The sequence below is a fragment of the Schistocerca serialis genome, chromosome 1 (genome assembly GCF_023864345.2).
Source record: "Schistocerca serialis cubense isolate TAMUIC-IGC-003099 chromosome 1, iqSchSeri2.2, whole genome shotgun sequence".
Taxonomy (NCBI): Eukaryota; Metazoa; Arthropoda; class Insecta; order Orthoptera; family Acrididae; genus Schistocerca; species Schistocerca serialis.
In genome coordinates, this window is record NC_064638.1 from 767,951,195 (window position 1) to 768,088,941 (window position 137,747).

A 137,747-nucleotide genomic window follows, 5' to 3' on the forward strand; every position below is an offset into this window, starting at 1 on the left:
TCCCACATCACCTACAACATGATGATTTAATAATAAAAACATATCAACAAGAATCTATGAGAGAAAAAAACACTTCAGGGGATCTGCGATGGCTTTAGCTTAACTCAGGTGCATACCCCTTCCTGTTCACCATTTTCTACAAGGAAATCATCTACAAAAAAGAATACATGACATGTTTTATGTATATGATAGAATTTTTGTCAGACAGCAATATATTACTATACACAGTACTACAAAGAAGAAAAATATTGTATACTACTCCCAATACTGTTGCTGCTGCTGCTGTTGCTGACTTTCAGCAGACATGCAGTTAATTATCTTCTGGACATGTACTGAAACAAGACGAAATTCTTAGTGAAAAGAAAAGAAGTAACATGTTATCAATCCTTGAAATCATCTACAACAACAAGGATATATTATTTATACGATGAAATTTTTAGAAAGAAATTGTGTATACACAGTACTACAATGAAAAAAAATAGAGATATACGAAAAAAAAAGAAGTAACGTTTATCGATTCTGACACTCGAAATCATTTACAACAACATATTACGTAAACATTGAAATTCCTTTTTAGCAAGAAATGACGTATACAAGATACTACAATGAAAAAAATTAATGGACATATACAAAATTGTGAAGTGAAGAAGTATATTTATCGATATTCATTCTCAAAATCATGTACAGCAACAAGGACTCACTGATTGAACGCTAAATAATAACAACATATGAAATATACAAAGAAAAATGTATGTACATACTATTCACCATGATATTGCTGCTGTTGCTGCTGCCACTGTTGGACCTCTGCCTCAGTAGCAGGGCAACAGAGATATCAGTACAATTTGTTAGCACATGTTGCCTACATTGGGGTCTAGCATACATTCAGGGGCAAACCATTGTTTCTTTTGACTGACAGGTCCTTAATCTATAGTTCTGCTAAGTGGATTATGACCCCCTGGGGATAATCGGTCCTAATGAGAAACCTAACCTGTATCTCCCCTTTCCCCTCCTCCTCCCAGTGCCTCTGGAAACCTCCAGCCCTCCCACCTCTCCGTCACTGACACAATTACACTTCCAGGCATAAGTTATTCGAATAGCCCCCTCCCCCATTATTAATTTGATTGACTAATTAATTAAACTGATCAATTAATTAACTCCTCTCTCTCTGGTAAATCCCCTAGCCCTCCCCTACCACCCATCCCACCTTGAAATTGGCGAATCTGTGCTGGAGAGGAGATATCTCATGACAGGGAATTCAATTACACAGCAAAGGGTATAGTGTTTATTTATAAAATTAAATTTGCAGGTGTTAGATCTCTCTTGCTCATCAGTCTCTGATTTTTGGGAAGATGCAGGTCTTGGAAGATACATTGGAGAAAACTAATCAAATTGATCGCTTCATTGGTCCGATCAAGCAAGAAATATGAAACACTCATCACACGTAATTACACTGTTAAAAATCTCTTTATTGCGAAGTGCATGCCATCCACCATCCACCAGGCAGCATGAAGCCCGCTCGGGACCCACGCGACCTTGGTCACGTCAGCTGCCACACAACCAGACGACTTGAGTAATGCACAGACCAGAAGTTGCACTAATCCCCTGAACAAAAGGTTCAGGTGGCGGTAATCCTTTGATATTTGATACCCAAGAAATTCCTGCTGAAATACATCCTCTCTCTCTTCTCTCTCTCTCCCTCTCAAGCAGACAACTCCTGTAACATACCACTTACCACCGCCAGGCTTCCTTGCACTGTTGGTCACAGTTGAGTCGAACTGTAGCAAATATTTTGTACAGATCGAGAAACATACAGTAGTCATGTTGCATTGACAGTTAAACCTTGCAAAAAGTGATCTACAGATAATGAATGGAAAGAAGTATGGTATAGTACCCTCTGTTTGGGGTATAACGCGTTTGTGTCTATTGTCAAGGCGCCGCCACGAAGGTCAAAACTACCCAGTGTCCTAATTACAGGCCACATTACTAAATACACTCCTGGAAATGGAAAAAAGAACACATTGACACCGGTGTGTCAGATCCACCATACTTGCTCCGGACACTGCGAGAGGGCTGTACAAGCAATGATCACACGCACGGCACAGCGGACACACCAGGAACCGCGGTGTTGGCCGTCGAATGGCGCTAGCTGCGCAGCATTTGTGCACCGCCGCCGTCAGTGTCAGCCAGTTTGCCGTGGCATACGGAGCTCCATCGCAGTCTTTAACACTGGTAGCATGCCGCGACAGCGTGGACGTGAACCGTATGTGCAGTTGACGGACTTTGAGCGAGGGCGTATAGTGGGCATGCGGGAGGCCGGGTGGACGTACCGCCGAATTGCTCAACACGTGGGGCGTGAGGTCTCCACAGTACATTGATGTTGTCGCCAGTGGTCGGCGGAAGGTGCACGTGCCCGTCAACCTGGGACCAGACCGCAGCGACGCACGGATGCACGCCAAGACCGTAGGATCCTACGCAGTGCCGTAGGGGACCGCACCGCCACTTCCCAGCAAATTAGGGACACTGTTGCTCCTGGGGTATCGGCGAGGACCATTCGCAACCGTCTCCATGAAGCTGGGCTACGGTCTCGCACACCGTTAGGCCGTCTTCCGCTCACGCCCCAACATCGTGCAGCCCGCCTCCAGTGGTGTCGCGACAGGCGTGAATGGAGGGACGAATGGAGACGTGTCGTCTTCAGCGATGAGAGTCGCTTCTGCCTTGGTGCCAATGATGGTCGTATGCGTGTTTGGCGCCATGCAGGTGAGCGCCACAATCAGGACTGCATACGACCGAGGCACAGAGGGCCAACACCCGGCATCATGGTGTGGGGAGCGATCTCCTACACTGCCCGTACACCACTGGTGATCGTCGAGGGGACACTGAATAGTGCACGGTACATCCAAACCGTCATCGAACCCATCGTTCTACCATTCCTAGACCGGCAAGGGAACTTGCTGTTCCAACAGGACAATGCACGTCCGCATGTATCCCGTGCCACCCAACGAGCTCTAGAAGGTGTAAGTCAACTACCCTGGCCAGCAAGATCTCCGGATCTGTCCCCCATTGAGCATGTTTGGGACTGGATGAAGCGTCGTCTCACGCGGTCTGCACGTCCAGCACGAACGCTGGTCCAACTGAGGCGCCAGGTGGAAATGGCATGGCAAGCCGTTCCACAGGACTACATCCAGCATCTCTACGATCGTCTCCATGGGAGAATAGCAGCCTGCATTGCTGCGAAAGGTGGATGTACACTGTACTAGTGCCGACATTGTGCATGCTCTGTTGCCTGTGTCTATGTGCCTGTGGTTCTGTCAGTGTGATCATGTGATGTATCTGACCCCAGGAATGTGTCAATAAAGTTTCCCCTTCCTGGGACAATGAATTCACGGTGTTCTTATTTCAATTTCCAGGAGTGTACACCGATCACAGACTGGGTATAGGCCTCCTTTGATCTCATGCTCCCCAAACAAAATTATCAAGTGGCAGCATTCTGTTGATCTGGAAATACCACTCACTTCCTGTCTCAGTCTCTCTCAAGAGTCCACTCCCTGTTTGTATGTGTGAACCAACGTCTCAAAACACGCAGATGGAGGTTTTCGTCTCTCCTCAGAATACTGTGTTCCTATTGGCTGATGCTGGAGACAAAGAGAGAGCTGACGCTATTTTGATATCAAAAATAGGGTGAAGTATGCACTACCCTGTCAAATTAATTGTTTAAGAATTTACAGGAGTCAAATAAATCACTTAAAACACACACTTCCATCTTATGACGATCCTTCTTCATAATAAAACGTATTTGCAGTGCTTGAGTATCACACGAAAAAGTTATGTAAATCAAGTAACGAATCTCCTGAAATACACCCTTCACATGTGTTTTCTCCACACACTGGAAAAGGGTGATCTCTTTCCATTTCGATAATATGATATAGCAGCCTTGCATCCAAAACCAGTCGCACATTACTCCTACTTTCATTACCGCTAATAATGGACTATTAAATGCATTATGTGATCTCTCAATAATGCCTTGGTAACCATTATCTCGATCTCTCTTATAGCTGTTTCTTTTAGTTCTAAAGGTATAGCGTATAATCTTAGAAGAATGCCTCATGATTCTCAATTTTTAGGTTGCATACATATTCTCTAATAAACCTTGGTTTATCAGGGAATATTTGGTGGAATTCTAACAACAAAGGTTTTAATTCTTCCATCTTTTCTGTTGACAAAGAATTGTTTTCATTGAACTTTGTCTTGATTGCTATGGCAGCATTATTCACAGAATAACGCACATAAACACTCTACTCATTAATCTCTTTTTCCACCAGTAAGTTCAGAGATAGTGAAATTTTTATTCATGGTTTCTAGACTTCTGGGTCTATAAATCAATTGTGATATTGTCCTTACCCTTTTATGTTGTCACACAGAAATTCAAAAAATCTAATGCTGCCTTATACTTATGAAGCCAGTCTGTTCGTAGTAGTATCGATGTTACATATTACAAGAAGAATGTGTAAACATTTCCTTAGTAATAGGAAGAGTAAGGAAAACCTCTGTGTGCGCGCGGGCTCTTCTTCCCGTGGTGGCACATTGGAGTGTGAATGTATAGTGCGAGAGAACTTACTGTCCTCCCCTTGTTTCCACTCACAATAACTAGACGGAACAAGTTGTCTGTTATAATTGTTTATTACATTAAACGTTACAACTTGCACAGGCAGTGCGCCAACTGCGGCTCCTGGCTTAGCTGGAAGACATACACGCCCGTCCGCTACGGGGTCTCGCAGCTACCTGCTCGGCCGTTACAACGGCTAATCCTACCTGCGCACACAAAGGACCTGGGAGGTCCACTTCCGCACATAGGTTGCAAATTCTTCCGACAGGGAGCAGACTATACTGGACAGTCTGACCTGGCCAGTCTGAAGCTGCCACTAGATGGCAGTTGGAGTGAGTAGCAGAGTCCAAACATACTCCCACTCTAAAATGAGTTTTCTCATTTTACAAATACCAAAATTTTAACAAACAACAAAACCAAAACAAGTAAACAATAAAAAATATAACTAGGTACAAGATCAATGCACATAAAACATGAATACACTAACATTTTTTACAAATAACCAACATTTTAACAAACATCAACACCAAACAAGTAAACAATAAAAATATAACTAGACACAATATCAATGCACATAAAACATGAATATACTAACATTTGGGATGCCCACATCATCAAACACCACTGTCATGCTGCATGTGAAACACGATGGGTACTAACATGCAGGACACAAAACAATAGAGTATTAATATTATACTGCATAAAAACATGAAATCAATACTAACAGCAGTTAGTCCACAAGAAACATCCACAGCCTCCCAAGCTGATTTTATGAATTATGAGGTTATTCCAGTAAATGACAATTTGGCAGTGGCTCTGTATCATATATCACTACACAGATCTGAGGGAACACTTAACTGATTCACTGTTTAGGTAGGGGACACAATTTTGCTATAGGCCTCTTAATATACCCATTAGCAGTTTTTACCATTACCACACGCACACACTTATCAGGACCGGGAAACAACTGGTCAATGACAACCAGCCTCCACACCAAGGGAGGCAAATTATCCTCCTTGACCAGCACATGATCGCCGATCTGGGGTTGCCATGCTCCTTCCGATGTCCATTTTTTGCGTTGCTGCAGATCATGTATATATTCTGTGGACCACCTCTTCCAAAAGGACTGATGCAACTGCTGCACAAGTTGCCATCTGTGCAACCTGTTGGCGGGAACCTCAAGGACAGAGGATTCAGGATGAGCACAAAGGGGCTGTCTGATTAGGAAATGACCAGGAGTGAGAGCAGCAGGAGAATCTAGGTCATCAGAGAGAAGACACAACGGACTTGAATTCAAGCATGCTTCTATCTGAATTAACACAGTAGTCAGTTCTTCAAATGTCAACATTGCATTGCCGACGACGAGTTTGAGATGCGACTGCATGCATTTGATTCCTGCCTCCCAGAGTCCACCAAAGTGAGGGGCACGAGGTGGAGTAAACCTCCAACTGATTCCCTCTGAGGTCGAATAATTCACCACACCTTCAACAGTAACATCGTTGGAGAGAAAACGTTTAAGCTCATTGTCTGCACCTACAAATGTGGTACCATTGTCACTGTACATGTGAGAAGGTTTCCCTCTTCTAGCAATGAATCTCCTGAGGGCGGCCAAAAATGAACTTATTACAAAGTCACTAACTAATTCTAAGTGGATGGCCTTGGTTTCCATGCAAATGAATAAAACAATATAAGCCTTGGTGGTAACTTTACTCCGCCTTCCACCATGCTTTACAGCAATAGGGCCTGCATAATCTACTCCACAGTGCTGGAATGGATGAGACTGGTTTACTCTAGCTGCAGGTAGCTGACCCATCAGTTGAACTGCTGTCTTGGACTTAAGCCTAAAGCATTTTATACATTTTCTGATAACTCCCTTGACTGTGTTACGCCCATTGGGGATCCAGAACCTCCTACGCAATAGTGGTGGGCAGGAAATCGCGTATCTGTTAGAAATCGCAGTGACTGAGAAGTCACAGATATCACAGTAGCAACTTTACAGAATCTAACTGCGATTTCAGTCACAGTTAGCAGTCTACATCTACATCTACATCTACATTGATACTCCGCAAGCCACCCAACGGTGTGTGGCGGAGGGCACTTTACGTGCCACTGTCATTACTTCCCTTTCCTGTTCCAGTCGCGTATGGTTCGCGGGAAGAACGACTGTCTGAAAGCCTCCGTGCGCGCTCTAATCTCTCTAATTTTACATTCGTGATCTCCTCGGGAGGTATAAGTAGGGGGAAGCAATATATTCGATACCTCATCCAGAAACGCACCCTCTCGAAACCTGGCGAGCAAGCTACACCGCGATGCAGAGCGACTCTCTTGCAGAGTCTGCCACTTGAGTTTATTAAACATCTCCGTAACGCAATCACGGTTACCAAATATCCCGGTGACGAAACGCACCGCTCTTCTTTGGATCTTCGCAAGTAGTATTTCACATTCAAAGACGTGAGCCATCTATTGGTCGAATTTAGCACTGCTTTCTGCGATTTCAGTGACAAGTCGCAACTAAGAGTCGCAAGTAGCAACTAAAAAGCGCGGTTAACAGTGGCAACTGTTGGCCGAAGTTCGTACTACGTCCATCTCTGCGGTACGCTATGGAGTCTAACCGCGATTTCCGTGACAAGTCGCAACTAAGAGTCGCAAGTAGCAACTAAAAAGCGCGGTTAACAGTGGCATCTGTTGGCCGAAGTTCGTACTACATCCATCTCTGCGGTACGCTATGGAGTCTAACTGCGATTTCCGTGACAAGTCGCAACTAAGAGTCGCAAGTAGCAACTAAAAAGCGCGGTTAACAGTGCCATCTGTGGGTCAAAGTTCGTACTACGTCCATCTCTGTGGTACGCTATGGAGTCTAACTGCGATTTCCGTGACAAGTCGCAACTAAGAATCGCAAGTAGCAACTAAAAAGCGCAGTTAGCACTGCCATCTGTTGAGCAAAGTTCATACTACGCTATTCGCTACCGAGTCAAACTGCGATTCCTGTGACAAATCGCAACTAAGAGTCGCAAGTAGCAACTAAAAAGCGCAGTTAACATACTTTTCCTTGTGTCATCTGTTGACCGACGTACGTACTTCGTTATGAGAGCCTTGTGCCTCACGAGATCGATGTGCTGTGTGTGCATATGAAGGGCTTATTTCAATAGTGGTACAAGTCCATTTTTGTTAATTTTGAGATATAGAGTCGTAAAGTTAAATGAGTGCTGAAAAATCTGCAGTTGAGATACCAGAAATATTCAAGCATATGGCTTCTTGCTAGAGATGAACCTTTATTTATGTTTGTTTGGATCACTAATTTCAGAAGCATTATAGACAGAAAAGTGTAGGTAATGGACTTGTACCACTATTGAAATAAGCCCTTCATATTATATGACGACATGCACATTCGGCATCAGTTATGGTTGGTCAAATACTGCTGTGACTCTGAATGTATTATATTAATAAGAAGCAACATTGCCTTTTTCTCCTGAAAATATCAAGTAACGTAACAAATGTGTTTGATTCTGCTTCCAATATGACAGTTTTGGTTAATACTCCACATGCCTACAGGACTTTGCAATGTTAACACAGCAGAACTCAGACATCTGTATAAGTGTAGAGAAATGATAACAGTCATATGAATGCCTCACTTTTGTTCCGACACAGTTCAAGACTCGGGAGAAAAGTTTTACACCTGGTGTTCTACATGGCAACTTCACACACAAGAACTTTTTGCCGACACTACTACCACCTACATAAGTAAGCTTTTCCTGTGTCACTTTCAGGTAACGCACTTAAACTATTCCTGATTTAACTGGAAGATCTGTACTTCCCACTTTCATATCAACAGCCTCAAAATGCTTATTGTAGACTTCGAGTTATGTTACAGGTCAGTGTCACACCAAGATTGTGGAGAAAGGGGGGGGGCGGCACGTCGGTATCCAATAAGTGTTTACCAATAAATAAGTGGCGGAAAATTACGGGTATAGAACGGCTTAACATGTGGAAAATGAGATTTTTATTATTCACTCAATGTATTTAACATTTATTATTCCTTTAAAATCGCACAACAACTTCAATAAAACACTTTAATCAGTCACACACTTATTTCATAATTATTTCACTTTTAAACTGCAAATCCTCTAAGAGCTGTCTTGAATCTTCACGAGTCTCTCTCAACAGCCTTGATGTGGATAGATATGTACAGCAACCAGTAATCAGTCAGAACTGCGTCTGCAAAAACACAAGGATTATTAAACAATTTTTGCTGTCACTAATTACTAGCAATATAATTGACAGAGTAGATTGCTAATATTTGCTATATCACATTTGCTAATATTTGCTATATCACATTCGCAAGAACGATCTCACTGAAGTAATTAAGTCCATCAAAACGCTTAGAAACTAACCTCTCGTCTGACGAAAACGATCTAAAGACTGGCAATTTCTTCAGATCTGTTGACAATGATATTTTGAATTATCACTTTACTGAGTGACTGAAATGCAGTTCAGGTACCTATGAACATAACAATATGTTAGAATTCATTTTCTAAACACGAACTATTACGGTACTGTGCGGCTACTTACATATTAATTACACTATTAATATTTTCACTGTTGTTTCTTTAATACAAAATTAAAGCCAACGGAAGAATAAATGTAAAACATACTTACCAATGACAGGTTTGTTGAGATGCAATTTTCTGTGTGGACAGATGTAACTTTTTCATATGGTGGTACGTCGCAGAAATCGCAGGAGTCACAGAAATCGCAGAAGTAGCAGAAGTCACAGAAATCGCAGAAGTAGCAGAAATCGCAGAAGTAGCAGAAGTCGCAGAAATCGCGGAAGTAGCAGAAATAGCAGTGGCGGAGGGATACGCGACTTAGGTTCCTTAACTGCGACTCTTAACTGCGACAAATCACAGTTAAGAATAACAGATACTGAAAAGTAGCATTCACAGAAATCACTGATATCGGAAAATCGCAGTTTACCCCATCACTACTACGCAACATAGCCAACAAAAGTTGTGACCCAGCATGCAACAGATTTTCATGTTCATCTATAATGAGAATTTTTGTCAAATGATGCTTAGGCGGAACGATAATAGGATGGCACTCATCATATGGTACATCAGCATTCATTAATCTCCCTCCCACTCGTAAAATACCTTCGGCATCAACAAACGGGTGCAAATCCCTTAATTTGCTATAATGTGGAATAGGGGAGCTGGCCTTCAACAAAGCGATCTCTTTACCATATTCATATTCATGCATGAATGCAGCGTATTCCTTCTGCAGATTCGATTGCCTTTTAAACCTCCTCTCAAGATGCGCCAATCTCCGAGATGCTTGTTGTCGTGATTCGCCTAATGATTTACAGTCAGGTTTTACTGGTAGTCGAACCACAAATCTCCCTTCTTCATCTCGTGCCGTGTGGCGCTGAAAGTGAGCCTCACATATTTTATCCTGCTTACTAATCGTTTTCGTAGACAGTTCCTCTAACTCCCAAAATCTTTGCAGTTTGGCATCTAAATGTCACCTCTAACAAAGCACGAGGTCACTGTAGAACGAGGCATGTTGCATGAAACTGAAGGCATCCTACCAGACAAAATCCAGCCAAATTTTGTTTCGACCAGTGAGGGATGACCTGGTTTCACCAGCCTTTCCTTAGAAACAACGTCAAAGAAAACCTCAGCACCAAGAATTAAATCTACTGTGGCAGGCTTGTTGAATTCTGGATCAGCGAGCGGAAGATTACATGGGACACTCCAGGACCTTGTGTCTACCTTGCTCGCTGGTAGGTCACTGGTGACATGATCTACGACAGCACAAGTGGTTCTGACACGAAAGTCGTTGACCCTAGATGACAGTTCAACATCACAAGTGTAAGACACTGAGGTTGCAAAGGCATTGTTTATACCCTTCACAGGAAACGAATGTTTACTTCGTTTCAGTTTTAATTTCTCTGCCATGCCCTTAGATATAAAGGATAGCTGACTCGCACTATCTAGCAGAACTCTGCAAACCTGCTGTCTACCCATGCTGTCTTTAATGTTGACAACAGCGGTTGCTAACAAAACATTACAATGGATGTTTGCCTTCCCGTTCGTAGTTTGATGGGCCAGGGAATGGCCTCCTGGTTCACTATTCTGCCCATTCCTTGGTTCAGCAGGCTTGTGGAGCAGTATGTTGTGCCTTCCTTTACAGGTCTTACAAGGAGAAATCCTGCATTTAGTCGAGAAATGACCAGAGCGGATGCACAAAAAACAAAGCTTATTTTTTGTCACATATGCCCGCCGCTCATCGACATTTAGTGCTTGAAACCCCTTGCATTTAGTGATAGTATTAGGTTCACTACAAAAATTACATGATTCCTCAGCATCAGCATTAGCAAGATGAGCCCTCCTCACATGTATTGTTTGATTTAAATTATTGACATTTCCTTGCAAATCCCTTGAGGTGTTATCCCTGAACCTGATCAACTCAAGAGCCTGACATTTTGTTTCCAAAAAATCTATTAGTTGATTTAATGTGGTGAATGTCGACCCAGACATCTTTACCTCCCACTCATGACGATCTGTGGGTCGCATACTGGACAGAATCTCTTCCGAAAGAATAGTGGTGGGCAGGAAATCGCGTATCTGTTAGAAATCACAGTGACTGAGAAGTCACAGATATCACAGTAGCAACTTTACAGAATCTAACTGCGATTTCAGTCACAGTTAGCAGTCGCAAGTAGTATATCACATTGAGAGACGTGAGCCATCTATTGGTCGAATTTAGCACTGCTTTCTGCGATTTCAGTGACAAGTCGCAACTAAGAGTCGCAAGTAGCAACTAAAAAGCGCGGTTAACAGTGGCATCTGTTGGCCGAAGTTTGTACTACGCCCATCTCTGCGGTACGCTATGGAGTCTAACTGCGATTTCCGTGACAAGTCGCAACTAAGAGTCGCAAGTAGCAACTAAAAAGCGCGGTTAACAGTGGCATCTGTTGGCCAAAGTTCGTACTACGTCCATCTCTGCGGTACGCTATGGAGTCTAACTGCGATTTCCGTGACAAGTCGCAACTAAGAGTCGCAAGTAGCAACTAAAAAGCGCAGTTAACATACTTTTCCTAGTGTCATCTGTTGACCGACGTATGTACTTCGTTATGAGAGCCTTGTGCCTCACGAGATCGATATGCTGTGTGTGCATATGAAGGGCTTATTTCAATAGTGGTACAAGTCCATTTTTGTTAATTTTGAGATATAGAGTCGTAAAGTTAAATGAGTGCTGAAAAATCTGCAGTTGAGATACCAGAAATATTTAAGCATATGGCTTCTTGCTAGAGATGAACCTTTATTTATGTTTGTTTGGATCACTAATTTCAGAAGCATTATAGACAGAAAAGTGTAGGTAATGGACTTGTACCACTATTGAAATAAGCCCTTCATATTATATGACGACATGCACATTCAGCATCAGTTATGGTTGGTCAAATACTGCTGTGACTCTGAATGTATTATATTAATAAGAAGCAACATTGCCTTTTTCTCCTGAAAATATCAAGTAACGTAACAAATGTGTTTGATTCTGCTTCCAATATGACAGTTTTGGTTAATACTCCACATGCCTAAAGGACTTTGCAATGTTAACACAGCAGAACTCAGACATCTGTATAAGTGTAGAGAAATGAAAACAGTCATATGAATGCCTCACTTTTGTTCCGACACAGTTCAAGACTCGGGAGAAAAGTTTTACACCTGGTGTTCTACATGGCAACTTCACACACAAGAACTTTTTGCCGACACTACTACCACCTACATAAGTAAGCTTTTCCTGTGTCACTTTCAAGTAATGCACTTAAGCTATTTCTGATTTAACTGGAAGATCTGTACTTCCCACTTTCATATCAACAGCCTCAAAATGCATATTGTAGACTTCGGGATATGTTACAGGTCAGTGTCACACCAAGATTGTGGAGAAAGGGGGGGGGGGGCATGTCACTCTCCAACAAGTGTTTACCAATAAATAAGTGGCGGAAAATTACGGGTATAGGACGGCTTAACATGTGGAAAATGAGATTTTTATTATTCACTCAATGTATTTAACATTTATTATTCCTTTAAAATCGCACAACAACTTCAATAAAACACTTTAATCAGTCACACACTTATTTCATAATTATTTCACTTTTAAACTGCAAATCCTCTAAGAGCTGTCTTGAATCTTCACGAGTCTCTCTCAACAGCCTTGATGTGGATAGATATGTACAGCAACCAGTAATCAGTCAGAACTGCGTCTGCAAAAACACAAGGATTATTAAACAATTTTTGCTGTCACTAATTACTAGCAATATAATTGACAGAGTAGATTGCTAATATTTGCTATATCACATTTGCTAATATTTGCTATATCACATTCGCAAGAATGATCTCACTGAAGTAATTAAGTCCATCAAAACGCTTAGAAACTAACCTGTCGTCTGACGAAAACGGTCTAAAGACTGGCAATTTCTTCAGATCTGTTGACAATGATATTTTGAATTATCACTTTACTGAGTGACTGAAATGTAGTTCAGATACCTATGAACATAACAGTATGTTAGAATTCATTTTCTAAACACGAACTATTACGGTACTGTGCGGCTACTTACATATTAATTACACTATTAATATTTTCACAGTTGTTTCTTTAATACAAAATTAAAGCCAACGGAAGAATAAACGTAAAACATACTTACCAATGACAGGTTTGTTGAGGTGCAATTTTCTGTGTGGACAGATGTAACTTTTTCATGCGGTGGTACGTCGCAGAAATCGCAGGAGTCACAGAAATCGCAGAAGTAGCAGAAGTCACAGAAATCGCAGAAGTAGCAGAAATCGCAGAAGTCGCAGAAATCGCGGAAGTAGCAGAAGTAGCAGTGGCGGAGGGATACGCGACTTAGGTTCCTTAACTGCGACTCTTAACTGCGACAAATCACAGTTAAGAATAACAGATACTGAAAAGTAGCATTCACAGAAATCACTGATATCGGAAAATCGCAGTTTAGCCCATCACTACGAAAGAATAACTTCATGAAGTGGAACATCAGGTTTGAGAGCTTCTAAGGCCTTCAAATGGCTGCATATGTGATTAATTAGTTGCCTATAATCGCTCGCTGCGCCGTGGCCGACTGTAGGCAAGGCCAACAAAGCCTTAGCATGTCTGGCTGCAATTATTTTTGGGTTATTATACCTCTGCGTAATAAGTCCCCAGGCTATCGCTAGATTTCCTGCTGTGACAGGTATATGTTTCAAAAGGTCTTTAGCTTCACCTCGCAAGGACGAATTAAGGTAGTGAAGTTTTTGAACGTCATCAATTGAATTGTTATTCATAATGAGGCTCAAAAACGTATCCCTGTATGATGACCACTTAAAGTAGTCACCTTCAAAATTTGGCAAGTTAATAGCGGGTAGTTTCAAAGAACTGACACTGCCTGATGGATTCGAGCCCAAAGGCTGCGGAAGCTGGGTGTACCTCTTCATTGAACCCTTGAGAGTGGATTCCACAAAGTCCCACGAATCCTCGAATTCTGCCCTGTCCTTACTGTGATCTGCTGATTCGTCTTCAATTTCCAGCCGTGTTTGAGACGACTCAAAATCAGTCCGAATTCGAGTCAAACGATTTAATTTTGATTCCAACATTTCGATGCTGGCACTGTCTGCAGACTGCACAAAGCTCGCTAAGGGCGCGAGAGCGGCCTTTGCTACACCTCTCTGCTTGACTATTTTTGTTTTCTCTGAGGGCTCCATTTTAGGACCAGGAGATGATAGCAGGAAGCCAACAGTTGCACTTACCAGGCTGCAGCGGCAGTACGGACTGGAACAGCAGCGGCGTCACGGACACTGGCAGCTGGCGTGGCAGGTGTTGCATTCTCCGACGGCGCGAAGTTTCGGCGGGAGCAGGAGGTGACGTCACCGACGATGCTGCACCGACGCGTTTCTGTGCCTCCCGCGTTTGAATTAGAGACACATTAAATGTTCACAAATATGTCCCCGATCGTCGTTGTTAAGGCTGTTATTGTCGAAGTCCCGAACAGGCCTTGGGACACTCGATAGCAGTCAACAACGAAACCGATCACGTGCGCAGCTCACACGTGGTTTTTTTAGAAGTTCACAAATACCGGAAAACAAATCCGCGCGAACGTAAATTCCGCGTGGTCACTGTATCCGGCCCGAAGGACCAAAAAATGTGCGCGCGGGCTCTTCTTCCCGTGGTGGCACATTGGAGTGTGAATGTATAGTGCGAGAGAACTTACTGTCCTCCCCTTGTTTCCACTCACAATAACTAGACGGAACAAGTTGTCTGTTATAATTGTTTATTACATTAAACGTTACAACTTGCACAGGCAGCGCGCCAACTGCGGCTCCTGGCTTAGCTGGAAGACATACACGCCCGTCCGCTACGGGGTCTCGCAGCTACCTGCTCGGCCGTTACAACGGCTAATCCTACCTGCGCACACAAAGGATCTGGGAGGTCCACTTCCGCACATAGGTTGCAAATTCTTCCGACAGGGAGCAGACTATACTGGACAGTCTGACCTGGCCAGTCTGAAGCTGCCACTAGATGGCAGTTGGAGTGAGTAGCAGAGTCCAAACACTTTGTATTCATAGTTTGGCTGTTGCGCCCTATAATTCCAATAATTATTATTCGTGTAATGGTTAATCTAGGATGACATCACCGTTACCTTATAAATGATATCGTTCTTTCACAAGAATACTAAAGTCGCTTCCAGAAACGAGGCTTTCTAGTTGTGTTCCTCATAAAGTGATTGTTTTCATACAATAAATCTCCCTGCCAAATTCTGTTATCGTAACATTCTACTAAATGATGATGACGGGTCTGATATTCTTCATACTAGGGTATCCCAGAGCTTGGTCCTCCCTTTGGGACCCATTCAGTTTCCAAATTTTAGATAATAACATACCATAATGGTTGTTCGTTTACCACTAGAGCTAAATTCTCTTGCAATCTGCGCATCTTTGAACTAAGTCCAACATTGCCCTTTGTGGAAACTTCCATGTTGTGCCTTTTCGCCTGACAATAGCAGTTACACTTGTCATTGTTCTTCCTTTGATCGAAATTGAAGTCTCTACTGGACTCATCTTTATTACCCCCAAAAGCATTTGCCTTGTCTATTCTTGTTGAAGATAACTTAAGGTAACATTCGATTTCCTCCACTCTTTAACCATCATCTTCTCTCTCACATGTACAGGCATGTGGCTGGTTAGCATCTGAATTAGGTGAGTCTCACTCATGGGTATGTCATTCGGCTTTCTACTGTTTAAATACCACTTGAAGTATTTTCTAAACCCGCCCCACCATCTATTGTAAGGGCCTGGATCTAGTAAGTCAAGTGGAAGTTACTGTTGCTCGCCTTCTGACCAGCATTAATTTTTAAATTGTTGTACAAAATCTGATCAATTCTTAAAATCATATTTATGAAGTACTGCCAATTCGGCACTAAAAAGCAAGTGTATTTCATCATTGTTTGGACTTGAATCACAGTTTCTGAATATACTTGGAGATGAAGAATTACAACAACTAGCCACAGAAAGGAAAAAGCTGTGGAACACTGATATTAGCATTGAAAGGGGATGGAGAACTAAAATTTCCAGAGTTATATCTGTCCCCTTTATATCTCAAACCGCAATCCAGAACAGTGATGGAACTGTGGTGACAATGTTAGCATCAGTATTTCGCAGCCTTCTCCACTCTGTTCCTATCTATTGTAATTCTTTGTGTCCAGTTAAATTCAGAAACTGTGGTGCAAGTCTAGTAAATGATGAAGCAGATATGTTCTTTACATTTTTAGGGCCAAGACCTTCCAAATCCTTCAATATATTGTCATAAAAATGAAATCTCTTGCATACGGGGTGAATATTAATAAAAACTACAAACTGCAGGGACAGACACCTGAGTAGAAATGGAAGAAAAAAGTCCAGTGAACATGTGGACAGAAATGGATGGTGTGTGTGCAACCCAGTTTGAGGCATGTGTAGCAAGCACACAGTTTAAATGAATGGCATATGCATTTCATTGTGAAAAGATGTGGAATGTCCATCTTCAGCTATGAACATAACGAATTGTGGGCTACTTTTCCACCATCTGCAGCAAAACCTACCATGTTTATTTTGCATGGTCTGTCATGGTCATTAAAAATGTAACAATGCTAGTAGCATCATTCAGAGGAATAAGTCCAAGGAATTCATCACTGATTTCATCATTTGTCATTGCACGAACTACCATACATAAATGCTTTATACAACGCTTGCAGTGCACTCATCTGCAGTTAGGGAAAATGTGTTTCTTTTGAGAAGTTCAGCATGGCAACTCAGACTTTCTTTCCCAGACACATTCTTTATAATGGCTGTTAATTTTGTTCTCCTGCATCTGATATACCTTGCAGTTTCATAATCTGGGCACACTATTTTTGTCAGATTGGGAAACGTCTCGATTACTCTTGTTGGTGGATTACATTTGCAAACAAAACTAGTGAAGCATATTTGATCTTGCTTGACACTTTTACTTGTTTTGGTTTTAATGATCACAGGAGGAGTTTCAGTTAATTTAAGCTGTTTTGCGACAGCAGTACTATTTTTCATTTTTTTCACTGTGATATGTTTCTTCAGATCACTCTTCCTGGATATGAAACCGAAGTGTTGGTCACGACTTGAAGCAATAACAAAAAAAAAAGAACCTCTGTTACTTTTACTTAATCACCCACAAAAAAGTGTATCACTTTCTCATTCCTTATTACATTTCGTGCAAATATTTTGTGTTTTTACTTCTTACCACTCTCAATGAGGCATTGTAATCACTACTTGTATCCATATTTAACTATTTAATGCTCAACCAGCTAAACTGAGAAACTTTCAGTACTAACGAAATGGTGTGCAACTGCAACTGGCTTTGTTTCATTCCGATTATCAGCGATTACCAAGTACAAGCAGGAGATATTGGTATTATGCAATCTATGTAATAACGTGTATTGCGTCATTAAAAATTAATTTATAAAGAGACATTCAAAATCAGAAAATTTCAGAGGAAAATCCGTATTTCATACAGAACACGAAAAATCAGATGTTCTGACAAGTCACAGGATCTGGCAACATTGGATGAGATCCATGTAGGGACCTCTGGTAACAGAGCCTTGGTTCACTGCCACACCACTTGTAGTGCTACAAGTCTAACAGTCCATTTCTTATGGGCTGATTTTTATTCTTCCACTGCATTGTAAATATGGTACTCATATTCTCATTGAATTCTTCTCGCATATGTAATATTGAATGGTGTAAATGATTATAAATTTGTTTTTATTTTGTGTAAAACAGAAGTTACTTTTGTTGATAGTGTACTGTGGTGTCATTTTTTTATTTTGTTTGTAACTTGTTCCATTACAATATTTGCACTCTACATGTATGTTTTGTGTGCGTGTGTTTGTGTGTGTAAGAACTGCATTGTAACTATTCTGCTCATATTCTACATTATTGTTGTTTGCATCCATTCTCTGCACTTTCTCGCAGGTTAGTGGGTTTTGACATTGGTATTCAACATTATTTTATATTGCCACAGAATGAGCATCTAATTCCGCTTTGGATGATGTTGCTTCTTGCCACTGAAGTGCTATGTATTACAGTGTCTTGCAGAGTATGGATGTAGATGAAAAGCCCTTATGCTTTGTAGTCTTGGAGACTGGAGCGTTCTTGCAAATGCTATATATGCGACAGCAGTTACGCAAATGTTTTCACACGTTATTAACAGGTACTAGAAACAGTCCATTTTAGCAGAAGTCAATGAAAATTTTGGTGGCCTGCAATAAATGTGAGAGTATGAAAAACGGATGGTAACAGCAATAAAGTAGAATACAAGCATTTAAATCGAACAATCCACACAAGCAGTAACAAATATACATAAGCCCACAGAATACCATATGATGAAACCAGTCTCTATTTCATATGAAATGAAAGCAGATAGGGAATCATTTACTCCACCCAATACTACAGATGAGAGCAAAAATTAAGCAGATTATGAGCCATACATTTACGTTGCATTTCAAAGAGTGCAATATGCACAAGAATTTCGTAATCAGTAACATAATTTCGACTTGATAACTGCCACATGGTCGAAATTGCAATATTGGGTATTACAAATAAATACTTTACCACCAGACTACCAGATCCAACCGTAAAGTATAAATGAAAAAATATTGCCATCTAGTACTTGTATTTCGAAAAGCAAGAATACTGATTTCCTAGGCATATTTCTCGTATACAAGGTTCACAGCCACACCACTTGAAGCGCTGCTGTCGTTCCCTGTTTCAGTACATTTGTTTAAGCAGCCATCAGACAAATTGACGTGCATGCACAGAGCTGAAATCGTGTATAAGCAGTGTCTTTTCCCCCTTCTGACTACTTGGAATGTGGTTATTTGGTGAATAAGCAGTGAGAGCAAGCAGTCTGAATCTACCTGGAAAATTTTTTATGGTGCTGCCAAGTTGTCAAATTTGCACATGCGCATAGCAATCTTAGTTAGAGTTGGGGTACACTTCAAGTGACTTGTTTGTGGCGCCTTATTCAATCGTTTCGAAGCTATTGCAGGTCCCACTTTCCGCTATTTCATTTTTCCACTTCATTGTTAATAGTAAGGTATTCAAATCAAATGTTTATTCACCACTATACATAGGAATCTAATCAGAAATGGGACAAGAAACGTTTAAGCAGTGCGACAAGAAACGTTTAAGCAGTGCAAAGGCCAAACACGGATTTGTACGTCATCGTAGCTGCTTAAGCACTAGATATGCAGAGCTGATCAATCCGCCATTTTGAATCCCAATCCGAAGACAGTATCGCAAGCTTCGTGTAGCGTATGAAAGTCAATCATCGAATGTTGCTTAATTTTATTGTTTTACAGCTCCAAGCTGTTCAGATAACAGCAGACACAGTCGCTATAATCCTATCAGTGTCCTTCAGATATGATATAGATTGGCGTAACAGGTGTCTTGTAAATTTAAGGCGCCAAAACTTTACACCAAAATCGAGCAGTTACATGTGTAATGAAGGTATAAAAGCTTTTTTTCTTTGTTTTAGAAATAGATGTGCTCACAAAGCAGTGGGAATGAAATTATATATATATATAACCAATGCATTTATTTTAATTTTTCTGAAAGTTTTGTTTACATAACATAACAGAACACTGTAAGTTTAAAGTAAGCTATTTTTCTTGATTTTATCTACAGCAACTGTATAAAACAGAAGTAATCCCAAGGAACTGTTAATTATAAAGAAGTAGTAAATTAATAGTACTTCACAACTTTTTGGTAACAACATTTGCATTTATTACTCCATGTCCAATTTGAAGAAAGCCAGCTTGAGCAAAACTGGGCAGACAACAATAAGCAGCTGAAACTGAATGCTATCCCTACTCTTTTCGATTTGCCAAATCCTCCACTTCCAGTTGACAGCCAAAGAGAAAGCATATGTAAGAGAACCATGAGTTGGTGAATGAACTATCTTAATCCGTAAGTTAGAATAAGTTCAAAATATCCCAGATTGATTCCTCAGTGTGTTATCATCTACTACTTAGGGTCAACTTAAACAGAGTATGAGAATACATTAAGAAAGTTGCAAGTAAACAATTTAAAGGTTTGAGTATCAGGGCATCAGAGAAAGAAAAATTGTTAAATGTGCCTTGTAACACAAAAATGAAGAAAGTTATTGCAGATGCCAGAGTAGCTGGAACAATCTGTATAATATCAGTTTAAACAAGTAATTATGGAGGCTGGCAGAAATAAAGTAAGCAGAAAAAAATTATGTGTAATCTTATAAAACACTGCAGGCCATTTTAACATTATTCCATAATTGTTTATGAATGAAATTCTTCCTTACTGTAAACTTAAGTAGACACACCATATATAAATCAGAAAATACAATACTGGTAAAACATTTTAACTGTACTTGGTAAATATGTAGAACAGCAATCTATGACTTGCATGGAACACAAGTGACACTGAGTAAGATAGCGTAGTTGTTAGCATACTAGACTTGCATTCAGGAGGGCGATGGTTCAAACCTGTGACCGGCCATTCAGATTTAGGTTTTCCATGACTTCCCTAAATTGCTCCAGGCATATACCGGCATGGTTCTTTTGAAAGGACAAGACCGATTTCCTTCCCCATTCTTGACACAGTCCAAGCTTGTGCTCCAGATCTAATAACCACAATGTCGACGGAACGTTAAACCCTATCTTCCTCCAGTCCTTGGAACGTAGATGAATGTATTACATCGCAAAATGCTCGTCTAAGCAACCCCTTTAATTTGCCTTCCTCTTAAAGTCACATTTAAGCCAATAAATTTACTATGCGGCAATATTATCTGCACAAGGAATGTACTTTCGATGACCTTAAGAGCATGTTAAAATGTGTAAGTGTTTAAACGCGCGCCTTCAGCGTGGGATTCAAAATGGCGGATTGTTCAACTTGCACTATATATATATATATATATATATATATATATATATATATGTATATATATATGTATATATATATGTATATATATATATATATATATACACACACACACAGTGCTTGACTGCTCCAGTAGCTGCGCATGCGCACGAAAGCCTGTCTTTTTAGCGCTTGGAGGTAACAGCCTGGCAGCTGCTTAATCAAACCTAGTCTCTGAAAATCCACTTTACACGATCAAACAATTTGGCAAACTAACGTGTTTCGCGAACGTCTGACCGTGTTTGGTGCTGTTTTTGCCAAGCACATATCTTGTTTGCAAGAAATTTTGATTGACAGGAGAGTTTGACAAGATGGTAGGCGTTGTTTGTTTCAGTGACTGGCCGGATATGTTTAGTGAAAAAATATTTTATTACCATTTGTCTATCTGTGTCGTGAGTTTCCACAACTACACTATGTAATCTACAATCAAGTATAAAAACAAAATAGTATTCACAATTATCAAAATGGTAGAAGTATCACATCTTCTACAGCCATGTATTACACAGTAAGAGGTAATGAACAGAATCAATATTTTACGTATAACATACGATCGGGAGTGCAATGAAATAAAATAAATGGCATTTCAACTGACATTAGAGGGGCAAGTACTTGTGTCTTCATTTTCATGGTGAATGTGAAGTAACTCTTTAACAAGTTATTGAATGCTTCATCGACCATCTGCAAAAAATCGATGACACATGTTCTTTTTTCCATTACTAGGTTTTCATGTGTATATTTCTCATTTTAAGCCATTCTCTGGATCATCGTCTTGTTTTCCTATTTTTCGTTAAACACAGGTCCAGAATCATTGTTCGAAATGCTTTATCTGCATTTACAGCCATTCGTTTTAGCGCCAAAATACAAATTACTTGAAAAGCGTCTGCTTCAAAAGTAAGGTTAAACTAACAAACTTTCTTAGTACGTGTAAGGGCTTGTTTGACGCATCTGTTGCTAGACAAAAGCGAATTTAACAGACAAGTTTCCTCTTTTACAAGGGCCTTAAGAAGAGTTTAAAAATTTTACTGGCCATTCGAAGAAAGTTGCTGTAATCATTGGGTTCTGGGAGAAAATATTTTCGAACTTATAAATATATGGATAAATCTCTCTCTCGTTTTAAGCCATTCTCTCGACCAGGTCTTGCTTTCTTCATCTTTAAACACAATATTAAAGTCATTGCCAGGACTGCTTTGTCAGCATTTGTGGCCATTCTCACGACTGTCAAAATACGTATATGAACAGTATTTGCTTCAAAATGAAGTGAAACTGACAAACTTTGTTTCTACGTGTAAGGGCTTGTTTGACAAATCCGTGGCTGGGGAAGGGTGCATTTGACAAATAAGTTTGCCAGTTTTCGGGGCTTTAACACGGATCTTGCACTTCCCCTTTTTTGGTGTTCTGTGCGTGCATCTACGTATATATCAACAGGCTCAACAAGTGTGACGAATCAGTCACAGTGATAACAATAACCAGTGCGCGCTACCCTTAATGAACATAGGATGTGATTTTCATAGAAGCATTGATTTGTGATTTATGTAGAGGCATTGATTTGACTAGTATTGCCTCTAAGTCTGCAGAAATTAAATTGAGAAATGTTTTTGTAAACTGCTTTTTATTTTTTATCCTAAACTTTAAGGCGTAAAGCAAATAGGGTCATTCCATCTCAAATCAACTAACAGTCTGAACCTTGATATCTCAGATTTGGATGAATTTTTTTTTCAGGTAATGTGCCCACTAACACTAGTTTAAATTTGAAATTTAAAAGTTTTCTGAGCTTTGGTTTTCAAGTTTCAAGGGTTTAAAATAAAAAAAAACCTCCGTTTTTGATCAATCGATGATTGTTTTAAAATGCTGTAGCTCAAAAACTATACAACCTAGAGAGCTCAAACTTGCATTGTTGTTTTCCTCTATAAATTCCCTTCAATTTGATATGTAACATGACTATGCTACCTAAATATGAAATTTTAAACTATTCCAAAAAAAATTTTTTTGAAATTTCCAAAATACGTACCCTCGGATTTTTTTTATAAAAATTATATGTGTTGTCCAGTCTAACTGACTAAATGCATGAAAAATTTCAAGATGGGATCTCAATAGGTTCTTGTATAAAATAATATTTTACTATCAAAATACACACTAGTGAGGTGAAAAGCAGACTATTTCTACACTATGAATACTAAGGTAGGCCTATGTAATTCTAACAGACTTAAATTGTGTTAGCCTTTTTATGCAACATTACCCTCTTATTGTTTGTTAATTCATTAAATGATAATTTAATGCGAGAATAAAATATATAAAAAATAATAACTTAAGAATCTTACGATTTTGTATGACATTCTCTTTTTATTATAAAAAAAAGAGAGATTTTCATATAGGGTCAATGCTCTAGTTTTGGCCACTACCCCACATATGGCCACCTTGATGTAACAGGGAAGCTACACTGCATCCTTTCATCATATATTATAAATGGGCGGGAAAACTAAAACATCTGCAGTATGAATATTGCACAACAGAGGACTATGAACTGTCAAAGAATACTTACTTCCCCGGTTTAGTGTCTCAAAAGCGATTGTGGGAACACAAAAGTTTCATTCATATAAACCCTGCACAGAGAGTAAAATTACTGTCAAGCCTTATCATTTTAGTGTGGATGAGTCTCTTGAATATGTGACAACACTGAACCAAATAACACCGTCACATATGGAAAATATTACTGCTGATTTTGTGACAGTAGCATATGACGACTCTAGGTGGATAGGATGCACTGAAGAAAAATACAATGACATGTACCGAGTAAATTTTTTACACCCAAAGGGTCCAGCCCAGGCTTTTTACTATCCACAACCAAGAGATATATTAGATGTCCCAGGAAACACTCTTTGACAAACAGTGAATCCAACAACAGCTACGGGAAGAACCTACATGTTAAGTGCTAAAGAAATGAAGTTGTCTTTCCTTGCTTTGGAAAAATATCTTAAAGGGTCATAAAAGAAGCACGTTTATAATATGTTAGGCCAACACTTACCCTCACTAAACCCTAAGTTGTATAAATACAATGTGTATTAACTTTGTAAATACCATTTGGTATTCGAAATACAGTTCTATCTATGCAGATATCAATAAGTTAATCTTTTTCCCATGTGAAATTACTTACATGCCAATTTCTAATATAAGGAACTTGTTGTAAATGATTACAAATAACACCTGGAAAAACCAAGAAAAAGATAATCTCTGCCATTTACAACTAAGAATGAAGGTGAGCGGCTTTATTGAAAATTTTAACTTGTAGCACACATATTACCAATTAAAATGTGTTCACGACCTTCTGATGCATAGTTAAAAGAATCATGAACATTAAATTAAAACAACACTATATCATTTAATGAATTGACAAACAATAAGAGGGTAATGTTGCATAAAAAGGCTAACATAATAATTTAAGTTTGTTAGAATTACATAGGCCTACCTTAGTACTCATAGCGTAGAAATAGTCTGCTTTTCACCTCGCTAGTGTGTATTGCGATAGTAAAATATTATTTTACACGAGACCCCATCTTGAAATTTTGCATGCATTTAGTCAGTTAGACTGGACAACACATACAATTTTTATAAAAAAATCCGAGGGTAAGTATTTCGGAAATTTCAAAAAATGTTTTTTTGGAATAGTTTAAAATTTTCATGTTTAGGTAGCATAGTCATGTTACATATCAAATTGAAGGGAATTTATAGAGGAAAACAACAATGCAAGTTTGAGCTCTCTAGGTTGCATAGTTTTTGAGCTACAGCATTTTAAAACAATCATCGATTGAGCAATAACGGATTTTTTTTTTAATTTTGAAACCCTTGAAACTCAAAAATCAAAGGTCGGGAAAATTTGAAATCTCAAATTTAAACTAGGGAAATACAGAAGCGTCCGATCTTACCCGTCGGCTTTGACCCATGACGTCACAAATACCGCGGAAACGACTATAAACAATTCCAATATGGCGGATATAAAAACATCGCATACGTATTGTAAACACTGAAATACACAAGTTTCACAAAAAGCCTGATGACTGTAACGGGACAAGCGTGGGAAATTAGGGGTTTTTGGGTGCGGAGAAACTAAATATACAGAAATGTAGCCACCGATCGCCATTCAAAACCACGCAAAACAACGAAATAAATCAACATCACAAAACTGACCAAATACCAAAAAACACATTCCTATCCATAATCGGACACTTCCCTTAACCTATATAGCTCAACAGAACCTACCGATCACATCCCCCAATAGAAAACTAAGAAACGAAAGCTTCCCTTACACCTACATACATCGGCACTTATGCAGTTTAGCAGGTACGGAAAAAATTTTTCATTTTTTTTCAAAATTTGATCATCATGTGTCGTTATGCGGTGGGGGGAGTCTGCAGTGCCCCCCCATCCCCCCACAGGCTTCATTAGTGTCAAATCAATATTTTCGAATCATAGGCGGCCGCTGCCGCGGCCGCATTCCAAGAAAAAACTCCCAACCTAACCTCAAGTGGGCTACGCTACAGATCAATATGTTCATCAAATTGCTTCATATTACGTATACATGTTCATTAGTGTCAAATCAATATTTTCGAATCATAGGCGGCCGCTGCCGCGGCCGCATTCCAAAAAAAAACTCCCAACCTAACCTCGTATTCAGGGCTACGCTACAGATCAATGTGTAGGTCCCTTACGTCAGCAATGTACAGCAATGAGCATTAAATTAACCATTAACTCACTAATAGAAATTCCGCTTCAAATCCAACACCTGAGCAACAGAAAACTGACCCCACCACACGAAACAAACGAAACAAACGAAAACCATGAACACACCACCAGAGAGCACGACAAACAAAAACAAGACATCTACAAACACGCCACAATCGCAAATCAAACTCCGCGCCGTAATGACGTCACACACCACAACACGCTTACGTCACGGGTCAAAGCCGACGGGTAAGATCGGACGCTTCTGTTGACCCTAAACTAGTGTTAGTGGGTACATTATGAAAAAAAATTCGTCCAAATCTGAGGGGTCATGGTTCAAATCATGTAGTACAATTGGTTGATATGGCATGGAATGACCCAATAGCATTTTCTACGGGTTTAATCCGGCACTGCATTATCCAGACACTGCATCATTTTCTCCGAAATTGTAGGGCAGTCTTTAACAGTATCTATATCTAGACAGATTTAATCGAACGCATTTAATTCAAGTCTTGCACACACAATTCCACAGCTGCTTCGCACCTGTAGCACATAACTCCACACACTGTCCTTTGGACAAAACAACCTGAGTTACACTATTTTTGCATTACTATATATTGTCTAACACATCTAATCACTTTCTCGCGACATATAAGACATTTCGTTGGCATCAAATCGCGTTATTTACCGCGCGATTAGCAACTTGGACCATGGTCTTGCGGATTAACAAGATCTTGTAAACACGCCGCCATCTTTCCTTATCGGTGGCATTGACGTGTTTACATGCTAAGTAAACGTCACTAGAGATAGCCAATCAGAGTCGTAGAAGGGATGGCAAACAGACCGCTGTATATTTAATTGACATGTGGTTGCTATGACAGTTTCGTGTACCGTTTTACCGGTGTGGAGGAGGTGGTGACAGTGCCATCATTGTTATTTATTGTAACGGTGCATATTGTGAACGGGAATTGTGGGAGTCATATTGTTTTCTGATGGTACTGTCTGAGGAGCCCCGCTGATCTAGCTTCTTGTTATTGTCGGTGTTTCGTTTCGGCGACAGTCTCCCTTTCCTTAAAAAGATTTTTTTCATATCAACAGAATATGGATGCAGGCAAGACACTTGAAGGCGTGGGAAAGGTTGGCTTCGTGGGAGCCGGGAATATGGCACAAGCTATCGGAGGAGCACTCCTGCGGACTGGTAATTTTATTCAGCAGTCACTTTTAAGCTATAGAATCAGTTAGCATAATATTCAGTTGGTTATGCTTTAGTCTACTGTTTAGAAAATTAAGCACCTTTATTGTGCCTGTCACAATATTTACATGACACCTTCCGCAATTTTGTGTCTACAATTTGAGGATAGCAAACATAGATTGTGCTTACTGAGAACTAGGTAGAAAAATGTTATCGTATACATACATAAAGGATTTCTGTAAAACTGTCATCTAGACCACGCTACAACAATAGAGGGACAACCTCTTACAAGCACGTTTTGTCGGTTCATCACATTGTCACCCAAGGGAGATTTCTAGTAGTGCTTGTTCCCATATCCATGAAAGATTCCTTTGGAAAACGAACCATAATGTGAAAACGACAAGATGGTTTTAGAGGCAGTTGAATGGGAAAATTAGTACCCATTTCTACAAATCACAGACCATGAGGATAAAATCAGAGAGATTAGAGCCCACACAGAAGCATACCGACAATCCTCCTTTCCACGAACAATACGAGACTGGAATAGAAGGGAGAACTGATAGAGGTACTCAGGGTACCCTCCGCCACACGCTGTCAGGTGGCTTGCAGAGTATAGATGTAGATGTAATCTGTTTGATATGTGAGTCTACTAATGAAATTGGTAAACGCTGAGGCTCTGTACCTTAGGCATACAGTGACTACTGTTGTGCACCCTATATGCCATCTAAAATTTTTGTTATTTAATCCTGTTTACAGATTCTCATGGAAAGAAATACAGTTACGCAGCATTTTGAAATATGTTTATCTCATATGCCCAAAAGTCCTGTTTGAGAATGACATGTTTCTGATGTGTCTGCCATTTTCTTCCACATAACGTTACACACTTTATTTCAGAACATTTTCAGAAAAAAACTGATTAAGTGTAGCCTGACGTCTAGGTTATGTTGGAAGATGATGATTTGGTAGAGAACTGGCGAAGCCTAGTATGTGAATCCCAGATAAAGGGTGTGATAAGTTTATTTTTGTGCTATATTTAAATGCACTTTTCTTCATAAAAACTAAAACTGCAGTGTAAATTCATATAACATGTCTTGGATAACAGACAACTTGATAAATTTTGGCTAACTGTTCTGTTCATATTACACGGATTTTTAATTTTTCCTTTTTATGGAAAGCTGATCGCATCTTCTGAAATAATTAATAATACATAAATGTTTAGTATGAAGTAGATGACAAGAGCAGAAGCTTAGAAATTTCAGAACTGGAGCACTGAGTTTTTAAAGTTGTTTTTTTTTTTTCATGCATGTATATGAAGCGGTCTAGAGGTAATGCCCGTAGTTATGTGAGTAGATTAACAAACGTCAAAATATATTATTAGTATGTTTAACTCCACATAGTTTACATCCCTGAAGGCTCTCTCATTGTGAGCGATTGAAACCAAAATGCAGCACACCACTATAAAGAAGAAAGCTCTGAGAATCAGCCAAGTTTTTGTGATTCACAGATAAAGGGTTTTGGCAACAAATGAGCACTAAACTTGTAATAGGCTAAGCTATTTTGTTTTAATCACAGTCATATGTAAACAACTCGGAGAAATCTGCTGGAAGTTTTTTGACAGTTGAACCTTGTGAAATAATAGTATTCATAAACATTTTTGGCAATTTCCTGTGTACCAGTTCATTGCTAACTGCTCGTGGATGTCCACTTATGTCACCATCATAAGCATTTGTCCTTCCACTCCTGAACAAATGACACGATCGATGCATCGTACCCTTGTGTGTTATATTCAATGCCTGTGTGGCACAAATTCAAAAGGAATGTCAATAACTATGATTTTTTTTTTTGCAACTAAAAAGTATATTATATAAAGTATTCTGCATTTGAGTGGTTACTAAGTTGTAATACTCAGTTTGAGTGGATTTCACTGTGCTGCATCTGTGGACATACTGAGTCTCAGTAGCGGCTGTTTTCTTATCTTACTACTTCCAGTGCTTCAAGAAAACGAAGTTTACTTTGTGAAAAACCCTCTTATTATTTTATGGGAACAGTTATTGATGTGTAATTTTTTGCAAGTTAGTGGCATAAAATGACGTAGCAAACATACTGGAAGGGAAAAGGCTAGATTAAGGGAAGCAGATTTTCACTGGCTTTCTCCAATAACACAAAATACTCCACCCACATGGCTTGTGTAGCATAAGTTTGATCAAAATAACGACAACTTGCGGAAAGGCATGTCAGTATGTAGCCACAGAGAAATGCACCTTGAAGGGAGTCATCATTCTGTGTCTACTACAATCCTGACATGCGGAGAGTACTGAAGAGTATACTGTACTTCTATTTCTTTTCTTTTTCTTTCTCTCTTTTTTTTTTTCCTGTACAAATGTGACTTGACAATAGGAGATTTTTTGCTATCATACTATGCATGGTATTGGGTGTTTAAGCAAAGTAAGCTAACTGCAACTTAAACATTATACGTCAGTTACGAAATGAAGCTAGACTTGCTCCTTTTTTCCCCCTCATGTACAAAAGAAGAAATTATTGGCCCGAAAGTTGGTGGACATATGTATCAGTTGCATTGTACAGCTGTTGGACTTGAATTAATTTTCAGTTCCAGGTTATTCATAAAATTCATTCTTTTTTGTTTTCATTGTGTGTACTGTGTTCTTAGTATCCTTTTTATTTTTATGTGATAAAATGTTATTAAAATTTTTTTTGCAGGTCTATTGAAAGCAAGCAACATCTATGTATCGTCCCCCTCAAATACAAACAAAGGACCTTGGATTCAATTTGGGACGCACACTACAACAGAAAATGGTACTAAACTATAGAAACTTTTTGTTATAAGTGTTAAAAGTATGAATGATAATTGTTTCAGTCATCAGTTCTGAGAGTGATTTCATGAAGTTCTCCATTCCTGTCATGTATCAGATATTGTTTACACATCAGTAGCTGGTGCATCACATATTATCTATCTCTCCCGTATCCTCAAATTCAGTCTTGTCTCTGTGATTCTTTCCTTCCACCATCCCCCTAACTACTGTTCTTTGCTAAACCTGATGATGTAATATGTGTCCTACCATTCTCTCTCTGTGATTAGTTATATTTGTGTGTTTTAAGTTTTTGTCATTGTTTCTTTGTAAAACAGCTTCATTCTGTCCTCGTTAAAACCCACTGATGTTTAGCAGTCTCCCGTAATACCACATTTCAAACAATTTGAATTTCTTTCTTTCTCATTGACTATGTTCCATAGAATTATTTGCTGAAGGAGATAATAAGAAAAAGTTCATTAGTGTAGCAATTAACTTCATTCAACCATTGAGTATGTGCAACAAATGCAGTATCATACATTTAGTACTGTTACCAGTTACAGAGAACAAATTTGTTTCATTTAAAATTTTGGTATAGGCAAACATCTGCAATTAAAAGTTTGTTAAGTTACAAGCAAAATTTTAAACATTTAGAAACCTTCAAACAAATAGCACAGAAATATGCAAATTTTGCATCTGAAAGTGTTAATATGATGATTATATTTGTTACTGCGTATTTAGAATTTGCGTGTAGTAATGAACTTTCCAAAGTTTCTCTGTTGACTTTGTGAGAAACTTAGATAAAAAGTTTTATGTTTTTTGCAATGTATTTTATCTTTTGTCATTTTGGTTGCAAAAAGGAAAACCAGGGATGGAATAACAAAAGTGATACTAGAACCATAAGTCGCGAACAATGTGAATATAAGTAGGACTACATTTCAAACCATGTGTCATCAGATGGTAAAGAAATTATGCAGCCTGTAACAGTGTCAAACCACTTTCTAAGTTTAAATTTTTGTATGTGAATTATTGACAAAATAGGAAAGCACACAGTGGAACAGGTACAAAGTAGAAAAACAAATAAGAATTTGAATGACAATGGAAATTGCATCATACCAAATGATTAACAAGTTCAGAATTCTGTAAAATGAAAATGAGATCAACAGAGACAAAAAGACAATTATTTGAGGAAATGCACTAAAAAGATGTTTTAGGTATGGAAAAACTAAAAGGAAAAGACAATCTCATTTGGAACAAGGCAACTCTTCAAAAGATGTTGAGAACTTACAGTGAACTGTAAATGGAGGATGAGAGACCATGAGAAGTGACATAAAAATATTTAGACATGTCTCAGATAGGCAGTGACACTAGAGTGATAATTTTTAAGAGAAATAACTTAAGAATATGAAAAATCCCACTGATATTGTTTGGGTGCACACAGATTTCATCAGTTATTGTGGCAGACGCCACAGAAACTAACAATAGACAGGAAATCATACATGCTTTTCAGGATTTTACCAAGTGTACATGAAATACAATTTAACTACATGCATTTTGCTTGCAACGTCATACTGTTTGCCTTTCCCAGGGATAAATTTCAAAGATGATTTGAAGCACTTATTACTGAAAGTAGGCCTAAAATTATGACAAGACTTAAAATGTGTATTTAAAGCATCAAAAAGAAAGTAATACAAATTAACAGTGGCCATAGATCCTGCTGATGAACTCTTATATGTATGATATGTGAAGACAATTGGATGGACAGGGACAGAAATAAATAGAAGAGCACATGTGGCCTGGAGTGCTTTTAGTTGGCTGAAATGCTCTTCTGGTGTCGGTGGCTCTTCCACATTGTGCTGATGTTGACATTTCATTTCTGTTGGTCGTAGCCAATTGGGTGATAGTATATGGTAGCTAGTGAGAATGGCTGAATTTAATGACTTGTTTTGGAGGAAAGTATTAATTGATTTCCTATGTTTTCAACGTGGAGAGTGAGAGATTGACGATTATTGATGTGGCTATTATAGGTTGAGGTTGTTTACTGGTTTTGTATTTTTTTGTTTGTAGTATTGTTTGTTTCTTGTGATATAGCACGATTTCTTGGTATACTGTTTAATATTACAATGTTCTAGTTTTGTTGTGAGTTGGCAAAGCCAACATATGTGACTGGAGGAAAATTGACTGTGGAGACACAGTGATCTGTAGCCTAGCCTGAGGTCTAGGTTGGGTTGAAATGTTTGGTTGCGAAGTGGCAAAGCCAGTGAATGTGAGCATATGAAAACTGGTTGTGGTGATGCAGTGATTTGCAGCATAGCTTGATGAGTGAGTGTTTCTAAACCTTGTGGGGTACTCTCAGAAAGTCTTGATTTCCAAGGTGGTGGTTAGGCAAGCACCTAAGATTAAAGTTTAACTGTACAAAGTATTTGTTTATACAACAGCATTCTGCACAGCATATTGCATTATGCTGCTATAGAATTTCATACACTCAACATGATGAAGACATTTATCAATGCTGTTTTGTCATTGGTTTTGCCATCTTGTCTGTTTACCCAACTTATGATTCATCATGTCCACTTTCTATCGTTCAATGCACAAACAGTTACCAACTGCAGCTTGCACCAGAAAAGCCACTGAGATTGTAAGTGCAACTTCGCCCTTTAGGTAAACTAAACAGGGTTTTCAAAACTGTTTCAATGTATCTGAAAAGGGAATTTTTGCAGTTACTGTATATTGTCAATTTTAACTTATGGTAAGGAAACAAACTTTGAATGCGAAAACCGTTCAGAAACTGAGCGTTGCTCAGTGAGCCATGAAGAGATGAATATTGTGAGTTGCTGGGAAAGTCACAAAAAAGAAAAGAGAGAAAAAAAAACCACACAAATGGGTCTGGAAACATGCTGGAGTGGAAAATGTGATTATGAGTGCAGGTGGGTAGGACATGTAAGCAAGCTGTAGGATGATACAGAATCGGAGAGGAAAGTAATATGTGGAAAACACTGATAAGGAGAAGGGACAGGATGATAGGACATCTGCTAAGACATGAGGGAATGACTTCCATGGTACTAGAGGGAGCTGTAGAGGGCAAAAACTGCAGAGGAAGACGGAGATTGGAATACGTCAAGCAAATAATTGAGGACGTAGGTTGCAAGTGCTACTCTGAGATGAAGAGGTTAGCACAGGAAAGGAATTCGTGGCGGGCCGCATCAAACCAGTCAGTAGACTGATGACAAAAAAAAAAAAAAAAAAAAGATGATATGAGGAACAAGGAAGTTCTTAACTGGATTCCAAGATGGAAAGGAAAGATTGAAACAAGAATCTGATGGAATGTGAATAAATAACATTAGACTATGTGGAGGAGCAAAACTGATGTGTATAACTGAAGGCCATAATACTTGTATTATTATTATTATTTCTTTACTTTCTCAGACGTTAAGTCTGGTTAAAAATGGAAAGTGACGCGGACCTTGATCAAGCGTCACTTCCTTTTAACTGTATGGTATGTGTTATATTGCATTTAGGAACTTTCGGGTTATTGAACATGTATCAATAATTACAGATTTCTGTAGTTGTATATATAAGTTTGGATGCAGCTGTATTGCATTGATGTACTGGTGGATATTGTGTGGTATGACTCCTGTAGTTGATAGTATAATTGGTATAATGTCAACTTTATCCTGATGCCACATGTCCTTGACTTCCTCAGCCAGTTGGATGTATTTTTCAATTTTTTCTCCTGTTTTCTTTGTATATTTGTTGTGTTGGGTATGGATATTTCGATTAGTTGTGTTAATTTCTTCTTTTTATTGGTGAGTATGATGTCAGGTTTGTTATGTGGTGTTGTTTTATCTGTTATAATGGTTCTGTTCCAGTATAATTTGTATTCATCGTTCTCCAGTACATTTTGTGGTGCATACTTGTATGTGGGAACATGTTGTTTTATAAGTTTATGTTGTAAGGCAAGCTGTTGATGTATTATTTTTGCTACATTGTCATGTCTTCTGGGGTATTCTGTATTTGCTAGTATTGTACATCCACTTGTGATGTGATCTACTGTTTCTATTTGTTGTTTGCAAAGTCTGCATTTATCTGTTGTGGTATTGGGATCCTTAATAATATGCTTGCTGTAATATCTGGTGTTTATTGTTTGATCCTGTATTGCAATCATGAATCCTTCCGTCTCACTGTATATATTGCCTTTTCTTAGCCATGTGTTGGATGCGTCTTGATCGATGTGTGGCTGTGTTAGATGATACGGGTGCTTGCCATGTAGTGTTTTCTTTTTCCAATTTACTTTCTTCGTATCTGTTGACGTTATGTGATCTAAAGGGTTGTGGAAGTGGTTATGAAATTGCAGTGGTGTAGCCGATGTATTTATATGAGTGATTGCTTTGTGTATTTTGCTAGTTTCTGCTAGTTCTAGAAAGAATTTTCTTAAATTGTCTACCTGTCCATAATGTAGGTTTTTTATGTCGATAAATCCCCTTCCTCCTTCCTTTCTGCTTAATGTGAATCTTTCTGTTGCTGAATGTATGTGATGTATTCTATATTTGTGGCATTGTGAGCGTGTAAGTGTATTGAGTGCTTCTAGGTCTGTGTTACTCCATTTCACTACTCCAAATGAGTATGTCAATATTGGTATAGCATAAGTATTTATAGCTTTTGTCTTGTTTCTTGCTGTCAATTCTCTTTTCAGTATTTTTGTTAGTCTTTGTCTATATTTTTCTTTTAGTTCTTCTTTAATATTTGTATTATCTATTCCTATTTTTTGTCTGTATCCTAGATATTTATAGGCATCTGTTTTTTCCATCGCTTCTATGCAGTCGCTGTGGTTATCCAATATGTAATCTTCTTGTTTAGTGTGTTTTCCCTTGACTATGCTATTTTTCTTACATTTGTCTGTTCCAAAAGCCATATTTATATCATTGCCGAATACTTCTCTTATCTTTAGTAATTGGTTGAGTTGTTGATTTGTTGCTGCCAGTAGTTTTAGATCATCCTTGTATAGCAGATGTGTGATTTTGTGTGGGTATGTTGCAGTAATATTGTATCCATAATTTGTATTATTTAGCATGTTGGATAGTGGGTTCAGAGCAAGGCAGAACCAGAAAGGACTGAATGAGTCTCCTTGGTATATTCCACACTTAATCTGTATTGGCTGTGATGTGATATTATTTGAATTTGTTTGGATATTAAGTGTGGTTTTCCAATTTTTCATTACTATGTTTAGGAACTGTATCAATTTAGGATCTACTTTGTATATTTCCAATATTTGTAGTAACCATGAGTGGGGTACACTATCAAAAGCTTTTTGGTAATCAATGTATGCATAGTGTAGCGACCTTTGTTTAGTTTTAGCTTGATATGTCACCTCTGCATCTATTATCAGTTGCTCTTTACATCCTCGTGCTCCTTTGCAACAGCCCTCTTGTTCTTCATTTATAATTTTGTTCTGTGTTGTATGTGTCATTAATTTCTGTGTAATGACTGAAGTTAATATTTTGTATATTGTTGGTAGGCATGTTATGGGGCAATATTTAGCTGGGTTTGCTGTGTCTGCTTGATCTTTAGGTTTCAGATAAGTTATTCCATGTGTAAGTGTATCAGGGAATATGTATGGGTCTGCAATGTAACTGTTAAATAATTTAGTTAGATGTGAATGTGTTGAGGTGAATTTCTTTAGCCAGAAATTTGCTATTTTATCTTTTCCAGGGGCTTTCCAATTGTGAGTAGAATTAATTGCTTGGGTGACTTCATGTTGCAAAATTATCACTTCGGGCATTTGTGGTATCATCTTGTACGTATCTGTTTCTGCTTGTATCCACCGTGCATGCCAGTTATGTTGTACCAGGTTTGACCATATGTTGCTCCAGAAGTGTTCCATGTCTGTTATGTTTGGTGGATTGTCTATTTTAATGTGTGTGTTATCTATTGTCTGGTAAAATTTCTTTTGGTTTGTGTTGAATGTTTGGTTTTGTTTCCTTCTATTTTCACTTTTTTTGTATCTTCTAAGTCGTTTGGCCAATGCTTGTAATTTCTGCTTCTTTTCATCTAATTGCTCTATCACTTCTTGTTGTGAGATTTTACCTAACCTTTTTCGTTTTTTTCTGACATTTCATTTCTTATGAATTGTGTTAGCTGTCCGATGTCTTTTCCCAGTTTTTCTATTCTGATCTGTAGCCTGTGTTGCCATGCTGGTTTTGTGGGTTTCTTCTGTGTGTTGGTTGGTTCTGATCTCTGCCTAGTGTGTATATTTAGTGTAGTGAGTGCTCCTATATAAACCAGTAGTTGTAACTCTTCCATAGTTGTTTTCATTTATTTTGTTGTGTATGATTGTGTTGATAGTTTTTATTGTTGTTTCGACTTGTGGGTTATTTGGCAGTCTATGCAAGAATGGTCTAATGTCTGTATTTGTGTCTTTGTATTCTATATATGTCAGCTGAAATTTTTCTTCTATATCTAACATGTGTGTCACTTCGTGTTCTATTTGTGCTTGTCCTGGTGGCTGTCTTAAGATTTCGTTTTCCTCTGACTGTTTAATTGATGCGTGTTGTTCTCTGTTTGTTTGCTCTGGGAGTCCATTACTGTATTTTCTTCTTCTTCTGATTGCACATTATTTTGTTCCAGTATTTGTTGTACTTGTTGTTTGATGTTTTCTGATTCTGACTGGGGTATCCTGTTATTTTTGATTATTACACGGATCTGATCAGCTAGTCATTGTTCTGTTAAAAATTTTAATTCTGGGTATCTGGTAATAAATGTTGTGTATACTTGTGATCTGTATCCAGTTGTGTTGGTTCCTAGGTTTGTTGCTTGGTAATAACAGAACATGAGGTGTCGATTAACTTCATCGGACCATCTCATCCTCTGTCTTTGTTTTTCTTCTAGGGTGGTTGCAGGAAGCATATCCTGCAAAACACCTCTATTTGGATTTGAATCATTTTCCAGCAGTGTCGTTACCATTGTGGGTGGGCATAGGGTTCAAGCGTCGTCCCCGACCATGACGGCGCTTGTCCGAGGCTTCTTTAGTTCTGTCCTGAACCAACTAATCACACTAAAAGGGGGGTTAGCCCTATTAGTGGTTTGTTCTTTTCGTCGCCTTTTACGACTGGCAGAACATACCGGAGGCCTATTCTTTTCCCGGGCCTCCACGGGATGATGATGATGATTATTATTATTGTTATTATTATTATTAATTAACTCCACGGGATTATTATTATTATTATTATTATTATTGTTATTATTTATTAACTTGCTTATTTTGAAACACTATTGACAATGTGATGATCATTTAAAAAGGGTTATTAGTATGGTCTCAGAGAACTTCAACTATTCTGCAGGTGTTGAGTAACAAGTTTTGTACAGTTGCTGACAAAGGAATGTATGCATTCTTGTGTTCTGTAAACTTTTTCACTGTTTGCTTTGGTTTAATGTGATGTTCAGTATTACCACAGGATCGATGTGATAAATTTATGTTTCCACTTTTCATTTGCTGGGTATTTGGCCATCTTATTGCAGGTGGTTTACACATTGTGTGTGCTGGGAACAGAAATGGCTAGGTGGAAGACAATTTCCTCAGCTTTGTTGTTCATCTGTATATTAGTTCGGTTGAAAATGGTTGTTTTATGAGTTACACAGCAGGAAATTATGAATCTTGTATTTCATGAAACTGTGAGAGGACCGTATGTATTGTTTTGAGGCTGGTGCCCCTATTTATGGTATATTATTTTGGCTACCTCGTGCATTTTCAAAATAGAAGTGCACCAGAGTTTTACATGTATATGTAATGTCATATGGTTTCGCTATACTTCCTACAGCTATCTCCTGTTCCTATCCCATTTAGGATACGCATATGATGTAACTTAAGTCATTATTAGAAATCTTTTTCTTTCTGCATGCCTGAGATTGCATGTTTCCCACGCAGGTCTTTTCTAATCCATATTACCATCTTAATGTAAAGTTTTTCATCTTTAGACCCTGCTACTGTTCCACATGTTTCTGGCAGATGGAGCAGTACGTAATGTATTCCAGTTGATTCCTGGAATGAGAAAATCCTGCTCCAGTGCCAATGTTGCTTCCCATGCAGCTGTTGGCTTCCTGGCCCCTTTCTCATCTGGGATGCTGTTGCTGGTTTAGCTTGATGGATGACCTTTGACAGAATTCCCTGTGTTTTCCTCTGGATTGCTTCCAGAGTTATCCAGTTACAGTTGTGAGAAGTTTAGACTTCTAAAGTGAGCCAGTCAGGAAGATATATTTTGTGACAGGTTTCTGTGGTGTTATGCCGTAGTTGTCCTCTTTGGAGCATGCCTAAATACTTGAAGAGCAGATGTGGAAAAACATCTAAATGTCAAGAGAATAAAAAAATGTAACTCTTTTGCGTATAGTTTGGTTGTATCCAAAAAATTGAGATGAGGTTAAGACACACAGAATTTTGCTGCTGCCCATCTCATCACTGCAAAAAAATCAGACAAATTAGAAAATAAATAAATTACTGAGTAACAGGGAACTGGTTCTGAGTACCATTAATACAGAGGCACTAAATTTTATTTGTGGTAACACAAGGACAGTAATATGGCAGTGATTCTGCAACTAGTATAACTGTTGTAACAGCAACCATATCACGTTTATTTTACATTTTTTACAAAAGAATAACAAAATTAAATTCACGGGGCAAGAAAGGTCCGTCAGTATTGACTTATGTTTCGTACACCACTTCATTCTTGGGGTCAGATGTTGTGAAGTTTACTGTAAAACTCCTTGTGCTGTTGAAGAAGAAATGGCAACATTGTCAACATGTTGTTGTTTTCTAATGAATAAACCTGGCTGGTCTCTCAGATAAAGTACAGCATGGCATATGTCAGCCATAGTTTTTCCTCTTTTGAATGTGTTGATATTTTTTCATTCTTCTGTTTCAGAATAAGAATGTTTAGTAACTATTGGAACAATGGAAAGTCCAGGTAGGTCTGTTAATCACCGTAAAGATGACATGTTGAGTTATGAGCAGGCACAACGAAGAGACAGTTACACATTAAGCCTGGCTGGAGATAAGCACTCGTGCATGTGTGAGACGTGTGCTTGCACGCATGTGGCTCTCTCTCTCTCTCTCTCTCTCTCTCTCTCTCTCTCTCTCTCTGTGTGTGTGTGTGTGTGTGTGTGTGTGTGTGTGTGTGTGTGTGTGTGTGTGTGTGTTTCCTTTTCTGAAGAAGGCTCTGGCTGAAAGCTTAATGTGTAACAGTCTTTTTGTTGTGCCCATCTTCAACTCAGCATGTCATCTTTATGGTGAATAGCAATCTGTCTTCTGTTTGATAGGTATTTGAGATGGATGCATATGAGGCACTTTGATCATACTGCATTTGGAGATCTTACGCGCGTACATTGGCAACAATGTTTCAGCAGTATCTCTAACATCTGATAAGTCAGCTGTATGCTTTGGAATTACTTAGGATGGATTCACAGCTCTAGTTGACTTAACAGCCAATTGTAAATCTTGTGGAACAAAGACGTTGATATGTGGTTCTTGCAAGTCCGAGCCAAATGACGTGCTTGTGTTACAGAAAATATTTTTACTACTGTTGAGATATATGCTTTGTCATCCCTGATGAGCTTTAAACTATCCTCTTGAAATTTTTGCCTCTTAAGCCTAATTTCCTTCAGTATTGTAGTTTTGTTCCTGCCTTTTATACGTAGATGTGTCCTCCAACACTTCATTATGGATAAGAGTGTGATGATGGTTGAACAGTTCTTATTATAAATCCTTAGGACTGCTAAATCCATGTATATGCCATGGAAACTAAAGCTTTTTCGTAATCTAGGTAGGCCATTAAAATTAATTTTTTATCTGCTGCTGGCTCTATTATGACAATCTTTGATGACTTGCTCTTTGCAACCATAAGATTACTGTATACAGCCCCTCTTCTGCCAGTTCTTTGATTTGCTTCAGGTATCTATACATCATCTTGCTTGTACTTGATGCATTGCATATGATAAGGTTGTTGATGCCATTGTCAAAGTCACCTCTTACGTACTGGTGTGATTTCCTCTTTCTCGCATGTGTTTTGTTCTTGCCTCCTCGTTTTTACTCCAGGCATAGTTTACATCATGTCCACATGGAACAGCAAAAGCAGCATTATTACTGTCATCACCATTATCGTTTATTTTGTTAGCTGACCATCTGAGAGCCACAGTAAGCTTAAAATCCTCATGACAAATGTTCTCATTTATTGTTTATTTGTCGAAGCCAGATGTTTTGCATCAACACATTGTAGCACAGCACTTATCTAACAATTTTGCACTGATTGCAGTTCCTCATATCAGAAGTCCCAAATGTCACTATAGCTTTCTGAGGATGTTTCTATCTTGTATGCCTTCTGGTTGTGTGCCCATTTCCTCTAGATCATTTTTAATGTTAATGCACTAAAATATTCTTATGTTTGGGCTAAAATCAAAGATATTGAAGATGCATTTAATTCCTTTGAGTGGTCATGACAATGATCCCGTGTTTTAGGGTGCTAACCGGCAAGGACATCTTTGCTTTATCCATTTGGAGTTACTTATTCTTCATATAAGGCTGTAAAACCAAATCCATATTTTGTTTAGATTTATTATGTAGATCCCATTTTTATAATTTGGACACAGTATATTATGTTAAGATATTTCTCTACAATTGGTGAGGTAAACCAGTGTGGCTTACTTGAGAGCACCTTGTAGCTGTCAAATTTTTTATACCTTACCACTGTCCTCACGACATCTGTAAACCTATTTTGATCTTTTTGCCATTAGAATGTAGAGTGCTACAGAGCTGATCAATTTGTTTCCTTTGGTATCCTGCCAGAATGAATGAGGAAGCAACTATTTACAAAGATCACATACATTTTCTTTCCAGAAGTTTCTGAATTCAGAATACAGCTTAAACAACAGATTATGTGTATTGTTAACAGCCCCCTTAACCCAAACTGTGTGGAATATTCATCTGATGTTGTATATTAATGACTTTTATATTAAGTAATTAGAAGAAAAGAAGAAAACAAAAACCTGAAATGAAGGAGCAAATCTGTAGGATAAAACACCGAGAAGAACCGTGTGTGTGTTTGTGTGTGTGTGTGTGTGTGTGTGTGTGTGTGTGTGTGTGTGTGTGTGTGTAGGGGTCTTAGATAGTGATTGATATTTATTCCCAGCTTCTTTAAAGAATTCACTAGAACAGATTTTAATTCAACTTCTAAAGCACAAAAATTGAAATTCACCCACACTTGTAGGTGTCTGTAGCCAGGATATTATGTATGGGCACAGTAAATAGATATTATTACCTCTGGAGTTGTAAATGATCAGTGTAAGACTGAGAGTTAGATTTAGATTGTATGAAAACTTTGAAAGTTGTAAATGTTCACAAACTAACCCGACATTTGACTTGAACAGTTTGTTTATTTTTAGGGGAACCCCTTAGAAATTCAGTTTTGACTGTTTCTTTTTGATATCAGTACAGTATAAAAGTGATGAAGTTTTGGTATTGTTTCGTAAGTGTGTTGCTTCTGTATTTTGTTAAGCTGACACATTTTATACTTTGTAACAAAGATTTATATTAGCTTCAGGGTCTTTCACAAAATGTGCAGAACAGTTTGAAGCAACTGTATAATGATCATTGTGCTTCAGTGAAACGACGCAGATTTCTTCATTGCTTGTGTTCAAATGGGGTTTCTGCTGCACACCAAGACACAGATGAAGATCTGGAAGAGGGATATGAAGAGGATTCACCAGTATCACATTTCAGTCATGGTTAGAATGTTGTGATTTTTGCTTTGTCATGTTCTGAACTGTCCTGAAGGGAAAATTTATAAGTGTCAGTTTTTCATTTTTCATCATTATTTAAGTAATTATACTTTTCACAGTAACTACAGTTTTATAAGTTGGGATTCCTCCAGAGAAAGTGGCTGCATAGCTTAAAAAAGGTGTGTGTGTGTGTGTGTGTGTGTGTGTGTGTGTGTGTGTAAGAGAGAGAGAGAGAGAGAGAGAGAGAGAGAGAGAGAGAGAGAGAGAGACAGCACAGATTTCTTCATTGCTTGTGTTCAAGTGGGATTTCTGCTGCACACAAAACACGTTTTTGTGTGAATTAAGCTTGAAATTTGGTGGCTAGTCAAATCTGGTGATCGTGGATTTTTCAGTAACAGAGGTGCCATCTGTGAAAATGGGTAGTTTTTGAATCTGGTATCAGCTAATACCCTACTAACTCAAGTTGTTATGAAGTTATTTATGGATGGAATATTTTTTTCAGGATGAAAAGAAGTCTACCATAGATAAACAATATGTATTTTAATTTTAAAAACTGTGTTAAGAGAACTTTCATTAACAGCCAGAGAAGACATTTTTGTTACTTTTTGGTTATGTTACATAGAAAAAAGATAAGCCCTAAAATTGATAACAGTGAGATAAAATTTCTTCTAAGCCCGTATGGAATGGGTTGATAAAGAAGATTAACATTTCCTTGTACAGACAGATAAGTAACTAGGATCAACTCTCAGTGCTGAATTATCTGAAAGCCTAATCTTTAAGGGAATTTCAATAGAACAGTAAATTTTGCAGTCATGACGTGTTACGATATCTAAGGAATGTTAAGCCACATGATCTTTAGGCAACTAATATTTAAGCTCAGAAGTAGATGAAGTTTTGGAATTAAGTTAAATTTTAGTGCCCTTGGTTGGGAGCTTAAAGTTGTCTGTGGTGTGTGATAAAATAGATCAATGCTCAACTGTAGGAGCTAATTCCAGGTATGACTGTATAGCAGTGAGTGAAAGACAAATTCTGAAGCTGTAACAGTTTTAAGAAAGACTGATTATCTTGCTTTAGCAGTGACAGTTCTTTATCACTGCATTTACATTGTATTCCTCTGTTTTCCCTTTATTTCTTGATCATATAGCCTTACGTACTCAGTTGGTAATTCTTGGCCTGTATCTGATGCAAAAGCTGTAATATTAAGAATGAGACCAGAATGAGATTTTCCCTCTGCAGCGGAGTGTGCGCTGATATGAAACTTCCTGGCAGATTAAAACTGTGTGCCCGACTGAGACTCGAACTCGGGACCTTGGCCTTTCGCGGGCAAGTGCTCTACCATCTGAGCTACCGAAGTATGACTCGCGCCCGGTACTCACAGCTTTACTTCTGCCAGTACCTTGTCTCCTACCTTCCAAACTTTACAGAAGCTTTCCTGTGAAACTTGCAGAACTAGTACTCCTGAAAGAAAGGATATTGCGGAGACATGGCTTAGCCACAGCCTGGGGGATGTTTCCAGAGTGAAAATCTCATTCTGGAAACATCCCCCAGGCTGTGGCTAAGCCATGTCTCCGCAATATCCTTTCTTTCAGGAGTGCTAGTTCTGCAAGTTTCGCAGGAGAGCTTCTGTAAAGTTTGGAAGGTAGGAGACGAGGTACTGGCAGAAGGAAAGCTGTGAGTACCGGGCGTGAGTCATACTTCGGTAGCTCAGATGGTAGAGCACTTGCCCGCGAGAGGCAAAGGTCCCGAGTTCGAGTCTCGGTCGGGCACACAGTTTTAATCTGCCAGGAAGTTTCATATCAGTGCACACTCCGCTGCAGAGTGAAAATCTCATTCTGGAAACATGCCCCAGGCTGTGGCTAAGCCATGTCTCCACAATATCCTTTCTTTCAGGAGTGCTAGTTCTGCAAGTTTCGCAGGAGAGCTTCTGTAAAGTTTGGAAGGTAGGAGACGAGGTACTGGCAGAAGTAAAGCTGTGAGTACCGGGTGTGAGTCATACTTCGGTAGCTCAGATGGTAGAGCACTTGTTCGCGAAAGGCAAAGGTCCCGAGTTCGAGTCTCGGTCGGGCACACAGGTTTAATCTGCCAGGAAGTGTAATATTAAAGTCAGGGCAACCTCATTTTCCATTTTTGGTACCGTGTAGATCTGGCAGATGAGGGGAAAGACAAGTGCTCAGTATGTTGCTCTCATGTAAATTGTTTTATTTTTTTGAAGTAGTCTAGTCACTCCTATGTATGAGATTACATTTTGCTTTACTCTGTGGGCATGAAGGGAGAGGTTAGGAAGAGGGAATGCTATAAATCAGAGAATATGTTAATTAGACAAAAGTTTTGAAATATTTGAAAAGAAGATGAAAACAATGATAGTATGGTGTCAAATATGGATGTAAGCATAAAAAACACCATGTATATTTTTGAAACTTAACTGTGTTCTGCGAATAGTGTGAATGGGTGCAGTAAAAGTATAATGAGCTGTAAAAGATGAAATAGAAAGGTGAAACCACAACATGGGATCTGGTGAAGCAGTCTGGGTTGCTGACCACTACATAGTCACCCAGTTACAACAGGCTGGTGGCCTGGCCATCAGGATGTCGAATATGGGTGACCTCAGGAGTGGGTAACTGTGTGTCTGCGGCAGCTGCAAAGTCAGATAATGCTCTTGGAAGCATTTATTGGAAGCATTTATTGATGGAGTGCCAGGCCCCGATGTGTGGTGAATGGCCCCACTGGGATGGTTCCAGTTAGACACCTGAGGGCATCTGGCTAGTGGGTGCTAACAGTCCTATGACTGGATCCAGTAGTAGGTGCAGCTTGCAGAGGCTGCCAGCTGGTGTGGAGAGTGCATCAGAGCTGAGGCTGGAGTAAGTCACGATCATAGTTGAAGTGTAGCACGATGCCAGAGGTAGACGTGTTGGAGGCCCAGTATGATGTAACAGGTCTAACTTCAAGTAATGAGAGACAAGTCTCCAGTGCAGTGATCTTTGGCTTGGCTGGATAACCAGATATATTTGTCCACTTGGTGGTGTTGGACTGGAAAGCCCCACTCTTTGCCATGTACTCCTGAAAAGCGCTGTCCCAGGTGTTGGAGTGGAGCACCCTGGCCCATTATAAGGCAGCCTGCAAGTGCAGTATGCTGATGTAGTAGAATTACATTACCTGCCACAGGAATTACGTAACTGGCAGCTCTCTTGTCCAGCTGCCATGGTCCGCTTGAGCCAGTGCCATAATTCCTCCCCCCCCCCCCCCCCCCCCCCCCTCCCTTGGGATGAATTCGTTCCTCCAAATTCTGGACTGCTACTGAACTGGTGAATGTACTAAAGTTAAATGATTCTGTTGTATTTACAGCTCTACTCACCCACACTTAATCGGTACAGGTTGTTCTCTATTCCTCTTATTCAGTCGGAACTCACAGCATAGTCTCTTTTGGTGCAAATCACTCGGATGACACCTGGTGGTCGAGCCATTGGGTTGACAGCTAATGGATTGGGAGATCAGCAGGGCAGTTAGTTCTCCAGTGAACTGGAGATAGGCAGTGCAAATGACATCCTAGGTTAAGAATATTCCAGAGGACGAGGTTCCCATTACCGTGGCCTTATACTGGTACCCACTGCAATGCTGTTGAATATTGTGTAATGACTGTTCTGGGCTAATGTGTGCATTGTGTGCTGCTGTTAGCCTTAACACTATCATAATAAATTCCTTCAAAAAAGCTATCATTCAGGTATGTTAGGTTTTTTGCTGGTAAGATTTAAAAAGGATCGTGGGCTGATATGGCAGAGAATATGTAAATTCAAAAAGTATAGTCCTTCGTATTGCCATGGGAAGCTGTATAAAGTTGGTCCCCAGGTGTCTCATTGGATTTTGTTCAGCAGTAACCAGTGTCCTGTGGTTGTAACTGTTCTGCCCCCTTTGTGCACCCTTGCTTGTAGCTAGTAGTGATAAACAGGGTATACCCAATGTGCTCCTACTTTTTAAAAGTATGCTTTGGTTACAAGGATGCCTCACGGCATGCCTTGGCATCAGCACTCCCCCCACCCCCCCACCCCCCTCCCCTTCCCCAACCCCCCCAAAGTTTCATTGCATGTGTGCCCCTGTCAGTTTGGACTACCATGGAAGGACACACCATTGCCTGCTCCCTCACCGACTGATGGAGCTTCTCTGCTGTCATCAATCCATACAAGTGTCTAGCCAACACACAATTAAACAAACTTTCCCTCCTTCCCTCCATAACAGTTCATTTCTCGATCAGCTTTATAAAGACTCCTGTTTCCTGTGCATTTGCTGCTTCCAAAACTAAAAATGTGGCCACAGCTGTGTCCATGCAGTCGGAAAATGTGCTACTTTACTCACACTATATTCATAAAAGAAACAAACACGATCTCCTGCCATCTGAAGTTTGTTGCTAAGCAAAAACAAACCCTCAATTACTACACTAACAAGACACAAGAATCAATTGTCCACCTAACTGTTCACATACTGCTGGACTGAAATCCAATCAGTCTCAAAATTAGTTCTGTACCTGTCATGTGTCAACAGTGTCTGAATGTCAGTCAGCAACCATATAGTGATATAGCCACCACAGTGCTCCATGAATTTGTGTTATCCTGAAGGAAAATACATATACTTATAAATAAAAAAACAAAAACCCTCATTTTTCACTTCACATATTCTCACTACCATGGTACATGACGTGCACCTAATAAAATCCCCAAAATTTTTAATACAGTATCCGTTCAATGGCTGCAGAAGTGCAGCAGCACCAATAGCACAATATCATATCTGATCAATGACATTATCAAGAGCAGGGGAACTTCACTCTTTCTCGTCTCTTCTTTACATTGACCTGACTCTGAGTCTTAATGTGTGGGGAAGCGGCTTTATCAAGTGTTGTTCTGTTTTTCCTTTCTTACCTCCTCCTCCCTTTCTTTGGAACTGGTGCTGGTAATGCTGGCAAAGCTTCTGGTGCGCCCTGAAAGAATCAGCTATGCACAACATGGACGATTGTTGTCTATGTAAGTAGTTGTAATTTCACATTTACCAGTGAGGTCATCATTGCTTAGTACAGATCCTCATAATGAGCAAAACTCTGTAGTCTTCCCCTTTGGTGTATAACATATTGTCAGCATTATCCATTGTCCCACATGGCATTTAGACAACTTAGCATTCCATTGCCCCTTTCACTCCTGTTGTTCAAAGGGCTTCATATTGCTTCCTGTACTTGGTGCCAACTGTCTGTAATGTTCTTGCAAATATCTGCCCAGATTCACCATCCTTCCCCTTTCCATGTTTCAATGTCTTGAACAGTGATGGCATCTTCCGATCATCTACCAATTCATTCATAGACCCTTATTTTCATGTGTTTTTGAATTGTATGCTGCATGTATGTATAAGGTAATAGCGTGTCCAAATCATTATGATAACTGTTGAAACAGTGTCTCAACATCTTTCCTATCATCCTGTGTACCTGTTCTGATCTGACTTTTGCTTGTGGGTGTAAAACATTTGTTATTAACTTACGAATTTGCTGTAAACAATACAGTTGTTTTATTAGTTTCAACGTGAAGTTAGAACCTTGGTCTGTAATCAACGTGCCTGTTGTTCAAATTTTAACAACCAATTATTGACCCTTGCTTGCGCAGCTGTATCAGCATGTTGATTTGGGATACATTGTGTGAGAAGTAATTTACTGGTGAAACTTCCTGGCAGATTAAAACTGTGTGCCCGACCGAGACTCGAACTCGGGACCTTTGCCTTTCGCGGGCAAAGGTCCCGAGTGCATTCCTGGACTCTCTCTCTGTTGCTCTACGTGTTCTACAGAAGTATGGGAAGCCTCACAGGAAGACTGGTGGTAAACTCAGTTACCTATAACAGCAGTGCTGAAGTAGGGGTGTCTCCAAACAATACCTGAAGAATCCCCGGACAATGACAGAGCATTATGCGATGAGTACTACCACTGCCACGATAAAGTGTTCTGCCACCATTTCACAGCTATAGAGAAGAGTGAGTTGGACTTAGATCAAAATATTCTGAGTCATCAACTGCCTTTTGAGAGCTGGATTAGGCACTGTCTGAGGCTTGTGATACTGTGCATGGTCTTGACCAAATCCAATACAGCATGCTGCAAACAACTTCAAAGGAAATTTCCTAGGATGTTTAATTTGGTATGCCAGACAGGCTAATTTCCCAACTAGTGAAGGGAGCCTCTAGGAAGGATGTTGGCACAATGGATGAGGATTCTTCCCTCCTGTCCTCCATTAATGCTTCTAGCTGCTTGCATGGTTGCACATAGTCTGCCTGCATCTGTTTGGTTTAGCAATGTCTGAACTACCTCTGCCATGGTAACCTTCTCTACCACTGGTTTGGAAATTGCAGGGCTTGTGCCTACAATACCAGTACCAATACAAATGGCAAAATCACAAATGTGAAAATAGTGCATTGCACTCACTAAGCTGAAGTGTTGTCATAAGCTGATTACCTGCAATGTCACTTGCTGGTTTCCAGCACCACTATGTAGTCATCCAAGGATAGGATAATGGCCATCTGGATGCCAAGTAACCTCAGGGAATGGGTAATCTAGGAGTATGGCAACAGTGAAGCCAGAGAATGCTCTTGGAAGATAAATAGCATTTATTCACAGCAGCTGTGGCCAGATAGCACTGAGGTGGTGGTATGCATCAACTGCAATGCTGGCAGCGGTTGGCTGAGTGACCTTTCTGTGGTAGGCGGTGACAACACAGCTCACAATGAAGAAATTGGCAACCGCAATTGTTGCTGGTAGCCTGGGAGGCGGCTACCTGGGCTGGGCATGGCCTGGGTTGAAAACGTGATCTCAAGATTCAGTGGAGTGCTATGCACTGGCTTGTCCTGAGTGGCACCATAGGGGTGGTCCCAGTTTTGACATCAGAATCAGGCTAGAGGGTGCTAAAAGGCCCATGACTGCATATAGTAGCAGGTGCAGCCTGTGAAGACTGACGTGGAGACTGCATTGGAACCGAGGCTGGATTCAGTCAGGACTGAAATTGAATTGTAGCACAGTGCCAGCAGCAGACATGTGAGAATCTCAGTCCGATGTTACGACATGTTTGCTGTTGTGTCACGAGACAAGTCACCAAGGATGGGATGATGATGATATTTGGTTTGTGGGGCACTCAACTGTGCGGTCATCAGTGCCTGTACAAAGCCTCAATTTTTGCACAGTCCAATCTAGCCACTGTCATGGATGATGATGATGATGATGATGATGATGATGATGACGACGATGAAAAGATGAAGACAACACAAACCCCCAGTCTTCAGGCAGAAAAATCGTGAATCTGGGACCCTGTAATCCAGAGGCAGCAACGCTAGCCACTAGACTATGAACTGTGGACACAAGTCTCCAATGTAAGTGATCTTTGGGTGGATTGAATCCCCAGGTATACTCGTCTAGGTGGCATTACTGTCATGTATGCCTGAAAATTACTGACCCACATGGTGGTGTAGCACAACCTAGCCTATCATTAGGCAGCCTGCAGAGTGCAGGATTCTGAGGTAGCAATATTAGAGGGCTGGTCACTGGAATTTCATAACTGGTAAGCTACCTGTATGGCTGCTGTGGCCTGCTTGGGCCAATGGCATAACATTGGGCATTATCAGTTCGTGTTAAAACATTTGTAGGTCTGATAATCTTTCCTAGCCATTGCTCTTCTTTATTTCCAAAAGAAAGAAAGAAAGAAAGAAAGGGAAGCTAAATGATTCTTAAATTTTTAAATGTTAGTCACTGAGCTTTTGTGTTATTGTATAAAACTTAAGTTTTTCACCCATTTGCAGGGACATTGAACAAACTTGCAGATCAAGCCAAGGAGGCTACCAAAAAGTACCTCTTAGAATGAGAGATGCCAGGTCCTGAGTTATGGAAGACTCTGTCCCAACAACTTGCAGAGTTATGAAAAGTATGCTATAGCGTAGCTACCACTAACAAGCTACTCCCCAGAGGGCTCACAGCTCTTCAGCTGGTTCATGCTTGGCTACCACGGGACCCCAGCCTTTGCAGCATCTTTTCCCTTCTGTGCTGCATGTCCATCCTCTTGCTGTTCTTTTTCCCCTCCCTTGGGGAATACGTCTGGGATGTTTTTGGGAATGTGTTCTGCATTTTCAGTAGCCGATATCGGAACATTCTCTCAACCTTCTTGTGCGCTTCTGAAGGCCGGCCCACGTGTGTGATGCGTAATGGGTGACTGGGTAATGCCTAGCCTTGGTTCGACAGCTCTATTTTGCACGTACCCCCTGGTACAGGTCAGGTCCAGGGAGGGGTGATTGCCTGGGCAGCTACCTTCCCAAATTGCCAATCGGTCCCTCTGTCAGGTATTCGGTAGATGTGACTTGAGGTGTGAAGGCAAGTGTGTCCTCCTCTGAGGGGGGTGGGGCCCTAGGTAGGAGGTGTGTGCATCAGAGACACTGGCCATCGTGGGGGATTTTCTTGCAATGAAATCTTCTTCTGCACAGTCAACATCTACTAAACATGAACGGAATGTGGCTAATGGTTCAAAGACCCTCTCAGCTGCACCATGGTTCCTCATGCTTTCACGTACTGAAGGCAGTCAGTCCTTTGGTATGGTAAATTCATTTATTATTCAGGAAGGTGTTGGTGCAATTTCTGGACTTGTTAAATCCTGCTCTCGCTTACGTAATGGCAATTTGCTTTTGGAGATTACGTCTGATTCTTAAGCACAACAACAGCTTGTAGCTTAGCTCTTCCACGGCTGTCCTGTTCGTGTCGAGGCTCATCAAATGCTGAATTCTTCTGTGGTGTTATTTACACTAGGCTGCTCGATGGTCTGACTGAGGCAGAAATCCAAACGTACCTCTCTGATCAGGGTGCCATTGCAGTCAATCTGGTGATGAAAAAGGTACATGCATCCTTACTGCCCACATACACTCTTTTCACTTTTTATGGTGCGGTGCTTCCATCAAAGATCAAAGCAGGCTCTGAATTTATCACAGTCTGACCATACGTTCAAAACCACACTCAAATGTTCTGTCAACACCTGGCCAAATGTGTAACCTGTGGAGGGTGATTTTCCACCTCCACCTCCCCACTGTATCAATTGCAATGGTGACCACGCTGCCTCCTCCTGAGGTGTCCCATGTATCTCGATGAGCAGGCCTCCAGGAGATGTGGGTGAAGGAAAAAGTACATTACCCGGTCGCTCACAAGTTCTTGGCTAGTCTGGAACCCTGCATTCTACCATCTGGCACTTACAGTACTGTTCTTGCTACATGAAGGACATGGACACGTGGACATGCATTCTCAAATTCAGCACCATGGTTGTAAAATCGCCCAGTGTCACAGTAGCATCCCCATCTCCTCCTGCAGCTGTGCAACAAGCCACCAAACTTTCACCTTACGCGGTGAAATCAACTGCTACACAACCGGCAGGGTCCCCCTGCGGGTTCGGGGGTTAGAATAGGCCCGTGGTATTCCTGCCTGTCGTAAGAGGTGACTAAAAGGAGTCTCACATGTTTTGGCCTTATGTGATGGTCCCCTCTCGGGTTTGACCTCCATCTTTCTAAATTATTCCGAAGAGCGAGCCAATTGGGGAAGGGCGCCTTACATGGTGCACTGTATCCGTCGTGCAATTAGACCTTTCGCCGTCTTTCTCGTCGTTGCAATGGTGTCCTGCTCGTTTTCGATCTCTTGGGCGATTACCACGCTGCACTCTGCAGTGTTTCTTTTAACTGCGACGACGACCTTGGCCATTTTTGCACCTAAGATCCAGCACGGTAGCCAGCCCGTTGTGGTGGGGCCGCCATGTACCCTCTTGGTTGTAGCCCCCTGACAACACAGGGATCGCTCTACTGATGCCTGCGCCGTTAACTCCCCACGTATGCCAAGGAGTAGATGCCCATCTCCTTGGGGCATCAGGACTCCCGGCAATGGCCGTCCTGCCAGGTGGCTATTGCTGCGGCTGGGTGGCGCCCGTGGGGAGGGCCCTTGGTCGGAGTAGGTGGCATCAGGGCGGATGACCCGCAATGAAGCGTGGTACATCATCTCTCGCTGGCGGCCAGCCGCCAGCAGTCTCTAAGCGTTCTCGGGCTCAATTTAATGCTGAAAAGTACAATCCGAAAACGTTCCCCTCTCTGGCCACGCCGTGGGAGGAACGTAAATCTCAGGATGGCAGTAGCAATTATTCGCCCCGATTCTTAGTTTGTACGGGAGCTGATGGGGAGTCTTTTCTCTCCACAAAGCCTCAGTTCTTCGTGGAGCATTTAGAGGACAAGTTTGGGGAGGTGGAGGGCTTGTCAAAAATGCGCTCTGGATCGGTCCTGATCCAAACGGCATCCTCTGCCCAGTCACGACGGTTACTTGCTTGTGACAAGTTGGGGGATGTTGCTGTTATGATCACACCGCATAAGAGTTTAAATATGGTCCAGGGAGTTATTTACCATAAGGACCTTCTTTTGCAGTCTGATGACGAGCTGCGCGCCAACTTAGAGCGCAGAGGTGTACATTTCGTCCGGCGCGTTCATCGGGGTCCGAAGGAAAATCAGATAGCTACCGGTGCCTTCATCTTGCCCTTCGAGGGTGATACGTTACAGGAAAAGGTCAAGGTGATGGTCTACCGATGTGACGTCAGGCCCTATATTCCTCCCCCGATGCGGTGCTTCAAGTGCTGGAAGTTTGGCCATGTGTCTTCCCGCTGCACTTCCAGCCTCACATGTCGAGATTGCGGACGCCTGTCTCATCCCGATACTCCATGTGCCCCGCCTCCCATCTGTGTCAACTGCGGGGAGCACCATTCACCTTGCTCACCAGACTGCAGAATCTTCCAGAAAGAACGCAAAATCATGGAATATAAGCCCCTGGACCGACTGACTTATACTGAGGCCAAACGGAAATACGACCGATTACATCCCGTGCGAATGACGTCATCCTACGCCGCCGCTACAACACCTGTGCTCGCCCCATCAGTTTCACGACTTCCGGCCGGATCGCTGAGTGGTACAACTCCTCCTGCCCCCTTGCCAGTGGGGGGCTCTACCCACCGGGTTGCTCCTGCGCCACCTACCTCAGGGGCAACACCATCCCCCCCATCAGGGACGTCCGTCCCTGCTTCTAAGCCGGAGAAGTGTCCAACTTCTTCGGCTTCTCACGCTCGCAAGGGGTCCCTCGGGTCCCTCCCTTCCCAGGTTTCCACCAGTGGGAAGGCTGACGACCGACAGTGGCGTAAGTGCCCGCAATCGGCTGGTCGACGGGCTTCACGATCCTCCTCAGTCCCGGAGACTGAATCGGTGAAGCCCTCCCAGCCAGTTAAACCCAAGGAGCAGCGTGAGAAATCAAAGAAGAAGAGCTCTAAGCCCAAGGAACTCGCGGTGGCAGCCACCCCACCGCCACCTTCCAGCTCTGTGTCTGCGGACGAGGTGGAGATCCTGGCATCCACTGAGGACCTAGATCTCGCCGGTCCCTCAGACGCCATGGATAGCACTAGCACGGGTGCTCAATCGGAGGCAGCAGGTGACCCAGCGGCATAATCTGCCTTCCCCGTCCTGTCACGCCTTTCTCCGCCATGGACAATACCATCCTCCAGTGGAACTGCAGCGGTTTCTTCCACCATCTAGCTGAGCTCCGCCAGCTTATCAGCCTTCATCCTTTCCTTTGCATTGCTCTGCAGGAAACTTGGTTTCCGGCAATGCGAACCTCCGCCCTCCCTGGCTATCGGGGTTATTATAAGAACCGAGCAGCTTATGAAAGGGTGTCTGGTGGCGTCTGCGTATATGTCCTTCACACTCTGCACAGCGAGTCTATCCCTCTCCAGACGCCTTTAGAGGCTGACGCTGTACGCGTGTGGACGCCACAGGTTATTACCGTCTGCAGTCTTTACCTTCCACAGGATGGTGATGTCTTGCAGCATGTCCTGGCTGCGCTGGTCGCCCAATTGCCGCCACCTTTCTTGCTATTGGGCGACTTCAGCGCCCATAACCCTCTGTGGGGTGGGTCAGTGGCCACAGGTCGAGGCGCCATCGTTGAGCATTTCTTCTCGCAGCTCGATCTCTCGCTGTTAAATGATGGTGCCTTCACGCACTTCAGTGTGGCGCATGGCACCTACTCCGCCATTGACCTTTCCATCTGTAGCCATAGCCTCTTACCGTCTGTCCAATGGAGTGTGCATGACGACCTGTGTGGTAGTGACCACTTTCCGCTCTTTTTGTCACTACCACAGCGTCACTCTTCTGGGCGCTCTAGCAGATGGGCTATGAATAAGGCTGACTGGGATTTGTTCTCCTCCACTGCCGCTTTTGAGCCTCTCTCTACTGATGACATTGATGCGGTGGTTCAATCGGTCACCACCGGCATCGTTACTGCCGCCGCGTCTGCCATTCCCCGTTCTTCTGGGTCCCCTCGGCAGAAGGCTGTGCCTTGGTGGTCCCCTGAGATCGCTGAAGCGATTAAAGATCGCCGGCGGGCGCTCCAGTGTCACAAGCGACATCCCTCCTTAGCCCACCTTATCGCCTTTAAACGGCTGTGTGCGCGGGCCCGCCTCCTCATCCGCCAAGGCAAGGAGGAGTGCTGGGAGCGGTATGTGTCCACCATTGGCCTCCATGTCACTCCCTCGCAGGTCTGGGCCAAGATTCGACGCGTCTACGGCTATCGGACCCATGCCAGCGTCCCTGCGCTCTCACTGAATGGAGCCGTTTGTACTGACTCCGACGTCATTGCAAATCGCTTAGCAGAGCATTTTGCTATGAGTTCCGCTTCTGCGAATTACCCCCAGGCCTTCCGCTCCATTAAAGAGCAGATGGAACGTCGGAGCCTTTCGTTTCGCACCAACCACCCGGAATCTTACAATGCTCCATTTAGTGAGTGGGAATTTCGCAGTGCCCTAGCTGCTTGCCCTGATACCGCTCCTGGACCAGATGGCATCCACTGTCAGATGCTGAAACACCTTTCAGTGGCCTGCCAGCAGCGCCTTCTCGATCTTTACAACTGTCTTTGGGTCGAGGGGGAGTTTCCGTCGCAATGGCGGGAAGGCATTGTCATCCCCGTTTTGAAACCTGGAACGACCCCTCTGGAGGTGGACAGCTACCGTCCCATTAGCCTCACCAACGTTCTTTGCAAGTTGCTTGAACGGATGGTGAGCCGGCGCTTGCATTGGGTACTGGAGTCTCGGGGCCTTCTGGCTCCGTCTCAGGGTGGGTTCCGTAGAGGCCGCTCCGCCACCGACAATCTGGTGAGCCTGGAGTCGGCCATCCGTACTGCTTTTGCCCGCCGTCAGCACCTGGTCGCTATCTTTTTCGACATGCGGAAGGCGTACGATACGACATGGCGTCATCACATTCTTTCTACGCTTCATGGATGGGGCCTTCGGGGTCCTCTGCCGATTTTTATCCGCAATTTTCTGTCATGTCGTACCTTCCGCGTGCAAGTCGCGACCTCGTATAGTTCCTCCCACGTCCAGGAGAACGGTGTACCACAGGGCTCTGTTTTAAGTGTCTGTCTGTTTTTAATAGCCATTAACGGGCTTGCTGCGGCCGTGGGAAATTCTGTCTCCGCTTCCCTGTATGCTGACGACTTCTGCCTTTATTACAGCTCTACTGGCATTGCAGCTGTTGAACGTCAGCTACAGGGCGCTATCTGTAAGGCGCAGTCTTGGGCTGTAGCGCATGGGTTTCAGTTTTCGGCAGCCAAGACCCGCGTTATGCATTTCTGCCGGCGCCGAACAGTCCATCCTGAGCCGCGGCTTTATCTTGCCGACGAACTCCTTGCTGTGGTGGAGACCCACAGGTTTTTGGGGGTGGTTTTCGATGCCCGGTTGACTTGGCTGCCTCATATCCGGCAGCTTAAACAGACGTGTTGGCGGCATCTAAACGCTCTGAGATGCTTGAGCCATACCCGCTGGGGCGCCGACCGCTCTACCCTGTTGCGGCTCTACCAGGCGTTAATCCAGTCCCGTCTGAATTATGGGAGCCTGGCTTATGGCTCAGCATCCCCATCTGCGTTATGGGTGCTGGACCCAATTCTCCACAGTGGGATACGCCTTGCCACTGGTGCTTTCCGCACCAGCCCTGTGGACAGCGTACTAGTGGAGGCAGGTGTACCTCCACTGCGGTTCCGACGCCAACGTTTGCTGGCCGCTTATGCTGCCCATGTTCTAAGCTCGCCCGGGCATCCAAACTATCGTCTCCTGTTCCCGCGGTCGGTCGTCCGTATGCCAGAATGTTGGCCCCGGTCTGGTTGTACAATAGCGGTCCGCGTCAAAGAGCTTCTCTCTGGGCTTCAGGGTTTCACTGTTCCACCTCCTTTCCGGGCTACTTTGCATACACCCCCATGGTGTGTTCGTCGCCCTTGCCTTCGGCTCGACTTGGCACAGGGCCCTAAGGACTCAGTCCCTCCAGAGGCCTCCCGCCGCCGCTTTTATTCCATCCTGGCCACGTATCAGGGCTCTGGTGTTGTTTACACTGACGGCTCGATGGTTGCTGGTCGTGTCGGATATGCGCTCACTCTAGGGGACCATTCCGAACAACGTTCCTTGCCGGATGGCTGCAGCGTTTACACTGCTGAACTGGTCGCCATCTTTCGTGCCCTAGAGTATATCCACTCCTGCTCAGGTGAGTCCTTCGTTATCTGTAGCGATTCCCTGAGCGGTTTACGAGCTCTCGACCAGTGTTTCCCTCCTTCTCGTCTGGTGATGGCTATCCAAGAGTCTCTACATACTCTTGCCCGTTGCGGCCGCTCTGTGGTCTTTGTGTGGACCCCCGGTCATGTCGGTATCCCGGGTAACGAACATGTTGACTGCCTGGCGAAAGAGGCCACCAGTAAGCCATCTCTGGACGTTGGCCTCCCAGAGACTGATTTGCGGGCAGTCTTCCGCCGCAAAATCTTGGCGCTATGGGACGATGAATGGCGCGAACTGACAATGCGCAATAAACTCCGTGCTGTCAAGGAGACGACGGCTGTGTGGCAGTCTTCCCTGCGAGCCACTCGCAGGGACTCAGTAGTTCTTTGCCGGCTCCGCATTGGCCACTCCCGGCTGACGCACAGTTATTTACTGCGCTGGGAGGACCCTCCTCTATGTCGCTGTGTGGCGGCTTTGACAGTGACCCACATTTTGATGGCCTGCCCCCTTTTAGCTGTGGTCAGGCAGACATTTGCGCTGCCTGCTACGCTCCCTGCCCTTTTAGCAGACGACTCCACTATGGCTGACTTAGTTTTAAGTTTTATTCGGGCAGGGGGATTTTATCATTTAATCTGAGTGTTTCTGTTTTCTCTTATTGTTTTGTGTTGATTCTGGCCTTTGGCCTATGATTTTAAACTGCTTTTTTGATGTGTTTCTAAGTGGTTGGCTTTTCCTTTTTTATTTCTATGGTCGGCCAACCACCGTCACACTCTGTGTGGTTTTAGTTCATTTTGTCTTTTCTTTGTCTCAGTTTCTCTTGTTCTCTATCGTCTGTGATCTATTCTGTTCCTCGTTTTTATTCTCTGTGGGTGTTCTTTGTATTTGGAAAAAGGGACCGATGACCGTAGCAGTCTGGTCCCTTTAATCCCCAAAACCAACCAACCAACCGGCAGGGCGGAAAGGACAGAAGGAATACTCCCGTGAAGACTTCGTAGTCCCTCCAGCCAACAAATGTCTGAGTCTTCCTCTGCCAACCAGAAAAACTTCAAGGAATCAAACAAAGGGAAACAGTCTTCTCCTTTGCTGAGTTGGAGACCCTCTTTGACGTTGTTGCCATTTGATACCCTCACCCGGCCGACCTCAGTGTCGCCAGTTGGCACTGACAACCATTTTTCTGCCCTGGACTCCACAGACTGACAGAAGAATAATTCAGTGCCTCTTTAGATCTATGGAGCAGGAACTTCCAGCCTCTGAGCCCTGTAGCAGTGAGTCTTTGAAGGCTAGTACTTAGTGGGTGCCGAGGTGATACCCTTTTCATTTTTTTCCCTGCTCCCCATTCCTATATCATGTCTCTCCTCCAATTGAACATTCGCAGCCTTTGATCCAACAAAGAGTACCTACAGCTGCTCTTTGAATCGCAGCGTCCGCTTGTGCCCTGCCTCCAGGAAACAAAATTGCATCCTCACAACCACGTTGAACTCTCACATTTCTTACTGGTCTGCTTTGACCTTCCACTGAGGCTGGCATTCCATTTTGTGGGGCAGTCATGCTGCTCATCCAGGATGACATTCCTAGTCAACCCACTGCAAGCTTCAAGCTGTTGCAGCACGCATTTTCCTTCTCATTTGACCTTTTCCATTTGTACCGTTTACATCCCACTGTGATTCGGTATCACGAGGGCAGACTTCCTCCAGCTTACTGGGCAACTCCCTCATCTTTTCCTGCTGCTCGATGACTTTCTTACACATCGTCCCCTTTGGGGTTCTCTCAGAACCTGTCCAAGAGGTGCCCTCTTGGCTGACCTTCTCAATCAACTTAACCTCATCTGCCTTAACATGGGAGCACCCACGTTCTTTTCAGGCTCCACGCACACTTATTGCCATTTGGACCTCTCCTGCACTGCCCAGCTTGCCCATCATCTCGAGTGGTCCGTTCTCTCCAACATGTACTCGAGTGGCCATTTCTTGAGTGCTATCCGTTTGCTGACCCCTACTCCACCTACATGCACATCTAAATGGCAGCTTTGTAAGGCTGACTAGAGCAGCTTTCTAAGGCCGACTGGAGGCTTTACTCCTCCCTGGCGACCTTCGATGAACAACATTTCCCCAATTGTGATGACCAGGTAGAATATCTTACACACATTACCTATAGCACTGCAGAAAATTCCAATCCTTGCACTTCCTCTTTGCTGTGCCATGTCCTGGTCCATTGGTGGACAGAGGTATGCTGCAACACAATTCTCGCATGGAGATCTGCTCATCCTATGATGGCAAACTACTTTTGTTATAAACAGGTGCATGCACAGTGTCGTCACATTCTTTGGGATAGCAAAAAAAGCTAGCTGGATTTATTTTACTATTTATTTTAACAGTTCCACTCCCTCTTTCATTGTGTGGGTCTACCTCTGACAGATCTTTGGGACCAAGGTCCATTTTCCAGTTTCGGGTCTGACCATAGCAGATGATGTTATAGTGGGCTCTTATACCATCTCCAACACTTTGGGCTGCTATTTTGTGGAGATTTTGAGCTCCACCCACTATCATTCTGCCTTGCTCCATCAGAAATGAGTAGAGGCAGCTCAAGTGATAACCTTCTCTTCTTAGAACCGTGAGTGCTACACTGCTGCCTTTACTATGAGGGAGGTAGATCATGCTCTCACATCATCCTGATCCTCAGCCCCATGGCATTCAGATGTTGTGGAACCTTTCTCTTTCAGGCAAGCACATTCTCGTTCATATGTACAATCGCATCTGGGCAGAGGGCACATTTCCCATACACTGGGGTGAAGCCACTGTCATACCCGTACCTAAGCTCAGTAATGCAAGGTGATGGTATAGTGGCCAGCTGGTGTAGTGGCTCAAGTTTTGCAATTTACTGACCACTGCACAATGTGGATTTCGAGCGACCTGTTCTACTGTTGACCATCTCGTCACTTTGTCAACTCATCTCATGAATAGTTTTCTGTTCAAATACCATACTGGGTCCATGTTTTTCGATTTGAAAAAAACCTTTGACACCTGCTGGAGGATTGGTATCCTCCGTACTTTCTACACATGGGGCTTACTTGGCCACATGCCCCATTTCCTTCAGGAATTTTTAAAAGACTGACCTTGCAAGTTATGTGTGGATTCTACCTTGTCGGACACCTTTATCGTGGAAAACAATGTGCTTCAATGTTCCATCCTGAGCGTCATCCTCTTTACTATTGCCGTAAATCCTATTATGGCCTGTCTCCCACTGGGCATCCCTGGCTCCTTTTTCGTTGATGATTTTGTGATCTATTGCAGTTCTCCACGGACTTGTCTTCAAGAGCGATGTCTTCAGTGAGGTCTCGATCGTCTTTACTCAAGGAACAAAGAAAATTGCTTTTCAGAATGAGATTTTCACTCTGCAGCGGAGTGTGCGCTGATATGAAACTTCTGCCAGTATCAGTAAAGCTGTGAGTACCGGGCGTGACTCGTGCTTCGGTAGCTCAGATGGTAGAGCACTTGCCCGCGAAAGGCAAAGGTCCCAAGTTCGAGTCTCGGTCGGGCACACAGTTTTAATCTGCCAGGAAGTTTCAAAATTGCTTTTGTTTTTCCACTGACAAAACCTTTTGTATGACTTTCTGGTGGTGCAATTGGTTTCTTCCACCATCTTTACATCTTGCGCCTGTTGCTCATTTGTTTGTTGAAACTATGCAATTCCTGGGGCTCATGCTCGATAGGAAACTTTCTTGGTCCTCCTCTGTGTCTTACCTGGCTGCCCACAATACACAATCCCTCAGCGTCCTACATGTCCTCAGTGTTACTTTCTGGGGAGCGGATTGGACCACCCTCCTACGCTTGCACTGGTCCCTTGTCTGTTCAAAATTAGACTATGGGTGTTTCGTTTATGCATCTATGCCTCCTTTTTCGATGACTTCTTTGATCGCTGGTATTGGGCACATCCCTCTTCTCTGTTACTTCCTGGAGTTCGCTTTCGGCTCTTGCTCCGGCAGCTTAACTTTACTCTACCTGCCCCTTTCCCAGTACTATGTGAACCCTTCAGCACCTTGGCTTTGTGTGGTGGTCCATTTTCACTTTGGCCTGCATTCTCTTCCTAAGGACACTACTCCAGCCTTGCTCTAGCACCATAAGTTTACCGACCATCGCACGAAACTTAGTGATAGTACATTCATGTACACTGACGGCTCTCGGACTGACAGTGAACATATTGTTGGGTGTGCCTTTGTCATTAGCACTGAAAACTTGGTATCGGCTTCCAGAACACTACTCAGTATTTACAGCAGAGCCCTTCGAGATACAGGCTTTTCAGTTATGTCATCTTCTCCAACTCTCTCAGACCCTCCGTGTGCCATGCACTGTCCATCCCTTGGTGCAACAGACCCAGGAAAGCCGTCACTTGCTCTTGCTTGATTGAGCCCCTGTGATGTTTATGTGGCTTCCTGGTCACATAGGTCTGATAGGAAATGAGGCCGCTGACACTGCTGCCAAGGATGCAGTTCTCGTACCTCGGCCTGCTAGTTCTTCCATTCCCTCCGATAATCTCTTTGTTGCCGGCTGTCAGCAGGTGGTGTTGCTTTGGCATCACCACTTGTCCTCCATTCATGGGAACAAGCTCCGGGGGAATGGAGCCTCTCCCAGTGGCTTGGACAACCTCCTCTCGGGCCTCTTGCCATTAGTAGATCATTTTAGCTAGGTTGCGTATTGGGCACTATCTCTTTAGCTATCACCATTTGTTAAGTGGTGCTCCCCCACCACTTTGTGCTCATTGCCCTCAACCTTTGATGATTTGTCATTTCCTGATGGAATGCCCACTTTTTAACCACTTATGTTCTCATTTATTTGCCGTTGGAGTTATCGGCTGTTTAGTGGATGACGTGTGAGCTGTCAACCCTGTTTCAAGTCCCTGCTTTTAGCTGTCTTTCCTTCTGTTGATTGGGCTTAACATGTAGTCGCTTTTAACTCATTTTTATTTTTTATTTATTTATTTTTTTTCATGTTCTACAGTTCTGACTTGGGCACATTTGACCCCATTTGTTTTTGCGCCCTAAAACAAAACTAACTTGCTAACTGGTGTAAAAGACTCTACATCTTGCAGTGTTCTGCTGCTTCTTTGTGATATTGTCTGACGAGGTAAAGTCTACTCGGAAACTACAATTTTCTATTATCCAGTTTTGTTCATCTTGTTACACTAAACTCTCACTGATCCAACACTCAGTAGACTGTCCTCTCAGTAATGTGGCCCACACATGGCCTCTAGTCACTCTAGCTTAAATGACATGTACAACCACGAATGATCGCATGCAACAGTGTGACTAGTCAATTACAATGTTAAACAGTGCTATATGTATTTGAAATTGTTCGTTTCTTTGCATTTCAGTTGCATGGTTTCTTAAACGAAACACATTTAGCTAGATCTCAAGCAGAAACCTGCAATTTTAGATAAGTTGAACCAAGGTTTGTAGCACAAAGCCACTGCTGCTCAGTACATTGCTGGACAAGCAACTGTATATGACATCAAAAAGAAGAATGATGATATGTGATAGAACGCAACCCAGATGGAGAGTGAGTTGGCATAATGGAAGGCTATGCAGTAGAGTGAGAATGAAGGACTGGATGTTCCTCTTTACAGATGGTTCATAAAACAACACAGCAAAGGAATTCCAGTGACCTGATAATAAAGGAAAAAGCAGCTGCATTTAACAAAGAAGTTGGTGCCAGTAACTTGTATGCAGCAAGTGAAGGTTTGCTGTCAAACTGGAAAAAATGGCATGGCAAGTGGCAGCTGACTGTCACTGGGGAAAGATGATAATAGAGGAAGAAGATCTAACTGCAATGCCTTATGCAGTGCTGCTGAAACTGACCTTTTTTACATGATGTTTCTTTCAAAAACATTAGTTGCCAAAAACAAGAATGAATCTCATGGGCACAAACATCAGAAACAGTGCATAACAGTAATGGCATGTTACAATAGAAATGGGAGTTGTAAACTACAGTTCATAGTGAGTGGGAAATCATTACAGTTGCAATTCTGAGAGACAGGTAGATTGGCCACCAGAGTGCATTAGTGTTGTACACTTTTAGTATTATTAGTAGGCCTGGGAGGGTATATAAGGGACCGTTGTGATGGAGACAGAGATTCAACTTATTAGTTTGAGATATTGTTAACATACCCGATAGAGACTGAAAGGAGCTTCATTGTAAGTATCTGCTAGCTGGCCAGTCAAATTGTGCAGTGTTTAGACTTACTAACAGTGGCTCGATGGTGGAATGCATGAGGATGTGACAGCAGGCATATCCTTAGTCAAAGTTCTCGTCTATCAAGTCATACTACCACAAGTGAGGATCGCTGTAATATGCACCGAGCTCACTGTAAAACCTTCAAGTCTATGCTCCCCACCTGAGAACAAGTAATAGACTCCTTGCAATATTCTGTGTCATCCTGCATCATTGGTTGGAGATTAGCAGCAGCCTGACTAGAAAATTACCGCCCTATGTCTAGGCTACCATTAACGTGAGACATAAAAGTCTGTATTTGGAGTGGTGCCGTGACTGGGAAGAGTGGAATGCTTATGAATGGCATTGCATTGTGCTTAAAAGTAAATGCAGTTCTGCACTACACTGGATGACCATTGTCGGTGAGTGACCTGGGGAGAGATCCTAGTCTTCCAATGTTATGGAGAAGTACAGCAGTGTGTTACTCCTGGTTTCATCGGATGTGACTCTTCGTCAAAGATGTTAATAATTGAGGGAACTCTGATAGTGTAACGGCATGTCTCGGACATCCTTCATCCTCGAGTGTTATCTCTCATATGACTTTATCACGGGGCTCGTTTTTCAACGGGACAATGCTTGTCCCCATGAGGCGTCTCTCTATGAACTGTCTGCTCAAAGTTGAGGTACTCCCATGGCCAGCAAGGTACCCAGATCTGTCCCTAGTAGAACACGAGAGACCGGCTCAGACATCAGTTCTGTTCTGTTGCCATTATCCAGTATATTAAGGACCTATTAAAACAGTTGTTTGCCAGTTTGCCTCAAGAGAGGATGAAACAAACTTAAGACATTCTTCCCAACTGAATTAGTATATGCATTCAAGTCAAAGGGGGTGCAATGTCATACTGTATGCAGGCTGATACTGTCAAGTTTTTTGTAAATTTGACTCAATTTTGTAATCGTCGAAGTAGCATCACCTGCCATCTCAACCCGTGAAGTTTCATTTAGTTTCCTCCTCCTCCTCTCCTGGATTCTTCACCTTTTTGTCAGGCAATATGATATAAGGACATTATCTTATTTACTTGTATTATTTTTGATCAGTTTTATATAAATGACTGGGGCTGCCAGTCGGATGCGCAAGTGTGGCTCTCTCCTCATGACACATCCTGGGAAGCTTTCGGCTGTTTTTGGTCAGCATAATATCCCCACATTACAGGTTTTACCTGTCCTTTATAGCTGTTTTTATTATTCACTTCTACATTTTCTATCCTCAATGAACGTGCTAATGGTCATTTTACATGTCCACCTTCTTCAGTTTAGAAGTATTTTATTGATTCGACAAACCCACGATGGAGGAACCAGTGACTTAGTAGTTTGGTCCCTTAAATGCGTCATTGGAGTTCATCCATTCAGCCCTTGCGTCACTTAAACAAAATTTACACAAAAAATAACAATATCAACATCTAAATACATATAACCAAATCATTATAGAGTGTGTGGTGGAGGTTACCATGTTAGGGTTTCTTCCCATTCGATTTGTGTATGGAACACTAGAGGAATGGTTCCTTAAATCCTTAAATGTCTCCATGCATATGGCATTTAGTATCATCTTGTCTCAATCCATATTGGAAATGGTAGTCAAAGACACCCCATTTAATTGTGGTTCCCAAAACTTTGTTAACCATTAATGGGATAGCTGGCATCCATTTTTAAACATCTGCCAGTTCAGGTTTTACGGCATCTCTGTGACACTCCCACAGGTCATACAAACCTGTCACCATAGATGCTGCCCTTTTGTATATATGTTCTTTACCCCTAGTAGACCTATTTGGTATAAGCATGCATTTGAACCAATTCTAGGACAGTATACTGATGCTGCCTCTTCTTTAGTCTTTTTCTTCTTCTTGTTTATCCTGGCTTCTTGACATCTCTTGTGAAGAGACATGATACAAGTTCTGTGGTGGTGTAGGACAATTAATGAAGTTACACAACAGGTAATAATTTAACTTTTGAAGCTGCCGGTTTATTGGCATTTATGGAAAGGAAAACACTCTTAATACACTCATACAGTCAGCAAACTTCATGTAACATTTTGTGTGTGTTATGGGCTTTAATATGTCACAAATCGTTCTAATGAATTAATTAAGCTGCTTTACAGTGTTGCTAGGCAACTTAATCAACAAGGTGATGCAATGTCTCAGTTAAAACTGGACCTCGATATTTTGAATAAACTTTTGGTTCATTTTTTTTTTTCAAGTTCAGCACTTGACTCAAAATTAATTTCCAACTTTGTGCATTAAGTCCAACTGCATTTGAAATTACTGTATGCAATTTACTGGACAGTTTGATCACGCACTGGCGTGTAACGTATTTCAAATCGAGCTTGCAGGTTTCAGTTTTCCCTAATGGGCTAAACGACTCTTCTGTAATGACGTGATGTGTCTATCTCACGTAAAGTTTAAATGAAACTGGATTTACTCTCCATTTGGATAAAGATCACAAAATAAAATTCACCACATAGATCAGTGAACTGTACACATGCACTTCAAGCACTCTAAGTGATAACTCTTTTCAGAGTAAAAGCTGCACATAAATTAACTTTTTTTATGCATACAAAATTCAAAACACCTTTATATTAAACAAATAAATTATGGCATGTAATTATTAATCAAACATTTCTGTTTCTGAATAAACTTCAAGAACTTGTATTTCATAATCCATAAAATTTTGTCCTAGGGGTGGGAAATTGCCCCTAAAGGCGGAAGAATCAGCAATGATCAACGACATGAGGATGCAGAAGGCAATGGAAACCACTGCATTAAAGACACGTAACGTGTATCCACAGGACATGTGGCCTGTAATTGAAGAAGTGTCATGATGATCTCTCCATTGGCAAAAGATTCCGGAATAGTCCCCCATTCGGATCTCCGGGAGGGGACTGCCAAGGGGGATGTTCCATGAGAAAAAGATTGAATAATCAATGAAAGGATAATGTTCTACGAGTTGGGGCGTGGAATGTCAGAAGCTTGAACGTGGAAGGGAAACTAGAAAATCTGAAAAGGGAAATGCAAAGGCTCAATCTAGATATAGTAGGGGTCAGTGAAGTGAAGTGGAAGGAAGACAAGGATTTCTGGTCAGATGAGTACCGGGTAATATCAACAGCAGCAGAAAACGGTGTAACAGGTGTAGGATTCGTTATGAATAGGAAGGTAGGGCAGATGGTGTGTTACTGTGAACAGTTCAGTGACCGGGTTGTTCTAATCAGAATCGACAGCAGACCAACACCGACAACGATAGTTCAGGTATACCTGCCGACGTCGCAAGCTGAAGATGAACAGATAGAGAAAGTGTATGAGGATATTGAAAGGGTAATGCAGTATGTAAAGGGGGACGAAAATCTAATAGTCACGGGCAACTGGAATGCAGTTGTGTAGGGGAAGGAGTAGAAGAAAAGGTTACAGGAGAATATGGGCTTGGGACAAGGAATGAAAGAGGAGAAAGACTAATTGAGTTCTGTAACAAGTTTCAGCTAGTAATATCGAATACCCTGTTCAAGAATCACAAGAGGAGGAGGTATACTTGGAAAAGGCCAGGAAGATTTCAATTAGATTACATCATGGTCAGACAGAGATTCCGAAATCAGATACTGGATTGTAAGGCATACCCAGGAGCAGATATAGACTCAGATCACAATATAGTAGTGATGAAGAGTAGGCTGAAGTTCAAGACATTAGTCAGGAAGAATCAGTACGCAAAGAAGGGGAAACGGAAATACTAAGGAATGACGAGATACGTTTGAAGTTCTCTAACGCTATAGATACAGCAATAAGGAATAGCGCAGTAGGCAGTACAGTTGAAGAGGAATGGACATCTCTAAAAAGGGCCATCACAGGTACAAAGAAGGTAACTGCGAAGAAACCATGGGTAACAGAAGAAATACTTCAGTTGATTGATGAAAGGAGGAAGTACAAACATGTTCCGGGAAAATCAGGAATACGGAAATACAAGTCGCTGAGGAATGAAATAAATAGGAAGTGCAGGGAAGCTAAGATGAAATGGCTGCAGGAAAAATGTGCAGACATCGTAAAAGATATGATTGTCGGAAGGACGGACTCAGCATACAGGAAAGACAAAACAACCTTTGGTGACATTAAAAGCAACGGTGGTAACATTACTAGTGCAATGGGAATTCCACTGTTAAATGCAGAGTAGAGAGCAGATAGGTGGAAAGAATACATTGAAAGCCTCTATGAGGGTGAAGATTTGTCTGATGTGATGGAAGAAGAAACAGGAGTCGATTTAGAAGAGATAGGGGATCCAGTATTAGAATCGGAATTTAAAAGAGCTTTGGAGGACTTACGGTCAAATAAGGCAGAAGGGATAGATAACATTCCACCAGAATTTCTAAAATCATTGGGGGAAGTGGCAACAAAACGACTATTCATGTTGGTGTGTAGAATATATGAGTCTGGTTATATACCATCTGACTTTCGGAAAAGCATCATCCACACAATTCCGAAGATGGCAAGAGCTGACAAGTGCGAGAATTATCACACAATCAGCTTAACAGCTCATGCATCGAAGCTGCTTACAAGAATAATATACAGAAGAATGGAAAAGAAAATTGAAAATGTGCTAGGTGACGATCAGTTTGGCTTTAGGACAAGTAAAGGGACGAGAGAGGCAATTCTGACGTTACGGCTAATAATGGAAGCAAGGCTATAGAAAAATCAAGACACTTTCATAGGATTTGGCGACCTGGAAAAAGCGTTCGACAATATAAAATGGTGCAAGCTGTTCGAGATTCTGAAAAAAGTAGGGGTAAGCTATAGGGAGAGACGGGTCATATACAATATGTACAACAGCCAAGAGGGAATAATAAGAGTGGACGATCAAGAACGAAGTGCTCGTATTAAGAAGGGTGTAAGACAAGGCTGTAGCCTTTCGCCCCTACTCTTCAATCTGTACATCGAGGAAGCAATGATTTAAATAAAAGAAAGGTTCAGGAGTGGAATTAAAATACAAGGTGAAAGGATATCGATGATACGATTCGCTGATGACATTGCTATCCTGAGTGAAAGTGAAGAAGAATTAAATGATCTGCTGAATGGAATGAACAGTCTAATGAGTACACAGTATGGTTTGAGAGTAAATCGGAGAAAGACGAAGGTAATGAGAAGTAGTAGAAATGAGAACAGCGAGAAACTTAACATCACGATTGATGATCATGAAGTCAATGAAGTTAAGGAATTCTGCTACCTAGGCAGTAAAATAACCAATGACGGACAGAGCAAGGAGGACATCAAAAGCAGACTCGCTATGGCAAAAAAGGCATTTCTGGCCAAGAGAAGTCTACTAATATCAAATACCGGCCTTAATTTGAGGAAGAAATTTCTGAGGATGTATGTCTGGAGTACAGCATTGTATGGTAGTGAAACATGGACAGTGGGAAAACCGGAACAGAAGAGAATCGAAGCATTTGAGATGTGGTGCTATAGACGAATGTTGAAAATTAGGTGTACATATAAGGTAAGGAGTGAGGAGGTTCTACGCAGAATCGGAGAGGAAAGGAATATGTGGAAAACACTGATAAGGAGAAGGGACAGGATGATAGGACATCTGCTAAGACATTAGGGAATGACTTCCATGGTACCAGAGGGAGCTGTAGAGGGCAAAAACTGTAGAGGGAGACACAGTCAACTCGTGTCTGGACGATGACGTCACGAATTGACACTTGCTTGAAATGAACAAAATACCTGTACTGAAAAATTCTGTCCGTTGAGTAATTTACTGACTTTTATAACGAATTCGATGCCCCCTTGCATCGCTACAACAGGATACAAAAGTATATTGCAAACGATCTCTTTCTTTACACTGGCTACATTTTTCCCTTACATCGCTTAAAAAATATTCACACAGAAAATAGCAATATCAACGTCTACAAACATACTGCGCAAACCACTACGAAGTGTGTGGTGGAGGGTACTCCTATTGTACTGTGGTAGGGTTTCTTCCCATTCGATTTGCATATGGAGCACTGGAAGAATGGTTGCTTAAGTGCCTCTGGTCAGTATTCTTGTATAAATCAGTTTGCCACTTGCTTTACCTACAACTGAGCCCACGAGATCATTCCATTTCATATTCGTGAACATTTTTACAGCCAAATACTTGTATGAGTTGACTGATTCTATTTGTTAGTCATTGGTATTGTAATCATAGGACACTGTGTTTTTGTGCTTTATTGTGTGCACAATTTTCTATTTTGAGTATTTAAAGCTGGTTGTCTAGTTTTACATCTCTTTAAAAACTTTTCAAGATTTGCCTGGATATTTGTGCAGCTTTTTTCAGATGGTAATTCATTCTACACAATTAAATCATGTGAAAAAGTGTTGTTACTATAAATATTGCATTCCAGTGATTAATGTTCAGAGGGAACTTACCTGGAGTTATGTAATAAATGACATTGTGACGAGCTATGAGGTTCAAAAGGTGTAAAAATTATTATTTTGTGCCATAGAAATTTCCTGATTCCATTCCATTACTTTGATTTGTTATAATTTTTCTGTCAAATCTCTGCTGTGACATAATTACCAGTTGTTGTCTTCACCCTTTTAATAGGAGTGTTGTTTCCTTACAACTTCATTTTTTAAAATCATTTATCATATTATTTTGGTATATGTGCTAAGAAAAACATAGATTGACTGAATTAAACAGTGTTGAAATGTTTGTGTCATTTTGTTTGATAACAACATAAAATTTTTAGTATTTGTTTGTTGCTCAAAATTTATGCCCTTTAACTATCCAGGCTTGATTTTTGGAGATTGTAGGTAATACATGAAAATTATGGCTGTGAACATTTTACATTCTCGTAAGACATAGAAATTTTTTTTTCCAAGAAAAATTTGATCCTGACAGTTATTTCAATCATTTCCAGGTTGTGTTGTGGAAAACTCTGATGTTATATTTCTCGCAATGAAACCAATTTACTTGGATGCAGCATTGATGGACATAAAAAATACTTTGAAGCAACCAGTCAGCAATAAACTCTTTGTTTCATTGTTGGCTGGTGTGCCATTGAAAGTACTTGAGGAGGTAAGATGGGTTTTAGTTGTGTATTGGGCTAATACTGATTTGCATAAATCTCAAATCGGTTATTTTCATGTTTAAGGTGCCGACCTCTCCCACTCCTTTGTAATTATTTGTGCATTTCGGTCTGTTTTGTGCTAAACAAAAAACTAATAGTTTTTCAAATGTTATTTTGTGTAACTCAGCAGTACTGAGCATCTATTTGTGTTTTCAATAGTGTATGAGGTAATAAATCCTTGCAGAATGTGTAGTCAGTCCTGCTGTGTCAAGGACTAGAATCGATCTGTGGTTATTCCTTGCCTGTCATAAGAGGTGAATAAAAGGAGTCCTATACCTAATGACGCTTTTACATTGACAGTTTGCCCATCATGCACTGTGATCTCTGCACCTACTATTAGAATGGATTTATATTTACATTCAGTCCACTACTGTAGCTGATCTGTTTTGGGCAGGCGGGAGGTCATCATGTATCCTCACAGTTGTAGCCCCCTGATAATGCAGGGATTACACTGTTGATGCCAGAGCTGTAATATCCCCATGTATGTGAGGAGTAAGTGCCTGGCCATTCCGGGGCACTGGGACTATCGGCAATGGCTACTATTCCAGGTAGCCTGTGCTGTGGCAGGGTGGTGCCCATGGGGAGAGCCTCCAGTCGGAGTGAGTGGCATCAGGGTGGATGACCTTCGATGAAACAAATGACACACATCCATATCTGTGCCAGCAATGCTGTCTCAGCAGATACAAAGCAATATTTTTATGCAGAAGCTTACAACCCCCTGGCGTTTCCATCTTTGGCCATGCCTTGGCGTTAGTCAGGAAAGGAAAAATGGAGGTGGACAGACTGCCCAGTTCTTGGTAAGCTCCAGAACTGATGCAGAATTGTTTGCTACAACGAAGTCATGGATTTTCATTGAAAATGTTGAGGATTGGTTTGGAGATGTTGCTGCAATATACAAGAAGAGAAATGGATATTTGTTGTTCAAAACACTGAATGCTAAACAAGTAGAGGGACGTTAGATCTGTGACAAGCTTGGGGATACGCCAGTTACCACCTCTCCTCATAGTAAGCTGAACAGGATTCCAGAGTCACTTTCCATCAGTACCTAACATTATAAACGGATGAAGATCTTGATGCTGACTTAGTTGCATCCCGAACCACACTGAAAAGCATAATATCAGAAAGGCGCCTACTTTAGTGTGAATCTGGACATACAAATGTCCACTTTAAGCCAAATTGTGTATTTTAGTATGGTTTACGAAATTCCAGTGCTCTTGGAGTATCTGATGTCCTGTTTCTTTTATGACATGATGCAAGATCTGTTAGTGCTATAGGCATATGAACATGTGTGAATGTTCATTAGAAGATGACTAAGTAAGACAATTTGGCCTGTAGTATTGAATAAAATGTTTTGTTACAAATATATAGATGGGATTAGCAGAATTTTACAAATCTGCTATCTGTGAGACACAATATTTTTCAATAACCTTCTCTAGGCATTATGTTATTTCATAATTTGTATTGCTTCCATCTTAAATTTACAGAACGCCATTCTTCGGTAATTTGTAAGTCTGGCAGCACATTGTGTTTTATCATTGTAACTCCCCACAAGGCTCTGGCAGTTACACAGTTTCCTGTCTTTGCAGATAACCTTGCTAATATTTTATATCATTTGAAAAAGTCGTGAAAAACTTATTGTCCTTAGTTCTGGCATATACAAACAACTGTTTTTTTGTTTTTGCATGAAATTTGTATTCATTCTTACTAGCTTTTTGCAGTGCTTTGGGAATGTAAATGTAATTGGAAATGCTAGATAACAATACTGCAGAGTACAATTAAAAAAAAAAAAATATATATATATATATATATATGTTACAGTCCAGTTACGAAATGAATATTATGCCAAGGACTGCTTTCTCATTTTGCGTTCTTTATTTGGATAGGATATGATAAAACAATTACCTGAATCACAATAACACTGTACGTCCTCTCCCAACAGCATGCTGCAGTGCTGCACATGGTCATGGGTGGTGCCCTGCTATGCACGAAATTCCAAACACAAATGCACTGAAAGACACATGAGCAGAGCAAACACCAAACAAGGGCTTCCTGTGTCATCGTAGTTGCACATTTGTAATAGTGTCTGTTTTCTGGCATTCTGTGGCAACTGTTGAAACAAACCTATTTCTAATAGGTCAGGGAAAATATTGCAAATGGCCTTTTGAGAAGCATCACTTTCAAAGTAAATTTCCTCCGACGCAGGATGAATTATGTTACTTGTGAGAATGTATGATGAATTTCTTAAATCACAAAGTGTTTGACTTTCTTTCAGTTCTTAATACTTTGAGGACCAACCACTTAGAAAAATGTCTGGCCCAAAAGACCAGCCATTTAAAATTTTACTGGCACATTTGTGTTTGCTATATCTCAAAGGGTAACACGTGCAAAAAAGGACTGGTATTACATCTGAAAGCCGAGATTTGCTTGTTGTTGTACTATATGTATATTAACTTAAACCATTAACTTTTCCTATTCATATATTCATGCTACTTTTTTGTCATTGGCTGACTACATCAAGTGTCATATTCTCTGAATATCTGCTGTCATTGGCTGGCAAGAGTGGTGACACAAGCTATGATTGGCTGGCAAAAGCACATTAGATTTCAGTGCTTTGGGAACTAATACGCTGTATTTAGTGGAATTCGTGTTTGTACTTCAATAATAAGAAAATTCGCTGTGTACTTGTTGCTGCACATCAAAGATCTTTCCAAAAGAAATTGTTTTTATGCTGTGTTTCATTTTCTAAGTTCCTGAGGAGCTCTATGCTGATGTATAAAACCTTTACAGATTTAAAGGACTGACATGTTTTACAGCTCTTAGGGAAAGTGGGAAAGTATACTGTCGCTTAACACAGAAAAAGTATATTTTCACCTTGGATAAAGTGTGTTTTCATGTTGTGGGGAGGGGGTTGGGGGGGGGGGGGGGGGAGTGCATTTTTAACCGGGAAATCGGGGAAAAATCCACGAATTTGTTTTGTCCGTGCATGTTCCCTGATGCAGTAACTACCGTCCTAACTTCCTGACCTGGATGTGCATGGCAAATTAGAACTACTTATCTGACCATGTACATGCTTAAATCACAGTGTTCATTTAGTGAATTGGAGTTCTGTAGCACTTCAGCATAGACTCGATAAAATCCATAATCAAATCCTTAAAAACCTTAGCAATGACACCATAAAACATGTTCTTGGGGTTTTCCGTCTCATTGTTTAGCTGGTAAGGGAGTTCACTGCCCCCCCCCCCCCCCCCCCCCCCAAACAACCATCCCCTCTCAACCCCTGCCCCTTCCCACCCCCCACCCAAGTGGTGGGAGAGTATTATTATTCTCCATGAAAAGACTCGTAAATTTTTACAAATTATTGACCAATCTCTCCAACAAATGGACTGCGTAAATTATTCAAAATAATGGCCAACTGTGGACATGTGTTGTTTGCTGGAATTCGAAGGACATTTATCGCAATTTCAGTGGCTCTAGGGCATTCCAATCCCCTGCAGACCAATTGATTTGTCTGGAATCTGCAGTGCGCAGTGCTTTCACACATTGCTAACAATTGGTTGCTGTGTTCTTTGATCTGCTGGTGGTGTAAAATACCACCTGGCACCATCATATTCTGTCTAATCTGCACAAGTGGGACTCCAGGCCTGCTTACCTATTATTATACAGAACTTTCTATCCCTAGGACTGTTCTGGGTCCGGACAGGCTCTTAGTGACAAATGTGTACAGGGACCTGGGGTCCCTCAGAATCAGTTTTGACCATAATTCTCTTTGCCATCACTGTGACATCATGGCTGCAGTGGGATCATCGGTCTCACCATCATTGTATGAGTATATGGACAATCTTTGCTTGTATTAAAGATCTTCATCGTGGTGCACCACAGAGAGTCAGCTTCAGGGGGCCTTGCAGAAAGTACATAACTGGGCCATGAATCAAGGGTATCAGTTTTCTCCCATGAAAATTTGAGTCATACACTTTTGTAGAGTCCGTCGTACACTTTTGTAGTCAGGACTGTGCACTCACACCCAGAACTTTACCTCAGTAATCAGTTACTTGAAGTCATTTAAACTGTAAACTTCTTAGTCTCATATTTGACAATAAGTTAACATGGTTACCCTCATGTATGTCAGCTCAAGGCAAATTTACATGGGGAAATGTAATACCCTCAGGTTTCTCACCAGTACATGGTGCGCAGACCACACAGTTCTCTTGTGGTTCTAAAATGCTTTGATTTTATTCCACCTGTCACAATGTATTGCTTACAGGTTGACAGCACTGTCAGTTCTGAGCTTGTTAGACCCTATCCAACACAGATGGAGCTTTTGGTACAAGCCCTGTAGATAGTCTACAGATGGAAACTGGTATGCCACCACTGAGGGTCAGATACCAGCAACTGGCAAACTATACTGACACAGTCTGTCAGACGCGTACCCATCCGTGTTATTCAACTCTGTTTCACAACCAGCAATTCAGACTGTTTACGAATCACCCAAAAATGGGTAGACCAACCGGAATACAATTGGAAGCTCTGTGCAAGGACCTCTAACAGTCCACTCATGTCTGTGATATGGAGTCCCCTCTCGGCATCCTCTGTGGTATGCACTCAGTCCTATGATTCAGATGGACTTATTTTGAGGCCCTAAGAAAAATGCTGATCCCACCATTCTTTGATGCCTGTTCTGTTCAGTTTTCTTTGACTATCCATATTTCACAAGCATCTGCATGAATGGACTGAAAATAATGACTGGGCCAGTTTTGCTTTTGCACACTCAAGGGGCATGGGAAGTATTCTCTGCAGTTTCTTTTGCACACACAAGGGGCACGAGGAGTATTCTCTGCAGAGTGTGTGAGTGTATAAACTGCAGAATTGGACACCATATCATGGGTTCTGCAGTACCTTAAAAGTCTCGCCTCAGAGGACTTCCTGGTTTGTAGAGAGTCCATGAGCTGTATACCAGGCATATCACAGTACCCCAGAAACCTTTTGATTGCTACCATCCAAGATCTACTAGCTGACCACCACAACTCCAGTACGACAGTAACATTCATCTTGACACTGAACCATGTGGGTATTCCAGGAAATGAACTTGCTTACAAATTAAGTAAATAAGCAACTACTTGAGTCAAAATTGTATAAAAGCAATCACTGGAGACAAACTTTGAGTACCAGGCACAGACTCAAGATTGCAACTATGACATCACATTTTGAAAACCTGGGATATGGGATGGCAGGCCGCCACAACCTTCAACAAGCTGAGAGCAATTGAGAGCACCACCAAAGCATGGCATACTTCTCTTTGGGTTTCTCAGAAAATTGCCATCGTACTGTGCTGACTGTGTGTAGGCCACAACAGACTTACTTACAGGTTCCATTAGTGTATGGAGGACTCACCTCATTGCAGCTTTGGTAGTCCTCTCACGACCGCCCATATTCTTGTTAAGTATGGTCTGCTGGCTGGTTTGAGATGAGCTGTCAACTTGCTTACCTCATTACCTAGATACTTGTGGATGATCGGTTAGCAGCTATGAAAGTTCTAAGTTCCCAGAGGGAAAACAGATTTTACAACAAAATTTAACAAACCTTCATGTTTGGTGTCTGGGTTGGTTGTGGACAGAGTACCTCTTGCTGTGGCAGGTGCCCCATGTGGTCTCAGGCTTCTTTCTCCCTCCGCATTGTCACATATTTTTAAACTTTTGTGTGTGTATTTTATTTATCTAACTGTTTAAGATAATTAGCTCTCCAGTCTACACTGTCTGCATTTCCTTACCTCATTTTAATTTGTTGCCTCATTTTAGTTGTACTCCTGTGATGACCCTTCTTAGTGTATCCTTCAGTGACTAGTTAGTTTTTAGCTGCCTGTTTTCTCCTCTCACTTCTAACTATCCTGCTAGAGAGCTACTGCCACTCGTGTTTTCAACCGCTATGACATGGTCACAGACCCTGTAGCTGACAAATCTCTTTGTCACTTTTCCTATGAACTGAGGAAATGATAACTAAGTACTTTAGCCCCGTTTAATGCTTAATTATAATCATAATCATCATCATCGTTGTCATTGTCGTCAATGTATAGTCAATGGTTAAAGCAAGAAGAAAAACTTTTTCACTCTAGTTATAGTAGTGTCAAGATTGTTATGCAGTAGATTTACAGTCCTTGACAATAACTTAGAAGTGGTGTTATATACATGTAAGAATCGATGCATTTTTGTCTTCCATTGCTAAAATATAACAGTGGAAGAAAAAAATATTTTTGCACATCCACAACATTATGAAGTTCATAGCCAAGTAGAAAATACTCAGGTTCTAATGTTGCTTTGATAGCTAATACTGAATCTGAAAAAAGTATCTGAAATGATTTGTGCTTGCTGTTAATTGTAAAAGAATTATTTCATTATTGTGCTTACATAGCTTAAGTTTGTAGGAACCTTGCTGATAGTGTATTCTGCTCTTATTAGTTGATCAACAATTTTCATTTCAAAAGGTGTTCAAGAAAATTTATATACTTCTTGCTGAGACTGTTGTCTTCAGTTTTATCAGGATGTTTCTAGGTGAATCAGAGAGAACTTAATTATTGTGTGGTCATTCATTCCATGCATTATGTACAAAAAACGCAGGTTCACAAATTTCTGTCTAGCAGCAACATATTAAAAATTTAGAAACATCTGCTTGCCATCTTTATATCTTATAAAAATGTATGTATGGTACATACACTGAGATGACAAAAGTTCCTAATATCATGTCATATCTCGTTTTGCCCAGCATAATGCAGCAACTTGACATGGCATGGACTCAATAAGTCATTGGAAGTCCTCTGCAGAAATATTGAGCCATGCTGCCCCTATAGCCGTCCATAATCGTGAAAGTGTTGTTGGAGCAGGATTTTGTGCATGAACTGACCTTTAGATTGTGTCCCATAAATGTTCGATAGGATTTGTGTAGGGTGATCTGGGAGGCCAAATCACTCATTCAAATTGTCCAGCAATTGCTAACAATTGTGGCCCGGTGACATGGCGCATTGTCATCCATAAAAACTCCATTGTTGTTTGGGAACATGAAGTCCATGAATGAATGACCACAGGTGGTCTCAAAGTAGCCTAATATAACCATTCCAGTCTATGATCTGTTCTGTTGGACCAAAAGACCCAATCCATTCCATGTACATACAACCCACACCATTATATAACCACCAGCTTGCACAGTGCCTTGCTGATGACCTGTGTCCATGGCTTTGTGGTAGCACTTGAACCCTACCATCAGGTCTTACCAAGTGAGATTGGGACTCATCTGCCCAAACCAAGATTTTCCAGTTGTCTAGGGTCCAGCTGATAAAATTAAAAGCCCAGGAGAGACATTGCAGGTGACGTTGTGCTATTAGCAAAAGCATCTGAGTCGATTACCTGCTCCCATAGCCCATTAACACCACATCTCACTGCACTGTTCTAACGGATATGTTTGTCGTATGTCCCACATTGATTTTTGTGGTTACGTTGCAGAGTGTTGCTTGTCTGTTAGCACTGACAACAGTGTGCAAATTCCACTGCTCTCGGCTGTTAAGTGTAGGCAGCTGGCCATTGTGATATCCATGGTGAGAAGGAATGCCTGAAATTTGGTATTCTTAGCACATTCTTGACACTGTGGATCTCAGAATATTGAGTACCTTAACAATTTCTCAAATGGGATGTCCCATGGGTCTAGCTCCAGCTACCATTCCGCGTTCCTGTCATGCTGCCATAATCACATCAGAATTTGTTTCACTGCACTGCTTTCTTTTGTACTTTGTGAACATGATACTACCACCATTTCTAAATGTACATGTCCAAGGTGTATATTTGCTGCGACAACCAGGAAATCCGGGAAAAACTGGGAAGTTCTTTATCGGAGAGAAAACCAGGAAAAACCTAGGAATTTTTTTAGAATTCCAGGAATTTTGTAATTGTCTTAGTTTTGAGTTAAATTTTTGTAATTTCAGCTTGTAGGAGCTGATAGTCTAACAAAGAATTTTACTTTAGCCCACTACTGTAGAATAATACTGCAGCAATAAAACATAAAAGAGAGAAAAAGGCCAGTGTAAAACATAAGTTGCAAAGAAAATGTGCCATATACAACAAAAAAACACCTTGCACACATAAGTGTCGTATGTTGTGAATAGCTACTTTCATTTTCTGGTGAGATAACGTGACATGAGCTATGATTGCTTGACAAAAGCGCATCGCAATCTGTATTTCAGTGCTTCGTAAACTAATGTGCTGTGTTTGGTGGAATTCGTATTTATACTTTTGTAATACAAAAATGTGCAGCATACATGTTGCTGCACAGCAAAGATCTTTCCAAAACGTCATATATTTTTGCTAGGTTTCATTTCCTAAAGTGCCAGCAAGTGGTATATAAAAACTGTACCATTCAAAGAATTGATAAGTTTTACAGTACCGTCACTTAACACAGAGAAGGTATATTTTCACTTAGGAAAATGTGTATTTTTATCTGGGAAAAAGTGTAATTTAACTGGGAAACATGGAAATTTTTTTTTCCTTGTCAGCATATACACGCTGATGTCACTGTCTCATGACTTTTGTGACCTCAGTGTATGGTGGATAAAAATGTGGTAACACCAAAAACACAACACATTACTATCCCTGATACAGTATAGGAAAACTGTTGGTATCCAAACCAGCTTTCCTTGTCTTTGAATGGTTCAGTACAGGTACTGCATGGTTTTTGAGGGAATCTTATATCATTCTTCCTACCAAATAGCAGCAAATTCAGGTAGAGGTGTTGGAGGTGGTTAGCAATTGCGCAGCTTTCTCTCCAAATTAGACCACAAAAGCTCAATAATATTGAGATATGTTGACTTTGGTGGCCAGGAGAGTTGAGACACTTCATCCTCATACATTTAAAAGCAGTCCTGGACAATGTGAGCTGTTTGAACTGGGGCCCTGTCATTTTCGATCACAGCAGCTCCATTGTAGCACAGACATTGTATCATGGGATGGACTTGATCTGCCAGTATGGTCACATAATCTTCAGCAGTAATGTGACCTTGCAGAGTAACCATGGGGCCCATAGAATACCACCATGTGGTTGCTGAAATCATCACCAAACCACCACTATGTTTCACTCTTTGAACGTAAAACTGGGCAGGAGTTGGAAACAGTATGAAATAAGACTCATCTGGCCAAATGCCTTTCTTCTATTGCTCCATAGTCCAAGTTTAATTAATGGCTTCAGCACCCCGTTTTTGTATTATGGGCATTTGCATGATTGGTGAGCGATTCTGGAATTGCAGCCCACCCTGCAGCTCCCTGATTCTGGAACTCCCTTTGTGTTATTTTGGTGCTGACACTGTTAACAAGTATGACATTCAGTTCTGCAGTGAATTTTGTACCTGCCTTCATCTTCTTTTTGTCACAGTCCTCTCGAATAACTGTGTCATTATCACTCAATGCGCACTTTCATCAGTGATGTGACTTAGCATATGATGTTTCTTAGCTTTACCTGTATGCTTTATAAATCTTCAAAGTGGTATCTCTGGAAACGTCAAGCTATGTTGGTTACAGATGCACGTACCATATGAATGCCAACACTTTGACCGTGTTTAAATCCACTTAGTACGCAACTACACACAACACTGTTCTGACCCTGATTGGTATTTGGAACATGTTGGGGACATTGCACAGATGCTGTTTGTGGTCATGTACATCAGCACAACCTGCAGGTTTGGCTAGTGTCTGTGTTTATGTTCAAGTGTATATTTCTCATGGTGTTTCCATATTTTTGTCCAACCTCTATAGGTTTGTAGGTTCAACGTCTCCTCCTAAATTACTGTATCGACTTCAACCAAACTTAGTACATAAATCACTTGATATTTGGAAAGAAGCACTGTGGGGGTAGGAGCCACCTACCTCCTAAAAGGGTGAGAGTGGGGGTGACTCAGACTATATTCATGTAGTATTTGAGAATTAGTGCACTTCAGGGTTTCCGACAAACTTTAAACATAATTTCAAACCTTATCTAAAATTTTTCTTGTTTACATTCTGAATGTCAAATATTTAAAACGTCCATTCATTTGTAAAGTAATCAAGAGTTTGAAGCTGTTTTACACAAAGGTGTTAGATCCTTTAAAGTAGCTCTGTGGGGGTTAAGAACCACAGTCTACATCCCTTAGTGATGAGAATGAAAAGGGGATGACATTGAAGCAAAACTCAGGAACATACACAGGAGATGGGGATTTAGTATCTGCTGGGGTAGTCGTCTGAGGTGTCTGTCTATAAGTGGTACCAGCACCAGAGTTCTACTTGAGAGATACAATGAGCCCTTCAGCAGACCGCATGGCAGGCACCCATAAAACTGTCTTGGTCTACCTCATACCTAGTATCACACAGGTCGACCGGTGGTCTCAGGCAGTATAAAATGTGTGGTAGAGCCCCCATTAAATGCCCTCAGCAGTCACTCATTAAACTAAAAAAAAGGGAATCATTAGTAAATATTAGTTAAATGTGCAATTGGTTGTTAAACATTGCTCATTTTTTATTTTGTACTAGCAGGTAGATGATGAAGATAGGTACATTGTTTTTGTTAAGATTATTGGTCAAAATTATGAAAAGTATTTCTATGAGAAGTCTGTTACAACACAACAACTGATCATTGTATTCTAAAACACAGTAGCACAGAAGGTTTAGATTTTGATATAAAATGTGGTATTTTTAGAAATGTTAATGTGTGTAAATTTTTGTGGCAAAAGCTACTCTTCAAAAAGTATTGAAAATTATTTGGTTTTTGTGTGAAACATGAAACACATGTGTAGGAAATTGACATTACAGAGTTCAGTGCAATATGCTGAAGTAATATTGCTTTGAATGTAGTAGATGAATTCACAAACTGAAACACTGAATCCTGTCAGAACTGGAACCGACTTGAATCTGCCCATGCACATTCTATAGAAGTAATACAGTTATTATTATACTGTGTTTCGTAATGTAGTTTTATTTATTTTGAATGTAGGATTGTTGATTTATTTGTTACATATGTCCTTTCTTTGTTGCATCAAAAGATTGGTGTGATATCATTTGTTTTTAAGATTTTTAATTTTGTTTTGGAGAATTTATCACATGCTTTTCAAAGTAAGCAACATCGCCATGTATTTCACACATTTGTAGTTCAGTTTTATGTTTCAGCGCATTTGACACCCTTTTGTGACAATTATAATCTACCTATCTTTGTTTCCATTATAACATCTCTTCTTAGTGCTATTTGCCCATTAAGTTTTTCCTCTTTTATTACTTAAGAATAGGTGATTTTATGAACCAGCAGCAACATGTGATATGTAAGCTTATCAGGTTATAAGGAGGAGACTTATTTACACCCAGCGAAAATGGCTGCTGAGAAATGTGTTTTGGACAGAAATCAAAGACTAAGTGCGACTTCAGTGTATTAAGGAATGAAATTTCTGGTGACGTTAAATGATGAAACGGAAAACAGATTTCTTATCTCTCCGTACTCTGTCACATCTTTTGCTTGCACTTGTTATAATCTTATTTGCATATGTTCACATTTCATTGCGTCGACTCATCTGTAACACAGCATAAATTTTTCAGAAAATTCATAGGATTGTGCCAGGTGCTCGTGTCATCCGTGTGATGCCAAACACACCAGTACTAGTTGGAGCAGGCTGTTCGGGTATGGTATGATTGTAATCTCTTATCTTTTGTATATACTTAGGAAAGTATAAATTGTTGGACTTTATTGTGTAGGACAAAGAGGAGAGAACAGGCCTGTACGGAAAGTAGTCAAACAGTGAATAACTAGAATTAGACTAAATGTTTGGATGGAACACTGGATAACAAGAGTTCAATAAATGATGCCACAAAGATAAAAGTTTACAGTGAAAATTAAATTGGGAGAGGGTATTTTAACTTAAGTAGTCACAAGTCCTTAAAGCTTAGAGAGAGTGAAGAGATTATCTCTTTTATACAGTTGTGAATTATATATTACAACTTGTGGAAAAAAGAATGTTTTTGCCCTGTTAGATGTTAAGACGAATGACATTCTTAATTCATGCCATTTGTTTGGTGTCATTATTTTGTGCTGTTTGTCTCGTAATGGCATAACATGTAGCTTTGCATTGGTATATTTCTAAAATGTATTGAAAGAAACATGAAAAGATAAATACAGATGTTAGATGTATTAATGGTTTTTTATGCTGGCTTATGTGAACAACCAAATGAGTGTGTAGGAGTTTGGAAAACTTTGCTCTATACACTATCTGAACGAAAGTATCTGGACACCTCTTTGTAATGTAGAGTAGACTAGAGTAGACCACCAGCTATCGCAAGAGGTAGACCTACCAGTACAAAGGGAGGTGGGGGGGGGGTTATTGTATTGTTAGTAGGGGTGGTTATTGTGTTGTTAGTAGAGAAGCAGTAACAGCAGAATGGGTCGATCAGGAGTGCTTATTGGCTTTGAATGTAGTCTAGTCATTGGATGTCCTCTGAGAAACAGATCTATTGGGGAGATTTCAACGTTTCCAAAGCTGCCCAAGTCGACTGTTGATGTGATTGTGAAATGGAAATGCGAAAGAACAACCACCCCTAAATCAAGACCAGTCATGAAGCAACATCTGCGAGGCAATAGTTCATAGACAATAACATTGCTGAAATGGGCTAGCCTACTCAGGGTCCTGACCTGAACCCAATAGAACGCCTCAACACCTGCTGAGGAAGAAATTACCATTCCTCCATTCATTCAGATACATTATTGAAAGTGTCCCCAAAAGAGTTAAAGCTTTCATAAAGGTGAGGGGTGGACACCACCTCCATATTTTGCCTGCTAGTAGGTGTCCTGATACTTCCGTTCACATAGTGCATATACTCAGTGATTTCTTTTTAAGTAGTATGAGGCATAATTTCTTCTTCTTCTTCTGCTTATTATTATTATTATTCCAGTAAAACTTGCTCAAAACGGAATCGCATGGCATCAAATTAATTTCCCAAATTGGGCAAGTTTCCGTATCACGCATAATTCAGTACGCTACATAAAATGTCAGGTATCGTGAATAAAAGTGTAAATTTGTAATTATGCATGTATTTATTTACCTTCACTCCTGTACAGTAGGTTTTCATATACTGTATATTGTACAATAGAACACTAGACTTACATTAATTCACGAACAATATGGCATTTCTGTATTTTTATTCTAACTTTAAATTTGTTTATGTTGTGTGTACATACATATTATTTCCACATTTATTTGTGTTACAGTTCATGTTTTTTTGACACATATCGAGGAGGGAAATCTGTTTGAATTACCTGTTCAAAATTGAAATTGTTTTTTTCTGCTCAATTTTTTGCACCATACAATAGTTCCAAAATGTGGGTGAATTGGTGTATTCTGCAAATTGCATAACATTGATTATGCATGCAACAGCTGGTTGAATTTGGTGGGAACCAAGCTGAATTCACATTTACTAGCTTTGACTTTCAGGTGGCAGCTTACATTGTCTATGAAAAGAAAAACTTCACAATCTCCTTTCTTCATTTTGGCATTGAGAGAGATCAGCCATCTTCCGTAAGACCACTCACCATCCACATCCTTTTATTGCTTCATCATCTATCTGGAAACTTACTGATGTCTATGTTTTTGAAACAACGTGTTTTTCCACCTTTCCAATCACCAATGGCTTCTCCATTTCACCTAACATGTTTCTACACAGCAGTACAGTGAGTCTTTCCTCAGACATTTTTGCACCAGTGCACTTTTCTCTTCAAATTGCTAGAGATTTTGAAGGCAGTGCACGATAACAGACATTGAACAAGTTTTTTGGGTCATAATTTGAAATTAGATTGTACAATATTGTCTTCCATTCTGTTGCTACACTTTCCTGCAAATCCTTAGCATCCTCGCACACATCATTTCACAGAATGTTGTGCCTAGCTTTGAAACTGTCCAGCCATGCTGTGGATGCCTTCACCTCCACATTTACAAGCAATTTAGGTCTTTCAGTGTCTCAATCTGCAACATGGGTCCAGACAAAGTTAAGTTTTCTGCCCAGGCACATTTGAACCATTCCTACACTATCTCATTAATTTCTTCATTTTCCCTTTTATTCATCTTCCTTTTCATTTCTTTGTTCCCTTTGATCCATTCATCCCATATATTATCCATGTTTCTTAAAGTATCATAAACTTGTATTTTACCACATCTTAAACGCATTATTATTTCATGTGGAGAGAGTTTGTCTTTCTCACTTGTGTCTGTTATCTTAACCTTTTTGTTAGGTGTTAGCAACTCACTTTTTGTTTGGCATCATGTTATCACTTTAAGTGCTACTAGTGAACTGAAACCGGCAGGAAATAATGCAGGTAGTGCATTTCCTTTAAATGCTTGACCTTTCCGGGTGAAATCATTGTTTAATGGTACAACACCCACCTCATTCACTCATTCATGCAGATTGCAGTGGAGTGTTCATAGGTGTGCACCAATGTTCAAGTGTCGACCCATGCGTGTCAATAATAGTGGAAAATGAGACATGCCAATGGAGTGCTCACCAATGAACCGTTTCCTTTGCTGTGCCAACGCTGCACATAACTTGTTCATTGTTGCGCAGAGCTGTGTGGTTTGATGTCCCACCAAACCTCTTTTCTTGATTTTGTGCCTCTTAACAACATTTTCAGGGCTGTACAGTCTCTGTGTTAAAACTAGTGTACTTGTAGAGTTGAGAATAACTAAGTTATACTGTATATAATAGTACAGTATAAGCTCTTTTGTGCATTACACAGTGAATTATTAATCAAGTCTTAAAATTTGGATTCTGTTTTTGTGTTAGGCATCTTCCGCTTCATACAAAAAATTAGCATATAAAAGTGCACTGAATGCATCGGGACTGAAATACTTCAACGGTTGGGCAGATTTCCGAATTGTACACATTCTGCTCTGATCAAGTTTTACTATTATCACAATGTGATTCTGAATTTCTGACAATAATAAGATTTCTATATTATCTTTTAATGAAATTACTGCTGTTAGATTTATGGTATGCATTGCCTTGGACCATCTGCGTGTTTACTTACAGGCAATTGATATTATATTGTATTCTGCTCACTATCCTCAAGCTCTTCAACACTTTGTGAAAATTTCATGAAACGTTTTCTTCTCAGGTATTGGCTGTCTTACATAAGATTAATCAAGCTGTAACATCAGTCTTATGATAAATTAGCTGTTTTTAGGTCCCAAGCTTTTATTATATAACAGTTCATGGCAAAACTTGGACTATATAATAAAGGATAACTGAAATTTTACTAGAAATAGCTGCTCAAAATCTTTAAAATGGAGTTAGTACTTATATTTGAGCATAATGTGTCTCTGTTTTGAACAAGAGACAGATTGCTATTTTATGCAGAATTTAATATCAAATAAAAGGTGCTGATACACAAAAGTTACACCTGGCTGATATCACTCCAACTTGATGGAGCTGCATGACACCAATTACATTTGAAGTAGTGGAAAAATGTTTCACTTATAATAATTGTACATAGTGACATTAGGCTGGTCACATGTACCCTTTGGAAGGGTAGGATCTGGTAGTGGGTATGACTGATCAGTTATGGATGGTAATTATTCAACTCTTGTTTCTACCAGAGCATTGATAATTACTCATATCTCATAATTAGTAGATACATAAGACAGGAAATTTGATGTGTAGATGTTTCCAAATAACAACTTTTAAAAAATAACAAGAAGTCAATTTTAAGATAAATATTTACAGTTTAAAATTACATTGGTAACAACAAAGACCACAGACTACAAAAAAGATGTTTGTGATCACTGGAGCAAGAACAGCTTGACATATTGAAGAGATTCCTGTGACATTGTTACATAAGCTGCAATAATGCAGGGATTCAAATTAACCGGAATTGTCAGAAACTAATATAGCCTTAATTATTAAGTTTATCCCAGAGAACAGTGGCATAAAATATGACAGAAGTACAGACTACCATGCACTTAAGGAGGGCTAGGCATAATTTTTTTTAATATTTTGTGTAAAATTGTAATAAATAGCTGGTTCCCACAGCACTAAAGAAGCTATTCAAGGCCCTCACACGTGCATGCAGCAAAATAAAGGACAGCACCAGTCCTCTGACATATTGCCTGATGAAATCATCAAAAAGAAGTTCACACTCATGTGACACACAGGGTACATCCATACTTAATAATAAACTAATGCTGCTAGTCAAGAGGATAATGTGCATGGGGCAGTACATTTGTAGTGTGTGGATAAGTTGAGAATTTGGATCTGATGGGAAGTTTGCTAGGATAGACAGTGCAACTGCAGTGACCACTCTGTCTGGATGGCTCAGTGGTCAGAGCATCTGCCTAGTGAGCAGGAGACCTGGGTTCGAATCCTGGTGGTACAGATTTTCAACTTTCCCCATTGATTTCAGTCAATGCCCGCTCGTAGCCAAGTTGTGTAATTCCTTTATGTATAAAAAGCCCAATTGTTGCTAACTCTTGGAAAAACTAGCACTTGACCAGCACCCACAACTAGAAGTATTAAAAGTTTGCTAAACTCCACAAAACTTCTCTGAACAATGTTAAGAGTCCATAACATGACACAGCAATAAAATTTTCGCAATTTATGAGGGCATACATATGAATAACTGAAAGTAACAACTCGAATATGCGGCTGATGCACCATACAGAATGTTGTACCACGTGCTTCTGGCATAATTCAAAACTGTGTCCCCTCTCCAGCATCCAGCCAGCCCTTAAACACCCTCAGGCTTGGTTATCTGCAACTACTAGCTTAGATGTAATTGCACATGCATATGGTTTGGTTTTGTGCTGATCACTTGTAAAGCTGTCACCATAAGTTGTGCAATAGATACCTTCTCACATCAGTAAAAATATACAGGGTATCCTGCTATCATTTAAGAAAATCATCGAAGCTTGTAGAGGTAAAGCATCATGGATTTTTGTAAAACAATTATCAGCTCCCAAATTTCTTTTCTGTTATGCTAGAATTTCAGTGTGTGCTCCCTTGTCACTTGTAGAACATCAAGATGGTATTATGAATTCTGCCCATGTGCAAGACAGCATTGCTGCAGTGGCAGTTTTGATTGCTTCATTGATTCGTGCATGAAGGGAACAATGTCACTGACTAGTGTTGTGTACACAAAACACCACAAAAGAAGTGTAACGGTGTGACTTCGGGAGAGCATGGGGGCCATACGATGGGACCATCATGACCCATCCACCTCTCAGAAAATGTCATGCAGCACTTCCTGCAATTTTTGTGATGTACAATGAATTGTTTTGTAGGGGCTGCATCGAACTGCAGATTGCACTCTGCTGATATGTGCTTGAGACATATGGCGATGTCCATGTTGAGGATGTTCTTTGACACTGCTTGTCTCTTTAAAGTTCCTTTGTTTCTGCCAATCATGCCTTCCCATACTGACATGGATGACTTCATATTACCATTGTCAGAGATTTGGATTCTGCATACCAGATGACACATTGTGCCTTCTTCTGGTCTGTCACCAATTTAATGCATTCCAAGTAAAATCTTCAACAAAGGACTAAGGAAAAATTTGAAAGCTGCTAAATGTTTTACAACAAACCATAGTTCTCTATAAGTAATAATTTCCAAGTTGTGAATTGTTTTGAAATTATGGTGCAACTTTTGCATGCCCCGTAGTTAGGATGTTAGAACAGACTGACTAAATTATTAATCGTGCCTTTAGTTTATATGTGACAAAGTGACACATCCTTAATGGGAAATTAGTTCCCCATTCTCCTAATGCAGTCTGTTTTCTTTAAGTTTAGTAAAGCATGAATTAAGGAGTTTTAATTACTGTACTGAAACAGTGGCTGAAAATTACGTAATATACTACATAAAACATATATTCTACAAATAGTTTGTGGTGTGTATGTTAGTATCTTATCTCATGTTCCCCTTTGTTGGGAACTGTGGATTCCTATTCTAAGTGAAGACAATCTGACTGGATGGAAATTAAATAAAGTTTTTACTGCTTGTCTTGTTGCCATTGTTTTTTTTCTTGTCCAGAACATCCAGTCAGTCTCTGTCCTTTGCTGGCACTAAAACTTTAGGATTACTAAATTTCATTTATATCATGATCCATCACATTTGTAATTAATACATTAAAAGTTTTGTACAGTCGCCTTCTTTATTTGATTGAAAATAAAAACATCATTTGAAATAATACGATGTCGCCTAGAGCTAAAAAACAAATGTATGTGTCTGCTCCAGCAACCAGAATCACAGAACGATATAATTGTATGTAAGAATATTAAATTTTTTCTAAAATAAAAGCTAAGCAAGAGATCGTTGAAAAATATTGGTACTGTAGCTGGAGGCTGCTTCATTCATTTCTTTGCTTTACCATATAATTAAAAAGGTTTGCCACTTAGGAATGGTGCACACGAGTGTAGTGTAAGCTGTCTGTTTAGTGGACTTGTTGCATCTTCTAAGTTTCCTGCCACTGAAACGCAACCTTTGGCTCGCCTTCCCCACAATATTAACTATGTGGTCTTTCCAACTGAAGTTGTTCGTAATTTTAACACCCAGGTACTTAGTTGAATTGACAGCCTTGAGAATTGTACTATTTATCGAGTAATCGAATTCCAACGGGTTTCTTTTGGAACTCATGTGGATCACCTCACACTTTTCGTTATTTAGCGTCAACTGCCACCTGCCACACCATACTGCAATCTTTTCTAAATCGCTTTGCAACTGATATTGGTCTTCGGATGACCTTACTAGACAGTAAATTACAGCATCATCTGCGAACAACCTAAGAGAACTGCTCAGATTGTCACCCAGGTCATTTATATAGATCAGGAACAGCAGGGGTCCCAGGACGCTTCCCTGGGGAACACCTGATATCACTTCAGTTTTACTCGATGATTTTCCGTCTGTTACTACGAACTGCGACCTTCCTGACAGGAAATCACGAATCCAGTTGCACAACTGAGACGATACCCCATAGGCCCGCAGCTTGATTAGAAGTCGCTTGTGAGGAACGGTGTCAAAAGCTTTCCCAAAATCTAGAAATATGCAATCAACTTGAGATTCCCTGTCGATAGCAGCCATTACTTCGTGTGAATAAAGAGCTAGCTGCGTTGCACACCTTCGAGGTGATTCATAATGTTTGAATACAGTATATGCTCCAGAACCCTACTGCAAACCGACGTCAATGATGTAGGTCTGTAGTTCGATGGATTACTCCTACTACTCTTCTTAACCACTGGTGCGACCTGCGCAATTTACTAATCTGTAGGTACAGATCTATTGGTGAGCAAGCGGTTGTATATGATTGCTAAGTAGGGAGCTACTGTATCAGCGTAATCTGAAAGGAACCTAATCGGTATACAATTTGGACCTGAAGACTTGCCCGTATCAAGCGATTTGAGTTGCTTTGCAACCCCTAAGGTATCTACTTCTAAGAAACTCATGCTAGCATCTGTTCGTGTTTCAAATTCTCGAATATTCCATTAGTCTTCCCTGGTGAAGGAATTTCGGAAAACTGTGTTCAATAACTCCGCTTTAGCAGCACAGTCGTCGGTAACAGTACCGTCGGCACTGCGCAGTGAAGGTATTGACTGCGTCTTGCCGCTTGTGTACTTTACATATGACCAGAATTTCTTTGGATTTTCTACCAGATTTCGAGACAATGTTTTGTTGTGGAACTTATTAAAGGCATCTCGCATTGAAGTCCGTGCCAAATTTCGCGCGTCTTTAATTTTAGCCAATCTTCGGGATTTCGCGTTCTTCTAAACTTCGCATGCTTTTTCCGTTGCCTGTGCAACAGCGTTTGGACCTGTTTTGTGTACCATGGTGGATCAGTTCCATCTCTTACCAATTTATGAGGTATGAATCTCTCAATTGCTCTTGCTACTATATCTTTGAATTTGAGCCACATCTTGTCTACATTTGCATAGTCAGTTCAGAAGGAATGGAGATTGTCTCTTAGGAAGGCTTCTGGTGACACTTTATCCACTTTTTTAATTAAAATTATTTTGCCTTTGTTTCTGGTGGATTTGGAAGAAACGGTATTGAGCCTAGCTACAACGACCTTGTGATCACTAATCCCTATATCAGTCATGATGCTCTCTATTAGCTCTGGACTCTTTGTGGCTAAGAGGTCAATTGTGTTTTCGCAACCATTTACAATTCGCGTGGGTTCGTGGACTAACTGCTCGAAATAATTTTCAGAGAAAGCATTTAGGACAATCTCGGAAGATGTTTTCTGCCTACCACCGGTTTTGAACAAGTATTTTTGCCAACATATAGAGGGAAGGTTGAAGTCCCCACCAACTATAACCGTATGAGTGGGGTATTTATTTGTTATGAGACTCAAATTTTCTCTGAACTGTTCAGCAACTATATCATCGGAGTCTGGGGGTCGGTAGAAGGAGCCAATTATTAACTTAGTTCGGCTGTTAAGTATAACCTCCACCCATACCAATTCGCACGGAATATCTACTTCAACTTCACTACAAGATAAACCACTACTGACAAACACAAACACTCCACCACCAATTCTGCCTAATCTATCTTTCCTGAATACTGGCTGAGACTTCGTAAAAATTTCTGCAGAACTTGTTTCAGGCTTTAGCCAGCTTTCTGTACCTATAACGACTTCAGCTTCTGCACTTTCTGTTATAGCGCTTGAAGCTCAGGGACTTTCCCAGCACAACTACAACAATTTACAACTACAATTCCGACTGTTCCTTGATCCAAGCATGTCCTGTATTTGCCATGCACTCTTTGAGATTGCAGCCCACCCCGTATTTTCCTGAGGCCTTCTAACCTAAAAAACCGCCCAGTCCACGCCACACAGCCTGCGCTACCCGTGTAGCCGCCAGCTGAGTGTAGTGAACTCCTGACCTATTCAGCGAAACCCGAAACCCCACCACCCTATGGTGCAAGTCAAGGAATCTGCAGCCAACATGGTCGCAAAACTGTCTGAGCCTCTGATTCAGACCCTCCACCCGGCTCTGCACCAAAGGTCCGCAGTCGGTTCTGTCAACGATGCTGCAGATGGTGAGCTCTGCCTTCATCTCGTAAGCAAGACCGGCAGCCTTCACCAAATCAGATAGCCGCTGGAATCCAGAGAGAATTTCCTCAGATCCAAAGTGACACACGTCAGGTCCGAACACTTTTGCAGAGGCAACGGAAAAGCATGCGAAGTTCAGAAGAACGCGAAATCACAAAGATTGGCTAAAATTTACAGACGTGCGAAATTTGGCACGGACTTCAATGCGAGATGCCTTTAATAGGTTCCACAACGAAACATTGTCTCGAAATTTGGTAGAAAACCCAAAGAAATTCTGGTCGTATGTAAAGTACACAAGCGGCAAGACGCAGTCAATACCTTCGCTGCGCAGTGCCGATGGTACTGTTACCGGCGACTGTGATGCTATGGCGTATCATCTCAGTTGTGCGACTAGATTCGTGATTTCCTGTCAGGAAGGTTGTAGTTCGTAGTAATAGATGGCAAATCATTGAATAAAAACTGAAGTGATATCAGGTGTTCCCCAGGGAAGCGTCCTGGGACCACTGTTGTTCCTGATCTATATAAATGATCTGAGTGACAATCTGAGCAGTTCTCTTAGGTTGTTCGCAGATGATGCTGTAATTTACCGTCTAGTAAGGTCATCCGAAGACCAGTATCAGTTGCAAAGCGATTTAGAAAAGATTGCTGTATGGTGTGGCAGGTGGCAGTTGATGCTAAATAACGAAAAGTGTGAGGTGATCCACATGAGTTCCAAAAGAAACCCGTTGGAATTCGATTACTCGATAAATAGTACAATTCTCAAGGCTGTCAATTCAACTAAGTACCTGGGTGTTAAAATTACGCACAACTTCAGTTGGAAAGACCACATAGATAATATTGTGGGGAAGATGAGCCAAAGGTTGCGTTTCATTGGCAGGACACTTAGAAGATGCAACAAGTCCACTAAAGAGACAGCTTACACGACACTCGTTCGTCCTCTGTTAGAATATTGCTGCGCGTGTGGGATCCTTACCAGGTGAGATTGACGGAGGACATCGAAAGGGTGCAAAAAAGGGCAGCTTGTTTTGTATTATCACGTAATAGGGGAGAGAGTGTGGCAGATATGATACGCGAGTTGGGATGGAAGTCATTAAAGCAAAGACGCTTTTCGTCGAATTTACGAAATTTCAGTCACCAACTTTCTCTTCCAAATGCGAAATATTTTGTTGAGCCCAACCTACATAGGTAGGAATGATCATCAAAATAAAATAAGAGAAATCAGAGCTCGAACAGAAAGGTGTAGGTGTTCACTTTTCCCGCGCACTGTTCGGGAGTGGAATGGTAGAGAGGTAGTATGATTGTGGTTCGATGAACCCTCTGCCAAGCACTTAAATGTGAATTGCAGAGTAATCATGTAGATGTAGATGTAGATTAGTGCCAACATGTGCCACCACCTGCAGCTGGCTGCACCCTGTGCTCTTCATGGCATCCGGAAGGACCCTTTCCACATCAGGAATGACTCCACCCGGAATGCACACGGAGTGCACACTGGATTTCTTCCCCTCCTTAGCCGCCATATCCCTAACTATATAACTATGGATACATTCTGAAACATGCCATATGAACAATCCAGTCGTTAATTGCATGATATTTGACTTTCACCATTGCGACTCAGTCAGCCTGAATGGAGAGCTAGTGATATGGTTGCCTGCCTCCTGCATGACTTTGTCACATTTATATTATTAAAATTAAAATATTCTCTAAAATCTTGGAGCCCGTGAGACTGTTGTCTTGCCAAAATCAAATGTCAGTAACAGAAATAAATGGAAGAGATTCTCGATTCCTGGAACAGATGAACTGTCTATATAGATAATTTTGTACGGAACCCTCACTGCACGAATCCTCCTCGCACCTGGCCAATTTTCTTTCATTTTGCCTGTCTGTGATTCACTTTTCTCCTGTGGGATACAGAAAGCAGCTAACCAGTTTAACATATGTAGCAAAAGAATTTTCAGTTTACACGTACAGCATCTTAAATAATGATCACAAGGAATGAAAGCAGAATGGCGGCATCTTCTTGTAGTCATTGACTGTTGGATAAATATAAATATGATGCTTGGACATGCTGGCTCGCTTTCAATCAAGGAAGTTTACGAAACTGCTGTGCTCAGGTCCCCCCCCCCCCCCCTTCCTTACACACACACACACACACACACACACACACACACACACACACACACACACACACACTTGTTCATCATGAAGCAGCATAATCATTTTGTAATTATTTACAAATTGTAATTGAAAAAAATTCATTAAATCCATTTTTTAGAGAAATATTTGCCTTATGTGTTCATGTATGATAGAAAGTTCTGTCAAACTACAAACTCTGTTCCTTCTTCATCCCTATTGTAGTGGTACTGCAGTGGTGTAGTAACAAGTTTTCTCCCTAGCCAGTTCATTTTATTTCCTTAACGGGGTATGAAATCACAAACTTCTCCAAAAGATATAAATCTATTAATTATTAGGAACAAAGCACTCCTATTATCAGAATAAAATAATTTCTTCTAAACTACTTACCAGATTACAGAAAGGTTTACAGCTTAGGTGACTCAAATTGTGTAAAGCAGTTCTTTGCCTTTATATTTTCCCCATAGAAATTATAACCTTTCTTACTCGTGTAAAAGTAAACTGACACTATTTTTCTCTGTAACTGCACAAGACTCATTTTTGAATAATTGCTAATGCAAAATTAATGTATCAGTTTTCAGTTGTGGTACAACAGCTACTAAAAAGGATGCAGAAATAGTGAAAATGATGCTCTCTACTGGAGGCATTTGCCAAGAAATTTCAGAATCTTTGATTGATGCTGCTGGTGGTCTGTCTGGATGTGGGCCTGCATATGTATGTATAACATAATAATCTATTTGAACAAAGTAATCAGTTTTTGACAATATAATGTAACTGGGTAGATAAAAAAAAATCTAATCACCAAGTGGTGACAGGAGAACACACGTCTAAAGAAATGTTTTATCCTATGTAAGCTATTGGAGCCTGTCGCTTCTCCTTCCAGCAGAAGAGTTGAAGGGGAATGAAGAGGAGTGAAGGAAAAGGACTGGAGAGGTTTAGGAAAAGAGGTAGAGTTCAAAAAGTCACCCAAAACCCTGGGTCTGAGGAGACTTTTCAGACAGGATGAGAAGCAATGTGTGAGTTCTCCTGCCACTGCTTAGGGAGTAGATTTTTTTCTGTCCAGTTACATTATAATCTTTTTCACATTAATTAATATTTTTTGTATTAACTAAATGTAGATAAAGAAATTTCATGAGTTAATCTTGTGCAGTCATCTTTGACAAGAGGGATATTGTTTCCATATCTATGAAACTGTACTGCAAATGGCAAACAATTTTTTATGGTACCATTGATACTTAGATTAACTCTTCTGTGCTAGCCAAGATTTGTTAGTGCAGGCCACAACTATTATGTATTATGACAATGTTTGCCTGCTTTGTCTCTTCGTTTGTTTGTCCTCGGTGTTGACGTACTTTCTGGCTGACAAATGGGTTGAGGAAGTGCAATTACTGTCTACTTTAAATAATGTAGCTGGCAGATGCACAGTTGCGTTTCAGTCTTTTACTTTCACTATTCACAGCCCTCCAGTATTACACAGTTATATGGCCAGTGCCAGAAGCCTCATTAATAGCTTTCAGGCAAACATCCACATACTGCTACAATATTTACTATTGAACATCTATGAGCAGTAAAAACCTAACCACCAAATTTCACAGTTCTTGAAGAATAGAAAGGTACGTATGGAGCAGACACTGCTATTGTTTTAACCCATGGCCTAATTGTGTAACACTTATTTCACAGTTAAGTAGAAGCATTGTTGTTGTTCTAATCAACAAAGGTTTTACGTCTGAAACTCGGCCGTGGACTGATTGCCTCTGGACCAAAAATCGGGCCCTTTCGTATCCTCACAATAATAGTTAAATTTACAGAAACTACAATTAAAACTTAACTCATTAAATTAACTGCATACATCAAAAAATTTGTTCCTTTTAAAAGTTTATTCTATCACAAGGCTTAGACCGAATTATTTATTTAAATGATGAAATTAACATATATAGTTATGTAAACAATACTTTTGATAACTGTTAATTACTTTGGAATTAATGAAGGACTGGGTTTTCTAACATGTTTTCGAATAGAGCCAAATAGATCCTTTAAGGTTACTATTAGTTGTTCCCCCAAATGTTTATAATTAGTACAGAATTTATATTTGTTTATACATCAACAATAGAATTTAAGTTAAAAAAAAACAATCAGTGATTTCACCTTATAACAAAAGATACTAACTAGGCACAGTCAAAATAAATTAGAAAATCAATTACATACCAAAAAACTAAGCACAAAATTAAATCTGGTGTTAAATTCTTTAAAACTGAGGGCCAACTTTTCTCTTATATTTATGAAAATACAGATTATACTCACTTATGTTAAAGGTAATTAGTCAGACATGAAAAAATGAAATTTAGGGAGGCAGATGGCAAAACAAGAGACGAAGTAAAAATATCCCAGCTTGCTTCATCACACACAGGCTCCAAAAAGCTTGCATGAGTTAAACCTGTGTGTGTGTGTGTGTGTGTGTGTGTGTGTGTGTGTGTGTGTGTGTGTGTTCTGCTGCCACTTGGTGAGTAGATTTTTTTATCCATCCAATTACATTACATTTATTTGCTCCATGTCAGGTATTACATCAGCTGGCATTATACTGTAATCATACATAAGGGAAATTTCCAGATATCACTCATTTGAAATTCATAGATACAGCTCATTAAATTGTCTGTAGTACAAATTTATTTTAAGTATTTGAGAAATCGGTGCATTAAGCTGTATCAACAGCAGACCGCTAACTATGTGGCAGTAATATTTCTAGCACCATTGACATGCTGCAGATTGTCCAGCCTATTTTCCAGAGCTGACACTTTCTTTTCCACCTATTGCTGCATCTGTAGTAATTTTTCTTTGAAAATTTGTTAGTTTATTGAAGAGATTATGGCAGTCATAGATCAGCATTTTGCACATCTTCCATAATTGTACTTCATGGAGGGAATTTATCCTCTGGGAAAAAATGGTGGATGATGTACACTGACATAAAAGGAGGCTATGTTGAATAGTAAGTGCATATTTTTATATTACAGGAGATACTTTCAGTATCAGGCCAACTATTACACCAAACCACATTCCTTTCCAAAGAATGTAGAAACACCTGTATAGAGAGGTGACATTAAAATTTAACATAAGTTATTGATTTAAAGCTGTTGCTGTGGATCAACACTGCTGCTCTTGATCTCTAATATTCATAGCATTCTGTGTACCACACTTGCGTTGCCCTGTGATGATGTTTAGCATTGGTAAGTGCTTAGAGAGTAGGCTGCTGTTGCTGGTGCAACTATGTTAGTAACAATTGTGTGAGAAATAATCTCGGCATTGCGCATCTTGTATATCTGTATAATGTTGGTAGTGAGATAGGATTTGTGCATCTTATATATCTGTATAATGTTGGTAGTGAAATAGCATGATGGTGGATTACGTTCATATTTCTTTCTTGGCAAATGCCAAGCTAATAAAGCCCTCAATTCAGTTGGCAACTGAAAAGTTTGTTAGCTATGCAAATTTATTAACTTCAGAACAAGACATTGATCAAGACATTTCAAAAAACAAGTATACAAACACAGTGAAGATTCTCTTCTATTTTGAAATTTACCCAGCAACATAACATGTTTATACACTTTCTTCCTACAGAGGAGACTTATGTTAATTAAGAAGAGCATGTCAGAAGGAAGTTCTCATTTCACCAATCATGTTTTTATTCATTCAAACTCGCACAAAGAACAGCTGCAGCTTTTTCCCATTTCTTGTGCAGTGCTTCAGTACTTTCAGTATCCAAGGTTTTTCCTGGATCAGTCACTAATTAAATATATTTAAAAATTTGTAAGTATTTGTGATAATGCATTGTTTTTATTAACTTACAAAATTGATTGTTCATAAAACAAGCAGATTTTCCTTAAATTATGGAGAATAACAAATTAATATTTTTTTAAGTTTATACATATTTTTCTGCAGCACTAATTTGGTTGTGAGTGCCAATGTCAATAGATTACAGCTTCAATTAGTGAGGACTCAATTTCTTTAGCGGAGCAGAGTGGACAGCTTTTGTTAGCTTTTGGGTTACTTGTGGTGCTTCACAAAATAATACTAAATTGCTAAAAAGTTGTTAACATTTACATAAACATTTTACTTCAAGTAAATACTTAAAAAAATGACTAAAAGAGATCTCTCAGTGAGAAGCAGAAATGTCAAGTCATCGAAAGGCACATATAAAAGAAGGAAAATATGCTAGGTTTGGAGTTATCCTTTGACGAGCTACAGTGCGCACACACGTGTGCAAGCTGACACACACACACACACACACACACACACACACACACACACACACACACCTATGCCCCTACATGGTGCCAGCTTTAAGTAAATAGCTTAGTCACTGTCATTGTTTCTTAATACTAGGGTGTAAATATTTGCTTGGATTGTCATTTTAATTAGTTGTTTCATGAAAGTTATTGATGTCTATTTTTGACATGTTACCACATACTAAGGCTTTCATTTTTAATAGGTGTACCTCATTATTGAAGCATTGTCTGATGGTGCAGTGAAGATGGGTGTTCCTCGAGCTATGGCAACACAGTTTGCTTCTCAGACTGTGCTAGGTGCTGCAAAAATGGTGCTAGAGACAGGGAAGCATCCAGGGCAGTTGAAAGATGAAGTGTGCTCACCTGGAGGTACTACAATCTGTGGTATCCATGCATTGGAGAAGGGAGGTGTCAGGTATGTTGAACAGTAGAGAGAGAGAGAGAGAGAGAGAGAGAGAGGGAGAGGGAGAGAGAGAGAGAGAGAGAGAGAGAGAGAGAGAGAGAGAGAGAAATTGATCTAATGTGGTGTAATCTGACTTGTATATTACTTACCCAGTTTCAAAAAAGTCTAGAAAACTCCTCTAGCACCTTCTCATGTGGATGATGCAGGTACTTCAAACATCAGTAAGAGAACAAACAAATTTCAAAATATCTCTCAAGTAATACAGTTTAATATATCATCATATTGGCAATACAATCACTTATTATACAGTAGTAGCTAATGTTGGAAACGCTTGTAAACATTTCATTGCTGTTAGCTGTATCAGTATACAGAAATAACTAAATAAATGGGTAACACTTGGGAAGAAAAGTTTGATGTTTATACCGTACACCTGTTATGAACTAGTTGTTGTGAACTGGTTCAAGACATGAAATATCCAGAGTCAATTTTGGCACAATCTGTTGTTTGTTTGCAATACAACCTCAGATATTCCCCCACTGTGGTAATTGTTTGACAGACTGACTATAATACCATCAGCACATAAGAGGTTTCCTTCCTTTATTTAAAAAATAATTAGTTCTGTCATAATAAACAAGGACACATGGAAGAAACTTGTTTTGAGTATGAAAGATTTATTTATTACAATTGTAGTGACCCACGTAAGATTCTACACCCACAACCTGAGTGCACAGTGGTATGGCATGCCATGGATATCGCAGGGGCCTTCACTCTCAGATGCGTGCAAGGCATCTCCATAGTGCAATCTACTGGCTGGCCGATGGCTTATAGAATCGTGCCTCACCAACCTTGCCACCAATCAGATATTGATATTCAGCCTGTGTGTCTCAGACTAATAGTGCAGCCACTCCGTGACGAGTGTTTTCCTTTACTGGTATTCTTGAAGTAATAAGATGTGTCTGTTATTATCTGTATTTTCTTGTAGTCAGAACAGCAATAGGAAATTAATACAAACATAATGAAGGCAATGAGAAGAAAATGTGATTATAAATGATGTGCAGACATACTGTCCATGTAAAAATTTACATTTCCAGCTGTTATGTTTGTGATCTTGTTCACGGTAGTTTTATTTTCATGCATCAATAGTAGTCATCCAATATATTCTTGTTCCACAATATGAAGCTCTTAATGTAATATTCTTTTTTCAAAGAAATGGCTTCAGTGTAGCCAGGAGCTGAACCAGAGTACTGTTGAGAAAGTATATAATCACACCTGTGCAATCCAAAGATTGTGGAAAGCCATCATTCTTCCAGTCAAATACGCATAGTTGGCTACATTTTTATACCAACAAAGTTCTTCCTAACTTCTTTAAAAGAAATATTCATTCCATTGTTCTTGTTAGTGAATTAGTCTTCTTGGTAAATCATTCACCAAATAAAAGGACATAAATGTGAGGTCCTTTGAAAACTCCTATTTTGATCTAGAAGACCAAGAATAAATTGTATATCTAATTAACTGCCCTGACATGGGGGTTCATTAAGCAAAGTCTGATGTGAAGTGAGCGAATATTAGCCTGCTTTGGCAAGTGATTTGCTCATTGACAGTGTTTGGCATTTCTGCTTCCAAGAGTTGTAAAATGGGTCACTCCTTCCGTACCCAGTTCTGCTCTTGAAAAAAGTGAATAATATTTACTTGAAAATTAATATCTGGTTCTCTGGGAATGAACTGGCACTGAACTACACTGAAACACAAGACATGCAATTCTGTACTGCACAAGAACTGGCCACACTATTAGAAACAATGCATAAAAGTAAATTTATAAATGAAATTGATATTCTGAATTTGTGTGTGTTTTACTGATAAGAAACTGAACTGGGAGTTGCATGTTACAGAGCTTGTTAAATGTCTAAGGTCTGCAACTTTGACATTATTAATAATAAGAGATAGTTGAGAAGAAAATGTCAAACAATTGACTTACCTTTCCTAATTTCATTCACTAATGTCATTCGGCATCATATTCTGGGGTAACACAGCTTAGAGGAGAGGGCAGGCAAAAATGTTTGTTGCGCAGAAGCATGTAATAGGATTAACATGAGGTGTCCACTTCAGGAGCTCTTGTAAGCATCTCTTTAAGCAGTTGGGCACACTGACAACAGCCCACAGTGCATTTACTCCCGAATGAAGTTCGTTGTTAGCAATTATTGTTTGTTTGAAAACAACAGTATTATTCAGAAATACTCGAAGGAGAAATTACTTGTAACCATCTGACTTAACTGTAACCATACTCAGTTGAATATATCAGACAATGGAAAATCCAGTACAGAATATAACAGTGTTAGGAACATGATATCAAGTTCCTAATGACCATATAGCAGAGATGCTAAATCGCATGTAGGCACAACATAAAGATTCTCGGAAAGTGCACTCTTGGCCAACAAGGTCTTTGTCAAAAATAAGAAATAGACAATGCATACCATGCCCCCCCCCCCCCCCCCCCCACACACACACACACACACACACACACACACACACACGACCAGTCTCTGGCTGCTGAGGCCTGGCTGCGAGCAGCAGCACATTATGGGAGAGGCAACTGGGTGGTTGGAGTGAGGAGGAGGCTGGGACGGGGAGGGGGATTGATAGCAGGGTAGAGATGGAGGATGGTAAAGTGCTGCTTGTGGGACATACAGGGACGAGGTGGAGAGAGGGTAGGACAGCTAGGTGCAATCAGGAGGTTATATGGAAGTTGGTGGGGGGGGGGGGGGGGTGGAAATGGAGAGAAGTTAAGACTGTGGGTGCATTGGTGGACTAGAGGGCTGTGTATTGCTGGAGTGGGAACAGGGAAGGGGCCGTATGGGTAAGGTTGAGGCTAGGAGGTTATGGGAATGTAGGATATATTGCAGGGAGAGTACACACATTTCAGAAAAGCTGGTTTTGTTGGGAAGGATCGAGATGGCACAGACCATGAAGCAGTCATTGAAATGAAATGAAGAACATTGTGTTGGGCAGCATGCTCAGCAACAGGGTCGTCCAGCTGTTTCTTGGCCACAGTTCGTTGGTGGCTATTCATGCTGACAGACAGCTTGTTGGTTGTCATGGCTATGTAGAATAGACCTAGATGCAAGGTCTGTCCTGTACACCGTACCACCACTACCACCACTACCACCACCACCACCACCACCACCCACTCCAGTCCGGTCACGAGCATCACCAATCCCATCAAAGGCAGGGTTGCCTGTGAAACCTGTCTAGTGATTTATGAGCTAAGCTGCAACGGCTGTGCTGCTTTCTATGTGGGCATGACAAGCTGTCTATCTGCATGAATGGCCAGCGACAAACTATGGCCAAGAAACAGCTGGACCACCCTTTTGCTGACCACAGTGCTCAATGCTGTGTTCTTCATTTTAGTTACTGCTTCACAGCCTTTGCCATCTGGATCATTCCCACCAACACCAGCTTTTGTGAACTGCACAGGTGGGAAAGCTCCCTGCAATATATCCTATGTTCCCGTAAATGTCCTGGTGCCAACCTTCGTTAGTCATTGTCCTTACCCTTCTAGCCCCTTCCCTGTTCCCATTCCAGCACTACGCAGCCCTCTATTCCACCATCACACCCACAGTCTTTCTACTTCTCTCCATTTCCGATACCTCCCCCACCCCGCCCTCCGTCTAACCTTCAGCATTGCATTTACTCGATGCTGTGCACCAGTGTGGGGTTTGATTAGTGACAGGAGCTTTTAGGACAAGTCCGGTGACCAGCATACTGGTGGAGGCTGGTGTCCTTCCACTGCAAATCAGACGTGCACAACTGCTCACCAGTTACGCAACACACATTCGTAGTTCCCCTGAGCATCCGATTTACCGTCACCTTTTCCCGCCCGCGTCCGTCCATCTCCCGCATCGGCGGCCCAGATCAAGGCCGTTCACATATGGTGTATGCCTCGGCCGCAGCTTCATCTGGACCTTTTGTGTGGCCCTAAGGACTCCTTTAACCCCGCCACTCTCCGCTGTCACTTCTTCTCGATTCCTGACATGACGTGTTCTGGGGCTCTGAAGCGGTTTACACCGACGGCTCAGTGGCTAATGGTCACGTAGGCTTCGCATATGTTCGTGGAGGACATATTGAGCAGCACTCCTTGCCAGTTGGCTGCAGTGGTTTCACTGCTGAGCTGGCGGCCATATCTTGTGCTCTTGAGTACATCCGCTCATCCCTGGCGAGTCATTTCTCCTGTGTACTGACTCACTTAGCACCCTACAAGCTATCAATCAGTGTTACCCTCGCCACCCTCTGGTAGCATCCATTCAGGAGTCCATCTATGCCCAGGTACAGTCCCGCTGTTCCGTGGAATTAGTGTGGACCCCAGGACAGGTCAGAATCCCCAGCAACGAACTTGCCAACAGGCTGGCCAAACAGGCAGTGCAGAAACCGCTTCTGGAGATAGGCATCTACAAAGCTGACCTGCGTTCTTTGTTACACCACAGGGTTTTCCAGCTTTGGGGGACGGAATGGCATAACAGCACCCACAACAAACTGCTTGTCATTAAGGAGACTATGAATGTGTGGAAGTCTTCCATGCAGGCCTCTTGCAGGGAATCAGTTTTCCCCTGCCAGCTCCGCATTGGCCATACGTGGCTAACGCATGGTTACCTACTCCATCGTGAGGACCCACCTCAACGTCGCTGTGGCTCCCAAATGCCAGCTTTCCACCTCGTGCTGGACTGCCCACTTTTAACCGCTCTGCGGCAGACTTTTAACTTTTCCAGCACCCTGACTTCGGTGTTCAGTGACAATGCCTCCACCACAGCTTTAGTTTTACATTTTATCTGTGAGAGTGGGTTTTATACTTCTATGTAGGTTTTAGGGCATATCCTTTGTACCTCCGTGTCCTCCACCCTAGTGCTTTTAGGGTGGAGGTTTTAATGTGTTGCAGAGTGGCTGGCTTTCCCTTTTTATTCTCATGGTTGGCCAGCCACTGTAATCTGCTTTCATGTTTTACTCCCTTCTGTTTCTAGTGTCTCTCACTTGTTTTCTTATCCTCTTTTTTTTCCTTTCGGTATTCGTTGCCTTCCCTTCATTCTTGTGGCTTTTCCTTTCTTTCCGTTTTGTGTTATATGTTTTGTCCATTCTTTTCTCACCCTTGTGGCATTGTTTTATTAGGAACAAGGGACTGATGACCTCATAGTTTGGTCCCTTTTCTCTCTTTAAACCAACCAACCAACCGGCTGCACCAGCTGCCCTAGCCTCTCTCCTGCTCGTCCCTGTATGGTCGCATAAGCAGCAGTTTGCCATCTCCCACCCCTACCCTGCTATTCTTCCCCCTCCCTGCCCCAGCCTTCTCCTTAACCCCCCCCCCCCCCCCCCCACACACACACACCACCACCACCACCACCACCACCACCACCTACCAGTTGTTTCTCCCATTATGTGCTGCTACTCGCAGTCTAGCCTTAGCAGCCAGAGACTGTGGTGGTTTTGTGTGTGTGTGTGTGTGTGTGTGTGTGTGTGTGTGTGTGTGTGTGTGTGTGTGTGTGTTTGTGTGTGTGTGTGTGTGTTATGACAGTCTTTTTGTTGTGCCTATCTGCAACTCAGCATCTCCGCTACGTGGTGGGTAGCAGCTATCCTTTTCATAATACTGTTAAAGTAAAGATATTAATTTTATATGATAAATTGAACTGTTTAAATATATTTAAATTTTACAGTTAATTGTTTAACATTGCTCCTCCAAAACTACTCATTCTCTATATTTGCACTGTACATTACATGCAGTTTCAGAGAAAAGTATTGACCTTATGCTGTGGGCAAGGTTCACTTGTAGTGCCAGAAGGGATAACGTCACATCAGAGCATGCACACTTTAAAATACTGCTGTCTCTCTTCTCTGAGTTGAGCATAGTGCAGCTGACCATCGCGTCAGCATTCAACACTGGTTTCTGATCACTGTGGAGAGAGAGCTGCAAACCGTACTGTCCATTTTATTTGCGTATTTTTGAAGAGAAATGGTGTAATTTTAGTGTGATTTCCAATTTGCATTCAAAGAGGAATGACATAATTTTAATGTGATATTTACAGCGTGCTCTAGCACACGAGCACATGATAGCCATCTACCTTAATGTAGCCCAGAAAGAAATGAAGGATTCAGCCATAACCATTTTTAACCACCTACTTGGCAGCTTTATGGATGCACACACGGGATCCACTCAGTGGAAAATCCAGAATGTAATAATAATAATAATAATAATAATAATAATAATAATAATAATAATATGAAAAGAATAGCTAGCTACTCAACATATAGAGGAGGTAGAACATGGCAGACAGGAACAATAAAAAAAGACTTCTAGGTATTTTCAGCTATTTGACTAAATCCTTCATCAGACATAGGCAGAATAACTTGCATACATTCATAAAAGCGTAATTGACAAACACATAAACACTGTTGCCTTCGGGTGCCATGGCCCAACTGCGGCTGCGTGAGCAGCAATTTTTTTTTGGGTGTGCAGCAGGGGTAGGCACTCTCCTTGGCAATAAATTTTGTTTCTGTAACCTCCATGGTCTCAACCTTTGCCAGTTCCTATCCTCCAGCTGCGCATCACTTTTCTTGCTTCACTCCAGTCCTGCGAACACCTTATATCCCAACAGTGCACCTGCATAGTCATAGTCCTTTCTCCTCCTCTAATTCTCTCCCCTCCCCTTTGCTCTCCCCCCTACACAGACTCCCAATGCTGCACCTAGCTTTCCACTGTTCCCACTATGTCCCTGCATGCTCCCACAGACATTACAAGCATCTTCCCCCGTCTCTACCTGCTATCCGTTTCCCTGTCTACCCCTGCTATAGAGAGTGAGAGGGAGACAGAGAGATATTTAGTATATTATTTGCAGACTCCTTGAAGACACTTTTGCTGCCAACATAGCCTGACTTAATAAGAGTTGAGCTGTGGAGTTAACATCACACAAAACAAAATTTAGCACAGCAAAGACAACACAATATGGTGACGATATCAGTTTATGCTACATTGTACATTGGGCTAAGGTTGGTAATGACCTGAAACAAGTGAATATTGGTCACTTCAAATTCATACACCAGGTGACTTATATCAGTTCTGTTATTCCCATCACATATCATGACAAATATCTCTTGGAGTGTGCAATTAGTGAAGTATAAAACACAGTACGTAAAAAAGAATTGCTTAAGACAGTTGTGTAAATAATCAACATTTTGCCCATTTGTTATTGGGAAAGTGTACTGAAATTGGGAAGACAAACTTATTCCACATTACAGTGAGAGATATAATTATAATTCATGCAACATACAAATAACTAACAAAACCTTTATTTGGGATTAAAAAGACTGAGACTTCTGTAGGGGTCAGAGCTTCAGAAGATTTTCTGTGCCACAGTGTCTGCCACTGTGATGAATTTTATGAATGGTTTCATGGTACCTCCAGTTGCTATTGTCTTTATTTCAAGTATTATTGTACAGTTGCAGCTTTAGCCCATTTTTTAGTATCAAAAATAAAAGCATTATATGTTGGATATATTAGTGACACTTCTAATTTTGACATAGGAACAAGTCCTGTATCTAGATATACCAAGCGCATTACTGTTTCATTGGAGTACTGGGTTGATTTTATGTATGTAATAACTTTGTAACAGCTATTCAAAAATGACATGCTACCACAATAAGAGAACAAATAATTAGAATTTATTTCAAAGAAATTACATACAGTCATATTTACACCAATGATGAATGATAATTAAACATAATTGAGAAAAAAGGCATATGTAGGTTAATTAACAAATTTCTGTAAAATAATTAGAATCTTTCTAGTGTTAAGTATGTTAAAACATGGACCTTATATATCTTAAAGCTCAGCAACAACTGCTCAAAAGTAATGTGCTCCTAAAATAGTGAGAAACCTCTCCCAACATATTTCATGAGAATTACATGCAGTCACATGGGCAAGGACATACGTGGCATAATATACTACTAAAGAATCATCCATAAAGGAAGATATAATGTGCCTAGTATATTTACAGATGAGACTTGTTCCTACGTCAAAATCACAAGTGTCACTAATGTATCCAGTGTTAAGGTTTCCATTTTAGATACCTGAAAATGGCCTAAGGCCGATATTGCACAATAATATGTGAAATAAAGAGAATGGCAATTGATGGCATCATGAAATCAATCACATAATTTCAAAAGATTGTTGAAAGACAGTGTTGGGAGCCAGAAGAGGGAGTTACAGAGCTGTGTATGTTACAGGAGGTGAAAGAGGTGTCTAAGGATGTAGGTCAGCAAGAAAGGCTTTCCTGAAGGGCTTGGATGGATGTGATACATTCTGTGTTGGGTAGAAATACTTCCAGATAGGAATACGAAAAAAGTAACTGGCAGCTTTCTCATGTGATACTGTGAATGTTGCTCCAGCTGTTGAAGGACAAGTTTTACTTTACGAAGTGTTTCACCCCAATATCATAGAGGAAGGTATCTCAATATTTATACCTTCTCAATATACTATCCTCAATCTGCTAAAAGTACACACAAAATCTTTTCTTGAACAGCTCCGACCTCTCTCCATTTGTGACTTGAATGTTTCCACCCAGCCTCCCCCTGACAACCTTCCAGGAATTTCTCATCTGAAACCACACTTCATCTTCCCTGTTACGGTACTGCGAAAGGCTGAAAGCAAGGGAAACTACAGCTGTAATTTTTCCTGAGGGCATGCAGCATTACTGTATGATTAAATGATGGTGTCCTCTTGGGTAAAATATTCCGGAGGTAAAATAGTCCCCCATTTGGATCTCCGGCCGCGGACTACTCAAGAGGACGTCATTATCAGGAGAAAGAAAACTGGCGTTCTACGGATCGGAGCGTGGAATGTCAGATCCCTTAATCGGGCACGTAGGTTAAAAAATTTAAAAAGGGAAATGGATAGGTTAAAGTTAGATATAGTGGGAATTAGTGAAGTTCGGTGGCAGGAGGAACAAAACTCTGGCCGGGTGACTACAGGGTTATAAACACAAAATCAAATAGGGGTAATGCAGGAGTAGGTTTAATAATGAATAGGAATGTGGGTAAGCTACTACAATCAGCATAGTGAATGCATTATTGTGGCCAAGATAGATACGAAGCCCACACCTACTACAGTAGTATAAGTTTATATGCCAACTAGCTTCGCAGATGATGAAGAAATGTATGATGAGATAAAAGAAATTATTCAGGTAGTGAAGGGAGATGAAAATTAGTAGTCATGGGTGACTGGAATTCAACAGTAGGAAAAGGAAGAGAAGGAAACATAGTAGGTGAATATGGATTGGGGCTAAGAAATGAAAGAGGAAGCCGCCTGGTAGAATTTTGCACAGAGCATAACTAGATCATAGCTGACACTTGGTTCAAGAATCATGAAAGAAGGTTGTATACATGGAAGAACCCTGGAGATACTAGAAGGTTTCAGATAGATTATATAATGGTAAGAAAGAGATTTAGGAACCAGGTTTTAAATTGTAAGACATTTCCAGGGGCAGATGTGGACTCTGACCACAATCTATTGGTTATGAATTATAGATTAAAACTGAAAAAATTGCAAAAAGGTGGGAATTTAAGGAGATGGGACCTGGATAAACTGACTAAACCAGAGGTTGTACAGAGTTTCAGGGAGAGCATAAGGGAACAGTTGACAGGAATGGGGGAAAGAAATACAGTAGAAGAAGAATGGGTAGCTTTGAGGAATGAAGTAGTGAAGGCAGCAGAGGATCAAGTAGGTAAAAAGACGAGGGCTAGTAGAAATCCTTGGGTAACAGAAGAGATACTGAATTTATTTGATGAAAGGAGAAAATACAAAAATGCTGTAAGTGAAGCAGGGAAAAAGGAATACAAACATCTCAAAAATGAGATCGACAGGAAGTGCAAAATGGCTAAGCAGGGATGGCTAGAGGACAAATGTAAGGATGTAGAGGCTTATCTCACTAGGGGTAAGATAGATACTGCCTACAGGAAAATTAAAGAGACCTTTGGAGAAAAGAGAACCACTTGCATGAATATCAAGAGCTCAAATGGAAACCCAGTTCTAAGCAAAGAAGGGAAAGCAGAAAGGTGGAAGGAGTATATAGAGGGTCTATACAGGGGCGATATTCTTGAGGACAATATTATGGAAATGGAAGAGGAGGTAGATAAAGATGAAATGGGAGATATGATACTGCGCGAAGAGTTTGACAGAGCCCTGAAAGACCTAAGTCGAAACAAGGCCCCAGGAGTAGACAACATTCCATTAGAACTACTGACAGCCTTGGGAGAGCCAGTCCTGACAGAACTCTACCATCTGGTGAGCAAGATGTATGAGACAGGTGAAATTCCCTCAGACTTCAAGAAGAATATGATAATTCCAATCCCAAAGAAAGCAGGTGTTGACAGATGTGAAAATTACCGAACTATCAGTTTAATAAGTCACAGCTGCAAAATACTAATGCGAATTCTTTACAGATGAATGGAAAAACTGGTAGAAGCCGACCTCGGGGAAGATAAGTTTGGATTCCGTAGAAGTGTTGGAACACGTGAGGCAATACTGAACCTACAACTTATCTCAGAAGAAAGATTAAGGAAAGGCAAACCTAGTTTCTAGCGTTTGTAGACTTCGATAAAGCTTTTGACAATGTTGACTGGAATACTCTTTCAAATTCTGAAGATGGCAGTGGTAAAATACAGGGAGCGAAAGGCTATTTACAATTTGTACAGTAAGCACATGGCAGTTATAAGAGTCGAGGGACATGAAAGGGAAGCAGTGGTTGGGAAGAGAGTGAGACGGGCTGTAGCCTCTCCCCGATGCTATTCAATCTGTATATTAAGCAAGCAGTAAAGGAATCAAAAGAAAAGTTCGGAGTAGGTATTAAAATCCATGGAGAAGAAATAAAAACTTTGAGGTTCGCCGATGACATTGTAATTCTGTCAGACACAGCAAAGGGCTTGGAAGAGCAGTTGATCGGAATGGACAGTGTCTTGAAAGGAGGGTATAAGATGAAAATAAACAAAAGCAAAATGAGGATAATGGAATGTAGTCGAATTAAGTCGGGTGATGCTGAGGGAATTAGATTAGGAAATGAGACACTTAAAGTAGTAAAGGAGTTTTGCTATTAGGGGAGTAAAATAACTGATGATGGTCGAAGTAGAGAGGATATAAACTGTAGACTGGCAATGGCAAGGAAAATGTTTCTGAAGAAGAGAAATTTGTTAACATTGAGTATAGATTTAAGTGTCAGGAAGTCGTTTCTGAAAGTATTTGTATGCAGTGTAGCCGTGTATGAAAGTGAAACATGGACGATAAATAGTCTGGACAGGAAGAGAATAGAAGCTTTCGAAATGTGGTGCTACAGAAGAATGCTGAAGATTAGATGGGTAGATCATATAACTAATGAGGAGGTATTGAATAGAATTGGAAAGAAGAGAAATTAGTGGCACAACTTGACTAGAAGAAGGGATCGGTTGGTAGGACATGTTCTGAGGCATCAAGGGATCACCAATTTAGTACTGGAGGGCAGCATGGAGGGTAAAAATCGTAGAGGGAGACCAAGAGATGAATACACTAAGCAGATTCAGAAGGATGTAGGTTGCAGTAGGTACTGGGAGATGAAGTAGCTTGCACAGGATAGAGTAGCATGGAGAGCTGCATCAAACCAGTCTCAGGACTGAATACAACAATAACAACAACAACAACAACAACAGCAAGGAGGATTCATACTTAAATATATTTATTGGCAACATAGAACCCTAACATTGATGTAATTTTGAAAACTGAGTTATTCAAGGAAAATAAATTCTATAAATCACTGGAAAATATTAAATATGGGATTTTAGCATCCCATAAGAGTATGAATGCCTTATTATTAATATGATTTTTCCCTCCTGAATAAATTGCTATGTTAACTCAGCAACCTTTATGACCAACTACATTTTACTTAAATTATCAGTTCATCAGTCATAAACTCTCCCATTTTGTACTAAGATTTCTGTAGGAGATAATTGTGTTGCTTTCTTTTCTTCTTGCTTTTAGTCCTATTATATACAAGGCATGAATTACACTAATTAACAAATTTAAACTTTTTTTCTGCATCTGGTTTGTAAATGGATGGATTTACCTAATTTTGGGGTCTGAGTACACTGGTAAAATCAGTTTTTCTCTGTGATGTCGCATTTCCTAGATACACAGCAGAATAAAAAAATGATAATAGTGAAAATTGATACAATTAAGTCAAACAAAAATACAAATTCAGAACGTTTGAAATAAATACTATTTTGTATGTATATATGGGCATGATGCCAATAAAAAGTCCAAATTAGTTCAGAAGATATTTTCACCTTTAATCGTCTTTGGTTTTTGAAAAATGTGGTGACGGAGCCGTTCTTTTGTTTGCCATTTCATCACTCTCCGTAACAAGATCCCAGCAGTAGTCACCCATCATCAAAGGATTCCAATGGCCTTGGTAATGGTGTTACATGGTAAGAATGTCTTGGTGAAAGCGTTCACCATGCTCATTGCTTACAGCTCCCAAATTTTCCAGTAAGAAATCAAGGTGAGAATGTAAAAAGTGAATTGTAAGCGACATTCTACATCCCATGTTCTTACAATTGTCCACCAGATCATTCACAATGGTAACATAGTTTTTGTCTTTTCTGTTACCCAAAAAGCCTGGCACAATTGCTTTAAAAGAAGACCAATTAGCTAATTTGATATCTGTGAGTTTGGTATCAACGGTTGGATCTTTCAGAAATTTTCTTATCTGTGGTCCAACAATACTTCTTTAGTTTTGCCTCATTAACTTTGGGAAACTTTTCTTTTAAGTGATTGATGGCCTCACCTTCTCTATCCAGAGCTTTTACGGAGTTCTTCATAAGGCCCATCTTGATATAAAGGGGAGGCAAAATGATTTTATCGGACTCAACCAAGGGGGTATTGTTCACATTTACATTATCAGGAACATATGACTTCCTTATAGACCATTCCTTGACTGTATAGTGGTTCTTGGTGTCATGGCTGTCCCAAAGACAAAAAAAGCAGCAGTATTTCATGAATCCAGCCTGTAAACCTGTAAGGAGTGCAACAACTTTTAAATCACAGCAAAGCTGCCATTCATGATCCTTATATTTGATTGCCTCTAGCAGGAAAGCCATGGTTTCATGAGTTTCTTTCATTTCTACTGTGTAAGCCAAAGGTACCGATGGAAATGCATTGCCATTATGCAGTAGTACTGCTTTCAAGTTGGTTTTACTGGAGTCAATAAATAGTCACCACTCCTGTGGAATATGTTGTACACCTAGCTGCATCATCAGATCATTGAGGTCTCTACTTACACACATTGAATTCTGCATATCGAAATACTGAGCGAAGGAAGCACCTCTTGATCTGAATCAGGCAATTTTTGTCCCTGGAGTTAGAAGGTTCCGTTGTTGCAGTCTCGACCCCAAGAGTTCAGCTTGCTGTTTCGAAAGTTATAGATCATGAACCAAATCGTTCAATTCCTTTTGATTAAAGAGCTGAGGCGAAGTGTCAGGATATTGAGGACAGTACTCTTCTATATGTTTAACACTTTCTGATTCACTTAACATCGTGTCTGGTTCCATGGATTTCAAGTTACAGACAGGAACAGGCAGTCCCTCATAATAGGGCACAGCCAAATGCACTGAAGATACATTTGGATACTTTATTTTATGTCTAATTTTGCTCGAATGTCCCGAAATATTTGTAAGACAGAAGTAAAAGTCATTAGGTTCACACCACACGATCAGAATAGCGAATGGCATGGCTTGGTGTTTTCCTTTCAATGACTCAGTTAAGGTTGTAGTACAGGTTATGCAGGCAATATGCCTTCTCGCTCAAAGCAGTGATTGGTTTTATTTGGGCTTTTGGAGTGAGTTTCGCACACACGTGACGAACGTTGTCGGAGTGGTTTAGACAGCAATGAGATTTACTAGTTGCCATTTTTCTTAGTGTAAGTTTTAAACACAAAAAGTTTGCACTATATTTCACAGGAAACACTCACTGAGGATCTCTTTCACACCACTGGATTACCACACCAACCATTTACTGACGATTTGTAGATCTTATAGCTCTCCTCTGCAAATGAAAACGAACAGTTAAACATCAAAACAGAAGAACACCAAAAAGCAAAATACTGAATATGCAAAATTAAAAAAAAGTTTAAAAACTCAAAAATGGTACATGTTAGAACATTTTGAAAGATATATTCGGATTCTACACACCAAAATACATACTAGTTGATGTATCACATCCCAGATGCAAAATGCTGTTGAGTAGTGTTATTAAGTAGAAATGCTTTGTAAGGCCACAGAAGATTCTGGTATGTTTGTTATTGTTTTAGCATTTACAGTGTTTTTTCAGCAATGGATACCAAACTCAGTGCTTACAGTGATCTCTTATTTTACAATAACGTTTTGTACCTGGTAAGTTTCTCAATTTTTTTACATGATTGGTGGAAGGGAGAGGGGGGGGGGGGGGAGGAGGTAGAGGTTGAGGTTGAGACTGAGGCAATGATAGGGAGAGACGTGGGGAGGGAGAGGGAGAGTGAGTGGAATAAAAGAATTTCAATTCTTCAGGCATGCATTCCTCTGCAGTGCTCCCTCATCTCTTCTGAAAGATAAGCTTACTGCATTGAAGTGTTGCATGACCTAAACAGTTTCTACTGATGTAAAAACGTGCTGGCAAATATGAAAACAACTTACGGGAATGCAGCTGGATGATATCATAGACAATTGCCAATATTTCGATGGGTGATCACTTGGTCTTTCACAAGGCACAAATGCAATGAGAGAGTGCTGTGCAAAGACGTTTAAATCCTTGACAGGGCTTCACTGACCAAGAAAAATATAATGGCATCTACAGAAAGCCCACACACACATCATAAACAACTAGTGCCACTTCACAATGAAATGTGGCAATGTCAGTAGTTGTTTATAGTGAATATTGGTTACCAAAGGGTGAACAATGATAAACTCTATTCCTCTATTGTTTGACCAAGGAGAGATTTTTTTTGCTTTTTTTTTGTTTGTTTTTGGTTTTAGGGCGCAAAACAGCTATGGTCATTAGCGTCCGGTCCATGACTTAGGAAACAGTAAAAACCGAAAATGGAAACCAGCAGCAATGGGAACGAAACTCAAAAAATTGGAGAAGCTAAAAGCAGAAGGAAGGCTTAAAAATCCACTACAGAAAGGGCTTGATTGTCCCCAAAAAAATCTTCAAATGACTGACGTCATTTCACTGGCACTAATAAACTCGAGAACACGATCGGCCGAGCGCATGTCATCTGCTAAAATTGACGATATATCAGGCGACAGCTGTAGACGGGCGCGTAACGGAGTAAAATAGGGGCACTCAATTAAAAGGTGTCTTACCGTCCACAGCTGAGAGCAGTGGGGACAGAGTGGGGGAGGATTGGTGCTTAAAAGATGTCGATGGCTAAAAAGACAGTGCCCTATCCGGAGTCTAGTTAAAATTACCTCCTCCCGAAGACGCGTTCGGGAGGAAGAGGTTCAAGCACAAGGAAGAGCTTTCACGTCCCGCAATTTATTATGGGGAAGTGTCGACCAATGTGCGTGCCATAAAAGAACAACACGACAACATGAAACGCTCCGTAGATCGGCGAAGGGAATCGAGTGAATAGCTGGCCGAAGAAGAGAGACTGCAGCCTTGGCCGCTATATCGGCCGCCTCATTTCCACAGATACCAACGTGTCCCGGGAGCCAGAGGAATGCCACCGAGACGCCCCCCAGGTGGAGCAAGCACAGACAGTCCTGAATCCGGTGGACCAGAGGGTAGACAGGGTAAAGAGCTTGGAGACAGAGGAGAGAGCTGAGAGAATCTGAACAGATAACATACTGTATCCGCTGATGGCGGCGAATGTAGTGGACAGCCTGGAGAACAGTGTAAAGCTCCGCAGTATAAACCGAACACTGGTCGGGAAGCCGAAATTGATTTGGGGTATCGCCAACAATATAGGCACTCCCTACACCTAACGATGTTTTCGAGCCATCAGTGTAAATAAATGTGGCTTCCTTCATTCGTGCACATAGAGCAGCAAATGCCCGACGATAAACAAGTGAAGGGGTACCATCCTTGGGAAACTGACAAAGGTCACGGAGCAGGCAGATCCAAGGACGGAGCCAAGGCGGTGCTGTACCCCAAGTTGTCAAGAAGGTTTTAGGAAAGCTGAAGGAAAGAGAATGGAGCGGTTGACGGAAGCGGACTCCCGGTGGTAGTAGGGAGGAGGGGCGGCCTGCATACCCTACATCAAAGGAGGCGTCAAAAAAAATGTCATGGGCTGGATTAGCAGGCATGGAAGACAGATGGCTAGCATAACGACTCAGAAGGACTGCTCGCCGATTGGACAGCGGAGGTTCAGCAGTCTCAGCATAAAGGCTTTCTACAGGGCTGGTGTAAAAAGCTCCAGACACTAAACGTAATCCACGGTGGTGGATAGAGTCGAGACGACGAAGAATAGACGGCCGAGCAGAGGAGTAAACTATGCTTCCATAGTCCAATTTCGAGCGCACTAAGGCGCGATAGAGGCGGAGAAGGACCACTCGGTCCACTCCCCAGGAGGTACCATTCAGGACACGGAGGGTGTTGAGGGATCGCAGACAGCGAGCCGAAAGATAGGAAACGTGGGAGGACCAGCACAGTTTTCTGTCAAACATAAGACCCAAGAATTTAGCGACGTCCGAAAACGGAAGGTTGACCAGGTCCTAGATATAAGGAGGGTGGAAGAAACTCCTTACGTTGCCAAAAATTAACACAAACGATCTTACTGGGAGAAAAACGGAAGCCAGTTTCGATGCTCCAAGAGTGGAGGCGATCGAGACATCCTTGAAGACGTCATTTGAGAAGGCTGGTCCGTTAAGAGCTGTAGTAGATCGCAAAATCGTCCACAAAGAGGGAGCCCGAGACATCAGGAAGGAGACAATCCATAATTGGATTTATGGCAATGGCAAACAGTACAACACTCAGCACGGAGCCCTGGGGTACCCCGTTTTCTTGGGAGAAAGTACGGGAGAGAGTAGTGTTCACCCGCACTCTAAATGTGCGCTCTGCCATAAATTCGCGAAGAAAAAGGGGCAGCCGACCTTGAAAGCCCCCAAGAGAACAGTGTGTGGAGGATGCCTGTCCTCCAACAGGTATCATATGCTCTCTCCATATCAAAAAATATTGCTACTGTTTGGCGTTTCCGGAGAAAATTGTTCATGATATAAGTGGAGAGAGCAAGAAGATGGTCAACTGCAGAACGATGCTTTCGGAATCCGCATTGGGCAGGTGTTAAAAGACTGCGGGACTCCAGCCACCAAGCTAAACGGCAATTCACCATACACTCCAAAACCTTACATATGGCACTCGTGAGAGAAATGGGGCGATAGCTAGAGGGGAGATGTTTGTCCTTTCCAGGTTTCGGAACAGCAACGACGATAGCTCCCCGCCATCGTCTGGGAAAAGTACTGTCGGTCCAAATTCGATTATAAAGGCGAAGGAGGTAATGCAGACTATGGGTTGATAAATGCAGCAACATTTGGACGTGGATACCATCCGGTCCTGGGGCAGAGGAGCGAGAAGAAGAGAGTGCATGTTGGAGTTCCCGCATGGAGAAAACAGTATTATAGCTTTCGCGATTTTGAGAGAAGAAAGCAAGAGGTTGCACTTCCGCTGCACGTTTCTTCGGGAGAAACGTTGGCAGGTAATTTGAAGAGCTCGAAACCCCAGCAAAGTGTTGACCCAATGAGTTAGAAATTGCGACGGGGTCCACTAATGTGTCATGCGCGACAGTGAGCCCAGAGACTGGGGAGAAACTAGGCGCGCCTGATAACCGTCGAATCCGACTCCAAACTTCCGAGGAGGGAGTGAAGGTGTTAAATGAGCTAATAAAGAATTTCCAGCTTGCCTTCTTGCTATCGCGGATGACGCGATGGCATCGCGCACGGAACTGTTTATAACGGATACAGTTGGCCAAAGTAGGACGGTGGCGGAAAACACGAATTGCACGTCGCCGCTCACGTATTGCGTCACGGCATGCCTCGTTCCACCAAGGAACTGGGGGGCGCCGGGGCAATTCGGAGGTGCGTGCTATTGAACGTTCCGCAGCTGTAAGAATAACGTCTGTAATATGTGTGACCTCATCGTCGACGCTAGGAAAGTGACGGTCATCGAATGTCGCTAGAGACAAAAAAAGTGTCCATTCGACTTGGGCAAACTTCCAGCGTCGCGGGCGCATGCATGGCAGTTGAGGCTGCAGTCTAAGGACACATGGAAAGTGGTCACTCAAGTGTGTATCATCAAGGGCGAACCATTGGAGTCGGATTCGACGGTATTCAGGCGCGCCTAGTTTCTCCCGTCTCTGGGCTCACTGTCGCGCATGACACATTAGTGGACCCTGTCGCAATTTCTATCTCATTGGATCAACACTTTGCTGGGGTTTCGAGCTCTTCAAATTACCCGCCAGCGTTTCTCCCGAAGAAACGTGCAGCGGAAGTGCAACCTCTTGCTTTCTTCTCTCAAAATCGCGAAAGCTATAATACTGTTTTCTCCATGCGGGAACTCCAACATGCACTCTCTTCTTCTCGCTCCTCTGCCACAGGACCGGATGGTATCCACGTCCAAATGTTGCTGCATTTATCAACCCATAGTTCTGCGTTACCTCCTTCGCCTTTATAATCGAATTTGGACCGACAGTACTTTTCCCAGACGATGGCGGGGAGCTATCGTCGTTGCTGTTCCGAAACCTGGAAAGGACAAACATCTCCCCTCTAGCTATCGCCCCATTTCTCTCACGAGTGCCATATGTAAGGTTTTGGAGTGTATGGTGAATTGCCGTTTAGCTTGGTGGCTGGAGTCCCGCAGTCTTTTAACACCTGCCCAATGCGGATTCTGAAAGCATCGTTCTGCAGTTGACCATCTTGTTGCTCTCTCCACTTATATCATGAACAATTTTCTCCGGAAACGCCAAACAGTAGCAATATTTTTTGATATGGAGAGAGCTGTAAGAATAACGTCTGTAATATGTGTGACCTCATCGTCGACGCTAGGAAAGTGACGGTCATCGAATGTCGCTAGAGACAAAAAAAGTGTCTATTCGACTTGGGCAAACTTCCAGCATCGCGGGCGCATACATGGCAGTTGAGGCTGCAGTCTAAGGACAAATGGAAAGTGGTTACTCGAGTGTGTATCATCAAGGGCGAACCATTCGAAGCGCCGAGCTAGTGGAACAGTACTGACCGAAAGGTCCAAATGAGAGAAATTTGTCGTGGAGGCAGACAAAAATGTAGGGACCCCAGTGTTGAGGCAAACTAGATCCACTTGGTGGAAGACGTCTATCAATAGTGAGCCACGTGGACAAGGATGTGGAGATCCCCAAAGCAGGTGGTGGGCATTGAAGTCCCCAACCAGCAAATAGGGGGGGGGGGGGGGGGGGTGGAAGCTGACCAAGAAGATGAAGGAGATCAGCTCGTACCATTGGTGTGGACGATGGAATGTATGCAGTACAAAGAGAAAAGGTATATCCAGAAAGGGAAAGATGGACAGTGACAGCTTGGAAGGAAGTGTTTAAGGGGATTGGGTGATAATGGAGAGTATCATGGAGAAGAATCATGAGTCCTCCATTGGCTGGAGTGCCTTCAACAGAGGGGAGATCAAATCGGACGGACTGAAAATGGGGGAGAACAAAGCGGTCATGGGGACGCAGCTTTGTTTTCTGAAGACAGAAGATGACCAGCGAGTAGGATCGTAAGAGGATCAACAGTTCATCCCGATTGGCTCGAATGCCGCAGATATTCCAGTGGATAATGGACATAGGGTGAACAGAAAATGGAGGAATGTAACCAAGGTTGCCGTCAACTCAACGACTGCTCAGAGCTTGCGACCGACAGCATGGAATGGCATTCAGCCGAAGGCAGAAGATCCTGATCCATAGGTTGTTCAGGAGCAGCTCCTGCCACCAGCGATTGGCCGGTTGATCGGCCGCCAGCAGTGCGTCTCGACGACACAGAAGACGGCCGAGGGCGATTTCCGCCAGGTGGTGCTGTAGATGAGACACGCCTTGGTGGAGAAGGAGATGAACTGGGTTTCTTATTAGCCTTCTTGGAAACATGATGTTTAGATGGAGGAGGAACCGATGCTTGTGAAGTTGGGGTACGTAAAAAATCTTCACGAGTATGCTCTTTTTTCGAAGTCTTGGTGTCTGACTTTTGGGCTCGAGATTTAGCAGAACCCGATGAAGGGTGAGCCATAGAGTGGGCAGGCGAAAGTGGTGAGGTTGAACGGGCGATCTTTGCACTGGCCAATCTGACAAACGTGGCACTAAAGGTGAGGTGACAAGTCTGCGTGGCCGCCTCCTTTGTTGGCCGAGGAGAAGCAAGGACAGTGCTGTATTTTCCTGTCTGAGGCATGGTGGGCTGTCTACTGGCGAATAATTTTCGAGCAGCAAAGATCGACACCTTTTCTTTCACTCTGATTTCCTGAATGAGCTTTTAGTCTTTAAAAATGGGGCAATCTCGAGAGGAAGCAGCGTGGTCACCCATACAGTTGATGCAACGAGGGGATGGAGGTGGACAAGCACCCTCATGGGCATCCTTGCCACACGTAACACATTTGGCCGGATTGGAACAGGACTGGCTGGTGTGATTGAACGCTGACACCGATAGCAACGCGTAGAGTTTGGGATGTAAGGGCGAATGGAAATTATCTCATAGCCTGCTTTGATTTTCGATGGGAGTTGAACTTTGTCAAATGTCAAGAAGACAGTGCGGGTTGGTATGATGTTTGTGTCAACCCTTTTCATAACTCTATGAACAGCCGTTACGCCCTGGTCAGACAGGTAGTGCTGAATTTCCTCGTCAGACAATTCGTCGAGGGAGAGTGTATAAACGACTCCACGTGAGGAATTTAGAGTGCGGTGCGCTTCAACCCGGACAGGGAAGGCGTGGAGCAGAGAAGTACGCAGCAATTTTTGTGCCTGGAGGGCACTGACTGTTTCTAACAACAGGGTGCCATTCCGTAATCTGGAACAAGACTTTACAGGACCTACAATTGCGTCGACACCTTTCTGAATAATGAAAGGGTTGACCGTGGAGAAGTCGTGACCTTCGTCAGACCGAGAAACAACAAGGAACTGTGGCAATGATGGAAGAACTGTCTGTGGCTGAGACTCAGTGAATTTACGCTTGTGAGCAGACATAGTGGAAGATGAGGAAACCATTGTGGAAGAATCCCCCATGATTACCGGCGTCTCCGATGGTGCGCTCCTCCCTTGTGGGGGCCCTCTCTGAGGGCACTCCCGCCTTAGGTGATTGTTCACACCTCAGGTCACACCTCCCGACAAATGGACGGAGGGACCAGTCGGCACTTTCGGAAGGTATTAGCTCGAGTAATCACCCCTCCCTGGGCCGGCCATTACCAGGGGGTACGTACGTGTCCTACCTGTCTACCTGGGGCGGGGAATTATGCGTTACCCCGTCACCGGCTATGCACGAAAATGCGTGGGTCGGCCTTCAGACACGCACAGGGAGGAAGAAAGAGAGAGGGAAAAACAAAGAAAGGGAAAGGAAAGATGGGAGGTCTCAAACGCCGCAGCGGAGAAAAGGGTAAAGAGAAGAGGCAAGGAAAAGCGAAGTACAAAGGAAGGATGAAGACATACAAGCAGAGAAGGCGAAGAATGCGTTACATTTACGAGCGTCCGTCTCCGGACGTAGGCACAAACCATACTCCCAGAGGGGGAGAAAGGGAAGGAAAGAGCCAGAGGTGAGGGGGGGGGGGGGGGGCCAAGATGGGGGATAGGGAAGGATGCAGAAAAGGAAGGTATGCAGCCCGGAAAGGAAGGAGGGCCACATTAGCTCGGGGTCCCGTGTTTGCTACGCACATATCCACAAAAGAGTTGTGGACCCCCTGGGGGGACCAGGGAGGGAGCAGGATTCCAAACAGAATTTAAGCAAACGCCCCAGTCTCAACTGCCTGCTTGATAGTTGGAAATGCACACCAGAATCGCTGTTGCATTCCAAAGAATGATTGCTACCCATTCAGTGTTCTTTAGCAGCAGAATTGTTAGGCTGTTGTAAGTGTGTGTGATGCTCATGCTCTATACATGATGATCTGATGAATGTATTATGTACCACAACTACATGAAATAATGTAGACACTCACCTTTACAGACTCTAAAAGGGCCATAAGCTAAGATGGTGTTCAAAAAATGCTTTTCACAGGGAGTTTCCACAAAATATGACCAATCCTGTTGAACATGCTACTTGTATAAGCCAAAGAGACCATAGACTTAAGTGCCACCTTGTGATTCACGCAACATGCGTCTTTCACTGTTTTCATTCTGGAGAAAAGTGATGGCAAGATGGACTGACTCATCTGACAAACTTTCAGGTCCTGAGATGAAACGAGGTATGAAGTCCCTGTCATGCTGAGCCAGATGGTGACAACTGTCACCTTAAAGATACAAATAAGATTTGGCTTTCTATAAACAGCATGTCGAAATGTACCATCAATCTTTCTCCCGATAATGCACCATGGAATGGAAATCAGCTGCCCTTTTTCACCTCCATAGTGAAACAAACATTTGGCTGGATTGAATTCAAGTGTTCTAAAAAACTGTTCTCAATCTCACTGCCATGAAGCAAACCACAAAAGTTTCATCTACGTAGTTACACAAGCATGCATGTTTTATGGCAATGACTCCAGGGCATGTTCCTCAAAGTCTTCCATAACAATGTTAGTTGATAGTAGGTGACAATGTGCTCCCCACTGAAACTCCACGTTTCAGCTCATAAAACTGGTCATTGATTAAAAGTAAGTGGTAGGCAATTCATGTTGAAATAGGTTACTTTTAGTGAGCGAAGAGAGAGAGAGAGACCGCATCAGAACAAACTAAAATATCAGACTCATGGCCACCTTCCTTTCCTTGACATGTTGATCAGAAGGAAATTTGATGGTATATTAAGGTATGCCATTTCTAGGAAGCTAACTCGTACTACTTTGTGTCTTCAGGCTGATAGTTGTCACCATCTGACTCAGCATGAAGGGGTGTACTGTACCTTGTTTCACAGGGCCTAAATAATCTCACTTTATAGTGTAAGACATATCACACACACACACACACACACACACACACACACACACACACAGTGCTCTATTGACCAACCACATATTGGGTGACTGATGAAAATAATGAGATGTTATGTAAGTCTGCTGCCGTTTTGTCCTACTTCAATAGAATTTCCATCAAGAGCAGTTGTATTCTGCAGAAAAATGATGTAAAGTGCATTTTTAACTATCTAAAATTCGGGTCATTTCGGGGTCTGTAAAGGATGACCTTGGTTTGCCATATCCCAAGCAGCTGCGGCATGTCATAGTTTGGCCAAAGCCATCAGGACTGGAGAAGACCTGTGTACAGAGTGCAAGAGTTACACACACTTAAAATGTCTGAGCAAATTTGTTATTGCAGAATGTTGCCTTGGTCAGGGTCATCCTTAACTTCCGATATGGGCAATTTTTGGGTGTGTGGCGGCACTTTGTTTATGACATGCTTGTTGTCGTTCGGCATATGCTATATTATGATTTCTGGCCAGCTAGCCTCCTACCGAGGGTTTAAATATCTTTGCACAGCACTCTCTTGTTGGATTTGAGCCTTGCAAATGACGGCGTGTTCATCTTGCAAAATATTGGCAGTTGACAAAGACATTAACTGGCTGCATTCTTATAAGTTGTTTAAAATATTTTACATGCCAAGAGAAACTAAAGTCTCCCACTATGCTAAAATATTACCATGATATTAAAGATTTTTTCCCCCTTTAAAAATATTATAATCACTTGTTGCCACATTTGTTGGACAGGTATCGTAATGAGAACAGTTCTGTACATAGAGTATCTCTTGCCTTCATGTTGTGTGTGTTCACAAAAAACTGTTTTTTGGGAATATTCATTCTTAGCTTCACTGTGTGACTTAATAGTTTGTTGTACTGAGAAAACATTTTTAACACACGTTCTGTTTACAGGAGCACCTTAATGGAGGCTGTTGAAGCTGCTACAAAACGTGCCGCGGAGCTTGGAAAAAACAAGTGAGGGGAAAGCTACATACAGATGCATTTACAAATTTGTTAAAATGATGAAATGTCATTTTAAATGAGGTACATAATATTGTTGATCATGTCATAATCTCATGTATGTAATATCTTACTCTGAAATAAAAGTTTTAAGAATGGTTTGTACGTTCTCCCTACATAATTTTCTATGTGATACAAGGATGACTTAGTTGTCGTCACTCAATATTGAGTCCAGTTATATGTTGTACAGAAGACTGATAGATTCATGAGTTATACGTCTTCACAGAAATTAAATATGAATTTACATTAAGTGAAAATGCACAAAATGCTTTTTAATTTGATTTTATTGACTGTAGAAGATAGTTGCTTAATGTATAGCAGTATCACAAAATGGTTGACTGGCAGTGATTTGATTCAAACTTTGTTCCTTTGAATCTGTCACAGTTAATCAGCTGTTAGCTTAATATTGCCTCTGATTCTTTCATGATATCAATTTCACCCCTGCCTCCTTTCCTCCATTAAATTCATAACCTATTAGCTGTTCCAATAAATAAATAAATTCTGATTGACAGCATTGTAAATAGCCTTCTTCAGGGTGGTGTACTTTTTAGTAAACTTACCACCCTGATGATGTAGAACATTTGCACCATTGGCTGAAATGATCCGTACAAGAACATGACAATGTGGTCATGTATATGGCAAAGTGTTATTGAATACTGCAATAGCCATCGTGTTGGAGTTATGTTAGAAATTACTTGTTAGTCCCGGCCACAACTGCTTATTTCATTGTGTGTGGTCATATTTGTCTGCTGCAGGTAGCTTAATAAATCCTCATTTCCATATTATCACTATTAATTTACATATAACTCTCAAAGTTTTCAGTTACAAAAGTTTAGAATGTATTGCTTCACTACACTGAGATGAGATGGCAGTTTGGCAAAAAGGTAGCACATGTGAACCTGATGTAAACCAATGACTGTTATTTGAAGTGTATGAAATCGAAAAACATTTCAGAGTAAGTCTGATTAACATGCAAAGTGACAGGAATGGATTCTAAAGCTTTGGATTTTGACACAAGAAAGTAGAATTTTGTTTTTGAAACACATTGCTTGGGATGGGAATTTTGCTTGAAGGTACTGAGCTAAATAGTTAAACTCCAAAGGATCACACCATATTGTAAGAGTTAGAACTGCAGTCTCGAAACACAGCAGTGGTGGTGTTTCACATGACCTAATTTTCTGTTGATTTATTATGACAAGCATGGAAGATTCATTTTGACTTTATATTGTAATTAATGTGACCAAAATCTTAATTTAAAAAATGGATACCATGGAACAAATTCCTGTTCAGGAGATCTACAGATAGCAAAAAGGAAGTAAATAACACGCAGTTTATACTACACACATACACCTCATACACATTACTAACTTTATCCTAATACACTACAGTTTCTTCTTTGAAGGGGAGGTTTACAAACAAATCCACAGCACAACTAAGGGCACCTGCATAGCATCCTCCTATGCCAACCTATTATGGGCAATCTAGAGGAAACCTTCTGAGCCTTCCAAAACCCCAAACACTTGATCTGATTTAAGTTCATTGATGATATTGTCTTGATCCGTGCTCAGGGCCAAGACACCCAACTCTCATTTCTTCACAACCTCATCACCTCTCCCACCCGCTTCACCTGGTCCACCCCAACCCAGCATGCCACCTTCCTGGACATTGACCACCTCCTCTCTGATGGCTCCATCCACACCACTGTCCACATTAAATCCATCAACCACCTGCATTTCAACAGCTGTCATCCCTCCCAAACCAAAAAATCCCTCTGTGCAGCCTGGCCAGCAGGGGGCAGTAGATCTGCAGTGAAAAGAATTCTCTTGCCCAAAGCTGAGGGTCTCACAACAGCCTTCAGAGCCAGTCATTACCCCCAGATCTAGTCTGCAAACAGGTTTCCCATTCCATACCCCCAAAAACACCCAATCCTCCCACCATCCCCAACAACAAGCTACAAGTGTGCTCCCCCCTTCATCACCCTACACCAACCCAGGTTAGAACAACTGAACCACATCCTTTGTCAGGTCTGTGATTATCTGTCATCATGCTCTGAACTTAGGGACATCGTACCCAAGATCCTTCCCACCCCTCCTAAAGTGATGTTCGACTGCCCAATGAACCTTCAACACCCTAGTTCATCCATATGCCACTCCCAATCCCAACTTCTTGCCACAGGGATCATATCCCTGTGGAAGACGCAGGTGCAAGACCTGCCCAATCCACTTACCCAGTGCTTTCTACTCTTATCAGAGGCCCAACCACATGTGAAAGCAGCAATGTCATATACCAGCTCTGCTGCAATTGTTGCACAGCTTTTTATATTGGTATGACTATCAATTACCTGTCTACCAGGGTGAATGTTCACTACCAAACTGTGGCCAAGAGCAAAGTGGACCACCTGTGGCACAACATGAAGCTGAACATAATGTGCTCCATTTCAGTGGCTGCTCCACAACCTGTAACATCTGGATCCTCCCCTCCACCACCAGCTTTTTCCGAACTTTGTGGATGGGATTTATACTTACAACACATTCTCTGCTCCCACAATAATCCCGGCTTCAACCTAAGCTAACCTACTGCCCCCACATCCTCCAGCCAACAGTTTCTGCCATCTCTGGTCTATCACCTCCTCCAAATTCATGTTCCCCCCCTTATTGTGCTCTGCTCTCTGCAAACGCCACCAGCTTTTCACTTTTTTTCTGCTCTCCTATTCTGATCACTCCCCCCCACCTTACCCCTATCCCCATGCTCCCATTCCATTCTCCTCCACAGCCTCCCGACGCCATGCCAGGCAGCCACCGTCTTGTTCCTGCACGCTCTTGTCAGGAAGTGCTGGTTCCCCCCCCCCCACCCCCTCCCATCCTGTATCCTGCTATCCTTCCCCTTCTTCACCCCACTCCAGACTGCTGCTTCAGCTTGACAGTAGACCATTGCCCTCTGGCTTCTGCGGCGGGAGAAGTGTGCTTGCTTGTGTGAATATGTTTTCTCTTCTTTTCAGAAGAAGGCTTTGGCTGAAAGCTCAGTGTGTAACAGGTTTTTTGTTGTGCCTGTCTGCAACTCAATGCGTCATATTTACGGAGAATAACAATCCGTCCTTTTCGTAGTATTGTTGATAGTACACACACTGTTCTTTACGAAGAATGCTTTGTATTACGATATGAAGAATAAATCTGTTAATTTCACTACAACCTTGCAAGTTATTTCAGGGGACATTCATGAAATACTATAAGAACCGTATGCTCTTTCGGTTTCTATCAATTTGTTTGCTTATTCCTCATTTGGGCCCATGACACTTTGTGGGTCTGATTCTAGAGCACGTGCCATGACTTTCATATCAGTTCTAACCACTATCCTGATACACATTTTTATGTTGGTATTAATATGGACAAATAAATTAATGATTGACACCCCCCCTCCCCCCCCCCCCCACCACCACCACCACCACCACCACCACCACCACCACCACCCTGTACGATGTACGGTGGTGATTACCAGCCAGCTCGCACATACACTGCCTAACAAAACAGAAGGGGAGAAGAGAATGGAATAAAATTTCATAGTTTGGGAGGATATGTGATGTTATTTCAGTGGTTACAAAATCAAGTCAAGTTTACAGAGAATATAAGTTTGACATTGCAACCCCTTTGGCCTGGATGAGTGTCCTGATTTGGTGGGGAAGGGTGTCATAAAGCTGTTGTCTTCTCCTGAGGGAAGCAATTCACAACTGTTGTGACTGATCATTGATATTTTGGATACTGGCTCCAGGATGGAGTTGACATCAGAGCTGGCCCCAACACCTTTCATGAGCAGATTTGGGGAGCTTGCTGCTGACAGGAGTACCTCAGCATCACACAGTCAGTCTCTCTTTTGTTTGTGAGGGACACTTTTGCCTTGCCCTACACTGAGCTGCCGACCTGTGTCATACTGATGCAGGCAAATTTTAAAGAATGGGGCACTTCTTTCGCTCCCCATAGTATTGATGATATTCTCTGAACAATTGAATAATTAATTAATTTTGACTCGGTGCGTTGGGTATGTCTATGATCTTTTAACATTGATCACTTGATGATGCAGCTTAAAGCCACATAACTGGTCGTGTTCTAATAAACAACAATTTTACCAGCTGTGAGCCGAGTTCTTCCTAACATCACACCTTTCAACAGCTGTGGTTGCCCGGAATATAAAATCGTTTGTCATACCCGATGACGCCCCACATCATGATGCCAGCAGTAACACTGCCACGCCTCTCCAAAACATTGGAAGAATGGGACCTCTCCCCAGATCACCACCATGCTCACTGATGATGGTCATCTGGGATACTGCAGAACTGCAATTCATTGCTGGACACAATGTGATACCACTAATCAGCGGTCCATGCTCCTGGATTATGATACCACCCCAAACAAGCCATTTGGTTTGTGCTAATAATGGCAGTCTATGGATGTGACAGTAATTGCCCAGTGCAGCTGCTGCTAGTGTCCGAACTGTGGTATGTGAAAATGTTGCATGGAGCCTGTTACTTGTAATCAAATGGCCAGCACAAATGTGAAGTGTCATATGTTACTATTCTGAGTTAAACCTTTATTATATCTATTATTGAGTTGACAAATTCTCTCTGAATAAAATTTTGGTATCAGAAATGACAGGAAGCTCATGACAGCATGTTGAAAGTGTTGGGAGCCAAGCCAGTTTTTCATGTGCACAGTAATATGGAAGTCAGTTGGAGCTCATGTGGACAGTAGGAAGACTGTTAAAATAAGTCCCATTTTAACTGATTCGACAACTTTTGCATTTGCTGGGCATGTGGGACTGAGCATCATGCAAAAACGTGACAGATGTTGACAATATTACTGGTGAACAATGTGATGATGCTCCCTTGTGGTGGTAGGCGTACTCAACCAGAATCTTGACAATGATTGTACCTGCCCTCCTGTTCCTATGCAGCCCAACATCAGTTTACTGTAATGTCTGAATGTCCCACCAATATGGATATTGCACGACTGGACCAGTCGGCCAAATAAACTCTGTTAGGCACATTTCAAACTGTCAAATGCTTGATAATGCTGTCTCACACAAGTATGTGACATCTCCTTGTCCTTCACAGTCATCACTCAACATGTGACTATGTTCTCATGCTTTATGTATATTACTGATCTGACGATAATGCTAAACATGAATGACACTAGTGCACTTTGGTGACTGTGTTACCTGTCACAGTAATTGCATCTCTAGTCATTAATGTACCCTCCAGCAGAGTGTACATGTATAAAGCTGCATTGCCCTCTGACTATGTCTTCTGGTTGCTTCACTTTTTTTGTCAGTCAGTGTATATTATCCATCAGCCCAAAGTTTTATTTTTTACTCAGCCTGCTCCTCAACTGGGCCAGCAGTCGAAACACCTTGTGTTTACTGTAAGATGTAACAGATTTTAAAAAAATCGCCAGTCTATGGCTGGTAATGATTGAAAGCACATTCTACGTTTGCTTCTCAAACCAAAATAAGTCTGTAAGACATAATAGTAATAAAAAAAAATTGATTATTATCTCATTAATCTAACTTTTTTGAGGATACAATTTGAGAGTTCTTGAGCTTCTTGACACAACCACTTTCCTTTCCATTCACACACTCACACATTACCATCCATAAAACATACTATGGCAGCCATATGTAATGTAACCTCAGCAATGCTATAAATAAAGTACTGTAATAATTAAAGCACATTTATTATAAAAATCTTTGTCTACACCTTTGGATTACGTCTCTGCATAATCATTATTCAGAGTTAAGCATTTATTATACCTCTTAATGAGTTGACAGATTCTCTTTGCATAACATTTTGGTGTCAGAAACAGCAGCAACCTCATGACAACATGAGTTCTGCACTGCACTGGAATCAGAATGTTGGGAGCCAAGCCAATGTTTCATGTGCATACTGAGATGGAAGTCACTTGGAGCCCATATAGGGTGTAGGGGGATTGTTAAAATAAGTCCCATTTTAACTGATTGAACAACTTTTCATGTTTGCTGAATAATGTGGCACTGAGTATAGCACAAAAACATGAGTTATAGATAAGAGACTGTGTCACTTATTCGGAATAGCTCTTCTTAGTTTTCTTGATATCTCACAGTAGGCTTCAGTTTTGTTTGACTTTCTACACTTCACAAAATCCTCAAATAAGATTTCTTTAACCCCCCATCTAGCATCCCCCCCTCCCTCCCCCTCCCACCCAACCTCCAACCACGCCACTGGAAAAAGAAAAACAATAGACATATACAGTTTTTGTGGCTGATAGTTTGGTGTGCTTTACTTTTGGGTGAGGTGGTGTGGGCCCTTACCATTGACTGCTACTTTTTCTCTGTGTTAACGTAGGAAGACAGTGTCTCATCACTGGTAATGGTTGCATTAAATAGGCTTTCTTCCTCCACAGAGTAATGAAAAAGAAAGTCTAGAGAAGCAGTCGTCCTTTGAGTTTTGTCTTTACAAGAAGGTGTTTGGTAACCCAAAGAGCACAGAACTTGCTGTACCCAAATAGTTTAGTCATGAGTTCCTGTAAAACACCAAGAAATCTGTGGAAGTTTTCCAACAGTTCAGATATTGTGACATGCAATTTTCACAAAGTGTTTCGTCAGATTTATGTTCCAATTTGTTGCTGACTACAGATGGATGGCCACTTCTGTCATCTTCAAAAACATTAATCCTTCCACTGTTAAGAAATTTTCTGTAGCTGATAATTTTAACCATCTACGTGAGAAAGGAGTCTAGTGCAGCTGTCAGTAATAAGAATTTCCACGACCAGCCAGCACAGGTGTCGACTCCATGGGGCCTGAGGGGGCCCGAGCCCCCTCAAAAATTCGTTTGGGGTGGCAGAGCCCCCCCCCCCCCCCCCCCCCCCCCGCCCCAATAATTTAAGAAAATTATTAGTTATATTATGCTTTGTAAAATCACAAAATTATGTTGGAATTTTTTATTTTCCTTGTTTGATGAGATTTACCTTTTAAAATACATTCAGTAATAAGTTAAGACAAATAATTATTACAGCAGTAGGCAGGTTAACTGAAAATCGGTGGTGTGAATAATGATAGTGCACACTTAGAATTTGCCCGGTGCGCGAACCTTTGGGTAAAGTTTGGCGCCGGCGGGACAGCACTGTGGCCGCGGCGACATCAAAAACACTGGAGCAGAAGCGCCTGGAACCCACCGTGTCGCGTCGCCTTGATGCTTCGAGACATTACAATACCGCGGCTGTAGAAAGTCCACCCTGCTGTCACAGTCATTCAGCGTGGATAGTTTCGTTCAGTGAATGCTGCAGACGTGTTTACTGTTCTGACTTTCGTCCCTAGTGGACTATTTTATATGACTATATTTTATTCGTTTACTTTAGTCTCTTAGTGTATTGTGAATTAAATTTGCAATGGATAAGTTTGTTACCAAAAAGGCGCGCTTGGAAGTTGATTATACTGCAAGGCAACCTCTAATAATTATTGTGCCATCAATTGCTTCGTCGACTTCAGGCGAGAACCGTTCACGGCCGAAACCTGGACAATCCGGTAAGGGATCATTTCAGAAGTCTTGGTTGATCAAATATACATCGCTAGAATATGAAGCGTCGATCGAAAAAGTTTACTGCAAAACCTGCAAAGAGGCAAATGCTAAAAATCTATTACAATTTTCCTCAAAAAAATAAATAATAATAATAATAAATAAAAATAAAAAGAATATTATACATATATATGTGCATAAAGAAGGTGTTAGGAAATTAAATTCTATCACTAACCGAAGTGTGGCCTCCCAATTGAAAGAACAGTTAGATAGTGATATGAAGAAAGGCCGTTTAGTTCTTGAGACAATTCTTACTACCGTGCAATTTCTGTGCCGACAAGGATTAGCAGTTAGAGGGCACGAAGATGTAAACTCAAATTTTTTTCAGTTGTCGGAACTCCGAAAGAATGACATACCTGAGTTTAAAGATTGGTTAGGGCGTTTGGAGTATAGGTGGACATCTCACAATATTCAAAACGAGATCATTGATCTACTAGGAAAGTCTGTGTTGAGAAAGGTATTGGCTTCAATCAAGAAGACTGAACGTTTTTCTATTATGAATGATGCAACAAGTGATTCTTCGATTCAAGAACAAGTGTCATTTTGTATTCATACTATCAATGATTCCTTAATCATCAACGAAGATTTTATTGGCTTGTACGAGACCCCCAACACTGAATCACAAACTCTGTTTGGTGTTTTAAAAATTTTTTGCTCGTCTTGATTTGTCAATGGATAACTTAAGACTCGAATATGAGGTAAGTTCAAAGGACTAAAAAAGTTAGTTTTGGATATACAACCAAAAGCATGTTATGTGCACTGCACTGCACTGCTCACAGTTTAGACTTGGCAGTTGTAGACAGTCTCTGCCGTCTTACGTCTATGAGGGATATTATTGTTGTAGCCAAAGACTTAATAAAAATACAGTAAGGGAATCCAACAAAAGGATGGGACTTGTCAGAGGCATACGCTCTGAGAGTGCCAACGATCAAGCTGGTCTTCGACCCCTTTGCCCGAATTGATGGACTATGCGAGCTTCTAGTACTCTTATCTTGAGAATATTGGAAAACTTTGAAGAACTTCTAGAGTTTTTTAAGACATATTCTGGAGAGGAAAAAACAGAGGCATGTTACAAATGTGCAGGCTACCTCGAGTCAATGTTACAATTCAAGACTTATTTCTTTTTACGTCTTTATTGTCATGCCATGAGCCCAGTAGAGGGTGTCAGCGAAAAAATTCAGTGCCCTCATCTAAGTGTTGCTGACCTGGAAAAAAATATATGAGGGCTTGATTTGTATATTAAATGGAAGGCGTGATAGTTTTTTTAATAGTTTATTTAATCATTCCATTATTGTCGCCAATTGTGACTACTGATATGATCTTATTATGAATACTTTATTCTTTCGCTCCAGTGTTGCGCTAAGGTTATTGTAATTTCCAAGTATTTCATCGAAATACGGTACAATTCTTTGTTATGTTCAAAACAGAGACAATTATTCACAAAATGTTAGATTTCAGTAAAAAAACTTTTTTGTTAAATAATAATTGTTTAATTTAACATTTCTGCTTTCATTTCGCAGTAGCAATCACAATTTATGAATATTATAGATTTTTTATAATACATTTTTCTTAAGATGGCAACGCGATGCTTACGAGATTAAATTAAATCATTCTGAAGCTCTCGCGAGGCGAGAAGCTAGTTAGAAATTTCCTTGAGATTACAAAAACACAAATTAAACGCTTTTCAGCACGCTACAGGTCTACTCGCCTTCACTTCAAGCAATAAAAGGTAAAAAAGAGCAGAATAAACTAAGAAGTGAAGTGATCGTCTTATGCATTCCATTGTATGGTGTGCATTTTCTGACAAAAATAATTTTTGTTCTAAAAACTAAAAAATGGCATGTGAAATACTTAATTCATTTACTTTTAGTTTATGATAATAAGTGATACCTCTAATTAATCCATGTACCAATAGTTGTGTGTGGTATTTAAGTAATAAAAATAACCAGTCTCATGCTCATATTTAAAAATAAAAAATCAAGAATAATTGGGATACATTAAGTTGAAGAAATTCTGCTTAATAATCACAAAATGCTAATTTGTACGAATTACGATAAGAACTTGAGATTTCGTCAATCTGCTATTTTGAGACATAATTAGTTTGAAATATTTTTTTCAATTGCTGAATTATTACAAATATATGAATATACTTAAGTTTATTTTACATCCATTACCATTTACGCTAGCCGAAGCATAAATTTCCATAATTCCATAATCAGATCCACCCACATCAATAAAATACCGTAGTTAATGCTTTAGTATATTTGGCGTCCAACGTGGGGCCACATCGTAAGAATAAATGTATGCAAAAATCTGAATTGCAATTACTAATGCAAAATGTGTGTTTCTATTTCATTGTACCACGACGTGGATATAGTCAACCATACTGTTTACGACAAATTGTACATCTTAAGATAAAAAGTCATTCAAATGAATTTTTGTTCTGTCAAGATCGTAATTTTCTTCTATAGCATTCTTTTCCTTTGATTTTCTACAGAAAGTGAAACCGTAGTTAGTTATGGTATGGCTCAGTGATTTCGGAAGGGTGAGTTAAGAAAAATCCAATTTTGCAAAAATCGACGTAAGATTGTTTTGCATGTGAAGGTAGAGAACATAAAATGGCCGATTTGGTCGCTCAATGATAAAAGAGCATCGCAGTCAGGAAAATTATTTATTGTATTAATAGTATTTACTGTTATTTATATACGTATGTAACTGTTAAATATTAACATTTCAAAATTTCATATTATGGTCAAAGTCGGTAAAAAAGAGAATTTACCAATTGAAACCATGGCTTCAGCACCAGTTTTCGAAAATGAAGCGGTAAATCTAAATGAATCACTCATAGATTTTACTGCAAATGTGTTAGAAAATCAAACCCCGGACTTGAACATGTCCGCCGTGAATTCGGAGATCACACAAATAACGAAACGGTCGTGTGACCACTGCGATTAATGAAACTGCAGCGCATACCGATCAATCTAATGAAACGACGGAAGACAGTATTGCGCTTGACCTGGTTTCTGCTTTCCTGAAAAAGTTGGAATCACACGGTCGCGAACACGATGAGCGAGAGAAAGAAAGGGAAGCTTTACGTTAAAAGAAACAGGACCAGAGAGATAAAGAATTATAAAATGAAATAAAAACCGAACCAGGAAACATCAGGTCCGAGTTACTGAATATGAAGCAAGCTTATGCACCAATTTTGAGCCAAGTTAATATACTGGACAGTGATTTTGAAAATCTACAAACTTCGCATTCCGCAATAAAGTCGGATGTGGAAGACTTAACATCTGCCATTACAAATCTCAAAATAAATAACCAAAAGATTTTAGACGAACAGCTAGAATCTCACAAAAGGCAAATAAATATTGGAATATCCAATTGGATAACTACTAAAGAGACGGAACTTGATGCAAAAATTAATGTTGCCGTTGACAACGCTGTACAGCGCGTACGGGAAGAAATACGTTCTGCCAAGACCACCTACAATACGGCGGTCTTGCCCACACAAAGAAGTACTATGCATGTTAAAGACAAAATTACCGATCAACTTAAGGGAGAAATGCACCAGATGAAGATCTGGAGCATTTCCTTTCGGTGACCGACTCCTTAGACCTAATCCAAGAAGACACAAAGTCCTACCAAGCATTCATGAATAGCTGCAACAGTTGTCACTGTGTTGATAATCCGAGTAGTAATGAACAGAGTAAACGTAATCAGCACAGGAAAGGTCAATACGACGAAATGAATGTGCCTGGTTATAACAATAATCCGAACCATGTTTCGAATGATGCGAATACCGGTTACGTAGCCAATAAATGGAATTATGGCGACAGTAACTCGGGAAATGGCATGAACCGTCAGCGCAAGTTCAGAAATGGAAATAATTTCCATGACGCTAACCACAATAAAACGACACCATGGAAAGAGCCGAATGGAAATCAATGGTGCAACAACAATGGTCCTCCGAATCAGTCAAACACAAATGAACGGAACAAGAACCAATATCCAAATAGTAATAACGGCAATCAATGGTCAGACCAGCAACAAATTTTATGGTTCGGTAACCAGACGCCGAATATAATGCAAGCTGTGCCCGTCATTCCAAACACGACCAGTCAAAATCTTATTGACATTAGTCGTTCTACTACGGCGCGAGTATGCGAAGACGCAGAACAATCCGGCCAACAGCAACAAACTAGAGCCGACCGTTCTGAACGGCCTCCCGAACACGGCCGGATCTATAAGCGGAGGTAACCGAACAATTAACCTGAAAGGACTACGTTACAACGACGGTGCCGACATCAGGGATGAATTATTAGAAGAAATTGAAGTCTGTAAACATGACGATGAATACATAGTACAACCTGCAACTATGGTCACTATTAGTGGTATTAATGTGGAAGCAATCACTGATACTGGTGCCACTTAAAGTGTCATAAATCAGACCTTGTTCGACCAAATTAACCGCTTAAAGAGATTACCAATATTGCCCGTGCAAAATTGCCTAGTTTCTGGCGCATTAGGAGCTACCATACAGATAGTTAAGCAACAGGTGCTATGTAGAAAACGAGCAACTTACGTGCCACTTCCTACTAATTAAAAATTTATTGGTTCCTTGCATCCTGGGATGGGATTTTCTACGGGGTAGAAATGCAAAGATTGACCTACCTGCGGGAAAATGCGTGGTTACAAACAAAGGTAAAAGAATTGCACTACAGTTAATTAGGACTCCAAATGCACATAGATACTGTTGTAATGTTATTGTTAAATTGGTCGACCCAAGAAAATGGTTCAAATGGCTCTGAGCACTATGGGACTTAACATCTATGGTCATCAGTCCCCTAGAACTTAGAACTACATAAACCTAACTAACATAAGGACACATCACACAATACCCAGCCATCACGAAGCAGAGAAAATCCCTGACCCCGCCGGGAATCGAACCCGGGAACCCGGGCGTGGGAAGCGAGAACGCTACCGCACGACCACGAGATGCGGGCGGTCAACCCAAGAATATTGAGGATTGCGAGACATCAGAATTTCTGCACTCAGAAGTTAACAGTTCAGCAGTACCTAGCAATTAAGAAACAATTTTAGCAAGTCTCAGAGTCGACATATCTGAACCAAACACAGAAGGAAGAACTCGCAAATCTCATTGAAGATTATATACCTATATTTGCTAATAAACCAGGCATCATAAAGAATTTTGTGTATAACATGGAGGTTACCCCACACGAAACTTTTTGTAGGACATCATATGCCGTGCCGTGGAGTAAAAAGGAGGCTGTAAAGACGGAAATACATCAGATGTTAGACTGGGGAATAATCGAACCATCGGACTCCCCATATTCTAGTCCCCTTTTAGCGGTATCCAAACTGGGGGGCGAGATAAGGTTAGTGCTTGATGCACGAAACATAAACACGAAAGCAGACCGGAAAATTTAGAGGAACTTTTACAACGTTTTTATGGCACTCGTTTCCTCTCGAGCCTTGATCTTTGATGCACGAAACATAAACAAAATTATCATACCAGTCCAAAGCAGACCGGAAAATGTAGAGGAACTTTTACAACGTTTTTATGGCACTCGTTTCCTCTCGAGCCCTGATTTCCAATAACCGTACTGGCAAATTCTGTTAAGCGAAAAGTCTAGAAAAGACACTGCATTCATTTTTGCTGGACGCAAGTTACCAATTCCAGGTACTACCCTTTGGCTTGAACGTCAGTGTGGGAGTTTTCATTGCAGCATTACACAAGGTTCTGGGCCCCACACTTCTCAACAGTCATGGCGTACATAGACGATTTGTTAATAGCCACTGCTACGTGGGATGAACGCATTGAGATACTGCCAGCAATTTTCCGCAAATTCAACGAAGCGGGGATAACTGCCAACCAATTCCAAATCCGAATTTGGGAGATCGGAGATAAAATTTCTCGGGCACATTATCTTGCCCGAATGAATCATATGCCTGAGCCTGGAAAATTGGACGCTATTGAACACTTCGCTGTACCAACAACCGAAAAACTGCTAAGGTCTTTTCTCGGAGCTGCTTCGTTTTTCTGACGTTTCGTAGCCAATCAATTATTGAATGAAGAAAGTCTTTTATCACTTCTACAGAAGAATAATTCTTGCATCTGGAATTATCAATCTCAAACTGGATTCGACAATAAAAACGGCACTTGTAAATGCAAAGTTATTGTATCATCTGGACATGCTTCAGGATTTTTGCATTGCAACTGATGCTTCTTTTTGCAGTTTGGGGGCGCGTCTGTTCCAAACCGTTAAAAGCGAAGAAAAGACCGATATAAAAATGATTGGATTTGCGAGCAGAACTTTGTCAGCATGCGAAATGGGATACACGGTAACTGAACTTGAGGCTCTTGCTGTTGTATTGGCCTTAAAGAAGTTTCACTATTAAGTGTATTCATCTCTTGGTCTCCCTCTACGATTTTTACCCTCCACGCTGCCCTCCAATACTAAATTGGTGATCCCTTGATGCCTCAGGACATGTCCTACCAAACGATCCCTTCTTCTAGTAAAGTTGTGCCACAAACTTCTCTTCTCCCCAATCCTATTCAATACCTCCTCATTCTTCTGTAGCACCACATTTCGAAACTTTCTATTCGCTTCTTGTCCAAACTATTTATTGTCCATGTTTCACTTCCATACATGGCTACACTCCATACAAATACTTTCAAAAACGACTTCCTGACACTTAAATCTATACTCGATGTTAACAAATTTCTCTTCTTCAGAAACGCTTTCCTTGCCATTGCCAGTCTACATTTTATATCCTCTCTACTTCGACCATCATCAGTTATTTTGCTCCCCAAATAGAAAAAACTCCTTTACTACTTTAAGTGTCTCATTTCCTAATCTAATTCCCTCAGCATCACCCGACTTAATTCGACTACATTCCATTATCCTCGTTTTGCTTTTGTTGATGTTCATCTTATATCCTCCTTTCAAGACACTGTCCATTCCGTTCAACTTCTCTTCCAAGTCCTTTGCTGTCTCTGACAGAATTTCAATGTCATCAGCGAACCTCAAAGTTTTTATTTCTTCTCCATGGATTTTAATACCTACTCCAAATTTTTCTTTTGTTTCCTTTACTGCTTGCTCAATATACAGATTGAATAACATCGGGGACAGGCTACAACCCTGTCTCACTCCCTTCCCAACCACTGCTTCCCTTTCATGCCCCTCGACTCTTATAACTGCCACCTGGTTTCTGTACAAACTGTAAATAGCCTTTCGCTCCCTGTATTTTACCCCTGCCACCTTTAGAATTTGAAAGAGAGTATTCCAGTCAACATTGTCAAAAGCTTTCCCTAAGTCTACAAATGCTAAAAACATAGTCTTGCCTTTCCTTAATCTTTCTTCTAAGATAAGTCGTAAGGTCAGTATTGCCTCACGTGTTCCAACATTTCTACAGAATCCAAACTGATCTTCCCCGAGGTCGGCTTCTACCAGGTTTTCCATTCGTCTGTAAAGAATTCGCGTTAGTATTTTGCAGCCGTGACTTATTAAACTGATACTTCGGTAATTTTCACATCTGTCAATACCTGCTTTCTTTGGGATTGCAATTATTATATTCTTCTTGAAGTCTGAGGGTATCTCGTCTGTCTTGTACATCTTGCTCACCAGATGGTAGAGTTTTGTCAGGACTGGCTCTCCCAAGGCCGTCAGGAGTTCTAATGGAATTTTGTCTACTCCCGGGGCCTTGTTTCGACTCAGGTCTTTCAGTGCTCTGTCAAACTCTTCACGCAGTATCGTATCTCCCATTTCATCTTCATCTACATCCTCTTCCATTTCCATAATATTGTCCTCAAGTAAATCGCCCTTGTATAGACCCTCTATATACTCCTTCCATCTTTCTGCTTTCCCCTCTTTTCTTAGAACTGGGTTTCCATCTGAGCTCTTGATATTCATACAAGTGGCTCTCTTTTCTCCAAAGGCTCTTTAATTTTCCTGTAGGCTGTATCTGTCTCACCCCTAGTGAGATAAGCCTCTAAATCCTTAAATTTGTCCTCTAGCCATGCCTGCTTAACTATTTTGCACTTCCTGTCGATCTCATTTTTGAGACGTTTGTATTCCTTTTTGTCTGCTTCATTTACTGCATTTTTATGTTTTCTCCTTTGATCAATTAAATTCAATATTTCTTCTGTTACCCAAGGATTTCTAATAGCCCTCGTCTTTTTACCTACTTGATCCTCTACTGCCTTCACTACTTCATCCCTCAGAGCTACCCATTCGTCTTCTACTGTATTTCTTTCCCCCATTCTTGTCAATTGTTCCCTTATGCTCTCCCTGAAACTCTGTACAACCTCTGGTTTAGTCAGTCTATCCAGATCCCATCTCCTTAAATTCCCACCTTTTTGCAATTTCTTCAGTTTTAATCTACAGTTCATAACCAATAGATTGTGGTCGGAGTCCACATCTGCCCCTGGATATGTCCTACAATTTAAAACCTGGTTCCTAAATCTCTGTCTTACCATTATATAATCTGCCTGATACCTATTAGTATCTCCAGGATTCTTCCATGTATACAACCTTCTTTTATGATTCTTGAACCAAGTGTTAGCTATGATTAAGTTA

General features: G+C 41.1%; 1 protein-coding gene across 4 annotated transcripts; it reads left to right on the forward strand.

Annotated features, from left to right (window-relative positions):
* Positions 1–26,605: 26,605 nt before the first annotated feature.
* LOC126482528 (uncharacterized) lies at positions 26,606–121,645 on the forward strand. 4 transcript variants are annotated; one of them, XM_050106541.1, is made up of 9 exons: positions 26,606–26,825; positions 26,910–27,028; positions 29,741–29,836; positions 41,473–41,595; positions 69,312–69,469; positions 81,107–81,188; positions 93,292–93,431; positions 97,201–97,412; positions 121,437–121,645. In XM_050106541.1, exons 2-9 carry the CDS (start codon positions 26,932–26,934, stop codon positions 121,501–121,503), a joined length of 975 nt encoding a protein of 324 aa, XP_049962498.1. In that variant the 5' UTR covers positions 26,606–26,825; positions 26,910–26,931; the 3' UTR covers positions 121,504–121,645. The 4 variants fall into 4 exon arrangements, with proteins under 4 accessions (XP_049962498.1, XP_049962496.1, XP_049962497.1 ...); XM_050106539.1 differs by having other exon boundaries at positions 26,929–27,028; XM_050106540.1 differs by having other exon boundaries at positions 26,606–27,028.
* The last annotated feature ends 16,102 nt before the right edge of the window (positions 121,646–137,747 follow it).

What these genes read in the sequence shown, in the direction of transcription:
- LOC126482528 (XM_050106539.1), top strand. An exon ending in CATTGAAAGTACTTGAGGAG is followed by an intron (nt 69,470 to 81,106) that starts GTAAGATGGGTT and finishes TAAATTTTTCAG; the next exon opens with AAAATTCATAGGATTGTGCC. An exon ending in TTGGAGAAGGGAGGTGTCAG is followed by an intron (nt 97,413 to 121,436) that starts GTATGTTGAACA and finishes TTCTGTTTACAG; the next exon opens with GAGCACCTTAATGGAGGCTG.